Source organism: Typha angustifolia, chromosome 14 (assembly GCF_048772165.1).
Source record: "Typha angustifolia cultivar Huaian chromosome 14, ASM4877216v1, whole genome shotgun sequence".
Taxonomy (NCBI): Eukaryota; Viridiplantae; Streptophyta; class Magnoliopsida; order Poales; family Typhaceae; genus Typha; species Typha angustifolia.
Window position 1 is genome coordinate 5515933 of NC_133252.1, and position 130531 is coordinate 5646463.

The following is a 130531-nucleotide window of genomic DNA, read 5'->3' on the forward strand; positions in this document are numbered from 1 at the left end:
CACTTGCCCTAACCCTTCCATCAACCATAACTCTTCCACCACCACTTCTCACTGGTGCCACCACATTAACGCCGGTCCATCACCAACCACCTTCATCTAGGATCTCGTGCCTCCATTCACGGAGCCTGATCAGACCCCTTAATGTTTGTCCACTAATCGAACGATATCTCGAGATCCCCACATCCAATTCATATAAAACTTGATCTATTAGAAAGCTCTTTTCTGGGGCTACAACATATCCAAATTTTACGTCAATCCAACAACGGCATATTTTAGGATCTATTTATAAAATTCTGTGCCAAATCCAGTCCAGATCTGAGAATTGGAAGAGATCGAACCTTAGCAAAAAGGGGAGATCGTACCACTGTGTGGGCTCGTGCCATGCATGTGCTTATTGTTTAGGTATTACAATTACTCACGGCTAGCCACCCATGCGCATGTGCACTACACTGCTCTCCCCCCCCCCCCCCCCCCCCCCCCTCTCTCTCTCTCTCTCTCAAGCCAATCCCTTCATTCGATTCACAACTTAGTTCCTCTATCTCGTCTTACAAATAATTTGATTTTCATCAAGTAAATTATAATTTATCTTATTTTTATTGCTTTAGGTTCACTAAAGGAATTCATCGCTTGACAATCACTAGTTAGTCTCGCTCTGACCCAAGAAATTTCCTCCTGGTGTCACCTTAACGAAAATATCCTCCTCCAACCGCCTGGCTATTGTTGGCCTATGACCATTACAACCCGTTGTACACTCTAGGCCCTCTCTATCACTTAATTATTTCCATGATAAATTGTAATGCCCCCGCTTGGCACATGCACGTGCACGCCCACGCGCCCACACGGCACGCGCGGTGCACGCGAGAGGACGGGCGGGGCCCATCACACACAGATACACTCTTGTGCACATACAATCATGACAATATCAAATAATACCTGCTGACATATCCATACTCACATAATCCAACACCAATTAAATTATATTATCAACCAAATAATTCTGTTAACATCTGAATATCTACTTCCATAATAATATACACCAGGCCACTATCTAATCTGGCAGGACCCACACAGGCCACAACAAACTATCAAGATAAAACTAAAACAACTCATACAAGACTACACTATGATTCGACCTGTATTATACAAATCATCATCTAATACAGAAGAGTACAAATATTAGATACTAATACAGCTCAATATCTAGTTAAACTATCTTCTATACCATCTCACATATATAGCTCACCTCGTCCTCGCTCTATAATATCTCCTCAAGATATCTCAAGTCGCTATCACGTATCATAATATCTAGGGGGTTAGAAAAGAAATAAAAAAAGAGTCATGAGCAAAAGGCTCAGCGAATATACCTTACCCCGAATCAGTGATGCCAAATAGAGAGTAAATCATGTACTGGATAATATGAATCAGAAAACAGCATGATGCCATGTTTGAGCATGTATATATGTATCATCAATGACTTATATATGAATGAAATCAATTCTCATGAATTACCATATTATATTCCCCACCGAAAATATATAACATGATAAAATTACCATATAACATCACCGAATATAACACCATATCATGTATAACAATTATGATCAAATAATACTAGTCACATCAATGATGATGCATGATGCATGCTAATCACTAAATAATCGTATATGTTAGAGCCAGATATAATCCACATATCTCTCACTATCATAATCATCCGTCTCAACTCTGAAAATCATCCACCATGCTGGACTACGGTACCCGGCCCCAAACTCGATACATATCATGCCACATGCTCAGAGCATACTCTATCATACGCTAAGAGTATCTCTGGAGATAGATCATACCCTGCCATACGCTAAGGGTATCTCAGAAGAAAGTAATTATACTTTGCCATACGCTAAGGGTATCTCAGAAGAAAGTAATCATACCCTGTCATACGCTAAGAGTATCTCAGAAGAAAGTAATCATACCCTGCCATACGCTAAGAGTATCTCAGAAGAAAGTAACCATACCCTGCCATACGCTAAGGGTATATCAATGATAGCTGTACCCTGTCATACGCTAAGAGTACAACCATCAGTCATCATCATACTCTGTCATACGCTAAGAGTATGTCTAGTACCAGTCCGGACCAGATATCGTTCCAGCCATCACATCACATCACATACACAACTATTGTCATGATTTTCTATACATGATAGATCATATGCATATATCCAGTACTGTAACAAATCATGCAACTTATGAATTTAGGTGGTGAAGAAGCCAAGAGAAAAAATGATGCAATGCCGACTCCAATCATGTATCTAACACATGCATACTCTTGCTAATCTATCACATGCATACTTATGATAGAGATCATCCCGACATAAAACCATAACAGTATAATCATCTCCAATCATCTCTATATATCACCAATGTACTCATATCCCAGATCAGCCTAATCAAATGCATGATAAAATATGTTTGACTGAAATCATCTCTATATAAAGCCATATAGTCATGCTGGAGGCCAAAACATACATGTACATAATATATAATATTACCTAATTTGAGAAAGATGTCTAGGGGATAAGACTACTCACCACCACTGCAAATACCAAACAACCACTCGTTCACGTTGCTACGACAATTATCAAGCCTCGATAGCTAAGTCAATGGGATCTGGAACAAAGGGGGTCGGAATCGGCGCTCATGGAGGTGGCGGCGGTGGTGATAGGCGGGCCTCGGCGAGAGAGAGGGAAATAGAGAAAGAGGTAGAGAGAGAGGATCGAACGAGAGAGAGAGAGAAAGAGCGAGAGAAAGAGATATTTAGAGGGAGAGAGAGAGAGAGGTGGGGGGGTGTTTGGCGGAGGCTGCGGTGGCACTGGGGCCCGCCGCGGCCGGCAGCGGCCACGCTAGGGGGTGCGTAGCACCCCCACGCAATGCCCAACTGCATGGGCACGAGGCCAGCCACACACGTCGTGCCCATGCAGAACTTAAATATTTTTTTTATATAGGTTGGGTTATTACACAAATAAACACTTGTATCACTAACTTAATACCTCTCTTGCCATTGAGCTCAACCATTTTTTTATGTTCTTCGTTCTATCATTCCTCTGTGGAGAAGAAGATTGGATCTTCACTTTTTGTTACAAGCCTTACCGCCAAGCATGAACATTTGATCTTGTTCCGTATATATTGTCTTTCAAATCTAAGGTGTTGGTGATAGACAACAAGAGAGAGCCAAGAATAATAGAGGAAGAGATAAGGAGATTGATTGTATTCGGTTGTTCTCTTTAATCCTGATTAGATATGTAAAGATAATTAATAGATAACCAACTTTGAATTTTTATATTCCTCTCAACTACGAGAATTTATCTCAACTTATCGGAAGTCATCATAACAGATTGATTGTTATCATAACCAACCTATGAAAGTCATAAGAATCGACTACAATTCCAAATAATTATTATGAAAAAAAATTATTTGGTGATTTGGTGGCTTAGCTCATGACTTTGCTCGATTGATGACTAAGTAGTGCAGTTGAATTGGAGGAACAACTCAGCAACACGATGACTTAGAGCAAATCTTTGTGGCATTTAGTTCGAAGTAATTGTTCGACGACACATATAGTATGAAACCTAAACTATACAGCTTACCGTATTAACTAAAGTTTAGTGAAACTTAAATGACTCTGTATCTATAGAGGATTAGTCCTTTTATTTAACTCATATTTAATCTTCTTACTCATAAATGATAAAAAGTTATTATTATTTTTCCATTATAAATGAATTGATATCGGCTTAAACGAGTGAGGATCCTGAGAAATGTCGCACCGTCACACGTCACATAGAGTCGACTATAAGTATACCGATATTTCTTGTAGTTTAGTGATTATTACTTATAAGAGACGTCACGGAATACAAGAGATCACGTACAGTAAATGCGAGATGCGTCAAACTTTTCTTTGGCTAATATTCTACATAAGGACTGCACTGCACGTCCAGCGAATTAAATTGATCGCAAAAAAGCGAACAAGACCTGAGAGGAAGAAAAAGAAAGAAGAGGACAAGCAAACTTGTCTTGTAGCCGTGGTGCGCGGGCGCCTTTTCTTCTCTCCCATCATCGCTTCTTCCATGTGTTGGCTGGCCACTTACCCAATAAATAATGTTACCATCTTCCCCATGACCACTGCCTTTCCTACCGGTGCAGCCACCACCGTTTACCTCTCCATTTGACCAACAGTCCTGCTATTCAATTCACGTGCTGTCCACTTAGCAAGAGAATTTTAACAAGTACTTAGTCAGCCATTTGCTAGGACCAGTGGACACGTGATACCTGTCTCCAGATCACGACGAAAGGACTCTCGCCAAGAGTTCATCGCTGGCGTGAGACTTGTTCAGAAATTTACTGCCATTCTTTATATGGTCTTCTCATCTTCAAGTACCTGCCTGGTCAAATAATCCAAGAAAACCATTTTCTACTATAACCGCGGGTGAACGCATCTCGTACCCAGATAAGAGCCAATAAACAAGGCGTCAGAATTCGCAAGGCGTCAGAATTCGGAAAGGAGCTGGCCAATCATGTTGTCGCGATACGGTGTGGGAAACGAGGCGTAGAGACCATCACGTCCCGGCCGGACCGGATCAGGTCGAGACGATCCGGTATGGTCAAGTCGAAGAGCCTCGAATTGGGGTTCTCAGCGTAGCACACGTAGTAGCACGCAACGCAGGCCTGCGGCAACGCCATCCCAATCCTCGTCTGTCCAAATTTTAACAAAGAGATTTTAGTAATTCCACCTGGGAAACAGAGAGAAAAAGAGAGGGAGATCAATTAATGAGCAATTTAAGAGTAGTCGGTCTAACCATGAGATAACCCACGAAGAAGGCGAGAAGCGAGACAGTGGCCGTGTAATGCTTGTAAGTGGCGAACGTCCAGGACGCCGCAAAGATTACGCACAATGCCCCGCTTGAGACGCCGGTCAAGAAGCATATCGAGCTGGTGATGTCCGAGTCCACCAGCTCCTCCATCTTCTGCCGCTCGAACAATCCCCACGTGCTCTGCGACGCCGCCACGAACCCCCTTCCGTAGGCTGCAATCTGCGACCAAATCAAAATAAATCCAATTATCTTTGATTGTAGAAACTAGATGGATTTTTAAAAGCTAGGATCAAAATTAAGGAGCGACGATGGATTTGGTAGCTAGCTTAATTACATGCACGAAGGCCCAGCTGTTGCCGTAGCGAAAGACGGATTCCATGACGTGGAGGCAGCAGTGGGCGCAGGAGAACATGAACTCGTCCTCCCCTTCCAGCAAGTTGAGTCCACGGGCGAGTATCCGAAGCGCTTCGATGGTGGGAACGAAGAGAGATCCAAGGCAAGCGCTCCCGAGATTAATGGAAATGGCGCGCTGAAAGCTGAATTGGGTAGTGGACTGCATCCCACGAAGGTAGTATAAAGCGATCACCCTGCTCACCGTCAGATTTGCCACGTTCCGCATCACCTCGGCAGTCCACATCAAGCTCAGAACCAACGCGATGACGGTCAGAGGCGGGTAGTAGAAATTGAGCGCCCCGATCACCGCGAAGCACCATAAGGAGATCCAGACGAACCCCAACCCCACCATCAAGTAGGCGGGCCCGTTGACGTCCTCAAACTTGGACACGGGGAGCAACGCCCGGGAGAAGACCTTAGCCGTGAAGGCGGTGCGGCGGTTAACCCAGCACGCGTAGAGACTCGTGCCGATGGAGAAGAAGATAAGGGCTACGCCCATGCCGACGGTGGCCGGGATCGAGAAGCAGAGCAAGAGGATCCCCGCGGCCATCGTAAGGACGAAGCACGCCCAGAGGATGAAGTTGACCATTACGAACGGCCATCTGCGCACCGCCTTTTGCCACGCAAAGGCGAGGAGGATGCTCAGGACGGCGGAGCCCCCGATGGGCGGCAGCCAGTAGTGGAGGAGTCGCCTCTCTCGCCGCGCCTTGGAGGTGTGCGGGTCGATGATGCCTGCGATGGCTTTGTACACGAACAGGCAAATGGCAGCGGCGGTGATGGTGAGGTGGAGGAGGAAGAGGAGAAGAGAGATTCTGTTGGTGTAGGCCCTCGAATTCAGCGACGCCAGCGCAACCTACTTTGCCAATTGCCCATCATCATAAAAAATAAAAATAAAAAAACCATTTAAACAGTACTTTAATTAAAAGACAATAATTATAAATAATATTATTGTTTCTCCCCTCTTCACCATCTTATTAACATGGACTCGAATAATTTTGTGAAGTAGTTTAATAATTGAAGAGCGATAGCGTAAAGAAATGGAGTAGGTAGTAAATGGGAGCTTGTTTAATAAATTAATTACTTGAGATGGGGTTGAAGTGGGTTGGTAAGAGGCGGCGGCGGCCGTGACCGGTACGGAGGAGGCGCCATGGGAGACGACTTGGATGGGGGTGACCGGATGCTGTGTTTGGAGCCTCGAAACCGTCGTCTCCCTTTGAGCTGAATCCATCATCACCACTACCTTCTTCTTCTCATCTCCTCCTTTTGGGTCTCCTTCCATGATTTTCTCATCAGCTACTTTTAGTTCTCCTTCCATGCTCTTCTCTCGGCTTTCTTCTGTGACCCTCTCTTTCTCACCTCCTCCTTTCCCTTCCATCGCGATTTTGCTCAACAAATTCTGCTCCCCTTTTCGATTTCCTGCACGGAACAAAGACAACAAAGAAAGTTATATATACATGGACCAATAAGAAAAAAAAAAAAAACTTTCATAGAAAAGTACAATTGTTTCTTTCTTCCTCTGTCTCACCGGCAACTGGAGAAATTATCTATGATTCTAGCATCAATCGGCCAACCCACAAGCGCAACGAAAGAAGAGGTGATTGTTACCGTTGCGGTGGATTTTCTACTTTCTTTAATGTTCAATTCTTTCTCTCTCCTCGTCAGCGTTGTCGGAGAGATGTGAAGGAATTATTGAATTATTATTGTTTTATTTATCTTCACATTTTTCATGCGCAGGAGATCTTAAGAAGGGGGAAGGCAGCTACAGCGCGTTATCCTATTGGTGGGGGATTGGGTGTTTCGAAAGATCACATTATTGGTGGGATCTGATGCCAGCCGGTGAGGTTAAAAACTTTGAGCACTCTGGCTATTAAGTACAAAATTGGATGGTGATGGGCAAGATCACCGGCAGCTGTGATGCGTGAGTCGGATCGCCGCCGCGTCAGCTTGAGCTTAAACTATTCCGGAATTGGATCGTCCGAATTGATTTAGGATATTTAGACCCATTTTCATGGACAACAACCAAAGGATTATATATGGACAACGGCTGGACATTAGATAACTCGTGTCATGTTCTAATAGGCCTAAAGGTATCATTTTCCTTCCATCATCTAATTCGTTACGAAAAGGAGCAGCTAACTCAATACATACCAACTATTTTGCTAAAATATTTCTAGCATCTAATAGGCCTAAAGGTATAACAGAATTTAATAATAGACTGGCATAGTTAATCCGTAGCATTTTACGAATTTTATAACTGCATATTTTATTTCTTTCGGAAAGGTTTCATTTTTACAGATAGGGAGATAAAGATAATACGCCTGGAAGAAAATGCCACATCGAACAAAACTAAGAATTAACCAAAAACATTAATATTTCTGTGAGGTACTAATATGTAATATAAAATCATCACATATAAACTAAGAAAGGAATTGATACACATACCCTGTCAAGAATTGAAGAATGGTGTTTCTTCCAACTTCAACTATGGCCTCTCACAACTATATTTCTTTGATACAATGTATATGCTCCAGAACTTAGCTTCTAAAAATATACAATGGAGGGCCAGTACCATACATCTAGTAGTAAATGCAAGCTCTTACACCTTATTTGTCGAGTATGAGGAAGAGGGACACCACTTTCCAAATTCATTAAGATTATTTAAGAAGAAGAGTAGAAGTGTTGTTTGTTTAAACAAATATCCTCTTCCAATAATATATTATCCTATAACAAAAATAATAGGAGTATTTTGATAATTTAATATTATTTATAAGCAAATGGTGGTTATAAAATCAAATAAAGTAGAGGGGTAAAATGATTTTATAAGTAAAGTCATTTATTTTAATTTAATACCTTTTTTTAATTTTGTGGAACCATCGTGCGAGGGTGAAACTCCGATAGTGGGAAAAAATTGAGTGCATAGGTCCAAATAAATTTGGAAAGATAAAAAAAATTAAGTCTAAGAAGAAAGAAGAAAGCACGAAATCTAAGTCCAGGGAGAAAACACGTCAAAAACTAAGATACATTTTTACAAAGCACAAAAACCTTCCTCAGTAGACAGGAAAAGAACCCCATAAATTTAATGACAAATGATTTAAATATAATTGCTAGTTTCTCACCCCTAATCTAATGGTTGAGATTAAATTAAACTAAATAAATTTAATCTAAAAGTATCGATCATTATCTGTCATTACAGCAAAATTTTTATTTAACACCCCCACTTTTATTTCTTTTAGTTTACATCCTAAATTTTTGGGTTATAGAATTAGAGCCCTACTACCTTTTTTACCAAATATCTACAAAATAACATCCTATTGTCAAATTTTTTTAGTAGCATGTCTAAGGCTGTGTTCAGTTGTGGAAGAAGGTGGAATAAATATAATTATTTTAATTTTTAATATTAGTATGAGAAGTAATAATTATATTTGATGTGATATAAAGTTAATATAAAAGTATTAAGAATTGGTAATATTTTAAACAAAATGATAAAAATACTCTTGAGTCGGCAGGAAACAATATTTCAAGAATTTCCCCACATTATGTGGGTATGCGGGGTTATAACCCCACACTTAGGTATGCGAGGTAATACGCACTGCATGGGTATACGGGGTTATGACCATATACTCCGATGTGCAAGGTTATAACCCCACACTTAGGTACGCGAGACTATCTTTGGAGAAAAGAGAGAGAGGAGATAACAACTATAGCTCTGAGCTTTGTCAACGGTGCAATTAAGTCGCTTCCGCCGATGCCAGGTAGGTGGCGAGGGGCGTGCAAAGCTAGGTCAGATTTTTCACCATCATTGTGTAGACAAAAGCTAGTCAGGGCAAGAAGCTTCTCAAAAGGATTTCACACCATCGGTAGTGGGAAGGAGTTCGCCTCAGCAAGGGTCTAGTGGCAGTGGTTTCAAAGAGCTTGCGGCCGATGTTGAGACCGATCATTGAATTATTCCATCTTTAGACACAAAAGTGAGGTTGAGCAAACCGATAAGGGTAGGCGGATCGGGTAAAGCTCAACTTTAGGCTACACGATGGCCTTGTGGGTCGAGTTACATCATGTGGTGTGGATTGCTTATGAGCTATGGAGATAAGCCGAGCTCGAGCTTCATTGAGAGTTGAAGATGAACCGAGCTAAACTGTGCTTTTCCAGCTCAAGTCAAGCTAAGGTTTTTCACCTCTCGAGTCGAGCCAAGCTAGGCCTAGCTCGCTCAAGCTCGGCTTGTTTACACTCCCTGATAAACTCAAATCAAAATGAAACTCCTAAGATATGTAAAAATAAAGGTAAATTTTTATTTAACACCCTATGTTGTCATCTATTTCTGAGTTTTACAATTTAAGCCATTATTTTTAAAAAAAATATTTACAGAATAGTCTGTTTGGTAAAATACATATGATATTTAATACAAATATTTGATAAAATATAGGGCCCAATCTATAAATATTAAAATAAATCTAGTCATAAGTAAACTTATTAGATATTTAAGGTAAAATGAAGGAACGCTTATTAACGCCTTGATCTATTTCTAGTTTACACGTTACATTTTTTAACATTTACAATTTCAATCATATATTTTTTTAAATATTTAAAGAAAACACCCTACAGTTATGTTTGTTTGATAAAACATAGAAGGTGTAACATGTAGCTTACAATTTGTAAATATTAAAACAACATACTGTAAACCACAACAAATAGATGAAAATGTTATTAGGTTCATGTTGGGTTGGGTCAAGTTTAAGCCAACCTGAACACGACCTATTTATTGAGCAACTTAAAATATTCAGCACGAACAAAATTTATTTAGTAAACAATTACATGTGTCATAAACGAGTAATCAAATTACGTAAGTTAGTTGGGCTTCTAAAATTTATTCGATCTATAAACAAGTTTATTATTATTATAAATGGGTTAGAAATTGATTATTCAGATGATAAGCAGATTATTCAAGTCACAATCATCATTTTCCTGTCATATGAGTCATAAGTAAATCGGTAAGATTAACACGTAAGTGGATTAAATAGGTTGAGATAATAAACACAGCTCTTTTAATAATTTGGTTAGATAGGTCAACTAGTTTATGATATGCACCCCCATCGTATTTAGCTATGTAAGTTTGATCAAACTTGAATTAAAATTAATTTTAAGTCTGATTAATTAGCGAATTACGTTTAAATTAAAATAATTTTAATTCACGCATAATTGGAGTGCTCAAGCTTTAGAGCCTGTTAATAAGCAATTTTAAGTCCGGCCTATATCAAGTCTAATTAAGCTTGAATTGAATCATGTTTGACTCATGCTTAAATCAAGGTTGAAATTTGAAATAAAAAGTGATTCAATGGTAAAGATATAAGAACTAATATAGTATATTATGTGCCATTAGTTCTTCATCTCAAGGTTTATATTAATCATATATATATTATATATTACATAATATCAAATAATATATTATTATTTTTAGTTTTATTGAGCTAAGCTTGATTGAATTAGCTCATAATCAAGCTCGGATCAAAATTAATTCGAGCCTATCCTACCTCGTAAGCATGAATCGACTCACTTTTGAGTCGAGCTTGATTGAACTTTAACGAGCTAAACTTGAGCCAAGCTTAGCCAGCTCAATTATTTTAACAATCCTAATTATATTAAAATCCAAACTTGTTTAAAAGAATTTTGACAAACCTACACTTGTTATTTTAATTTTAATTAAATTTAACAAATATAGTTTTAAATTATATATGAGTTCCTATTTTTCTTAACAGATTTAGATTTTGAGCCAGACGCGTTTGTTAGGTTGACAAAGATGATTAAGTAATTTATTTTGAGATATTAAAGTTGTGCCCTGTCACGAAGAAACAAGAATGAATAGCTTATTAATATCAATCATGGCTTATATCATTTTCATACTCAAGAAGATATAAATGAATTCATATTTGTTAATAAAACCTTATAATTCCTATGTGTGTCTTATTAAGAATGTATCTTTGAGTAAAATAAATTGATAAAGACTTTGTATTAATTTGGTTTAATTGTGATGTAAGATCATCTAATGCGAGCATTGATTGTGAGCATCAAACGAGGCTTATCATATCTACTCTAATTGTATATATAATCAATACATTATCATTTATCCTTTCGTGTGCACTTATGTGGACCGGTAAGTTTAGTAGTTGACCGTGTAATCCTCTTGAAAAAGACTAAATTTATAAATCAGAATTCAAATTTAGCAAATTATCAATTTTCAAACTAAAGTAAGACATAATTGAAACTAAATTGATAAGTCTATTTCATACCTTCTTTAATTGGTTGGAATGATGTGTCATTTGTTTCATCTCTCTGTAAAATTGGACAAGAATGTCTCGTATGTTTGAGATGATGTCAATATTCGAACCTCATTAAATAATTTTATCCTATTTTTAGGTCCACCTTGATTGCCACAACATGTGGGTTAAGAACTTCATCTACTAAAACAACTTTATCTGTCTGCCAGTCAAATTTGGTTTCACTATTGAATATACTTTCAATATTATCCACATATTTTCTTTGTTGCTTCCTCATGCTCTTTAAATATTCCTTCAAAACCTCAAATTCTTCCTTTGACTTAGATGCTTAAAAAAAATACTTCTTATCTCTAGAAGAGAAATTTTATATATCTCTAGATACAAACCCAACATTTTCGAAACCACCATATTGATATTTTATGACATTCATAATTTGATATTTATGATGGCATGCAATTTCTAATGAAATAATATCTGACTTTCGTACATCACTAATTTTACCATGAGATTGTTAAAAAAGAACTTCATCTAATTCAGCCAAATCACAATTATGTTTGTCTACGAAGATATTCACAAATCATTTTTCTATATAAAAACTCGAATACTAAACTGAATAGGGCATTCAAAACGAATGAGAGGATGTTCGTTCTTTTTTCCATCCAAAATATTAATATATTTGTCAACTCGCAAATCAGCCCTTGAATAAACAAATCGATATATAATTGTGTAAGTCTATGAACTACACTTTACTACATCTTTTCTTATGATTTTTTTTTCTCTTTAGCATAGTTATTGAAAAATGCATAACCATCATTTTCACTTGAAAATGCCTTTGTATGGTATCTTCATATTCTACTAATGAATCGGCTTTAACTTCACATACCAAACTTTCATTCTTGTGAATCATAGAGGAGTTGTTTTCTGATTCAAAATTTGCCATGGAGTTAATAATTGAATTGTTTGTTGTGTTTTTTGGAATTAGGGTTCTGGTAATAAAAAGAAAAATAAAAAACTTAATCAATGATAGTACTGAAATTTCTTCAAGCACTAAGAAAATATGATTTTTCTAAGCCATTCTTAGTTAATTTTAATATATTTTCTTACTTATCTAAATCTAGCATAGTTTAAATGGATATAACTCTAATTCTAAAATCTACGTAGCATATAATCTACTTATCTTGTGTTTAAGCCTCATCCAAAAAGAAATAAATTAGGCCCCAAGTATCATTTAATGACTAAATATTGTAATTATAAATACGGCTGAGAAACTAAGTAAAACAAATATTGGGTTTCAAGGAGCTTGATAAAAATCACTTTTATGAAAATTATTACATAGGCTAATCTTCTTCAATCAAGTAAACATCAACAATTTTTGTAACAACTTATCTTAAACAATAAATAAATAAATAAAATAAATTATTGCATGGCACGCTGTGGCTGGCCTCGTGCCATGCAATGGCAGGAGGGGAGGGCGCCACGCGCCCCAGCCGCCGGCTCGGCCAACCTGGCCAGGCCAACTGGCGCGGTGGGCCTCGCCGCCACCACCCTGGCCTCCCTCCCCACCGCCTCTCTCTTTTATTTCTCTCCCCTCTCTCTCTCTTTCGGTCTCTCTCTCTCAAACACTCTTTCTCTTTCTCTACTACCGTCGCCGCCACCACCTCCACTAACGACGGTGAGCCTCTTTCCTTCTCCTCCTTCTCTCTCTCTCTCTCTCTCTCTCTCTCTCTCTCTCTCTCTCTCTCTCTCTCGTTTGTCGAACCGGGCCGCTGGCCGCTTGCTGACCAACAGCGGCCGAGCCCCTCCCGACTAGCTCGGCTCCTCCTCTCGTTCCTTTCTTCTTCTTCTTCTTTCTCCTTTCTTTTTTTTTTCCTTTCTCCTCTTTCTTCCTTTCTTCTTCTCCTCCCACCTCGATTACTGATTCCTAACTGCAACATTGCCGGGCCGAGTGTCCTAGAGTTTTATTTTAGCTTTATTTCTTTTTCCTTTTTAACTAAGTATTTTATGTAGTTAATACAATTAGTTTAAATAGAAAAGTAATTATATTGATATATATATATATATATATATATATATATATATATATATATTCAGTAATATAATTATTAGCTAATTATAATTAGTAGAATTAATAGTTTTTTTATATTACAGACACCTAATTGTATTATTTACATATAATATTACTTGCATATAATAGATTAATACTTAGCTTCATTAATTATAGTCATGAGATTTATAAATATACCCTTATATATATAATGTATTTCTAGCACCTTATTGATATATACTATTTTGTATAAAAATAAAATACTAAACTTTGATAATTATTTTTATATGACCGGATAATAATTATTTTACTTGTATTTAGCGATTATTAAAGTAAAAAGTAGGAACCGCAAAGATTAACTATAATTAGGTTTTATCTATACTTATATTTTTATAATTATATATATATGCCTCTTATTATTATTTTATAATTATATACTTAGACTACTTTTATATAAAAAGAATAAACCTTTATTCTTATTTCATAGATAGCATTTTATAATAATAACATATTTATATTATCAGAGTTATATCTATAATTAAGTATAGATATTTAATAAAATATAAAAAGAGGAATTCTAAACCTAATAAGTCATCATAATTTATATAAATTAATTCTAATTAGATAAACGGCTAACATCATACTATCTATACATTTTCAGATCCTGAACCCCTTATGTGAGACCCCATGGATCTTGTTAGCGATGAGTTGTCACTCGGTTGTTGATTGTGAGGGATACGTGGTTTGCGTCTTCTGATCAGGAGTGAATAGTTTTATCCCCTAGACGTCTTTCTTAAATTAGGTTATGTTATATATTATGTACATGCATGTTTTATTCTCTAGCATGGTTATATGACTTTATCTAGAAATGATTACAGTCGAGTATTTTTTTATCATGCATATAATTAGATTGATCTTGGATATAAGTATGATGATGATAAATAGAGATGATTAGAAATAATTATACTGTTATAATTTTATGTCCAGTTGATCTGTAGCATAAGTATGCATGTAATAGATTAGCATGAGTATGCATGTGTTGACTACATGGTTGGAGACTACATTGCATCATTTTTCTCTTGATTCCTGTTCTACCTAAATTTCTATTATGTATTGACTTGTTATCGTATTGGATATATGCATGTAATCTATCATTTAGAAGGAAAGCATAAAATGTGATTGATAGGATAGTTAATAGAAAGCGTGAGGATACCCGAGTGGGCGTGAGGGTCAGGGCGTGCCTGGAGATGATTGATTGCTCGACATAGTCGCGATCCTATAGTCCTTACGTCCAAAGTCGTTAGTCTGTGTGCGCAGCAAACATTCGGACACATATCGTTCGTTAGGGCATATGTAGTGAGTTATCCTCCACGAGGTTTTTAATAGCTAGAAGGGTGCCCAGTCTGGATGGATGTTGATACCCTAGCGGGTGGTAGGGTATGTGTAACACCTAGAAATTCAAAAAAAAAAAAAACTGACACACGCACCGTCCTAGCCTACCCACCGTCCTCTCTTTCTTCTTCTTCTTCTTCTTCTCCTTTCATGCACGCCACGACTGCCACCCTCCCCTATTTCCCCTTCACCCCACCATCTCTCTTCCTCTCATTCTCTCGTGCTGTCGACACCGGAGCCGACGAAGCCAAGCCATAGAACCCTCTCGGTAAGTCCCTACCCCTCGTTAAATTTTGGTAAATCGACCCCTCCCCCTCGTCGTCATCAGAGTCCTCGGCGGCCAACGACTTCGCATCTAGCTATCGATTTGAGAGCGCTGGTGGGGGGGGGGGGGGGGGGGGGAGAAACCCTTTAGATGGGCTTCGGGCCCTTAGTGAAGGGAGGGGGGACCTCCATGGCCGCTAGCCATGGAGCGCGCGTCGCCACCCCATCGGCCAACTCGTAGGCGGGGAGGATGGACGGTGACTCCACCGGGGGCTCAGGCTATGCCCCACCACCGTCGAGCCGAGCCCTCCTCCTCCTCCTCCTCCTCCTCTTTTCCCTCCCCTTCCCTCGAGCTAACCACCTACCTTGGGTGATTGACGCGGTCCGCTGGGCTCAAGGGTGGCCTACCGGCGACGTGGGCCACTGACAGTATTAGGGCCTCCCCCCCTCCCCCCTTAGTCTCCTTCCCTTGGAAGGAGATGGTGAGGGAGGGTGGAAGTTTGTTAACCCCCACCCATCCCTTGGTGGGCTGCGGTCTAAACCCTAGGAACCCTTGACTCATGTGATATGCCTAAACCTAAATTCTCTAATAAGGTAATTAATTTTATTAATTCGCTAACATTACGTATAGCTTTACTTGTGTGAATTATTAGGATCAACACTGTGCGAGGAGGATTTTGGGATTTCGGAGGAGCCGACTAGTTGAGGAAAATTAGAGTACCGTGGAGATCCTTAGGCGAGTAGAGTTTATATAAGTCTAGAACAATGTAATTGCTACTATTATACTTTTCTTGATGTCATAAGAATGATAGCATTAGTGCATGCATTTAGTATTAGTGCATGCATTTAGTATAACTATTATGTATCCCAATATGCGTAGTTGTTGATAGTATACTTTTTATGATATTGTAGGAATGTTAATATTAACACATACATTTAGTGTACCATGATGTATCTTAGCATGTGTAGTTGTTGATAGTATACGCTTCATGATGTGATGAGAATATTAATGTTAGCACATGCATTAGTGTAACTATGATCTACATGTATCCTAGTATCAGACACTTTTGCATAAGCATCTGTAGTAAATATAGAATGTAATGACCATAATAACTATGACATGACTTATATATCCACGGATACTACATCACTTTCATCTATCATTAGTAGTCGTGTTTTAAGAAGGTAGTGTTTTCTACTCGCTCAGCCCAGGGTTTAGTGGCCTACACCTGAGGTCGTTAGCTTGAGTGGCATTCAAGTAATTACACTGCATAGTTAGAACTAGCTTATAATTATAGTAAGAATATGATTGTAAGGCGGAGATATATCTCTAGCGATACCCGACGACATAGGGTTATGACGTCCACTGATGAGCTGAGGGCTCTTGACTATAATTTAGAGATAGTGAGATATGAGCTTACGATCGGGGTCCTTAGTCTAATGGCCACAAACAATCGATCACATATAGTGTCGTCATGTATGTTTGGGTGACATTACTGCTAGATATGTATATATCCCTCCTCAGTATATGAGACGATGGGTTGTTATGGGATGGATAACTTCTGAAGAATATTTAAATTATGTGGTAAATAGCTCGATGAGCTATAATAAATCATGATAATGCCTTAGTGAGCATGTACTTCGAACTAACCCTCCTTGACTTGCGTGAATATGAGGAAAACCACTCATTTTACTGCTAAGCATAACATATAAAAGCTATGATTCAGATTTGTATGAATAAGAGATTGCTATCAAGTTTTATACTTATGTAGACTTATCCTGATATGATTAGAAGTTGGCATGTTTAAGAATAGTACCGTGTAGTCTTATCAGTTGCATTGATTTAGTAACTCATTTTAAATCATTTAAATAAGTTTATTCTATTGTTAGGAACTATAGTCATGCATTGGAATATGCACCTGTGATTTCATTATTATAGATTATATGGATTCTACTCGTTGGGCTGTGTGCTCATCATCTTTTGGCATCATTCCAGAGTTAGGGGAAGTAGGTGCAGGTAGCGAGGAGTAGTTGTTTTACTTTATTTAGAGTTATTTCTATTAGTTGTGTTGAGCCCCTATGAGGGTATTATGATTGGAGTTGTATTTTGGACATTTGAGTTATATTTTGGATGTGTATCTTTGAAGGCTTATTGTGGCCTGTGGAACTTGTTTCTAGACTCATATTTGCTTGAGATCATTTATGACATGAACCTATATTTCTATCTGTTTTGTGAAAACATATTACTGACAGGTCATGTGATGCACTACGTAAGGAATTTCCCCATGCGGTATACACGTGTATTTAGATGTTTGGGTGTTTTAGTATGGTTATATTTGAGATACTCCTTGCGAGTGGCAGAGTATGCTCTGAGCCTTCGGGTATGATGTTGAGACCGGGTACCGGATATTGACTATGCACAGTAGTCTAGTATGATGATAACATATAAAGCTGATATTGATAACTGAGATGTTGAGAAATGCATATAATTTCTTTATTATCTGATTACTTAATTATTGAGTGGTCAATATACATCATATATGATTGCATTTGGTACAATAGCATAGTCATGATTGGCATGCATCATATGTCATATTTGAGAGAGAGTTATGATGATAGTATGACATGGTGATCTATTTATTCATTATCGAGGATTATATACTTTTATCAGTTATGACTTGTTATCTACTTTTCATTTATATATTATTGAGGATACATTCATATACTCATTCATGACATGATGCTCTTTCTGATTCATATTATCAGGTACATGATTTACTCTCTGTTTGGCATCATTGATTTTGGGGTAAGGTTTATTCACTGTGTCTTTTGCTTATGACTCTCCTTATTTTTTTTAACCCCCTCAGATATGTGGTACGTGATAGCGACTTGAGATATCTCGAGAAGATATTTTAGATTAATAAGATGAGTTATAGTTGCAAGACGGTATAGATGATAATTTGTATAAAAATTGAGTTGTATCATTATTTATTATATTTGAACTTTATTGTATCAAACGATGATTTGTATAATACATGTCAAATTATAGTGTACTCATGTATCAGTTGTTTAGTTGTATCTTGATGGTTTGTCGTGGCCTATGTGGGTCTTACTAGATCATGTAGTAGTCTAGTTTAGTTGTATCTTGATGGTTTGTCGTGGCCTATGTGGGTCTTACTAGATCATGTAGTAGTCTAGTGTATATTATTGTGGACTTGATTATTCATATGTTAACAGGTTTATTTGGTTGATAGTATGATTTATTTAGTGTTGAATTATGTGAGCATGAATATATTAGCAGGTATTATTTGATGATATCATGATTTTATATGCATAGGAGTGTATCTATGTGTGACGAGTCTAGCCCATTCTGTCATGTGAGTTGCACGTGCCGTGTGGGCACGTGGGCGTGCACGTTCCCGTGCCGAGCGAAGGCGTTACAATTTTCTTCTAAAAAGACTAAATATTAACTAGATATTTATAGCTAACAATCAATATGATCAAACATAGTGAACTGCCATTATTTTTTAATCTATTTGCTCATTTCTAGATATTTAATATAATAAATAGATGACATGCATAATTAATTTGGACTCTAGTAAAAAAAATAATAGACATAAAGGAACATATGCTCATTATATAATAAGTTTAATAATGTGTTATATAATGCAACAAAAGGAAGAATAGGTAATGTTCAAAGCTTCAAATTTGCATAATTAATAAAAAATATTAAATCTTAATTAATTTTTGTGGTTCAAACTCTTCTTCCTTCTATCTTCAATATTCTCCTTGTTTGTCTTTGTCATAGTCAAAGATAATCATAAAAAAAAATTCAAACACATCTGGAAAGACATACAGAGCATTATCAATAATTCCAAATAATAGTTAATAAAAAAGTAAAATTAAATAATTTTATTAAGAGTAAGTCGCATACAAAAGAAATCAAATACAATTTCGTAATAACAGTCCACTTCCTCTGAGTTGCAAAATGAAATCTTTTCTACTGATTATAGAATACGATGCAGTAGATGAAATTTTTGAGGGGACAAAGGTTTGATCCTCAATGATTGGGATTTTGTAGTAGGTCGACTTTTGGATTGGGCAAAGGTTTAATCCTCAAAATCTAGTTTTTCTTTTTTTTTCTCTTTTTTTATTTTAGATGAGTATTTTTTAGACGGATTTACAAATTTTACCAATATAGACAACTAAGATTTTTTTTTTTTTTAATCTTCCTTTAACACTATAATCATTTAAGATTTTTTTCTTCCTTCTAAATCAGATGGTTAGAGACAATTAAGCAAATTTGAATTGGACTCAACAAATAGAATTTTGAAGTACTGAATCCAATTTTTTTACTTATCTCCTTGAACTATTAGAAATATCTTACTTGACCCCTCCCATTAGAGTTCTATTATCTATTTCCGTTCATAAGTTGCTATCTGATAGTCTAAATGGCTAGGATGTCCTTCTATGCACATGATAATTTAAAATAGCCTTTTATGATGACCAAAGTATTTTTAGATAGCTAATTAAAACTCTCTCCCCATCTCCAATGCTAGTTAACGCCAATTCTCACTATTTTCTCCCAAAATCTGCTTCATCGCACCCCTCCCACCCCCTTCTGAAATCTTTCCAACCTCCCGCCTCTATTAAAACGTTTTTCTTTTTCGTTCTTCAAACTCTAGCACCATCAAGCATCTCCTCGTCTAACTTCATATTACTTAAATATTTTTAAATCTCGAACTCCTTATTTGAGATCTATCATCAACTCTGGTAGCGATGAGTTGGCATTTGGTTGGAGGACGTGAGTAATACATTTTTTTGTCTATCCTGATTAAATAATGAGTAGTCTTATCCCCTAGACAATTTTTGTAAATTAGAATACACTATATATATATATATTGATATTCTCATTTGACTTACAACATAATTATATAATCCTATGCAAAGATGATTTGTTATATTAATTTCCGACATGAATATGCAGTGATATAGAAATAATTGGAGAATGAAATATTATTCATATTTTATTTGTTAAGTTGATCTTAAATATGAATATGATGTGTCAGATATATGATTGAAGAATGCATTGCATCACATTTCGTTTGATTTCTTAATAAGGAAGAAAACGGATGAGATAGAGAGCGGATAGTGCTCAACCTATGGATCCATCGCTAGATACTGATTCAAATATGATTATTGGTCGAATAACAAAATTTAAAACTATATTCTAACTAAATAGATACGGATATAACTTGGATATGAATCAGATGTTAATCGAATATGAATACAATTGTATCTCAAACTTATATGATCTAAAACTATTTTTTAATCATAAAAATGATAAAATACCAACCATTCAACCATACACAATAGCTTGATAATCACAAAAGTATACAAATTACACCACATATTTGTGAGTAATTACATCCTTCATGAAATCTAGAATCACCAAACAAACGCCTGCTCTAATTTGCAACATATAATTCAAATATACAATAAACAATGAACCCATTACAAGCACATTTAAACAAATTGGACTTGCATACATTTCTTTAGCAATTGAAGAAAGCCATCTGTCCCCACAAATACTACACAAAGAAAGAGCACAACTTAGTTGTATGATAGCATCCTCTTATCGCCATGAGATGCTGGCAAAATAGCGAAAATGCTCGTACTTTATTTCTTCAACTTTTGTCCGAGTTTATTCTTTATCTGCTCCTTAGTTTGAGAAATTTCTCTTCCTCCTTGGTGGGCTTTGGACCTTCAAGTTTATTTTCTTCCTCCTTAACCAAACAAATAAGGAGAAAGAAATGGAAATTGGGAATTCTTTATCTCATTATGCAAGTAGAGTTCCTTACAGAAGGAAGGCATCTTCAGGAAAAGGCGGAATGTGGATACATGCTTCCATGATTCTGAACAACATCCTGGTCAAAATGAAATCTATCTTTAAACCTCAGATTATTCCTAGATAATTTGCTCCCTTACTGCCCTCTCTTAAAAATTTTAACTAGATCAAAACAATTCAGATTAATCTTTCAGAAAAAAGGGTAACTTAGATAAGAAGATGCAACTTTTTTTTCTCTGTTAGGAGATCGAAGAGAGAGGAAAGAAACTTTAATTAGTCACTAAAAAATTGTGAATACCTCCAAAATTCAACAAAATTGAATGTTTCAAGCAAAGAAAAGATCATAGCCTAAATATTAGTTTCACAAAGTTTAAGTTTTGAAAAGGAAAAAAAAAACCAGTGGAGTTTTCATCACCATCTTCCTATTTGCTACTTCTTTTGTCGTCGTCGTCTTCCTCTCTACTACTAATTGATGAACTGCCGTTGATATAAATTAGGTTAGGTTGGATCACATTATGGACATTGGACTCGATAAATCGAGTTTATTTATCTTAGCTACTTATATAATTTAGTAAGAGTCTTAGTATGTTAAAATTTATTTAATTAACTAAATTTAGTTATACATAGCTTTGGAAAAATATTCACAAGATATTTATCTTAAGTTTAAATATTATGAAACTAGTTAGATAAGCTCAATAATGTAATGATCTGAAACTATCATATTCAAAAAAAATTTTAGATTCACCCTATTTATGACTAAATGAAGAACTAATTTAAGAAGGATAAAGAAGACTAATTTAACTATGTCATATTTATCTATGTAAGCTCTTAAAACAAATCCTAGTATGAGTCAGTTTAAGATTAGCATATATATATATATGTGTGTGTGTGTGTGTGTGGAGTGCAACCCTAAACTTACCCGTACTATAATTTACCTTAATGCATTATATTAGAGACAAACAGGACTTAGCTAAATCAATCTTCGTTATCCTTCTTTAATTAGTTCTTTATTACACCATAGATAGAGTCCAAATTTGAGAAAACTTTGAATATGGAAGTTCTAGATATGATGTTATCAAGCTTATATAGTTTGTTTCACAATATTTATTCTTCAAATGAATATCTTCTGAATATTTTTCTAAGTAATTAAATAAATTCAAACATATTAGGACTCTCGCTTAATAATATATATAAAATAAATAGATTCGATCCATCAAGTTTAATATCTCCATGATGTCCTTATGAAATGGTAGTGGGGACCAATCTTGTTTTTATACCAGTTGATACAAATTGGCGTTCATAATTATTTTTGGGCAGATTAGAGGATAAAATTTCAAGGGCTACTCTATCAGATTTACTAGTTGGATCCTCCTAAATATTGGATATATTGTTGCTCTTGGAGAGACCTTTCCAACAAGTCTAATATCTTAGTATTTGGTCAGTTAGATTGATGTGACTCGGACCTCACTGAGTTGTCTTAAGCCTGGATATACCAACATGGATACACCCTGTGAGAATCTACTCTTAATTTTGTTTTAGTTGTTTCCTTCAAATAAAAATAAGGATTCTGTATGTCGCGTTCGAACGTGGGAGGGTCGGGTTCGAACGCCCCTTGCGAATGCCTGCAGGAAAGAACGCAATTTATGCATTCGAACACCCGTGTGCAAAAGCATGCATATATTTGCATTGGTAGAGAACTCGAATTCCGCATTCGAACGCATTCGACCCCGCTCAAACGCGATCGATGAGAATTCATTATTTTTAGGATTATTATTTATCATTTTGGCTTATTGGGTTAGCCTCTTAAGATATGAATGGCAATCAAAAGAATTATTATGAATGAATATTGATTTTTATCCCTTCTCTTTCCTTTTACCCTAATCTTTCTTTCTCTTGCCATGCGCCATCTCGACATCAGTGATCCTCTAATCCCCCATGTCCGTCGAGTCCTCCCTCCTCCTTGGAATCTCGACCACTTCTTCCCCCCGCATCCTTATCCCCTCAACTCCACGATCCATCCATCCCATCATCATTATCATCCCTCATCCCATCATCACCATCACTTATCACCTTCACCTTCACCTTCACCCCTACTTTTGTGTATTTTCGTCCCAGTTGCAGTTAGAATATGCAAATAGTGTAAATACCAGAAACGTAGATAATGAAGTTACGGATTGACCACCCAAAGGTTCGTAAGTCTACAATAGAATATTTGGTGATTATTTTTCTCCGATTGCGCAAACTGCTTTCCTACATCCGATCTTGATCGAGTAGTGAACGCTCGGTTCATAACATAGATTTTGAGCAAATAGTGCCCAGATCATGATATTATGTGTAGTATTGCAAATTGGAAGATAACCGAGAGAAAGAGAAGATGAGGGAGAGAAACTCGGCCTTTAGAGACAAGGGTGGTGCTGTAGACGAGGGAGTTAGGGGCTGGACGAGACCGTGCTAATGAAAGAGGTGGCATCGGTTGGTAAAGATATAAGCAACAAGGGCTTAACAAATAACACTTTTATAATTCATTGATTAAAATAGTGGCGGTTCTCCACATATATATAGATGCTAAAATCATAAACTGACTCGTACTAGGATTTGCTTTAAGGGCTTATATTAGATATAAGCATGAATTTGAGATAAACATAGTTTAGTTAAATTAGTCTTCTTTAACTTTCTCAACAATAAATAGAGTTCGAGCTTATCCAACTAGTTTCATAATACTTGGACATTAGATAAACATCTTCTGAATATTTTTTGAAAATATACGGAGTTAAATTTAGCTAATTAAAGAAACTTTAACTCTCACTAAATTATATAAGCATAGTATATCCATCGTAAACCTAAATTTAACAGATTAACAAACGTAGTTTTCCTGCGTATCTCTTAAATTGTGTTTGGGGTTCATAAGGTACGGTTTCTTTTTTTTTTAATAAGAATTATTATCCTATCGAATCCAATAACCCGTTAACTGGCCCGTCCGCTCTTCTCCCCCAATACGATCCCCATTCGAAAGCCGTAAACCTAAATCCCAGTCGGTCGAATAAGCATTCGCGGAGGCGACGGTCGAGACGGCAGACGGCATTCGCGGGAGGTTGGTGACGGCTGGAAAGGTCACTCTCTCTCCTTCCTTCTTCTCTCTTGAACATTTGCCAAATCATTTTCTTTCATATATGTATCATTACTAAACTTCCTGGAGGTTTTCTAGTGTGTTTCATATCTTATATGCAGTTCTGTATGTGATACCCTCAATTGCTGCTTTCTATTTTAGTCCTGAATTGAATTTTGAACTTATCAATGTTTTCTATAAAGGAGAATTACTATTTGTATATCTTCTAGTCTTGCTGTGCTAATCTCATTTCTATTTTTCTCTAATTTCGTCATGTAGTTTTTCAATGTTTCAAACTTCTTTATCGTTGTTTCTGATCTCGGTTGTGTTCGTCAATACCGGCTAATGTATAATCATTATGTTATTGGGTGCTTTCGTTGCTTTTGATTTATCATTCATTATGTTGTCATAGTTGACGTCCTTTTTTGTTTACTAGCCGTTGCATTTGTGCAAACTGTCAGAGTTCTCTGACCCTCCACGTTAAGCTTTCTGCTCTGTACGGAGTATAATTTAAGACCATACTTTTAGATTACTTTCATCTATTTGGAGGTAGTGGATAAGTAGTTAAAGTTGTCAGAACTTTTCAGTATATGGTATTTTTTCTAGTTTCAGGTGTGCTTGTCTTCGTACCTTGATAAAGGGGTTTACAGTTTTGCAACACTATTGCAAGAATCTGTTTGTAAGGTAGCTACGCTATGTCAAGTTCCGGAAAAAATGTGGATCCTGCATTTCAAGGAGCTGGCCAAAGAGTGTATCCTTTTAGAATCATCCTGGAATAATTTTGATAATCTTTCTTATCTGACTGAACTTTCTTTGATATATGAAGTGTTTTTTTTTTATAGTTTCTTTGTGCTGGAAAAGTACCTTTGTTGTTTTCTTTATGTTGTATGCCTCTTAACATCATGTAGAGGGACAGAGATATGGCGGATTGAAGACTTTCAGCCAGTTCCTTTGGCAAAATCAGATCATGGTAAATTCTACTCAGGAGATTCATATATAGTTTTACAGGTAGTTCAATTAATTTTTTGTTTATAATGTAATAGTGTTCTTTTTCTGTCAACCTTGTTTGTTATATTATCTATCTCCTTTTGCAGACAGCTGCGGGTAGAGGTGGTGCCTATCTTTATGACATTCACTTCTGGATTGGGAAAGATACAAGTCAAGTATGCCATTGTAGTCTCTGTAAACCCACAAATATTATGTGCGACTACCTTGTGATTTTTCTCATTATCCATCACAGGATGAAGCTGGAACTGCAGCAATCAAGACAGTTGAACTGGATGCTGTCCTTGGAGGCCGTGCAGTTCAGCACAGAGAAGTTCAAGGTCACGAATCTGACAAGTTTCTTTCATACTTCAAGCCATGCATTATTCCTTTGGAGGGAGGCTTTGCCTCTGGATTCAAGAAGCCGGAAGAGGAAAAGTTTGTAACACGATTATATATTTGTAGGGGAAAGCGAGTTGTTAGAGTGAAGCAGGTTCTAGAACATTTCTCCTGGTCCCCATATGACTAAACTTTCCACCAAAATGTTATGCTTAGAATGGTGATCCGGATGTTATCTGTCACAGGTTCCATTTTCTCGCTCATCACTGAATCATGATGATGTGTTTATCTTGGACACAGAAAATAAAATATATCAATTCAATGGTGCCAACTCTAATATCCAGGAAAGAGCTAAAGCATTAGAAGTAATACAATATTTCAAGGACAAATATCATGAAGGAAAATGTGATGTTGCAATTATTGGTGAGAGATGCAACTTCTTTAACATTTTTTTTCTTCTCTTCTGGTTACAATTAGTCTATTTTACATAATTTGCATTGATAATGTCAGAGGATGGAAAACTCGCAACAGAATCAGATTCAGGTGAATTCTGGATTCTTCTTGGAGGCTTTGCTCCAATTGGCAAAAAGGCGGTTGGGGAAGATGATGTTCTTGAAATGACACCTCCAAAGCTATACAGGTATTCTGTATTCTTTCTACATGGTTGTGTAAATATGGTTTTAATAGTTAAACCAAAATATGGTGCTGTCAACTTCATCTAAGTAATGGTTGCGTCTAGTTGGATATTGCAATTATATATCTCCAAACACATTTATTTTCTGAGTGTAAAATTGTGTATATTTACTCTATTCAGGCATCTTCCTAGTTATATTTTCCTTGCAATCTTATCTCAAGTTCTTCAAAGGATGAGTGGAGTTCTATGTGCATCTACAAACATCCTCCATCCTCTGCCCTTTTCATTCTCCCTTATCGACCAAATCTTATGCCTCATTGTCACCATTGTAGTTCTAATGGATGAAAAACTTTTGTCTTTGTTCTCTAGTGTTTAAGTGAAGGTAAATAAGTCAAGACATAATGAAGTAATTAGTGATACTTGTTTTTGTAGCATCCAATTGATCAATTGCTCTACAACACTCTTCTTACATTTGATTTCACCTACTCACTTTTATTGTGGGAAGATATGAGTAAGGATTGCCGTCCCAGTGGCACATGATATGTTGATACTGTCTTGACAAGCTCTAGTGTCCCGATAGCAGACTAGCATGGCCTTGCACACCCTATATTAGATATTCAAAGATATTTTTGAGCTTAGTATAAGTTTTAATGATTAAATGAATGTCATGTAGCCCTAGATAATGGTCTAACACTTCCAACTTTTTGTAAAACGGGTATATGAGTGATTGTCGAGACACAAAAATGCCATGAATATAAAAGTTAAAAAAATGTTTAGTCAAACTATGAAACAAATCATTGAAATTCAAAGTAGATTAACACCTAGAGGACAAATCTACTTACATCATAGATCAATTTATTTGATGTTTTTCTCCAATATATTTTTTTTCAGATTTTTTTTAATTGTTCAAAAAGTTTGGGAGACCTTAATTTTTTTATTAAGAAGTGTAGTTTCAACCAAGAATTTGCAATTTATGGTTGAAAACAACTCAAATGCTCTAATGAAGTAGGCCTATTTGGATTCTATGCCAATTAGGTCCCAGTTTGATGACTTTTTTACTTTCAGCACTTTCAAAAATTAGGGTTGTAAATTTGGGGAAATCCTAATTGTGTATCTATCATTGGACTTTCAAACAGTTATTGCAATTGAGTCAATGATCAATTATAAGTAATAGGTCTACTTAAATGTTTAATTTTTATGTTTTCCCCTTATTTTCCCTTAATTTTGCTCAATTAAATTGATACCTCTTGTAGGTGAACTGTCTTTGGCATGCCCCTATACCACATGTTGGTTGACCAGCACTATGCTGACTGGCATGACAATCCTTTAAAGCATATAAACCATTAGTAGTTGCTAGTTAGTAATGTAATTAAATAAGGTGGTTGAACACAATGTGGGCATAAGATGGCTATGTTCCATCATAGATTCTGCATCAATTAATGAGGATATCTTACAAGAATTATATGGGGAAAGATTAAATGATTGAATCTAAATTTTGAAGTGTTACAAAATTTATTTCCTATTCTAACTCTATTAGGCACTACCTGCAAGCTTTTTGTTTGGTTGTTTGTGTCTTAGGATGAATACGTGAATCCCCTAGTTTTTCCCGGTACATGATGGGCCTCTCTTTATCTATCATATCTGAGTTTTATTTTCTTGGGATTTCTTTTTCTTTTTGCACCTTGCTGTATGTGTTTATTATGATTTATCCTCTCTTTTTCATTTTGTTTAACTCACCCTTTGCATTTCATCAAATCATAGAAAATACCTTGCTGGGGAGTAATTTGATATCTAATAACAAATGCAAAGGCCATTTAGGCCTTATTTATATTAGGAATAGAGGTGAAATAGGAATTATTATAACCAAAATAAGAGATTCATTATGGGAATAACTATTCTTATGTTTACTTATATTCTGAAGTAAGAGTGTAATAATTATTTTTAATGTGACATAAAATGAAAGTAAACTAGGAAAAATGATTGAATTACCATTCGATTTGATTTAAAGGAGATTGATAGAATAGATGGTAAATAAAATAAAATATTCTATGTATGCAATGCATGCATACACATATAGGGCTGTACTTATATAATGCTATATTTATATATGCAATGTGGTCAGCTTGGTATGCACAGTTAGACCGATAGGTATGTAATACACATGTAAAGTGGTACTTATGCAATGCTATATTTACGTATGCAATATAGTTAGCTCGGTATGCACATGTAGGCTGATAGGTACATAATACACATGCAAGGCTGTACTTATCCAATGCTATATTTACGTATGCAATAACGAGCTACTCATCTAATGCTATATTTATGTATGCAGTGCAATTAGCTCGGTATGCGTACTAAATCGATAGGTATGCAATACACATCTAGGGCGGTACTTATGCAATGTTATATTTACATATGTTATGCAGTTAGCTCGGTATGCACAGCTAGGTCGATAGGTATGCAATACAGGTAGGATCCACTTATGCAATGCTATGGTATTTTTCATACCATACAAATAATTTCCAAATATTATATATTTTATAGTTGAAATGAATAAAATTTTATTCTACATGGAAAATATATTATTTATTTTATCTTAAAACATGAGATTATAAATAATATTATATTAATTTATTTTTCAAATTTCTTATTTTATTATTTAAGAAAGAGATTTTTAGGTTAACACATAGTTTAAATAGTAAATACATTATTTTATTTGAGTAAATATTTAATTCGATAAAATATTAGTTTATTAATATTATATTTTTGATGTTATTAGTACATATAAAAGTTATTTTAATAATAAGATAATTTACAAAAAATATTATATCAATTAAATACTATATTAAGAATTTTATAATATTTATATTTAATTACATACAATTAAAATAATATTTAATTATAATAATAATTTTTAAAATTTTCTTATTGAAATGAAATATTAAATTATTGATATTTATGTTGTTTAAGTTGAATTTTATTTATTTAGTGTAAAATAAAAAAATATGATAAGAGAGAAGAGAGAGTAGAGGGAAGTGACAAATTATGATAAGATATTTGAGAGAGGAGAGGAGTAATGAATTATGATAAAATTTTTGAAAGTGATAAGAGATGAGTGATAAATATAATAAGATATTTACTAGAAGTTGTAGTAAAATTAAGGTTAAATTAGTAATTGGGTTAGTGTCGTATAAGTTGTCATTTTGATAAATAGTATTTATATTATGAAATACGAATATTTTGATGTTTAGATGTTCTTCTAGAATAAGAGGTGATTTTTTGGAAGGAATAATTTCTTTTTACCTCCTAACTATCACTCATTTTTACACGACTCTCTAAAAAGTTTAGGGGGTCATTGTGGAAGAGGGTGATAGTTCAGGGGTTGAAAAGAGAATTATCCTTATTCTGTAATAATAATTTTTGTTATTCCTGAAGTCAACGGGGACTTAGGGTGTTTGGAAATTTAATTGAAAATGAAGGGGTTTGAATTGAATAATAAAGTATGGTATAAACGGCAATAAACATATAATGTAGTGTGTAAAATAAAAAAATTCCTTTTTTTTGTGTGATGCATTGAGATGAATCCACAATCAAAGGTGGCAAGTTTTGTTATCTGCCACTATAGGAATGCTATATCTACAAATGATATATCTAGTATCTATCATGCTAATCTTTTCTTGACTTTATTGAAGAACGTATACGTCATAAGCTCAGTGCACTTGCAGAATAAGCTAATTAATGTCGGCTGACAGTCAACAGCTGACAAACGATCATCTTAAATATGCATAATTAATACATATTAGAAGAGATAATAGAGTAGTTCAACTAAGCCTATGAAAAACATGATTGTAGGCAAGATCATGGATCCCAAAATTGGCCAATCCGATCAGACTAGTTTTGGCTAGTATTGGTCGATTTCGACCATATCTACTGAAATTAATTTTTTTTTAAGATTCAGGTCTAATCTAAAATGTACCTAACCTAGGAGATATTAATAATTGATGTCATCAACTAGTTTCTGTTCAAATTTTCAGTTTTACTCTCTATTTCTCACTCTCACGCTTCACTAAGTTCATTTGGCGGCCGCTCTAGTAAGCCCCTCTGGCTAGTCCACACTTTGGTGAACTCAGATGAGTTTTTTTTTTTCATTTTTTTTCTTTCTTACTTACTTTTTAGATTCTTTTTTCTTACCGCTATAGAACAACAATGAAGAGAGATCTTTCTTTTTGTGTTGTTTTACAATAATAATTTATAAGTAAAATTTTGTTTATCAAGTCGAAATTCATTATAGTTTTGAGTGAGTTTTTTTTTAAGTTTTTAAAGTTCATATGTGACTCATTTTTATTTCTTCTTTTTCTGATTCTTTTATAAATTTTCAGATAATTTTCTGCATTTTAAATAATATTTAGAATTTTACGAAATTAAAAATAGTCCGATTCGATACAGTCGGTTGATACGACAGATATAGTTGATACGTATCGTTTTTTTAATGGTCGATTCCGATCTCGATATCGAGTTTTGGAACCTTGAGCAAGATGACACTTAGCTTCCCCAAAATAAGCGTTAACCTCAGTTTCCTTTACCATAATCTCTATTTAGATTCCATATCTAGTTAAGTGCTATGTAAATTATTAAGGTAACAAGACGAGACGGATGATAATTTTGATCTTCTTTTCCTGATAGAATATGTACTTGGTGGATGCTCTAGAAAATTATTTTGGTTAATCCTCAATATCTTAGTATGTCAGCATTCTTTTACTATGATACAAGCAGATGATGCTTTTCATTGCAGTATTAATGATGGTCAACTGAACTTCGAAGAAAACACGCTTTCAAAAGCAATGCTTGAGAGCAATAAATGCTATTTACTTGATAGTGGTGCGGAGCTATTTGTTTGGGTTGGCCGTGTAACACAAGTAGAAGAGAGAAAAGCTGCTAGTAAAGCTGCTGAGGTAAACTCTAAGCTGTTTGTTTTACAGATGATGTCTATCTATGTAGAGACTTCCCTTACATTCTCTTTGTAGGAATTCATCATTAATCAAAATAGATCAAAGGCAACACGAACAACGCAAGTCATTCAAGGTTATGAGACTCATTCATTCAAATCCCATTTTGAATCTTGGCCTGTTGGAGCTGGAACTGGGGCCTCTGGTGGAGAAGATGGCAGAGGAAAAGTAGCAGGTAATTGATTCTTCATCTATGAAGTTGACAAATTTGTTTCTCTTGAACATGACAACTTTTATGTTGGCTGGTATTCTAGCTCTGTTAAAGCAGCAGGGTGTTGATGTTAAGGGAACATCAAAAGGCTCTCCTTTAAATGAGGAAGTTCCTCCTTTGCTCGAAAGAAATGGAAAACTTGAGGTCTTCTCTTGTGCTCCTTTTAGGCTTTAGAACTTTTCCTCTCTATCTTAATTTATTTTTTTATTGTACTTCCACAAAATTTCTCTTCAAATGTTAAATCATCGATATTCTTCAGGTTTGGCGCATCAATGGCAGTGCCAAGACTTCGCTTCCAAAGGAGGAGATTGGTAAATTTTATAGCGGAGACTCTTATATTGTTCTTTACACATATCATTCCGGCGACAAAAAAGAAGAGTATCTCTTAACCTGTTGGATGGGCAGAGAGAGTATTCAGGTAAATATACTTAGTAGCTCGTATGATATATATGAGGATATACTTAGGAGTGGCAATCGGGTCGCTTATGATATTATAAACACGAATATGATCCTTTTATTTAACGGGTTACACAAGTCATAAACGGGTTATCGAGTGACAAAAATTATTAAATTATAAATTATTCGAGTTATAAACAGATTTAGTCAGATTGTAAATGCATTTTTTTGGGTTATAAATGGGTTAGTCAGGTTATAAATGTATTAATCAGGTTAGTCAGGTTAGAAATGTATTAATTGGGTTATAAACGAGTTAGTCGCTTCATAAATGAGATAGCATGTCATAAATAGGTTTACAATTTGGGTTATAAACAGGTTAGTAGGTCGGATCATAAATTAGTTAATTGGGTTGAGGTGATAAACACGAACGATACATGTTTAATAATCGGGTTAGATGGGTTTACCCATTTATGACATGTATGAGGTATATACTACAGTACTGTCAGGTTCTTAACAGTTCTCATTCTTTCTGCAATAAATTTGGATTGCTATTTTCTTCATAAAGCTACACGGCTTTGTTAAAAGATTAAGAAAAAAATGAACTAACACATAATTCGGTATTTTGTTTTAGTTGTCCTTTATGAAAATTAAAGAAGATAAGACTTGGACAAAGCTGTTAGGTTTGGCTAGTATCCAATTGAAGTATGGATGCGCTTAGCAGATATGGTTTAATTTGATTGGTGAATCTATTTAGCATTATAAAGAATAAAATCATATTAAAAGAGTGGATAAAGGGCATTTTAGTACCAATATATTAAAATAAAGAAAATTTAAACTAGCATAAACTTATAGTATAAAGAGATAACCAAATTTTTTGAGTTGCACTATGAAATTTTAGAGAGATAGAGGGAGAGAGAATAGTTGAACAATGATCAAGCTAAATGAGTTTATTTGAAAAATAATTTTGTTTTATGCATGGTTGTTTTACTATATAAGCTATCTCTAGGGAAAAGAGGGATTTGCACGTGATATTTATTCATTTAGGAAAATCCTATGACAAGTTCTAGAATAAGTGTGGTGGGTTCTAAAGAATAAAGATACCTTAAATATATTCATGTTATTAAGGACATGTATGAGGTATATACTACAATTATGAAGGTAATTAGTGGTGTGATTGACTTTGCTATAAGCGTGGGTTGCTCTAGGGTTTAACATTATGTCTTTACATGTTTGCACTAGTTATAGATGAATTTCCCAAAGAGATTTAGATGAGGTTCCATGGTGTGATAGGATTGAGTATGGAGATAGACATATCAAGAAGAAAATAGGATCTAGTTATCTTAAAGGTTTAAAGAAGTGAGTCTAAGACTAAATATATGGAATGTAATTTTTTGCAATTTTTTTAATGGCGGTTTTGGCGGTCGCGGTGGCAAGGCACCGGTGGCCCTGATAAGTGGATTGGTGCTGGTGAAAGGTGGTCGACTGCCTTTGTGGGTCTTGCCTAGTTGCTAAGAAGTGCTAGGCGGACTAGGCAGCTCGATAAGGCGGGCCGACGCTTTGGCCTGTCATATGCTGATGCGGGTTGGATTTTTTAAGTGTATTGGGCTTAATAACTAACCTACTTAGTTGCTTTCTCTTGCTTTGCTCTCTGCCCTCTCTCTCTCTCTCTCTCTCTCTCTCTCTCCCTCTCGTTCGATAGCAAAACCCTAAAAAATAAATCACTTCCACAACAAGGGGGTATTGAAAGCGACCTCTCTTGACCCCTCTCTCTTGCTTTCCTCTCCAACAGTGGGTGGCAAGCAAATATTTCAAGCTTGTGCGGCATTGTCGAGGCTGAGCTCGTGCGATCGTCATGGAGGTTGGGCTGGTGCGCTATCATGGAGGTTGGGCTAGTGCGCTATCATGGAGGTTGGGCTAGTGCGTCATGGAGGTTGGGCTTGTGCAGCTTCAGTGGCGTGAAGGTTGGTTCGTGTAACAATGGTGGCGTGGAGATTGGGCTCGTGCGACGGCGTGGAGCGGAGATCCCCTTTATTTTTTCTCGTTTCCTTCTCTTATTGTTATAATGGAAGTGAGGAGTTGGAAATGATGGAGTTGGTGATGGACACGTGTTGGACCATCACTTATCTCTAAAAGTCTCACATGCTAGCTGGACACCACCACTCATCTCCAAAAATCTACATATTGGACTTGTGAAATGTTAATAGAAGCATGGTTCGTAGGATTGGCCGATCTGGATTGAGATTGGCCAAACTCGATCTAATTCCGGCTTTATTCGAACTCTCTTTCTCTCTCTCTTTTACTCTTTCTTTCTCTTTCTCTCCTTACCATATAATTATTGTTATTCACCCAGAGAGATCTAGCTCTAATGAGCTACGACGGCGCAGATCTAACTCCAGCGAACTATAGTATGTAATTTTTTAATTTTGTTTCTTTATTTCTCTCTTTTTATTTCTTCTACTCTATCTCCTTTTCTTCTATTTTCTTCTTTTTTACTACACCATAGTTTTTCTTTCTTTTGTTTGGTTTTCTTCCACTTACTCTCTCTCTAATCTCTTTTTTTTAGTTTTCACTACACCATAATTTTTCATTCTTTATTTTCTTTTTTTTTTTATCAATTTTTAAGTTTTTAGAAATCTTTTCGCATTTTTAAATAATATTTAGAATTTACGTAATTAAAAAAAGTCTGATTCGATCTACGCGATCGATACAGTCAATATGGCCAATCTGGTCGATACGTGTTGTTTTTTCGGAAGACTGATCCCGATTTTTCGAACCTTGAATATAAGTGAAGGAGGTGTATTTAATTCTCATCGCACCAACAAAGATTGATCTCCCATTATGTAATTTTTAACTATTTTATTTTTTCTAAGACATATCAATACTTATGTCTTAATAATTTTGGTGTCCTGGACTTTTAAAATCTTTATACATAATTCTATACTATACCAATATATATTATATATCATATATAGTTCTTTTTAATTTTTAGATATTAAAAATGCTGGATTGACTTGGCGCGTGCCTTCTGCCTAGAGGCTAGGCTGTAGGGTGATTGCTTGCAACTCGTGATCGTCTTTCAATACATTGATTTTGAGTTAAAAATGGAGAAGGAATCTTTTTATACCTGAAAAGAAGTATCTTTGTTATCTTGGATTTCTACTTCAAAAGGAAGTAGAAATTAACAAGGATGCTGCGCACAGAATTAGAATAGGATTGCAAAAATGGCCCATCGAAATGAATTAAAATTTGAAGGTTTGGATGTGACCAAGATGGGAATCTTATGGTAAATAAGTGGTGTTATTAGAAAAGATGGAATATGGAATGATAATATATTAATACCCAACATAGAGTCAAGAGTACATGAGAATAGATTAACATGGTTCAAACTTTAGACATGTCTAATGTCTGATGTCTAATGAGACCACATAGTGCTACCTAAGAAGCACAGACATGGGCATGACATGATATGGGTACATTGATATAGCAAATTTTGCAAAAGATAGGACATGAGAAATTAAATAAATATAAACTCTTTACTTTCCATGAAACATCACTTGAAATAATTTGGGGAAAACGTTACGATCTAAGCCGAGTCTGAATCAGAGCCTAGAGTTAGCCCGAGTCAGCGGTTTGGTTGAGTTGAGTTGAGTCTTATTTCATTCAGATTAGCTATTTAGTTTATTATAATTGTTTGGGTCTATGTAAGGTTCAGCTCGAGCCTATATCTTATTTACATTGTTGGGTTCGAACTGAGTCAGCTAGTCTATTCAGCTTAATCGAATTAGCCTCTATAAATTTATGGAGGGGAGCCTAGTTAACTTATGCATGGATTGATTTTGATCTATTTTCTTCCTCTCTCACTTCGTCTTTGGCCTTTCCCTTATCGTCTCTTTTTGCCCTAGTTATCCTTACCTCCCACATGACTATCAACTTGCCTGTCGCCGTTGTTGCCAGCTAATTATTCGCATCCGCAAGTCACCACTATCTCTATCTTAGTCGAGCCGCTATTGCGCCTCTCCATCATCATCGTCACCCTCCTCTACTAGCCACCACCCTAGTTTTGACCCATCCTCGGCTCAAGTTGCACTACCACAACATCAAAGCCACAACCACCATCACTTACCAGTGCCACCACCTCCTCTTTGCTGAGCCATACCATCTTCGCCCTTGGCCTCCTCACCACTACCAGCACCACCGCCTCCTAGTAGCCACCCCTTGCTCTCCATGCCTTAAACAAATCTTGGATGAAGCCTCTCCATCAACCCCAAGCCACAGCCACTAAGCCTCAACTTAGCTGCCACTAATCCTGGCTTGTTCACCGGCCTTAGCCATCATCTAGTTGCTCTCCTCCTTGATTTGAACCATGTGAAATCCCTAGCTAGGGTTGCCTCTGCTTTAGGTTGCCACCCCTAGTCCCTAGTGTGCCCCTCACACGAGGGACACACCCCAAACCCTAGCTGGCCCAATCCAGCTCATGAGTGCGCCAATTGTCTTAGTCTGGGGCTTTTCACTAAGATCTAGCCCACACCTTCATACCAAATTTTAGCCCCAGAGTTTGCCTCTCAAGGCCTTAATCACCCCAAAGCCCTAGTCGATCTAGCCAGACCCGGCTAGCCTATCCAATCTAGAGCTTTCTCACATTTGACCCCTTTTAAGCCCAATACTCGAGCTACCTTTGTAGCAAACTCTTACCAAGGTCCACACCTATCCACCAGACCAACTTGTAGGGTTGCACCCTAGGGCCTTAGACACTCAAAAGCCTTAACTAGCCAGTTTGTAGCCAATCGACCAACTTAAATCCGAACCAGGGTTTCCTTCATGTTGGGCCCTAATCCTCATTTCCCTTGAGCTGTGCCTTTCCTAAACCCTTCCTAAAGCTGCTCCATATCTCCTCAATCACTTAAAGGTCAAAGACTCGCTGCCTATAGGGCGAGACATGCCCCTAGCTTGGATACGCCTTGCGAGCTTAACTAGGCCATATAAGTAGCCTTCCACTTTGGGCTACCCTAGCCTTAGTCAGATTCCTCCAAGCCTCTAGTCTGCGGTAGAGAAAAATAGTTGAAAAATAATGGTGTTACGATCTAAAATCAGAATCATGATCGGCTATGTACCCCAATACAATTAATTTTTTTTAAGCCGCAAAATGACAAAAGTTTAATTACGAACAGCGTACTCCAATAGATATAATTCAACAATAAAGAAAAGACCATCACTAATGTGTCTCTAATCAAACTAAAATAATAGTTTAGAATAAAATGTCTAATACAACCGATGGATAAAATAGTAAATCTTAAGTTGAGGTGGTGTCCCGGTGCATTTCGCTCAGTTGTCCCGTTGACCAGTACCTAAAATATTAAAAGAGGGATTTCATGAGCCAACAATTATAGTTCAGTAAGTAGGATCCACTCAATAACCAAATAAATCCAAAATTTATTAAATTTAAATGAATTTCAAATTCAGCAATATAAAATAATAATTTATTAATATTCATAACAATAATAATAATAAGTACAAGTACAAATTCGATTCATTTTCTTACGGTTAATCCAGTTAGAATCACTAGTAGGTGTCACTATGTGATAAATGTAATATGCCTTTTTCACTGTGGAAAAAGATTAAAGTCACATAAGGGAGACTCTTGGTCTAGCTTGGGATTGTTCTCTAACCATGCAAGAGTCACCTAAATGGATCATAGAATAGGTCTGCCCTTGAACAATTTTTTAACCGTATCAGAGTCACCTAAATGGATCATATGCTGATCAAGAATAGGTCTGTCTTTTGGACTGTTCTTTAATCGTATTAGAGTCACCTAAGCGGATTATATATTGATCAGAAATAGGTTTGTTTTTTGGATTTTAAGATAGACTTGAGTCACTACAAGGAGATGCACAAATAATATCTAGTCTATGTTTGTTCTCAAAGTTCTATCATATATCAATTATTTTTTCACTAATATTCATGATCATCTAAATAGCTACATGCACTAAGTATTGCAATGCACAGGTTCTTATTTTTGCTCATATTACATAATAATGCACACGGAATAATAATAATTAAATTACACATAAATATAATGTTTTATTTGCATACAAAGAAATACGTGATTTGATAAGAAAAACACGTAGTACAAGACGAATATATAGAATAAATACATGAGTGAACCCACTCACTTGAGTCTAAGTGAAACAATTGAAATCTCTAGTTCATGTACTAAAAATCACCACCTTTAATAATAAATAATGACATAAGTTTTATTTGGCCAATATCATGATTTTTAAAATTTAAAAACCAATTATATTATTCAAATAGGCTAGATTAAGCCCAATTGGTTGGGTTGGGCTATGCCTAGCCTGCAGCCCACACAGTAACCAATAAATGGTTTGAGCTTGAGGCTTAAACTCACCAATATAGAGATTGGGTTGCGCCCGCCCACAGCCTAATTAATAATGTCGAGTTTGATGGATTTGAAATCCAGACCCAAACCACAATTACCTAGGTTGTATCTGAGCCCACCCTTATCTCTTTCCCTTGAGGAAATCGATGAGAGAGAGAAGAGGGATCAAAGGAAGGGGAGAGATCACCAGCAATTCATCACTGTCGGCGGTCCACCAACCACACCGCACAAGGCATCTGCGACGAGCGATCGACACCGACGATCACCACTCCATGGCTGAAGGCCATGGAGCTCGCATGTACAACTACTTGAGCCACAAGGACTCAAAGGGATAGTACCTACGACACGAGGCCATCGAAGCGAAGCTCTGAACACAGATGGCAGCGACTTGAAGCTGGCGGCAGGCGTGATTCGCTGATGAAGCTATATCTCCACAAAATAGGTATTTCTTTCCTAGCTTATTAAACTTTAATTAACTTTGAGGGGTAAGATAGGACTGACCGATGAGAAGAGTAGTAGTCTTTGATTGCTCTGGCAATGCTCGGGCGATCTGATCCCACAAGGTGATTCTGATGGTAGACAAAAGAAGAGGAAGAAGAGGAAGAGGAAAAAGAGATGAAAGAAGGGGGCTTGGGTGGGGCCAAAATAGGATATTTAGGTTTTTATTTATAGGTAGGGTTTCTGATTTCGATTTTGATTTGGAAACCGATCAAGTTGGCCGAAAATTTCGTGGCTGCCTCGTTGCGTGACAGTGAAGGAGATGGTGAAGTGAAGGGTGTGCACATCCGGTGCATGTGGCTCCAAGAGATTTTTTATTTTTGAATGTTACAACTGGTTTCTAGGATGTAGGAAAATCTCCTAATTGAGGTTGTCAGATTTTTTTTTAATTTTTTCCTAAATATAGTAAGTACATGATTGCTTGATTAGTCAGATACCTAAAAGGAACAATATCTGAATAAGTTAACTATATGATAATTATATGCTGGGTTTCTTAAATATATAACACCCTTCATGACATATACAATTGATCTCTCCATTTTTTTCACTATTTAGTATTTACAAATCAACATTCCACTTTTTTGAGAAAAGACGATAGAATACCTTGACTTGAACTTACATTCAGAATATAGGAACCCATAGATTAAGTTCATCTAGCATCTTGGTTGCTAAAATATATGGTGTTATATGTAAGTTTCTCTAGTATTTTAGTAAGTCAGTAACGTGATAAAGTAGTAGGCATCATAATCGTAATAATATATAACTCATAATTTATGGAATGTTCACTCTTATTTGTTCAATCATGCGTTAGTTAGCTGTTACAGAAAAGTTGCTAACAATATGTTGAAATTTTTACAAGTAGTTTCTAACTAGAAGAAATTTAGCATCCTATTGTACAATATTTACCTCCTTTTGATTGGTATTGTTTTTCATATGTGGAAACTGAATAAAGTGATCTAAATACAGAATTGACATAATAGATTGGAGTGATAATTAGATATGATGATGTATGACACTAGTACTTCAATTTTGAGCACATAATTATGTTATTGGCAATTGTTTCCCATAATACGAGACCATGAGATGTGCTTAAACCTTAGTCGTACACTATAGAGCTGCACTAGCACATAGGTTGGACACCCTTGTCTAGGGCATTCTCCGTGGAGTGCTATAGTACTGCCATATGGTGTATTACTTTTCCATTACATCGAGACTAGTAGAAGATATAACACATTTTTACTTTTTCTCTTATATGTGTGAGGTCAAAGTCTGGATTTTCAGAGGAAAGTGCTTTCATTTTTATTTACTTAACAATAACTTTCTGCTGAATTTTTTTCCTAAAAGAAATTCAATTAGTGAGGATTTGAAAGTAAAGAATGCATCACTTTTTAATCAATCAGGGTGAATGAAGTTGTAAAAGTAAACAGAAAATCTCTATGTGAAGAAGAAAGTTTCTAATATCAGCCTTTTTGACAATGCAAGGGTCTTCTTAAATGAAGTGAGTCATATAAAAGAATATCTAGAGTTTACATTAGCTTTAGTGTACTTATTCGCATCACTGATTCAGAAAATAGAGTCATCCTTGAATGACTTGAGCTTGACTATATCTCTTGACGATTGTCTAATAGTTCGATTGGAAAGGGAAACCTCTTTGATAGATGATATAACCCTCAAAATTTGAGTATTTATTTTTTTCCGACAATTTTGACATCTCTTTTTTTATTTGCATGCATGTTTCTTCATAATGTTAATTACTGCAAGCCTTATTATATGATTATTGATTTACATGTACCAGTATGTAACTATGTATTATCACACAGTAATCATTCGACTTCTGATCCATTTGTCTTGAACCCCACCCCCCATTAGTTAAGGAGTGCAAATAATGCGGTCTCCATGTCTTGAATCTTGATTGTTGCTACTGGAATTCAGAAAACACATTGTTTGCAATCAAGGTCGCAAAGCTTCATTTGATATCACAATGATTTGAGTATTTTCTATTTGCTGTTTAGGATACTTTTTAAAGGAATTATTCAACTTCAGGTTATATTTTTATCAGACTTCCTTGGAGAGGAACATTTAACGTTATGTTTTATCTTGCACATCTTTCCACATTATCCTTATTAGATAAATCCTAAATCAATTGTGTTAGTAGATCAATCGATATGTATGCAATTGCTTCTCAAACATTATCACTATCTAGGTAACAGTGCATCATCTAATGATCTTTTGAATTATTTACCAATTTAAACTTATAAAGAGATCTGAAGATACTTGGTTGATACTGTTGTAATACTGTAGCATACTTGCTTGCCTAATTGTAGGTTAGATGTAACAGTTACCAATAGACATTCAAGGTATCATATTGTGCTCTTTTATTGTAATACTGATGCAAAACATGGTAGAGAAAGATGAAAGAGGAAAATAAGAAGGGAAGGAATGAGGTTTTACACCTCCACCCTAAGAAATGGTTTCACACCAAAATTCTCCAGAGAACAAAATCACATAAACTTTCATTAACCTCCAAAGAAAATATAACGGGTCTATATATAGACCTACAATGAAATTAAGCAAAAAACACCCTACATAGGAAATAAACAAAAGATACCCTAAATAAATTAAAATCAGAATTATAGGGAGGGATCATCAACTGTCGGCACCTCCTGCGTTGGTACACATGCCATCGCGTCCTATCAGTGATGTCCACATCAAATACATATGGTTTTTATGAAGTATGTGCCCTAAGCTGTTTCATGTGTAATTTGTTTCTGTTAATTAATAAAATGAACCAGTGAAGATCAGCAAGTTCTCTGGAGATAGTTCTAGTTCTACATTACTTAGTACATCAGCAATGCTAATGTTACAGCTTTCTTCCAGGATGATCAAATGATGGCAACTCGGTTAGCTAATGCAATGTGGAATTCCTTAAAAGGAAGACCTGTTCAGGTATTGTTTTTTTTTCTTCTTTTTAGATTTTCAAGGACATGCAAGGAGAAAAGGATCTTTCTTACTTAATTTTTTCTTTAGGGACGCATTTATCAAGGCAAGGAGCCCCCTCAATTTATTGCTCTCTTCCAGCCCATGGTTGTCTTAAAGGTATATTCTTTTGCTTCTTTTGAATTTTTCCCTCCTTGAAGTAATAAATACTGTAGATATAATGATATATAACAACTGAACCTTTCTTGATTGCTTTGAACTATTGACTTGAGAATACATTGCTCTCTTTGTTATTGCATTCAACAATGTGCAGGGTGGAATGAGCTCTGGATACAAAAAGTTGATAGCAGACGAGAATTTGACTGATGAAACTTATACTTCTGATGGAATTGCTCTTATTCAAGTATCTGGCTCATCGATCCATGACAATAAAGTTGTTCAAGTTGATCCGGTATGCATATATCAATTATATTTCTGTGCCTTCTCAACCTTGGAATGCTCTATTATCAATTTGCATGACAGATATGTACTTTTACTAAATAATACGAATAAAGAAGACACTAGGTTCAGAAAAGGTGTCCGTAGATTTCAACTGTACAAACTACTCGGTTTTACACAATAAGAGACGTGCCACTTTTTGGGTTTGGTAGCTTAGCAAAACTTATGCAGAAAAAAATGGCCATTGTAATTGATAGCCTAGCTATCTGAATTGCAAAAAATGGATATAAGGTTTACTAAAGTTCTTTAGGTTAGTTAGATCCTAACCCCTTCAACCATTGCCGAGTATCACTTTCACCCCCTAAACAAAAAAGTGGATGGATACACCCCCTAACTTATTAGAATCCTACCACCCTTGGATGCCTTCGACAGAATGACAAAAGTAACAATTCCACCCATATCCAAAGAATAATTTAATGATGGAGAGACGTTTGACTTAGTCAATTGAAGCAAAAATAAAATACACTCGTTCCTTTTCATTCCCTTCCATATTCTTCACTTCATACTCTATGAATTATGATACTCATGTCAATCTCCTCATCCTTCTTCGACATCCTTTATCTTCTCTATTAGTTGCATCTACGGTAACTTCTCCAAATATCTCACATCTCATTACCGAATTCTCTTACCCAATAAGAGAAGAGATGATGTAAAGAAGAAGGAATGAGAGGAGAGAAGTAAAAAAACAATATGAAAGGGAAAGAGAGGACATTTATGTCTATCTATTTTCCAATCTTGCAAGGTTATTTGGAACAGAATTTCTAACAGAATGTTGACGGAGGGGCTCAGTAATACATTTCAATAATTCAACAGGTGTAATTCTCAACTCTTTTTTTTTTCTTGAGGGTGTGAAAGTAATACCGAAACACCTAAGCCTCCAAATACACGTATAAACCGCGTGGGTAAATCCCCCCATGCGGTGCATCATACGACCTGTCAGTATAAGAATTTCACAAGATACACAACAGCACAATTTCACCATAAATAAACTCAACTATAAGAGTCCGGATACAAGTTCCACAGGTCACAACAAGCCTTCCAAATCTACATCCAAAATACAATGCTAAAGTCCAAAATATATCATCATAACGCCCTCGCAGGGGCTTAATACAACTAACATACATACTGAAAAAGAAAAGCAGCTACTCCTCGCTACTCGCACCTGCGTCCCCTAGCTCTGAAATAATGCCACCACGAGGTGGTGAGCTTACAGCCCAGCGAGTAGGATCCATACAATCTAAAATAATGAAATCACATGTGTATATCCAATGTATGCCTATATTTGCTAACAATAACAATATGCTTGTTGAAATGACTTACCACAAATTACTAAATCAATACAATTGATAAAGATTACCAGTCACTATCCTGGAACATGCTAGTTCCTAAACGTATCACGATAAGTCCACACAGATATAAAGCTTGATACATTCTCTTATTCGTATACATCTCAATCATTGGGTTTATATGTTATGCATAGCAATAAAATAGCAGTTTAGTCATCTCATGCCTACCAAAGCATTAATCATACTTATCATCGCTCACCGAGCTATTCACCACACAGGGTAAATACTCTCAAGAAACAATCATCCATCATCTTATACATCGAGGGGGGATATATACACATTTAGCGGTAATGCCACCTACACGTGTATGGCGACACTACATGTGACCGGTTGTCTGTGGCCATTAGACTAAGGATCCCGGTCGTAAGCCCATATCTCACTCTCTCTAAATCATCACTGCCCTCAGCGGAAGAATCGGGAGCCCTTGGCTCATCAACAGACGCCCTAACTTTGTGTCGTCGGGTACCGCTAGAGTTATATCCTTGCCTCACAATTATGTTCTTCTATCATCATAATTTAGTCCTAACTATGCAGTATAACTACCTGAATGCCACATAGGCTCCCGACCTCAGGTGTAGGCCGCTAATATAGTCATATAAGATACACTCTACTCTTAACCCTGAACTGAGTGAGTAAGGGTACTGGTGGAAGTGGTGCAGTGTCTATGAGTGTATAAAGAAGGTTATAGTCATCATGATCGTTATATTCTATATTCACAATAGATATATATGCAAGGGTATATCATACAGGATACATGCAGAGCATCATCACACTAATGCTTATGCTACATTAACAATCTCATAATATCATAATGAGCAAATTATCAATAACTGCATATGTAAAGATCTACATGGTACACTAAATGCATGTATTAATACTGACAATTTCTATAGTGTCATGACAGACATAATGACTGTAACTACATTATTCTAGATTGTATAACTCTACTCGCTTGGGGGGTCTCCACAGTATGGTAAATCTTGTCAGCTAGCCGGCTCCTCTGAAATCCCAAAATCTCCCTCATGCGATGTCAATCCTATTAATTCACGCAAGTAAGCCGTAAAATTAGCGAACTAATAGAATTAATCATCTTATTAGCGTATTTATGTTTGGCAAATACATGAGCCAAGGGTCTCTTAGGGCGAGTCTTATGTTATCCTAAAAATTCACATGATACTAAATTGTCATTACGAGGGATCAGACTAATTAAATCAGGTGAAAAAGATAAACATGGTTATAGGGTCCAAATGACCCCAAATAGGCTAGGCTAGAGGTATTGGGTTAGGCTCAAACCTAACCTAATAGGCAAGGGGGGCCTTAGTGGGCTGCAATTGGACTGCAGCCCACAAGGTTGGCTGAAGTGGGCTGGGGTCCAACCACAGCCCACCAAAGCCTTGGTTGGCGGGCTGCGGTCTGCAACCCACCCAACTCAAGCCTAGTGGGCTGCGGTCTGCACCGCACCACAGCCCACCAGGGAGGGCCCGTGGGTTGCGTCTAACCGCAGCCCACCAAGGGGCTCAGTGGGCTACGGTATGACCGCAACCCACTAAGGGGGGTGTGGGGGTTTAAACAACCCCCCTACCGTCCCTTGGCATTTCTATCCAAGGGAGGAAACAAAGGGAGAGCGGAAAGCTCGAGGGGCTGCGACGCTGGCGGCGCGGCACGAGGCCGACGGTGCCGAGGAGGGAAGTAACAGGGGAGAAAAAGGAAAAGGGGAGGAGGGCTTACCGAAAAAGGGGGGGGGTTGGTCGGCAAGCTCGGCGGCTTCGGCGTCGGCAACCCATGAGAAGAGATGGAGAGAGGTAGTGAGGTGGAGAAATGGCGTGGTGGAGGAGGGGAAGATGGGGTTTAATGGAGGCGGGAGCAGGGTAGCGTGCACGGCAAGGGAAAGGGAAGAAGGAGAAGAGAGGACGCGGGGGCAGGTACCTGTGACGCACGTGCTCAGCGCGTGCGTCACGGGATTTTTTTTTTTGAAAATTAGGGTGTTTTAGGGTGTTACAAATACTGAGTGATATTGAGAGCAACAATGGCCATGCCACAAGCACGGACCGTGCCGACTACCGGTCGGTACGGCACGGCATGTGCCGTAAGAGAATGAGAAAAAGAGGTAAGGGATACTCACTTTTGCCTTTGTAGTCGCCGTCGCCATCGCTCACCGTGGCCGTCGCTTCGTCGGGTGTCCTAGCCCGTTCGAGAGAGAAGAGAGATCGAGATCGAGAGAAAGAGAGAGAGAGAGAGATCAGGAGAGGGTTAAAAACTTAAGTTGCAGGTTTGAATTTGAACCCGCAACTTAAGTCCCACAACTTAAGTTTTTAAACCTCTCTCGATCACTCTCTCTCTGTCTCGATCTCTCTTCTCTCTCGGGCGAGCGGCGGGCGGCGATCGGCGATGAGGTCAATGGTGAGCGGCAATGCTATTAGGACGGGTGTCGTGCGGCACTCTCGTGCCATGTGCCGGTATGTTGCCGGCACGGCCATCCATGATTGAGAGTACCAAAATGTAATCAACTCAATTTTTTTGGGAGGACTTCTATGCAAGGGATACTCATTCTTGAAATTCCATGTGGAATTGTCGTTTTGTAAATTATTTTCCAGTGCTCTTCCTTGATGTTAGATATTCTTTCGCACTGGATGCTTTTATCACCATCTCCTAGGTTAACCCTTTAATTGGGAAGACTTCTTACTCTTGAGGATCATTATCCAATCAATCAATTGCATTATCTCTTTTTTGAAGCAACGAGATCCTTCTCTTTTACTATCTTTGATTCTTCATTCTTGTATTAAATTGTACATAAATTAGATCATTCAACCTTCTCACTTCTAATTTATTTGTCTTCTTTGAATAAATCTGAAATCAAAGACCAAATAAAAATGAGTCATATGATGATTAAATCATCAATCAAAATTTAAAATTGACAACTTAATCAATACAATGATACATTACTCGTTTAAATGAGCTCCAATTTTTCACATTTTGAGGAGCTATATGTCAAATTAAAAATTTTAATCGCTATATTTTTCAAATAAGGGGCACCAGCTCCATATGCACTCCACTAATGAGCAGATAACTATAAAAGTTAGAAAGTAACTTATACTACATACTAACATACTAACACATAAGACAAAAACATATGCTGCGCTACATATGTTAAATTGTTATACCTAAGTTGACTTCATCACTATTAACTTCTTCTGCTAATCTTGTCGGTAGTCTACCAAAATCTTTAGTAGCATCTTTATAGGTTGTCATCTCCACATTTGTAATGTGCACTTAAATGGATTGATCTAGATAGAAGTTTTCAATATAACTAAGAACACCATCTATTACCTTAAAATACTCTTCATTTTATCATAATCTCTATAAAAATAGTATGAATTTAAGTAACATGTAGTAGCATGAAAATGTGTATCAAGTTTTTCATTTGTATAATGATCAATTGCGTTGAGAAAAAGCTTGGAAAAAGTCTCATTATTGAAAATATTCTTAATTTCCTTTTAGCATCTTTCAACCCACCATATATAAATCTCTTTGGTTGCTTTATTTGAGCATCAAGAACTCGAAGCCACTTCACCAAAGAAGTGAACATTTTAATTGTTAATGACATTTATTAAAATTTATTATTGAAAATAGTAGAGTAAACTAAGGTTCGAAAAATCGGGATCGGCCTTTTGAAAAAACGATTTTTATCGGCCGTATTGCTCGCCTAGATTGGATCGGACTTTTTAATTACATAAAATTCTAAATATTATTTAAAAATACAGAAAAACTTCTAAAAATTTAGAAAAAAGTTTACCAAAAATAAGAGAATAAAAAATGAAAAACTATGGTGCAATAAAAATTGAAAAGAAGAAGAGATTAGAAAGAGCGTGAGTGGAAGAAAATCAAACAAAAGAAAAAAAAATCATGATGCAGTGAAGAAGAAGAAAGGGAGAGATGAGTGGAAGAAATAAAAAAAAGCTGAGAGAGAAATAAAAAAATTAATTAAAAAATTATATATCGGAGTTTGTTGAAGCTCGTCGGAGTTCATCGGAGGTCTCTCCATAAGAGAAACAATGATTATATGTAAGGAGAGAAAAAAAGAAAGAAAGAGTAAAAGAAAGAAAATGAGTAAGAGAGAGTGAAAAGAAAGAGAGAAAGAGAGAAAGAGAAAGAGTTTGGATCGGGCCTGGACCATGGAGTAAACTCTCTTTCATTTAGTAGTTTTTGATTTTTTGCATGTTAAATATTCATCAGAAGTAAACATAAGCCTTAATTTTTTTTTTCTTCTCTAAAAGATTTTGCAATGTAAGAAAAAAAATGGCAAACCTTGTAACCCCGAGTCTCATAATCTTTTTTTTTGTGTGAATTGATGTGTCTTAATGTCTTATGATGTTCATAAATGAATACCATGACTTTCCCACATTCAATTGCACTTTAAATTCTTGCTTCCTTGGATATTCTCACCAACATTGAATCTATATAGTGGGTGGCACAAGATGTCCAGTATATGCAAGTATACTTATCTTTTAATGACTATGCAGCAACATTATTAATCACAATTTGGAGAACATTCTTCTCTCCTACTTCTTTGATATTATCAACAACAATAATAAAGATGTATTCACCTATTGTTAGTCTTTACAATGATTAATAATACGTAGAAAACTAACTTGAACTCACAACTGACACAAAAATTCATAATACTTCTTTCTTTCCGATATATCTACCCTTTAGTCAAAACTTAGTAGCTATTTTTTTTGAATGCAACCCTATGGTTATTCAAATCATCATTTGTTTTAGCCACTTGCTTCTTTAAAAGTGGTTCACGCATAAATGTCAAGTGCTGACTTATACTTTGGGCCATATCGACTAACTGCTTTAATCAATATATGAAATATTTTGTCATTAATGACATTAAAAAAAGAGATGTCACATTTGTAAATTCAATGAGCAAAGTAGTTCACTTTATTTTTTCTTCTTTTGCAAAGGAATTTTTTATGTTTGTTTATACCATCTTTTCCACTCTCTAATTATTAGTTCTGGATTAATAGAGGTGAATTTTCTATAGGACTTCTACTCCTTAGTTTTTGCTTTCAATATCTGAAATTTTTAGATCTTCATTCTCTAATATGTTTATTTCTGCCCTTAATTCTGCTGTCTCTTTTGATTTCTCATCTTTTTTTTTTCTTTATTCTCCTCTAGATGATCTATGATAAATTTTTTTTGCCTCATCACTAGCTTTTGGATAAGACGTAACATCACCTCGAATATGAGCAATATGCTTCTTAATTCTACTAATTCATCCCTCGGTAACTTTCCCACAAAATATATATTTCCCTGATCTCATCAACCGCAAAATCTATATGCTATCAAAAACTCTGATCTCTTCAACCACAAAATGATCTCCCTTTGCCATGCACTTAACTTGACTTATATTTTCATCTAATGTTTGACTCAAAATCGATTGGTTAGTATCATTTTTAAGCATATTTATCCACTCATGAAGTTTGCTCTTTATTTGTAGGTGGCAACATCTTTAAGTTCCACAGATTGTTTTGTGTTGCAATCCGGTAATTCGCTATTTACATGGCATGGAAATTCAAGTACCTTTGAACAGCAGCAGTGGGCTGCAAAAGTTGCCGAGTTTTTGAAGGTATAATTCTTCCAACATATATCTTGTTACTTGTTGGTGTGCTCTTTCTAACCCCTTTTACCAAATATTTTATTGTAACCCATTTTTAAGGTTTCCTTTCGTGTAGCAAAACAACCAGCAATATGTCAATTCTTTTATTTATATGTGGTTTGCATATATACTCTTGATTATCTTTCATGTACTTACAATATTGAGTGGATTGGTATTTTGTTGATGTAAATCTATAAATGAATCTCCTTTTGGAAATTGATGTTTGAGAAATCACCAGTGGCCTAGAAAGTTTTTAGAAAATGCATTCGTTCCAAAAGTTTTCTTGGTGTTTGGGTTATATAACTAGTTCTACTAGCATTTTTATTTTTTAATCTGTCTGTTTTGACGAGTCAGTAAATCTGAAACTTTTCTGAACATTTTTATGGAACATCTAGAGTGATAATGGGAGGGTGGTACCCTTGGACTGAGGAACCATTGTGAAAGAAAATTTAGCAGAATTGTTATGAGTGGAGATTGAGGATACTGCTAGACTGTGGCACTTCTGACCATTTAAAGATTGCATAAAAGCATTAGAGATTTTCTTGCTACTTCCTTTCATTATGACAGTTACTACTTCTAGTTGCTATAATTTATTATTCCACGTATTCACGACTTTATACAGTTGGGGAGCATTCCATGATTTCGGTCTAGTCTATTCATTACATTGGCTGAGTTTGAGCAATTTTTAGGAATTGATTTTGCCCAGATGTTTTATCTATGTGAAGTTCTCTTGTTAGAACTCTGAGTAGATGCTATTCTATAAACCACAGGAGAACTTACATAAGTTTATAAAGTCTAATACAACCATAAAAGTTATGCTAACTCTCTTTTGCCATTTTTTTTCTCATTTTAGGGTCAAATTTACTAGACCATTTTTTCAATCAACTTTGGCCTAAACGCCTAGGCTCCCGCCTTAGATAAAATATAATAGGCTTTGCGTAGGTCCTACCTACATGATGGCCTTAGCATATCAAATCATATTTTAGTGCGTAGATTGATTTTGAATCTCAAAATTATTGTACATGATGAATTAGTGGATTCTAATAGCTTACTACCTGTGTATTGAAATGTGGCCGCAGGTGGTAGGCGGTTACCCTACCGCCTAGTGCTTAGGCATAAGACGGGCGCCAAGATGGTTTAGCATTTTTAATATATAAAAAATAAAAAATAAATTATATATGATATACATATTATATATTGATATAGCATATATAAGTTTTTTAATAGTAATTTACAACTACAACAACCAAAAATCACAAATTAACACCAACCGACTCTTGTAGAGTTGGTAGGTATCCTTACGATCAAAGAGGTTATGAGATTAATTTCAACTCCAAATAATTATTATGGAGAAAATTGTTTGGTGGCTTAATTCAACGGTTCGGCTCGATTGATTACTTGGTGATACAGTTGGCTTTGAGGAACAGCTTGGTAGTGCGACGATTTGAAACAAATTTTAACGACATTTAGTTCGGAGCAATAATTCAGCGACGCACACTGCTTGAAGCTTAGAGTATGCATCTTATTATATTGTCTAAAGCTTGATGGGACTTAAGTGCCTCTGTATTTTGGGAGGATTGGCCCTTTGTTTAGCCTATATCAAGCCTTCAGACTTTTCAACGATAACAAATACCTTCAGACTTTTCAACGATAACAAATATCACAAATTAACTATATGTATATATATTTTTATCTTTCTCTTTATATATATAGAACACGACAACTTATCTCACTATTTCTCTTCTGTAGATTAGTAATCCACAATATTTTGAAAATAGAAGTGGTGGGTTCTCAAAGCAAGAAAGAGAAAATGAGAAATGGGTTCTCAAGGTAGAAAAAGAGAAAAGGAGAAAAAGAAGAGAAGTGAAGAAGAGGAGGATGAGGAATGACAGCTTGCCCGCTATTAGCGGGTTGACTAGGTGCATGGCGAGGCGGTTGGCCCGCTACCCTGCCATGGCAACCGCCTTTAAAGACAGTCTTCACTATAGTTCTTAATAAGAATGCACTAGTTTATTGATTAGATTGTATTTTAACTTCTACCCCAACAATTGTTTATATTTTAACCATTTTGAATTCCGTGCACCCGCCTAAGCACCTACCTAGCGCTTAAGTGCCACATGATTCCTTGTTTGCCTGTCTACCTTCTATGGTCTTTTAAAACCTTTTACTAGAGACAACGTTTTAGTGACTATTAGCTAGAGTATTATAAGATATAATTGCAACCTATAAAGCACAAATACGGATACGATACGGATATGGGGTTACGATAAATTCTCAAAAAATAGGATACGATATGTCTAGGATATAATAATAAAAAAGACAACATATACATGTGTATGTGCAAAAAAAAAAATTTATATTCTAATGACAACTTATACATAACATTGTATTTAGTATTTCAATATATCTATTATCTACATAAGCATTTAATAGCAAAATGAGAATAGTAGATATTAAAGACAATTAGACAAAGAATACATCAGCATTCAACAAATAATGCACCAAAATGAGAATGGTAGATATCATTGCATTCAATATGAGCAACTCAGGCTCATTGGTCATAACGCTAAAGTTTATAAAATATATCCATCAACATTTCACAACTTGCCTAACACCAAAATGAGAGTAGTCATAAGTCACTAGTGTAATTGGCAATGATATTAATTATTTATTTCCATCTAAGTAATTCTTTTCATTGCCTTCATCGGTAACTACAATAGCCTTCAAATTAGGCTTATCAAGTGAAAGGTTAGCAACTTCAAGAATACTCGCTCCATTTAATGAATCAAATGAATCTCCTCCAACATTCTACATTTTGGTCTCCTTTTTTATATACTTAGTTGATCTTTTAGAGAGAAGATGAAGATTATTATGGAAAAAAACTAGATCTTCTGTTCGTTGTGGAGTGATCCTGTTTCTCTTTATTGAGTGAATAAATAAATATGTGCTCCAATTCCTCTCATGACATGATGATAAATACAGTTGCCCAAGTAATTGAAACGCTAAATTTTGAAGGTCAGGTGTGAAAGCACCATGAATGACCCACAACTTCTTTGGATCAAGAATATCTCTATCTTTAATAGTCATTATCAAAACCCTTTGTAGCAGTTGAGAAATTGGTATACTCGTTAGTTATAATTCTCCTCTCTTCCTCGTTTGGAAAAAACCTCTTTAAACACTTGTTGCTCTTATGAGAAATTTTTAGATCCTTGTATGGAGGAGTGTGGTTTGGATTCTCATTAATCTAAGTATTAGAATAATATCTAGTAAGAAAAGCACAAAAATTAATTTAACAAAACTATAAACCAAAAGGAACAAATAACTATGTAATAAATCTTTTAAGCATTGACTTTACCTTGGATTCAACGAGTGTGCTAAACAATGAAGATGAGTATTGCTTTTATCCATCTATCAACAAAAATTTTATGCACAATTGAGTAGAAAGAGGACTCTTCTTCTTTTTTTGCCTCATGTTTGTATATAGCTGTTTTCACTTTTTCAATCATTTCATCCCACATTTCATAAATCAAATGAATGCAATGTTTGTTAGTGTCAACAAATCACAGCATTGAATAAATATGCTTAGTAAAAGATAATATATTCAATTTTATCCCACCATATATCATTAAGGATTTTCTCTTTTATAAATTATGCCTTTCCTACATCGTCCTATCTATAAGAATATCATTTATCACTAATAATTATCATTTGTAGTGCATACTTGATAGTTTTGAATCTCCTCAGGACAAATAATTGAGGCAAAACGTGAATCTGCAATAGCAAGCAACTTCAAATTTACAAATTCATTGAAAATGGCAAGTAGCATAGCGTGTTACATGATAAAGTTTTTGATGCACATCACAACCCCTGCCACAATAGATATTTAATTGCATTTATCAGAGATAAGCTTATTCCCCTCAGTGTTTTTTTAGGCACATATTCTTTAATGCAAGGTTAGGGATATAGACAACGCATGGAGTCCAAAAAATATTTGAATACTAAGCCTCTATAAGCATCCCAGCTGACTTACAAACAAAGATATTATCAATAATGACTTGTACCACATTTTGCGCACCAATCTCTTCAATTACTTTGTCGATCAAATTAGATATAAATAATTTATCTTTGTATACCCCTCACAATTTATAGCTCTAAAAAATATGGGACCACTCTCAGTCATTGTCAAAAAATTAATAAGAGGTCTTTTTTATGCATCTGTCCGGTCATTACACACAATACTAACCTCCTTTACCCTCCATGTGCCCTTAATGTGTTCCAAACCTTTCAATATTTGCCCTTTCTTGTTGGAAAAGTATGGTTCGTAACATATTATATTTAGGAGGCAAATAACTTGTTATTTGACTATTAGTTGCAAAAGTTTAAAACTTAACATAATATGGGTTTTCAACAAGATAAAAAGGTAATCTAGCAGAGCAAGATGGAGATGGCATTCGGTGAGTGAAGACTAAAGAATCAGAGAGAGTTGTGGAGTGAGGAAGGGAGATTCGGGTAGAAACGAGGGAGTGAAGGGTTGGGTTTCGTAGGTGGCAATTGATGGAGTGAGGGCTATGAGATGAGTTAACATTTTATGAGATGAAAGAGGGAGTGACGGGTTAACGGGTAGGGCAGGGAGTAATAGAGTGAAGGGTATACAATTTTAGTAGTTATATCAATGTTTCGAAAGGCGACCGCAGTTTACGGTCGACAAATTTAAAAAAAGTATATATAATATATAATATATAAAAAATTAACAATAATTCCTCTAGCAGAATAGCAACTATTTCACAAATATTAATCATAATTACAAACAATAATAAGTAGAATTTGAATGATGTGGTTCCATTTTCTTAAATATTAGTATAGCGGCGATAGTTATAACTTAATACTAATAGTTATATTAGTGCAATGTTGTTACATTAGTACAGTATTAGAATTTAGAATTTCTCTGCTTTATTTTTATCATAGTTAAATGGCTATTGAAACTATGAGTTATAATACTAGTAGTGTGGCAGTAAATAACAGTGCCCCACTTTAGAAGCATGTAACACCAAATTAGAAAAGATGGGAGAAAGAGGGAATACGAGGTTTTCGTGCAATTATTGTCAGCAAATATACAAAGAATCTCAGAATAGAGTATTGGGTCATGTGATGAGAACTAGTGGATATGGAATAAAACCATGACCTAAAGTAAATAGTCACCATATTATGAAGATGAAAAGGATTATGGAGCAGGCTAAGTTAATAATAAAGAACTATATGCCAAAATTAGTATCATTGCCAATGTCAACTCAACATGGAACTTCTAGTATGTCGCTTGCAACTTCTTCTAACATGCTCTATGGATCAAAGACAAGAAGCTCTAAGAAGTCATTTAATATGCCTTTTCGTAATTAATTACACAGCAAAATTGCTAGAATTCTCCATCTCTATCTCTCTCAACTTTCAGCAGCCCAAAATAATTTCATTCTCTACTCTAACTCTGTCTACTCTCTTTTGCTTTCTTCCTTTCTCTCCTTGTTTCTTTAATCAATCCCTTGCTCTACCCTCTTCTCTCTCTAAGAACTCCCTCTCTCTGATGTTGCTTCTGCTGCAGTATTAGGCTGCAGCAGTAGCCCCCTCTCCCACCCTTTCTTCCTTTCTGTTACTGCAGCAATAGGATTACTGCAGAACAGAGAGGGAGAGGGAGAAAGGGAGAGTGAGGAGAGTGAGAGTGCTGCAGAGAGGAAAGGGTGAGAGAGGGGCTGAGAGAGAAAGTTGTTGTAGACACTAGAGGGAGATAGGAGAGGTCGAGAGAGGAAAAGAAGGAAAAAATGAAAAAAGGAAAAAACAGAAGAGTGAAAATGGCCTAATCGAGGTCCCTGGATATGCGGAAGCAATGTGCTTGCTTGGAGGTTTGGACAGAGTGAGGATGGGACATAAGAGGGCTTTGGGGACATAGACTAGTTTCAAGGTGGAATCTGTTTCGACTGATCTGGATTAGGATTGGCTGAAACTGCAAACCCTGATTTTGACAGGTTAACATAATTGAATGCTGAAAATTTGTATATAAAGAGAGCTCCATTCATCTTTTGCAATAAGGAGTAGGTATACAAGTAGCCTATTCATTAGACAGTATACTGTATTAGGCGTAATAGTATAATTTCCTGCTGCCAGGATTCTTTTGGTTTTATTAGATCATTTCTGCTCTTGGCTTACTTCAATCAAATTTCTTTCTGATTTCTTAATCCCACAGCCAGGTGTTGTGCTAAAGCATGCCAAGGAGGGCACGGAGAGCTCTGCCTTCTGGTTTGCTCTTGGTGGAAAGCAAAGTTATACTAGCAAGAACACCACCCAAGATATTGTTAGGGATCCTCACTTGTACACCTTTTCATTTAAAAACGGTTGGATCAAACTCTCCAGTCTAAATTCATAGTTTATTCTTATTTGTTGATGAAACTGATAACACGAAATATCTTATGCATATGGGCTGCAAAACTAAATCTGATTATCTTTGGGTTCGCATGACAATATCTCAGGAAAGCTAGAGGTTTGCTGACATATCATTACTTTTTCTTCACTATATGATGTGACCTCTTCTTATACAGTAATACTGATTTTATTTCCTTTTGCTTTCTCTTCTTTTAGGTTACTGAGGTTTTCAATTTCTCTCAAGATGATCTTTTGACTGAAGATATGATGATCCTTGACACACATGCTGAGGTCTTTGTTTGGGTTGGTCAGTCTGTGGACTCTAAGGAGAGACAGAAGGCACTTGATGTTGGACAGGTATCTTATGGATTTTGTTGTCTTATCCTGATGCATTTTTATGGGTAACCTAATCAAAAGCATTTTCTTCAGAAATACATAGAGATTGCAGTGTCTTTGGAAGGATTATGCCTAGATGTACCACTTTATAGAGTCACAGAGGGCAATGAGCCATGTTTCTTCACAGCATATTTCTCTTGGGATGGCACAAAGGCATCGGTAAGAAATGAGGACCCAACTTTGTTGATTATCTTGCAATTGCTTATTGCATTCCATTCCTTAATGGAGAGTGAGCTGCTCTCATTTCTGTGGAACTTATTTGATATATTTTGAAGTTGCATTTTATAGATTCTCGGCAAAGTATTTGTCAAGCAGATAAAAGGTTTCATGTTCAGCTAAAGAAAGATAAAGAGAACTCCTGCCTCATAGAGTCCAGGGAGAGCCTTTGAATTAGCAGAAGTGATAACTAGTAGACTCACCCTGGCTGCTAGAATCACATCGCAGGGTTGGTTTTACTGTCATCATACAGATCGATACTTCACATGAAAAACACTCAAAAATAACAAGAGGGCCCCTCTTTTCTTAATTTCATGAAAACAAAACCATAAGTGTTGTTTCAAGCAAGATCTAATTATCGGTGTCGATAATTGACTGCTTGGAAAAAGGATACATATTAATAGTATCGGCCGTTCTAGTATCTAACTATTTTTTAATTAAAAAAATTTAAATTATTGTTATAAAATGCAGAAAAATTTCTAAAAAATCCAGAGGAAATGACAAATAAAACAAGAAAAATCTCTCTTATTCTCTCTCTCTCTCTCTCTCTCTCTCTCTCTCTCTCTCTCTCCCCCTTCCTATTCCTATTCCTCTCTCCCCTTTTCCCTCTCCCTCTATTACAATAACAATGTAAGTTTTGTTCTATCCCCATATCTTCTCCCCTCTCCCATTTCTCTCCCTTTCCTTTCCCTCTCTCCTCCACTCTCTCTCCCTTTCTCCTTGCTGCAATAGCAATCTTTACCGCTCTTGTAGTAGCATACTTTGCTGCTGTAGCGAGGAGGAAGGGAGATGCGAGGGAGGGAAGAGAGAGGAAAAGAGAGATGGAAGAAAATGAAAAAAAAGAAAAAGAGAAACCTAACCAAAGAAAAAAAAGAAAAATTCTCATCTCATTGGAGAATTACTCGATGGAGGTTGATATTGCTAGAAAGTTAGTTGGCATGGCTTGAAGTCACTTGTCATTGTTGAATCAAGAGGATGCATTAAATGAGTGAGAGAGAGAGAGAAAAGATAAAGTTAGAATTGTAAAGTTTTCATTAAATGGGTTTGGATTTGGGTTGTGCCCCACCCGATTAAACCACCAGTTTCAGCCCATTTCAGCTGAAATATGTCCAAACCCATCTATTTCAGTTCGATAAGACTGATTCTGCCCTGAAACGAATAACAGTGTTGGTGTTGACTATGGATGATCTCGATCCATTTCAGCAGATCCGGATCAGGATTTGCCAAAACTTCAGTCCATGTTGTCAAGAGACTTCCGTCCTTGTTAATATAAATAGGGTTGGATACTTGGATTAGAACTTTGTAACAAACTCAAATTCCTAGTCTGAAGTGGTATCATAAAAAAAAACCTAACTGGAAAACTAGCTGATTGACTAACGGAACCTTTACTCAAGCCTAAATATGGCCCAAATAGAGAAGTTACAAAAATACATATAAACAACCTAATCATAAGGAAAATGTGAAAAAAAAAGATTCGAATAACTTTATTATAGTTTGCTTTGACTCAAATAGGATATCACCAGTCACTTGGTCAGCAACCCTTTAATCTGAAAAGGAAGTTGGTCCTTATGGTATTGAGTCACAAAATTGGGAATCCACAATGCTTTGAAAAGAGAAGCAGTGGGTTCCCAAAGCACACAGAGAGAGAGAGAGAGAGAGAGAGAGAATGAGAGATGAGTTCTGAAGGTAGAAAGAGAGAAAAGAAGAAGAAAAAGAAGAGAAGGAGGTGGGGCGGCTAGCGAGCTGCCTTTAAAACCTGTGAAGTAACATAATAAGCTCACATCCCAGTTCAATAAGTAAAACCGTTCAGAAAAAGTTGTATATGCAATAGAAACCATATCAGAGTATACACAAATAACCACAATAGCATATGAAGTTCTAATGCACAAATCTAAATGCATGTAGCATAATTAAAACCACGTCATATATCATATAACTAAGGATATACTTAACATCTCAAACATATATTTCAATGCTGGTAATATAAATTTAGGGAACCATGGTCAATATCACCCACTGAGAGGCCTACCCTATTTTAACTCTGAGATACCAGAGTATCTGAGTATTGACCGCACTAATAGGGCCCACGCCTATCAACCGTTGAGGTAGTAGGGTCCGTCTCATTTATACTCTGGGATCTTAGTGTTTTCGGATTTTTATCCGTGTGATCACATGTTAGAATTCTCTACTAACCAACCGGTATAAAACATTTTTCCTATCAAATGACTCAAGTAATGGCTTTCAAGTCCATAATCTAACATATAGCTTTACAAAATCTTCAAATATCAAGCTCATTTTGAGCATAAAATCAGCAACTATAAATCTCTCAAAAGAACAAATCTCTATAGTGCATTCATGCAAATACATATCAAATTAGGTTATCTGTAAAACCAACTCGTGCAAAACATAAATGGCAACATTAGCCTTGAACAATAAATGTAAATAAGTACCAAATAGTGAACTCATACAAAATTAAAATCCTATTGCTCAAAGATGCTTCACAAAAATATTTAGGTACATAAGTAGGAAAACTAGTCTCAATCAGAAGGTATAAAACATATTTTATTTTTAAATACACTAATAACAAAGCCCAATTTTACTCACCTAAATGGTAAATTTGGAGGCTATGATTCTTGCCCTCAATTTCTACTTAGAAGAGTCCTTGGTTCTTAACATGAAAATTGAAACACCAAACTTAAGCTACTTATTTAAGCTATATGATAACTTGCCAACTTGACTACTGAATTAGGTTTGCTAATTATAGTCCATAAATGCCCCCACTTCAAAGTATTTGAGCACAATATCTTCACATAATTTTAAATAATTATATAAGATACTACTTTCTCTATTTTCACAACAATATACTTCTTACTTAGACAAACTCAAATTATTTGATAACTCAAATTTGAAAATATATCTTGTAATAATAGATATGGAATCCAAAGCATCAAACTGTTCATTTTCATTAAACAACATCAAATCTGGAAATACTTCTAACCATGGATAAGGACACCTAAAATCTGATAATAAACAATTAACATATAAGCCTCAATTTTTGTTCAAAACTTTCTTTCTATTTATTCTACTATAGACTTTAAACAAAAATCAACTTCTCTTCCTTTAGCCATAGATTAGGAATAAAATTTGCATAGAATCCGTAAAGATATAGCCCCTGATTCTCATTAGATTCTTCCCTCTCTATATGTAGTTTTAGATATACCACTATACTGAATAAAAAGAACAAAAGTAGGGAATAATTTCTGTTGTAGTGATACTATACAAATTAGAAGTAAGTTATTTTTAGCACCTCTAGCTGAATTAGAAACAAATATAATCCTCAATGTTAACTTCCTATTAGGGGGTGTAAACGAGCTGAGCCTAAGCGAGTCGGTTCCAACTTAGGCTCATTTTGAAATTACTTTCGAACCTTTTAATTCTGCTTAGGCTTGGCTCAGCTTAACTCGAGCTGAGCTAGACTGAGCCCAAGCCAAGCTCGAATCTGAAATGAGCCTATTATCAAATCTCATTCAAGCCGAGCTGAATCGAGCTAGACCAAGCCAGGTTGAGCCCAAGCTGATGAAGGAGAACGAGGCGACGGTTTGACGAAGGAGGAGGACAACAACGAGGTGGCAGCTTGAGGAGGAAAACGAACACCGGACGGTAGCTTGAGGAGGAGGATGAGGAGTTGGCTTGCCAAAGGAGGAGGCGGGTTGCGGTGGAGAAGGAGGAGGCGGGTTAGAGAGGTGGAGGAGGAGCCTGGTTAGACTTAGAGGAGGAGGAGCCGGGTTAGACTTTGAGGAGGAGTAGGAGGAGGCGGGTTGCGGCTTTGAGTGATAGGGAGAGCGACAACTGACTGGGAGAGTAACGAGCGACTATCGACTTGAGTTGGGAAGTTGGGAATTTGGGATGGAAAGACTGAGATTTAGGGTTTAACAGTTTGATTTATCCTTTTATATCGAGCCTAACGAGTTGAGCCTGAGCGAGCCGGCTCCAACTCAGGCTCAGCTCGAAATTATTTTAGATTCTAGGGCGTCTTGGGCTTAGCTCAGCTCTACCCGAGCCGAGCCCGGGTTGCCTGTTTATTTTGACAGCCCTACTTCCCATAACACTCTTAGCAATAGTACCTTTAATAGCCTGCTTTGGACAACACCATCCAAAATAATTTCTCTAACAATGCATAAAACAAAATCTGCACAAAATAGTTCAATAAACCAGCTCCTAATTCTACTTAAAATATTATTCTCTATATGCTGTTTAGTGAAAGAGAACTTGAACCACAATCTGGGATTTTTTATGTTAAAGCTTTCTATGTGGATTTAGAACACCAAATGTTATGGTAGTGTTTCATTAATGAAATATAGAGAAAGAATAATTCAAGAAGAATGAGGGGCTGCTAGATTAAAAGTTCTATGCAGATTTTCGGGTTTCTAATCTTGCCCTAGAGGATTTATTTTATATAAGGTTTTGACATACAAATACAAGACACATGGGGCTAAAATCTATCCATGGTAAGGTAATATTTAATGAAATACCACTGTCAAATTGAGATAACTATTAATATGCTATCCAAAATGATATAGCTGCATTAGTCTAGTATTTGGGTTATTGAGTTCATCTCTTTTGATTAAAGAGAAAGAAAGTTATTGTCTCATTTTCTAGCGAAAGAATATTATGGCAGATGTTTTGTAGGTCTTGCACTCTTCTGAGTATAATCTCGCAGCCTATCTCATCCCCTTCTACTATAGTGTAGTAGTAGCGGGGTGTGACATTTTGAAAGAGTAAAAAGAGTGGAATGCTTCAATAAAAATTTAAAGAATGTCTCTGCATTTTTTTTCAAATATGGTAAGATTTCTGGCATGAACAAAAGTGATCTGTCTCACCTTGACTTGTTTTTTGTTTGTCCTCATTACTCTGTGTGAGATGCATTCCTTGGGATTATTCCCCTTGGTTAGGTGATCCACTAGATCTTTCTTCTTCCTTAAACATCAATCGTTGTCTTTCCTTTCTACACCTTAGACCTCTCTTGCACTCTTGTTTCTTGTTGCTAGCGTAACGTCATCTTACATGTATCACTTAGATATTTAGCATCATACATATAAATCATACCTTTAACCTCTCCACCCTACCATCCCTAAATGTTTTTTGCCCTTACACACAACATTCAGGATAGCAGATAAAACCTTGGTTATACAAGAGTTCAAAATTGAGTAAAGAACTGTGGTAATAAAGGTGAAAGGTTACTTCATCTTAGTCCGATGCTACTTCTGCTAGCCATCTTCTCCTGTGACAATTTGTGTAATGAGCAGCTAAAGTTCAATTAAGATGTGAGACCACTTAATGGTAGATAATTATGTAGTATCAATAATGTTATCTTAAATGAAAATGCTAATTTTTAGTGTATTTACCTCTGTGACACATTAGATTATCTCGGGAAACTTATATTCACAATTGGAAGGAAAACTTACTTTTGTTCTGGTTGCAGTAAAATTGAACACTGTTATGCTAGCTACTTAGGTAGAAGTGTAGGTTGATCAACTATATTCCATACTTGGACATGTTTTTTTGTACTCAGTTTGATTCTTTTTTTTTTCTTTCAGAAAAGTGTCTTATCAATTAGAATTACTTTGTTTTTGAAAATAAAAATTTATCTATACTTGACTTGTGCCATGCACATTTACATTCTGCATGGAGTACTTGATATCTGAATTTATCTTCAGTTTTTCACAATGGTTAATATAATACTTCCTTCTTTTAGAGATGGAGGTGCTTTGCTAGTGTACTTTCTCTTGTGTTTCTTTACCATCTCATTAGAGCCTTTGCAAAAGGGTTGTTTATGTGGAGCTTCATGATGAGAGGATCATATTGTTGATGGTTATGATGAAATTACTATATCAGGGAGAAGTAAGGTTTTATAAATTGTATTAATGTACATGTGTAATGCTTTTATAGGTTAGGGAAGGGTGGTCCCTCAATAGTTTCACCCCACAAACTCATGCACAACCAACCATTCTGTTTAAGTGTTTATATTACATGTAGTACTGATAGGATGATACAGATTTTCTTCATTTTTGTTTTTCTTTTCTTTGATATTTTACAACTAACAGTTCATTTCTGTCTTGAATGGAAAAATAAGAACAGAGCAGAGTTTCAGCTAGTTCCTTAATATCTTTTCTCTCTTTTCATCTTTTATTTTCTTATCTCTTGCTAAGGCAAACACTATGCTCTTTCCTTAACTCAGCACACCTCATGTGCTGCCCATCATTATAATCTAGATTATCTTTTTTGAAACAGGTTCAAGGAAATTCTTTCGAGAAGAAGCTTTTGGTTCTTTTTGGGACAACTTTCCGTTCTTCGGAGGTAATTTTTCCTTGAAATTTTATCTTTTCTTAGGTAATATAACTAGATTATAGTAGAACTACTGTTTATCATCTTGAATTGCCTTCAGTCTCTTCACAACATACGTAAGGCATAAATTGATATATTTGCTGCTATGTTATTAAATTTAAAAGGTTAGTGATATCAAATGTTCTATCACCTATTGTAGCAATATACCTTAATCTACTTTTAATTCACTGCTTTCTATGAATATACCAATTAAAAGGTTAGTGGCATTTGAAGTGCACCAGCAAGTTCGAGGCATAATATAGGGCATCCCATTGCACAAGGCTCTTACTGTTGTATTGTCTAGGGGGGGAAGATGTACATGTCTTGCCCATTTTACTTGAGAACCTGCCTAGGAAATCTTAAATTTGAGTCCATCTCCCTTCGTTTCAAGGAGGCAACCTGTTCATCACAGGACTCTATGGGCTATGGCCCAAGAATTATGTACCAAAATGAAATAATTGGGGTTTCATTAATGGGTGTAACTTTGTTACGGACCAGATCTGGAACGATCAGTTCGTAAGATGATTATGAAAATTTAGGTGGTGGTAGCCTCACGAGGGATTCTAATGGCTTTGGTTTCACGTCAATCGGATGTTTGGATGGAAAGATATAATTAAAATAGTAAAGCAAGGTCAGAACGGGGTAGAATAGTAAATATCCAACATTGTGACGGTTGTCAGAGGGTGGCAGACGGCCAAGGATGGTGGTAGACGGTCGTATAGTAGGGTGGCTGCTGGAAGAAGATGGTGGCTAGGATTTGAAGTTGGAAAGGTTCTAGGGCTACGATTTACTCCTAGAAAGGTAAAAATGATCTAACGGTTATAATACAATGGTAAATACGGTAATAAGAAAATAACTAAACTCAATTAATTCTCAATGCTTGGATTTATTTGGATTCCCCAACAAAGAAGCCCAGCCCTCTATATATAGAGGGGTACAATGAGTCATACTCGGATTAGCCCTAAAAGCTTATACGACTCGAACTAGGATTTACCTTAGACTAACCCTAAAGGTTTATACGACTTAAACTAGGACTTGCCTTATAGGCTTATATGACTTAATTGAACTTGTCTTAGTAGTTTACATGACTTAACTAGACTTACCTTAAGTGTTTACATAAGAGATAAACATAATCTAGAGATAAATATGATTTAACTAAATCAGCCTTCCTTATCCTTCTCGGATTGATTTTTGGTTCTGCCATTGATAGAGTCTGAATCTAGAGAAACCTTCAATACGGAAGTTGTAGATCAGGACGTTTTCGATCTTTTCCAAGTGGTTTCATAATATTTGCTCGTCTGTGGAATATCCTTTGAATATTCTTCCAAAATTACGCAGAGCTGAATTAGTTAACTAACAAATTCTAACCTACTAAGACTCTAATTAAAACAAATAAGTAGATAAAATAACTAGACTCAATCCATTGAGCCAAATCTTCCCTTGATGTGATCCGATCTGACCCGGTTCGCATCAAACTTTTAAAAAATATATTCGCATAGGATTCACACATAAACTTCACTATTGGTTTCATTCTCATCAGTAAATCTTTATCTGTGTTATTATTTCCTAGGGGTTATCAGCAATTTACTTTTAAGTATGTGAACCTCATCAATCTGCAACCAATAAGTTGGCATCTCTGGGCTGCATAGGACTAGTTTTTATTGCATAATGTGGAAATTTTTAATGTTAGTTTAAGATTAACAGCAGCTACACATTTCTATGCATAGCTGCAGCACAGCGGTGTGTCAAGGACTTAACCATTTTCTTTGTTGAAGATTTGTGCGGCACCCTTCCTCTGTCGTAAGGGAGGTAAGCCTCACCCAATTTGGTCATGGGAGAGGCTAGAACCAAAGGAGATGTAGCAGGGATTTCTTAGTTAGAGAAGATTACTGCGATATCAAGCTTTTCTATTATATTTCTAGCAACTAACTACCCCAAATATGAGATTCTTTACACGTAGAGAGTTTAAGCCTCCGTATAGAGGCAAAAGAAACATAGATACAAGGGGAGAATTCCCTTCTCCTTTTGTGATCAAATTAAGACCCAACCCCATCGGTCCACATCAGCTCCTAAATATCTTCCTTAGCTAGTTAGGCCACAAGTGAGGCTTTAGCTGCCCCCAAAGTCCACAAGAATAGCTGCCATAACTGCTAGCAGTGGATAAGTATGATTCTTACCTATTTACCCTAGTATCCTTGGAGTTTAGCTTAGCTATGACATAGCTCAGGCCCTTGGACACTATTGACATTTTAGTTTCGACCAAAATTTCATTAGGGTGTGATAAGTGGCTCTGACTTATATCTCTAGTTTATTCCAAAGATATTCTTATGTGCATGTAAGTAAGATTACTACTTGGATATAGTGGAAACAATTATCCATGTCTTATGCCTTCATTTGACATTGGTAACACTTGTCTCCATGCTCATATGTATTTGCCAATTCACATTTTGTGACATTTTGTTCTGATGGAATAGCTGGCTTTATATTTTGTTATGCACTGCAACTCTTTTATCCACAAAGCATATTTAAATCTCTTTGCTTGGGTGGTCCTTTTTATGATTAATTTGAAAATTTCTATTCCCACTAGGTATTTTGGGGAATATTCTGCTGCACAACCTTTAGTCATCTAAAGCTGTCTATAATTTGTCAAAATGATGCTATAATTATGTAATAGATGTTCTGAAAACTTAGGGGGTGCTGGTATATTTCTGTTTGCAATATCATTATTAATCTCTTATGATTTATTGCAGTCTAAGGACAGGTCTAGGAACTCAAGTGGCGGACCCACACAAAGGGCATCAGCAATGGCAGCCCTAACATCTGCATTTAATACTTCCTCTGAAAGTAAACCTGCAGCTCCAAAGCCATCTCATCGAAGCCAAAAATCTCAGAGAGCAGCTGCAGTTGCTGCACTTTCTTCGGTTCTAACTGCTGAGCAAAAGGGACAATCTGAAACTTCTGTTCCACATTTCAGCAGACTTTCTCTAGGACAAGGTAAGGCTGACTAGTAAAAGGACTTCTCTTTCAGAAGTTACTGTCCTTTGTTAGCAAATTAAGTAGTTGGAATGCCATGTACATGTTTGATGTAGAAGGAGATATCTTGGTGTGTTTCAGAAGTGGGTGATTCATTGGAACTTTCTGATGAGAAAGAAGCTGTAGTAGACAGATTTTCATCTGAAGGCAGTGTAGCAGATTCTGATGTAACTCAGGAAGAAATGGAAGATGAAAATGAAGGGGAAACAACATTTAGTTATGAACGGCTGAAAGCCAAGTCCAGACATCCTGTCCGTGGAATTGATTATAGACAGAGAGAGGTTAGTGATATCCCTTAAATTGTCTTATCTCCAAAAACAAGAACAAAAAGAATTTGATTATTGAAAAACATAATTTATTGTATTTGGTAATCAAGATTCATACAGATTTGCTAAACTTCTCATTGTTTTCTCTTCTGTAGTCTTACTTGTCAGATGCCGACTTCCAGATAGTTTTTAGAATGACTAAGGAGGCATTCTACAGTCAGCCAAAATGGAAGCAGGACATGCAGAAAAGGAAAGTTGATCTTTTCTAAGGGTGCATATAGGACTGGATACCTTGTCCTGATGTTTATTATATATATGTATTCATTGCTATTCTCTTCTGTTGTTACCCTTTTGTTGCATTTGGAAAGATGCAGTCATATCCTCCGGTTCTATCACTTACCATGGATGATTGCGTCTTGCCTGGTCGGGTGGTTATGCAAGATAATAGACATTCTTTCTTGTACATTAGCACTTTGTTTTGCTGAAGGGTCTAAATAGTTTGCTCAGCTTTGTATGATAGTCATGTATGTATATTCTGGGGTTGGTACAAAAGAATTGTTTAGTCATTGTTTTTGGCTGTTAATGTTGTAGACAAAAAAAAGTCAAGGTTTGTATAATGTTGTGCCGGTTCACTTGCGGAATAATAATGAATTTATTTTAGTATAGTAACTAGATATTTACTTAGGTTTATTCTGATATACTAATTTTTATTTCTCTCTTATTTCATACATTCAAAATTAGTTTAATTTAATAACAATATAAATGACTATTTTGCCTCTTGATTGGACAACAACCATATAAAGGAAAGTTAGATTCCTCCTCTCTTCTCTCCAAAACCCCAATCATCGTTCAACGAGCCCACCATTGAGTTCTCTTCTCTGCACCCCTCTTTTGCAACAAAGGATTTAGCACCTTCACTTTGCGCGCATGGTTTTATCGTAACAGCCCACCTCTTTGAGCAAACAAGAAGAGGTAACAAAGGTCGTTCTTTTTTATCAACGGATAGCCTGTAAAATGCCCAAGCAGAGTTGCTTGACCCTCTTGCCTTCTGCTTTCTCCAGCAAATCATCCTATTCTAGCACTAGATCTGCTATTGCAACTTTCTAGCACCATACTTAATTTTCGTTTTCCATGTGAGCCCATAATCTAAATTGTGTTTATTTTTCTTTCAGCTGTATTGTTCATGTATGAGGCCATAATTTTTATGAGATCTATTTGTATCTTTTAGTTATATGCAATGTGGATTTATACTATGCAGTGAAGATTCACATGTATGTATTCATACACATATTTCTATGTAGTGCAGACTTCGACCATCCACTGCGGATTTAGAAGTATGCAGTGAAAATATTTTTCCATATAGTGCGGACTAATACTATGCACTACAGATTTGCAAGTATGTATTGATGACATTTTTCTTCGTAGTACGGACTAATAATATGCACCGCAGATCTACTGTGGACGTGGTATGCTATATAGCTGACTCATACTTATTACTTACCATGTATTGGATTGCTTTCTTATATATAGTACAATTTTTTGTTACAGTTTTTCTTCATAATTATATTAAAATTAGGGAGAAGATGTCGAAGGTTGAAGAAACCATTGACGATGGGTCCTCTAGCAAAAGGATGGATAACTGGACAGCTGAACAAGATTTTATTTTATTGAGCTCTTCATTAGCAAAATGTAGCAGAAAGTTACAAAAGATGGCTGGAAGGAAATAATTAAAGGGTATGTCGTAAGTCCCAGACACTCAATTAATTGTGGAGCATCTACAAATTGATAGAAATCCTTTGTGAAACTCATTAAATTACAAGAGCATTTTAGAAAGAAGTGGATAGGGTTGGGGTCATATCCTTCATAAGCCAGTGGCTCCATCTGATAAAGACTGGGATGTAAAGATAAAGGTATAAAATGGATCGTATATTTTCTCTTATTAATAATTTTCTTTTAAACCCCCCGCCCCCCCCCCCCCCCCCCCTCCCCTTTTTTATTGTGGCACATGACCTATTGAAACTTTTTTTAAGTACATAATGACTCCCTAACAAAAGAGATTAAGTGAGGTATTTATGATTGTTTAGGTCATTATATACTGATAAAAAATTTAGAGAATCATTATAAAAATAGTGATAGTTCAAAAGTGAAAATAAAACTATCCTAAATTTTATCTTTCATTATTTTGTTTGGAAACCAAATTCACCACCCTCTTAGTTTGTCCATTTGGGCCAACAAGTTTCTTTTTTAATAATGGAAAGGCAAGAGCAATTTGCTCTAAAATAAGAGTGATTGGGCTCTCCTGCAAAGGAAAAACAAAATTGGGTAAACATGTGAAGAGTGAAATCATATTGATTTTTCACGCAAATTGCTCTTACGTACTAGATATGAGATATCATTTTGTAATATAAATTTCCCACTTAAACGAAAAAGAAAAGATAAACCAAGTATTCTTTCACCCTTCAAACAAAACAAAGAGCATCACTGAACATAAATCAAGAAAATAATTTACATAAACAGTTCCTGAAATCATGGAACAGAAAAGTGACATAAGTCCAGACAGGAATTTAGCCACACATTCATTATCAGAAATAAATTGCTCAATTTTTGGACAAAAGAAATAGTGTCTCACTATTATTCAGTAAATTGACAGCATCTATAAATGTAAAACCAATAGGAGCAAAAATCTTTCCGGTGAGAAACTGTTTTCGAACGCCCACTTAATTTGAGTTGATGTCAAATATGAGCCTAACTGACACTTGGAAAGGCTATATTATGATATTGATTGACAAAAAAAAAATGCTAATTTTTATATTAAACTTAGAGTGCATAGATGAAGTTTCTTCAAATACATAAAACCAAAGGACCCCTAGTGATTGATACGATTTTTGACTATTGAGTTTAAAAGGAAAAAAATGCAGGGTAAAGCTTTCCTGCAATTTACTGATTGACATTACAATTCCTGTATAAAATGCAGGAGTATGAAAGGTGATTGATATATCCAGCAACGCCTTGAATACATCAAATGTAATAATTCTGCTTTCGGAAAAAATTTCCTAAAAAAATTGCCACTCATGGCATGTTGATGAAGCAAAGTAGAATTTTGAATATGGATATGCAAATGTTATCAGAGCATATTGGATGGCCCAACTCATTTATGTGCCTCAATAAATTCTCTGTATTCCTTCTTCATTTTGACACCAGATACAGTTCTGCATGCACAAATATTGACAAGATTAGCAGTCCACAATAGCTACACGTTGTAAAAAATGCTAAATTATGAGAGGAAAATATATAATTAAGACAACCAAGTTTTGCAACATGGAACTCAACAGAGATACAGCTTCAATGAGTGAACGTTTTATATATATATACAATAACTTACTGACTACTTTTTAATGGCCCAAGGGTTTCCTTCAGGAAAAAGAAAAAGAAAAACTTTTAAGGGGTTATTCTTATTTTTCTCCGTAATTATTATTCTGCCACACTTTAGTCCTAAACAAACTAAAGCCGCCAATCTGAAATAAACTAATTCCAACATATCTGAATCAAGTTTTCACGTCTTTATATATATGTGCTCTCACCAAATATCCTTTTGTTACTACTTGCTGGGCACTTCGTAGCTTTTTTGTTTTGCAGTATATCTTTATTTACATTTGAGGCACAAAAGGACATACGAGACAAAAATGTGATGCTTGCCCACTACGGCATTTAAACCTATTACCTTCATTTCCCTTCTAGTTTTCACTAGATACTTCCTTAAATCTCCCAAAACTATTGCAATATCATGAACAGAACTAATGTAGTTCAGCAAGTAAACAGTATTGCACTAACGTATTAGAAACAATCTTGTGCTATTGTACTGCTCAGTTTCAGCGCTCTACTAAAAATAGTTTAGCCTATAATTTCCACTTCAACAACCTATAATTTGGCTCCTTGTCTTTACAGCCCAAATTCATACCATATAAACCCTACTTTGCCCAAGAATAACTGCTACATAGCTTTGCCAATATAGGTTGGCAAGACCATTCTTACATACTCTATTTCTGCATTGTTAATCACAAACAGTTCAGTTAAGGCCCTGCCTTCAATTTATAATTCCGTCACCAAGAACAAAGACAACAATCATAATCATAACTTTACGTCAAACAGAATCAGAAGATTCCTCAAAAGACGTGTGAATCATAGTGAGCAACCCTGCTTCATGAATCATATTATCCATCAATGAAACAGGGCAATTTGCCTTTTGTTAAAAAAAAAAGAATCATATTAGCCTTCATAGAAGTGGGTCACTTGAAATTCTAATGATTTCCTTCTAAGTTACAATGGAATGTTCAACTAGAATACTGATTAGTTATGGAATTAATTACTATAACATAATGATGCAGGTGAATTCACAGCAATGCATGATCAAACATCCTTCAGGTTCTGCGAATAAGTTTATTTTAAAAGGCCACTTTACCCACTACAAAATTATGAACCACATAAGTGAAATAAAATTACAGAATTATTTAGAGTAAGAGAAGGATTCATTCTCTTCAACTAACTCTGCATATTGATGGACTGAAATATAATCAATACAACACGGATGATAGATGTCAAACCTGATCATTTCTTTATTTTTAAAGAATTGCACACAAGGTGTTCCCATAATCCCTGCAGCTTCGGCTATTTCAGGATCTTCTTCAATGTCAATTTCAACAAAGTGAACATTATGATCGAATTCATCAATTACCTGGCACAGAAGAGAGTTCCAAGTTCAGTAATTAGAGAAAAGTCATAGTAAAGAATAAACATATATATATATATATATTTGTCAGATATAACGAACATACAGAAAGTAGTACCCCAGAAATTTCCATTTACACATAAATCTTTATTCTTGTGACAATCCATTTCTAGATCTCAAATGATCCTCCAAGATTTCCTCCTTTATTGCTTCATTTCATAGTAAATGGCCAGCTAAGACAAATTCAAGTGGAATTCATAAGACAAAACTTTTAATACTCAAATTCATGAAGATCCCACATCAACAACAAGTAGGTGTTTCAGTATTCTAACAAATGAGGCAGCTATCACAGAAATGTTATAGCCTCTGCTCTTGTTAGAATGGAAGTGGTAAGATGTGACTATGGACTTTGTCATGGGAATTCCTCGCACCAGACCAAATCATGATACAATTTGGGTGATTGTTGACAGTTTCACTAAGTCTGTCCACTTTTTGACTATTTATATAACTCACTCCCTAGATCATCTTGCACAGCTTTATATTAGGGAGATTGTTTGACTCCATGGAGCACTTTTGTCTATCGTGTCTAATCGAGATCCTCATTTTTTTTCTAAATTTTGACGGAGTCTTCATTTAGCTACGGGGACGTGATTGAAATTCAGCTCAGCTTATCACCCGTAGACCGATGGACAATCCGAAAAGACTATCCAAACTCTTGAGGATATGTTGCAAGCTTGTTCCTTAGAGCGAAAAGAAAATTGGGATGATCATCTTTCACTTGTAGAGTTTTCTTACAATAATAGCTATCATTCCAGTTTAGGACTAGCACCTTACGAGGCACTGTATGGTAGAAAATACAAATCTCTCCACTTTGTTAGCACGAGGTTGATGAAAGACAAGTATTAGACAAGGATTCGAGTTTTGGCCGATCCCGAGTGGGATCGGCCGAAACGGATCGGGATCGGCTATAGCTGATCCCAATCCAGGCCGAAACCACTCGGTTTCGGCCTGCTGCAGGCGGCTACAGCAGCTGACAACTACTGCTGTCAGCAGCAGCTAGAGAGAGAGAGGGAGAGAGAGAGTGAGGGAGAGAGAGGAAGGGAGAGTGAGGGAGAGAAAAGGAGAGAGAGAGAGAGAGGGAAAAAGCGAGAGAGTGAGAGAGAGAGGAAAGATTAAAAAAAAGGGTATGAGAGAGAGAAAATGGAAGAGAGAGTGAGGGAGAGGGAAAGATTAAAAAAAAGGGTATGAGAGAGGAAAAAAGGAAGAGAGTGAGGGAGAGGGAAAAATTAAAAAAAAATGTGAGAAAGAGAGAGAGAAAAAGATAAAAAAAGGAATGTGAGAGAGAATGAATACTTTAGACTAACAATTAGAGGGATAGAAAAGAAGAGAGGGAGAAAAAAAGATTTTTACTTTTTAGGCTTTATATGTGAGTAATTATTATTTCTTATTTTCTTATAATTTTTTCTAAATTTTTAGAAATTTCTCTAACATTTTTAATAATATTTAGAATTTTATTTAATTAAAATAGTCCGATCCGATACAAGCGGCCGATACGACCGATACGGCCGATACAGCCGATACGTATCGTTTTTTCGGACGGCCGATCCCGATCCCGATCCCGATATCGATTTTTGGAACCTTGGTATTAGAACTAGATAAGGTACAAGATGCCACTAAAAAAGTTGTCATAATTAAGGAAAAACTTCTGACAGTTCAAAGTCATCATAAGAGTAATGTTGATAATTGGAGAAGAAATCTGGAAATTTAGGTAGGTGACATAGTTATTCTAAAGGTGTCACTTTGGAAAGGATTGATCATGTCTGGTAAGAAAGGCAAATTGAGTCCTCGTTTTATTGCACATTTTAAGGTGTTAGAGCGGATTGGTGAGGTGGCATATTGAGTAGCACTACTACTTAGATTAGCTAAAGTTCTAATGTCTTCTATGTATCTATGTTGAGAAGTATGTGCCTAGTGCTGATCATGTGATTGATTTTGAGCCTCTGGAGATCTGAGAAAATCTATTTATGAGAAGTAACCTATAGAAATACTAGAAACTTAGCAAAAAGACAGGATAATTCTATTTGTGAAAATTTTATGGAAAAACTACAAGCCAAAATAAGCAACTTGGGAGCATGAGGATGAAATGCGAGAGAAGCATCTAGAGCTATTTCAAGGATGAAATTTTCTTTTGTTGGGAATAGTTATAAGAAGTGAAAAAACGAATTTAAAAAAGAGGAGAGCGCACGTGCACTACACATGTAACCTCCCTTCCCTCTCCTTCTTCGTCGCATAACATGAGGAGTGACTGCGGGATTTCTAGCCACTCTGGATCAAATTTGGATTAGGATTAAAAGTTAACCTATAAATAAAAACCCTAATCCTATCTTGTTCACCCACCCTGACCCTCTTCTTTCCTTTCTTTACCGTTGGAGTCACGATGTGGGATCAAACGGCTGGAGCTTCGCTAGAGCAATTGGAGACCACCATGCAACTCGTTGGTGGTGATTTTAGCATGTGGACTAGAGTTTTCAATCTTTTCACGCAGATTAAGGTGAGTGTGTTCACTCACGTTTTTATCCGTCTTGTATTTCATATTTAGTTACATGAATATGTATTTTTCTATATGCAAATTGAACGTAATATTTTTCTGTGCAAATTTAATATGATAATTCTGCGTGCATAATATATGACGCATTGCCTTGCTATACTATGTGCAAAATAACAATTTTTGAGGATCCTGAATATTAGCGGAAAAATATAATCGATAGTTAATATTGAGTTAGAGAACAGTCCCAGTATAGATCGCTTGAGAGTTTTCATGATGACTCAAGTCTACTTAAAAGTCTAGGAAAAAGACCTATTTTAAATCACTGGCTTTAACCTTTTTAGGTGACTTTAGCGGAGTTAGGAAACAATCCTAGGTTAGATCAAAAGACTTCCTGAGGTGACTCTAATATCTCTCAACGGTTAGTGGAAGAGATATGGTACGTTTATTACATAGTGACACGTCTTGATGATCCTAACTAGATCAACTAAGAAAAAGACATGAGCGTCATCTCGAAGTGACTTCTAATTGATGTGGATCCACATGGTAATAGAGCTGATTGAGACAAATAACCAAGGTTCCCAGTATCGGGATCGGGATCGGCCGTCCAGAAAAATGATACGTATCGGCCGTATCGGCCATTCGTATCGGATCGGACTATTTTTTAATTATATAAAATTCTAAATATTATTTAAAAATGCAGAAAAATTTAGAAAAAATGACAGAAAAATAAGAAAATAAAAATTACTCACATATGAAGTCTAAAAACTTAAAAAATGTATTAACTTACTCAAAATTTAAAACTTTGATGAATACCGAACTGGTTTTCGTAAATTTCTAAAGTCTTTATCATCATCATAATCACCATAAGTTTGTAAATATTGATATCTGGGACCTGATGCTCTAAAAAGTAATTCCATCATATTAGTTATATTGTATGGATCTTGTTGTGTGACTTACGTCTAAGGAGGATAATAACCAGTATTTGGATCTTGTGTCTGAGAATACTGAGAATACTGAGGATAATAACTAGTATATAGATCTTATGATAGCTCCAAACAATAAATACTCGATGTACTATAATCATAGGAAGCAATATTCTCATGACGACGTCGCTGATATGTATATACATTCTCAGTTCCTCTGTCTTTAATCCTTATACCTCCTTAACTTTCCTCAATAAATGTAAATGGAACGATCTCACCACTATGTATTATCAGGACTATGACTAGTACTAGTAGGTATACTATCTCTGGCTGCTGAACAATTCGTACCAGCCTCTGCCCTCATTGTGATCTCTCCCAATATCTCATCTAATCATGGGTTATCTCTGTTATCTAATAGCCTGTCTTCTATTTTTCTGATCCATGGGTCTTCTTCATCAAAAACATGATTTAAATCAATCAGTTGTTCATTTTTTACCTTCTTAAGTTTTTTCTCTCTCAATCTCATATTATAATGACAAAAAACTAACTTCTCTAATCTTTCCATTGTCAATTGGTTGCGTGTTTTTGTGTGGATTAAAGAGAAAGTAGTCCAATTTCTTTCACACTATGATGAAAACATAGTTTAACTTAAAATCTTCTTTGCTATTGGGATCAAATTTGGTGCCTCCTATTTATAGATAGACCACTATTCAATTGGAGTGTTATGAGATATAGCTGTAGTAATTTTAACAGTACTGAATTGTTCAGCTCTCAATCTATATCTCTCCATTTGAAATCAGAAATATATTATTGACTTATTGCATTCTGATTATATTGGAAGTTAAAACTTTAATCAAATAATAATAAAATTATTTAATTGAATCATAACTCACTTCTTTATCGCACAGGATTTGTTTATGAATATTAAGCTCAAGCTTGCTGATTACCTTCCTAACCCCCAACAAAACTTCACTATCATTATTCACATTTTTAGAGAATTGAAATCTTAGATTAAGAAAATACCCTATAGAAATTTAAAATTTGTAAGCATTTAAGTTTTTAAATATTCATAAATAAAAGTAAATTAGTAAATTAAAACTTAAGACTTAAAAGTATACCTACCAGCATCGTGTATATCTCTATGTAGTTGTTTGTTTCATCTAGAATCAATTATCTTCTACCACTTTCTATATCTTTGGCCCACATTTTCTTTTTTGATTCTTTTGCTATGTCCATTATCTCATATAAGAAACTCATCTCAGACTTATCATCACTGTCTACAAGCCTTAATACTTTGACAAGAGGCTTAAATACTACGGCGGCAATTGTAATATTATCCCAAAATGTATTTCCAAGAGCTATATTTTTCAAAGTTTCACCTAAAGATTTATATTTAGGTTTCATATTCTTAATTTTTATAGACCACTCCTGTGATATAAATATCCGTATAATATCATCCTTGTAGCGCATGATACTCTCTAAAGCTAAAAAGTGAGTGGCAAATCTAGTGACGCCGGGTCTGATAATCTCCCTACCACCAGTCATCTGCTTGAGTAAATTAAGAACCCAACCATAATTATATATAAAATTTGTTAACCTCTGACCTTCACGTATGACTATGTTAATTTCAGGCTCTTTTGTAATATCCTCTAACATTAGATCAATACAATGTGCAGCATATGACGTCTAATATAAATGAGGTTTTTATCATCAGTAAATTTCCAATAGCATTATCAGTAACCACTTGGACAACTCTTTTTTCACCAATTTCTTGTACCACCTCATCCATCAACTAACAAATATAATCTGTATTTTTGAAATGAGCAGTAGCATCCACAGACTTCAAAAATATTGTCCCCATGCCAGAGTATACTAAGAAGTTAATTATATTTCTTCTGTTTTGTGTACTCTACCTATCACACATCAGTGTACAACCAAATTCATCCCAATACCATTTAAATGTCTCAATGTAAGTATGAAGTTCATCTACCTCTGAGTCAAGATATTTAGTAGCAATATCATTTGAACTAGGAGGCGGAACATTAGGCCCTACTGATTGTATAGCATCTACCATAGTGTGATAGTAAGGACTATTAGTTACATTGAAAGAAATATGATTGTAGAAGAAAAATTTAGAGATAGCCCTATCAATGTGTTTCTTTACATTTTTAATTCTTTTGAGAGCTGTCTTGATGGAAGTCTGTGTACGACCCCTTTTTTTTTGAAGATATGTATCTACTGGTCCAATATTTCTAGACACTACTGTAACACTAGGAGTCCTCTAGGTAGAACTGCTGCCCCCATATTCTTTCTCCTTGTATATTAACTGATCTAGATCTCTGAAAGTTATCACTAATGCTTCTTCTCATCTCTTCCTCTTCTCTATACATATTTCTACTCTGTTTCATTGCCCTTCTCATCTGTCTCTCCTCATTCTCCTTACTTTGCTCACTGCTATCAACATCAATGTGTACAGAATTATGCATCAATTCTTCATGAACCATTGACTCTATTTGTTGTGTAGATTATTTATCCTTCTTTTTGCTAATTAAATTAGCCAACATCTGTTTTCTAACTTCCAAGGACACTTGAGTGCAAGCTGCTACATTTTCTTATCTTTCAGCTAAATGTTCTTTCAAACGGCTGACACTATCACTCATTTTTTTCCACCAGTTGTATTTAACATGTCTTTTATCTTGCCCAATAGTGTTGCAATGTTGCCACCCAATATTAGTATCATATGACTTCTCTTTTGGAGCCATTAATATTTTAACTCTGCAACTAAAAAACATAAACAAAAATCAAAATAAAATAATTTAAAATTTTATGAGGCGAAGCACCAGGCCCAATAGTGCTGCTGCTGTAGGTGTGCAGCAGCATCTGCTGTAGGTGCAGCTGCTGCACAATGAAAAAGAAAAATAAAAACTAAAAAAAAACTCACCCAAAGTCGTCGTAGATCGAGGTCGTCGAATCTTCGTCGAAAAACGTCGCCGGAGGTCGAGGTCACCGGAAATTTACTCAGTCGCCGGTGAGAAAGAGACCCGTGAGAAAGAGAAAGAAAGAAAAGAGAGAAAGAGAGAAAGAGAGAAAGAAAAGAGAGAAAAAGGAGAGAGGCAAGTGGGGGGTGGGGACATCAATTATTGATGTCCCCCTAGTCGGATTTGACCTGTTCCCACCCGTTTCGGTCGGAATCAGCCGAAACCCCAGTCAAAACCAGCAAACCGGCTGGTTTCGACCGAAACGGCCGATCCCACTTGGGATCGACCGAAACTGGAAACCATGCAAATAACATTATTATTATTGAGAAAAAAATTTAGTATGTCAGAATTGACCATATTATGAGATGACTCTCTGTTATTATTATTGCTATTATTATTATTATTTAAGAACATGCTTAGTAAAATTGTCATTTTATATTGCTAAATTTAGATTTATTTGACTTTTAAGTGAATTCTACTCACAGAGCTATAGTTGTTGACTCATGGAATTTTCCCTTCTAATATTTTAGGTAACAGTCAGTATAATGACTAAGCGAGATACACCGAGACCCCACCTCCACTTAGAATTTACCATTTTTACCTTTTAGTTCTTTTGGACTTTATGTTTTAAACTATTTATTAATTCAATTTACTTAGTCACATCAGTGATGACATTGATCTTTTTCTTTTGTTGGATAATATTTATTAAAGTTAGTTGTTCATAATTAAATTCTTGTCATATTAGGACTTTGAAAAAATATTAGTTAAAGATTTGTGTATCTAAACGAGATACACCGGGACCCCACCTCCACTTAGAATTTACCATTTTTACCTTTTAGTTCTTTTGGACTTTATGTTTTAAACTATTTATTAATTTAATTTACTTAGTCACATTAGTGATGACATTGATCTTTTTCTTTTGTTGGATAATATTTATTGAAGTTAGTTGTTCATAATTAAATTCTTGTCATATTAGGACTTCGAAAAAATATTAGTTAAGGATTTGTGTATCTCAAGTGTATTGAGGTACATGACAAGTCATGATTCTGATTTTGGGTCGTGACAGTTTCACTCCATATAAATAATTTTTTTGTTCTACAAGAAAAAAAGAGAGTTGTATACACATTTCATTATTGAACATTAGTGTTACCTTGGAAAGAAATTAATAATTTAAACTGTTGCATATAGATTAGATGCTTAAAATAACTAGGATTCTCTTAAAAGTTAAATCCAATACATATTAAATACTTTATATTGTTGTCACTGTGGTGATATTATGCACACTACAAATATGTTGCTCAGACTACTATAACCGATGCATTCATGCTAGGCTAAACTACAGAGGATTCTTTCATTATAGCCTATAATAGACATTCTTTCATAAATTTAAAAGTCAACATAAGCAAATAAATTGGGAAAACTTACTCTACACTATGTGAAAGGATCAAAGAGTGAAAATATGCACATCTGTTCTTTGACCCCTTTTACCTTTTTTTACTGAAAAATCAGACTAAAAAAACTTAGTTTCAAAATTTACATAATTCAGTCAAATTTACTCGGTCAGCTGGAAATGGAAAGTGCAATAAGCAGAAAAAAATGAAAGTTGCAGTGCACATGCCTCCCTCTCGCCTGTTACACGACGAGGGAGGTGGTCACGATTTCTTCGGCTGAAACCACCAGTTTCCCTATCAAACCAACCTAAAAAACCCTCTATAAAAGCCCTAGCTAACCCCAATCCTCTCCTCTTTCTTCCTTCCCTTTTCTTCTTCTTTCTTACTTGTCGGAGCATTTGTTGTGGATTTTGGTCGTTGGAGCGATTGAAGACAATCCCCCAACTCACCCATGAGTCCGATTCTATCCCATGTATTTAAATTAATATTAATGTAATACATAGTGTAGCACCTCAATTATTGTGCTCGCGGTTTCATCAGTGAAACTGGCTGGCAGCTTCAGGTTGTCATCACTCCAATGCAAGAACCTTCGTCACATTGTCCTCATGTCTTGAGGCATCTGGGGGAGGTTACGCCATGTAGCCTCCTATTGTCTGTTTTACACTTGTCGTGTCCAACATCGGTCGTGTCCAATCTTTCGGACGAGCTTCCCTCCTCATGAAAAGTTTGTTAGTGACTTCTGTAGCCTAATTGGAAGAACCGAGCACCTATGCACTCCTCATCGTCAACCGTCTGCCTTGGCTGACCTTTCCCTTACCTTGAGCGAGTAAATTGGTGGCATAGAATTTTTCGAAGCAGTCGATGTTGTTGGCGACAAAGATCTCCAACAATTTCCTCCCGTCATCTTTGATGTCTCGAGGCACATGGACATGAACTTAGGCTCAACCGTCGTGCAAACAACAAATATATTGATTATGAGTACCTATCGGAATTTAAATTGTGATAGGTATAACTTAGAGAACAGTCCCGATATAGATCGCTCCCTAACTTTCTAGTAATGACTCAAGTCTATTTTAGATCATTGTAGTGATTTTCTTAGATAACTCCAACGAGATTAAGTAAGAGGAAAATACTTGATCTAGTTTCAAGCTAAATAAAAAAACTTCTTATGTTGACTCTAATTTTTCTCAACCATTAGTAGAAAAGGCGATGAGCGTTTGTCACATAGTGATACCTTATGATAGTCCTAATTGAATCAACTAAGAAGAAAGCACCCGAAACTTTATCTCAAAGTGATTTCTAGTTTATCTAGATCCATAAGGCACTGACCCAAATAAGAAATATTGCATTTATTTGATATTTAGAAGTTTCCCATAATGAAATAACAAGCATGTTATCAGTAACTATTCGCAGCATCCTCCTTTGAAAGCTATCTGTTATCTTAGTTTATTTGGAAGATATTGGTTGTATAACTTGAACATCTTTATCTCCTTGAGAGTTTTGATTGAAGTTATTAATTGTTTCGAGCAATGATGGCCGTGCCACAGTCATGGACGGTGCTGACTATCGGTCGGTACGGCACGTGCCGCGGCACTTGTCGGTCGTGCCGTAAGAGAATGAGAGAAAGAGGTAAGGAATACTCACCTTTGCCATTGTAGTCGCCGTCGCTCGACGCTCGTCGCCCGCCGCTCGCCGCCCGCTTCGTGCCCTAGCCCCCGAGAGAGAAGATGGATCGAGATAGAGGGATCGAGAGAGAGAGAGAGAGAGAGAGAGAGAGAGAGAGAGAGAGAGAGAGAGAGAGAGAGAGAGAGAGAGAGAGATCTGGATCCGAATCCGCAACTTAAATTTTAAACCCTCTCCCGATATCTCTCTCTCTCGATCCCTCTGTCTCGATCCATCTTCTCTCTTGGGGGCTAGGGCACGAAGCGACGGCGAGCAGCGACGGCAACGAAGTCGATAGTGAGCGGCGATGCGTTAGGAGGGGTGCCATGTGGCACCCTCGTGCCACGTGCCGGTATGTCGCCGGCACGGCCATCCTTGGTTTTGAGTTCTTTTGTATTATGAACTTGGAGAGTTATTGTTAGGCTTTGTATATCCCAAGCTTTATTCAGGTAGATGACCGATTATGATTCCAAATTTGGGTCATGATACAGAGTATTATAAATGGTATTTGAATACTACAACACAAAAACTTTGTGAATTAAAGAATGAAATATTAGATGTAAAAAAAGCTTAGTTCAAAGAGAAACCAATAAGTACTTTAAATTTAGAAGAAAACTATAGCCATGCATGTTCACATATACTGAGCCACATTTAGCAAATTCAAATTTGCCCAAAGCAAACTCCTGGACAGCAAGTCACTCACCATTTAAAGATCATGTTATTCCAAAGGGAAAATGGTAAGAGCATTAATATTCAGCTCCTTATACAGATACTGTAATTACTAATGTGGAGATGCATTTAGAAGATGGAGGTATCAAATGCTGAAAGGAGAAAAAGAAAAGAAGAAAAAGTTGTAGCCCAAACACAAGGTATATACAAAAGTAAGGAATCTAGCTACTGTAGCACATATTAGATAACACGGTGCTATACATTCAATTATAAATATTCTACAACATACCTTGCTTAATATTGGTTTCAAAGTTCTACATGGACCACATGTTGGTGAAGTATATAAAACACATAAAAGCCTTGGGCTTTCATGATACAATTTCCGAAGTGCATACTGCAAAAGACAAACTCAAAGTGAACTACAAAACAAAGGTCACGCATGAAATATAAAAAATATCTCAAATCAAGAATATCCTCGACAAGCAGAACTACTTTATAATATATACCTGTCCCTTGTGCTTTGTCAGAGTAATGTCAAAGCCCATTGAGACATCTCTGTCTGAGGGTTCCTTCTTCACCTCTTCAGCAATAGGCTATATATTGAAACAAATATCCGGTGAAAGTGTTAGATGCAAAAGAATATGCTTTATATCGTGACAATATGACAAAGGGACAAGTTAGGCCATATTAGACTAGCACTAGTACTAGAGACTCGATGTACTTGAAAGTTTGTTTGCTTCCATATCATTTCTAATTGGCGACAAAAACAGAATTGCCCATGTAGCATCATAATGGAAAGGAATGGCATCCAGTAAAACCTATTGTAAATAGTTAGAATTTTAGTATCATAAAACAGGCATGCCAATTAGAGATAAAAGTCTGTTCAATGGAAAAAGATCTAACCATTGAATAAATACTTAACATGATACAACTAACTTGACATTCATCAATACTGGCATCACCAGTAGAACCAATATGGCAATTAAAAAGTTATAACTGAACATATATACCTGGTGGAATTCAACAAGAAGATCATTGGAAACTAAATATCTCTCAACAGACAAAGCAGCTATGCATCCAGATCCAGCTGCAGTTATGGCTTGCCTCCATTCATGGTCCTATTAGTGTAATCCACAAGCATAAGGATCCAAATTGTTGCCCTCTTGTAACCAAGAGATTCCATCATGAAATAGCACGAAAACAAAAAAAAAACCATGTAATGGGTCTACTCTGTTCAATAATACTGATTTATAGCAAGATCCAATAAAAGAAGAAAAAGTGGATATTTGGAATATGAAGTTAGGACATCACTCTTTCTTCATGGTTTATAAGATAGGGCTAAAGCTAAATCTAGCATATTCCAGATCAAATTCAATATTATAGATCACTGATTGCAGGGACGGTGTACAAAGAGGATGGTGGCACATATATAAGCTAGCGAGCGACAAGTATGTTCAAAGAAAGTCCAGAAAACTAACAGAATGATACTTGTATTCAAAGTAAGCTTTTCGAGTTCACACTTCGAACTTCACAGGTTAAAGAGTTATATCATGGAGCATTAACAGGTCACACGATTCTTGCCCATAAACAATCATCGCGCAAACAAATCACCATGTCCTACTATCCTGAACCATCTATTCGTTAACAAACTAATTTCTTAAACAGATTTACCTAACCTTTCTTAAACTTATACTCTTGTAGAATATCATGGTATAAGATCACTCTCTGACTGTCTAATATACATTCTCTGTCTGTACTTAAACTTATACTTCTTTTGCTTAATATTGTGAAAGAAAGCCTGATAATTACAATTAACATAAATTCTCTGTCTGTATATATGTCAAAAAAGCAGGAAAGCTTCTATTTGTCGCAGCAAAAATCGAGGAACCTCACTCTTGCCTCCACTGCTCCAGTACTAGCATTACCAAGTTTCGAGAAATTATTTGAAGTTGAGTTTGATGCTTCAATAGTTGGCATAGGGGTTGTTTTAACCCAAGAAGGACAACCAGTTGAGTATTTCAGCGAGAAGTAAGTAAAGTGCGGCAAAAGTGGACGACTTATGAATTGGAATTTTACGCAATCATCCATGCTGTGAAGCATTAGGAGCATTATTCGACAGGAGTTTGTTTATATAGTAACCACCAAGCTTTAAAGTACATCAAAAACCAAAGCAATGGGATCATGCCTTAGCTTAGGCCGAGTTTACTTACAACAATGTTCAAGATGCCTTTCTCCATTGTCTATTCGAAGGCACCAAAGCATGCTTTGGAAGTGAAAAGACAATTGAAGGAACCAAATGCAAAGTAAAACACAAAGGTAAATAAGCATCGGAGACACAGAGTTCCGAGACGAGGACATAGTGATATTTTTCTTCACAAGGAAAGGTTTTTGATAGGGGCATACAATAAGTGGAAGCCCAAGGAAATATGGTCTGTATAAGATTCTAAAGAAGATCAACAACAATGCATATGTAATTGATCTACGGAAGGACATGGAGATTTCAAAGACATTTAATGTTGCTGTTATTCATAAGTATCACGACCCTGAAGAGCAGTTGTATCCAAGTATTTAACTTATAGACGAGTTGCATTCAAGTGGAAGGGATAGAAGCAGGGACAGGACATCCGAACAGATATGGTTAAAATCCTATCAAAACAAATTTTAGTCAATTTAAAACTTTACAAGTTTGGTTAATTTTGGTTTGTTTTGACTTTATCTAAGAATTATATTTGATTCGAATTTTATCTAGGAATTATGTTTGATCTCTATAAATAGGGATTGAACTCTTGTGTTATTATTCATTCAATATTTCTATAAAAGAAATTCTGCCTTTGATACAATTGTAAGGATTTCCGAGTAATTCTTCTTTAGAGTTATTTTAATCTCTAGTCGTCCCCTCGTGTTACCAACTGCATCAAAGGGTATTTTGATTATTTGACATAAAATATCTCCTAAATCCACCACCTTTTTATGTTACATCAAACATCCAATTCCCCTCAAGCTGTTTAAGGTACCAAAAACGAGGTTAAATATGGGTGTGGATAACAACATTTTGGTGCTAACCACATTCATAACGAAGCCTTAAATAATGGGCCAACAATGTACATGATGCCTTTAATATGACCCCTAATGTGTGTGCCCCTAATACTGCATGTAGAGAGATGAGAGATAATAGGATGTGCAGCCCACTATATTGCAGTAATAAGAATTGAGGAATAAAGGCAAGCTATTGAGGAATAAAGGTATCTAGAAAGAACTATCTCGGATACTATGTTACATAATTGGTTGATACACAAAAGCTTAAATTGATAGGTAATAGGCCAACAATATATATCATGCCTTTATCATAGACCTTCTTGGTGTTATTAAACAAATCCACACAGCTTTTGCATTTATTGGTCCACATAGATTGTGGTTCTTGTTGGTTCCAGTTAGTCCACTAATCCACTTAGAACATGGGTTCCCTTCTTAGGGAGTTATGCTTCTACTAAATCAATCATGAGGGTAGATAAGCTCAATCTTCGACATGAACATGGAGTTGTCCACAATCTTAGCTTCCATACCAAATTCTCTGAGATGAGATTTTTTAGCTGCCGGGATCCATGGTAGCCACCTTGATACTCTGCACTATTTGAATTTTCAAGAGAAAGGGTTACCTAATTCTGAATCTTCTACTGCTGTATTACTTGTTGTAATGAGAAACAGCTTCCCGTCTGCTTTTTAGAAGGACAATGATTTCGATTAACCTCAAGTTGATACTTTCTTTGGCACATACTTGTCTTCCGCTTTGTTACTTGTTGTGCCATCATCATTACCCAACTCAAATAGCTTCGCTCAAGGGACACAATTGTTCTCTACTATACACAAACTTGAAGGTAGAAGTTGAGCTAGCATGTTTGGGAGGTTGGAGATCTACTAATCTTATTTTGAGAGTTGATTCTTCATAATTCTCTAGATCCATTGTTACTCGCTATATTTCTATGGGAAGCAAGCACAAAGAGTTCTTTGCCAGTTTTCTAGCATTGCTTGTGGTTTGCATTCTAAACTAGGGATGTCACCAATAAGAGGATCTTACACTCTTAGTACTAACTACATCTGAACAGAGGGGACAAGGTGGCACAGAGAGGATACAAATTCTGCCAATACACCCTGTCCCTACTTTTCATTTGTTCGATAAAGCAGACTAGAGGCCTATGTAGTCATAAAGTCCCTTACTAAGTAGATTCCTCTCCTAAGAATGAAAACAAAGACTAAAAAATAAGACAATTCCAAACATAATTGTCAATTAGCTACAGTAATATGCACTTCAGATGTGGGTTTTTTGTTTATGACACTAACATTCTTTTTTTGTAGTTTTTCCTTTCAAACTTGAACTCTATGCTGCGACGCTGATGACGTGCTGTTTGATATACTTCTACATATTCATAGCCTTGTACATCTGAAATAGATGTAGCAACTCAGTCTTTTTTTTTTCCAAAATAGTAAGATCAATTTAGCAATTTGATGTGGACATCATCTTCAATTTGACCAAAATAAAGTTGCTTGAGTTCAATTTTGGTCTAATTGATCTAATTAGGCTCAACTTATTTTCACATTTAATTTGTTAAGTTAATTTTTAATTCAAATAATCAATTGAATTAGTCAATTGATAGATATGGTAAGCATATATGTGGGGGATGTCCGTATTGAGTTATTACCTAAATTGGGTTAGTCAATTTAGGTAAGACCTTATCAAGTAGGATTCTATTAGGAAATGAATTTCTATTAAAATCTCAATTGATAATTATGGTAAGCTTATATGTGGGGGATGTCCACATTGATTTATTACCTAAATTGGGTTAGTCAATTTAAGTAAGATGATCAATTTAAGTCCTATTAGAAAATAAGTTCCTATTAGAATCAGCTAGAATCAAAGTTGTTAACCTATTTAAGGGTTATTGCATGAGAAATAAGGAACGATTTGGAACAAGATTTATTTGAGATCTCTCACTTTCTCCCCTATAGTCTTTTTCTTCTCTCTCCCTTGCTCTCCCTTTCTCCTACTCTATCTTAAGATTCTTCTCTAAACTTCTCTCCTTTAATCTCTACTTTTTTTCGTTAGTTACTGCTGCTGTTCAAAAGATTTCAGTAGTGAAAGAGAATCTTTGGGTGCCCGTACGTGAAGAGGAGGACTTGGTTTCAAAGTAAAAGCACTACTATTCCACTTATTAGTAAACCTAAACTCTAAAGTCTTTCCTTACACCATAGTTTAGGCCTTTCTACTATCAACATACCTATTTGAGAGTTGAGGAAGTTACTGCCTTATCTGAGTGAATTTCTCTCCTTCCACCTAGTAGTGATCCTTTTAATCAATTAACTTTTTATCAGTTATTGCTTACTATATTTTACTTTAGTTATTTATTTGGGTCGATAATTCTCCAAAACATTACATTCATACTAGATTTACATCACAATTTGAAGGATTAAACAATCTCAAATCTCTTTTTTGGACTTTCCCACTAAGGTTGCCAGGCCGTTCTAGGGTTGTCATGTCTAAAATAAATAGATCATATAAATAAGTTATGATCTGCAGAGGTTCAAGCTTGGTTATGCATTTGGATGTCGCAGATCTTGCTTCTAAAACCTACTCGAGTCATATTAAAGAGACCAATTGGTCCCTAACAGTCTATCTTCTCTTAATCCTCCTAAATCAGGCCTAAATAGGTCCACTTAATTTTTCTAGATAAGATGAAGCTTATGCAAACCTTGCTGGTGGCCAAGTAGGTGCGTAGCTCTACAACTACTGATCCACTTAGATCATGCTCCTATCAAAGAATCCAGCTGGTCCAATGATCCACCTGTATTAGATATATAAAGATATATATATATATATATATATATATATATATATATATAATCAACTTACAAAGTAATCTAAGAAAAACAGATACTTCCATACTCTTGCCATGTCCATATTTAATATCGTATCAAATATGATACTCATCGGATACTTCCGGATACATATCAGATACTTCCTTAAAGTATTCAACTTTTTAAGAATATAATTAATAAAGTGAATACTTCTCAGATACCTCTTCAATACTTCTTGGATATTCTGAGGTTTCTTAAACATTTCTTGGATATTTCTGAGATTTCTATCAATAGTTCAATGCAAGTCAAATTGAAGGAAAATATTACCTTTTATTTCTTATCATATCTAGAAGGTTTCTTTTTGTGAAATGTCAAGTTCACTTGTTTATTTTATGATCTATTTTAGGAAATCATATTACAATAGTCAATTTCGTTTGATTTATAGGTTGAATTAGTTTGCTCGTCTTAATTCTTACATCTTAGTTAGTAAAATGCTATTCAATTAAGAAATTGGAAGTATACAAGTTCACTAGTATATATGTGGAGGCATAAATGTATACATATATGAGCTACGTATCCTAAACATATTGTATCATTATTTCATCAAGATTTTCTGTATCAGTGTATCCACATCGCATTCATATCGATGCTTCTAATCAATAATCCTTTTCTGAAGAATTCAGGAGTTAAATGAAATTATACAAAAAAGAACAAAGTGGAGAGAATGATGCTTGCAATAGATATACACTTTTCCATTCTTGTCCTTCAAATTTTCTGCATCTTTTCAGCCAAAACTCTGACATCACCAGCTCCAATTAATTTGAAGTTTAAAACAATTTTCTTTCTTTTTCCTATGTTAAAGAATACCAAATAATTGTCATATTACAATTTTGACTTGTTACACCAATCCTATTGTCAAGGAACATCATGTAATGGAAAGATCTATTCAAGAATGATTATCTGTACAAATGAAGCTAGTGAAACAGTTTACTGTTTCAAAATTATTGACAACTGAACATCTGTCAGGAAAAGAAAATTTCTGGCAATAGCTCAGCTACTTGGAAAATTATTGATGAAGTTACAAGATGCTTAAGATATCAATGGAAAATTAGATTTCCTAAGAAATTCAGTTCTAAAAAGTAGAATTATTAAACCTTGATAACTTAATGTCATGCTCTCCAGCACAACACTATTAAAATTTTAAAAGTAGCACTGATAATGATCACATCTATGGAGAAGTACATGTCACATTTATTTAGATATAGTTATCTGCAAATTATTTGATCCAAAAGAATAAGACATGGTAAAAAAAAACAAAGTAAAAAGAGCAGTCAACAGAGAAATGCTTGTAAGACTCATGAGGCAGAAAGTAAGGGAGGGAGTTGGGGAAGGCAGATGCTGATTATTACCTGTACATCACCTGCGGCAAAGACACCTTCAACTGAAGTTTTTGCTGTGCCTTCTTTGATTAATATGTAGCCTGAACTATCAAGTTCAATTTGACCTTCTAACAGCTGGCTGTTTGGAGTATGTCCTATACCATAAAATAGACCTTTTGCCTCTAAAACCAATTCCTCCCCTGTATCAAATCTTTTTAGTAGCACACCAGACATCTGGCCTTTGGTATTGCTAACGACATCCACTGCTTCCGTATTGAAGTGCACTGTAATATTTGGATTGTTGAGTACTCTGTGAAACATTCGCCACAATCAACCTGTTAAACAAACATCCAGGGAGTTGAAAGTTTACCTCATTAATACTTGTTTCAACTAAGCAGCAGCTGTGCATGCCCTCATAAGAACAAAACCGAGCTCATCTAGAATCTAGATGTAACAAACATGTATCTCTAGGAAAGATCAAGCATCAATAGATATTCTCTCATTAGCAACAATATCTAACTGAATTAATCTGCTTTCCCCTGGCTTTAATTAATCCAAGAATTCTATTATTCTAATTTCAAAATGTAATCCCAAACCTAATTAACAACTCTTTCTTTTTATCATAGCAAGGATGTCAATTCACCTTGACATGCCTGGGCAGCGAACTATTTAAAGGCCAACATCAACTGTATAGATTTGTAGAGTGTAAACAAGCACCTATAGGTAAAACTAAAATAAAATTCTTTTTCAAATGTTGCACTTTATATTGTTGCTAAGTTTAAATATGAGATTGTAGTGGCCAGTAGAAACTTACACTGAAGCATCAAACTATCATTCAAATATGGTGACAACTTAAGGCACAGATAATTTTTAATATTAATCAAAACCTCACAGCAATTTTTAATGAAATGATTCTAAGATTTAAACAAGCTTCGATCAAGTTAACAAGGAATCATCATGTGTGTATCCAACATGATCTATCAATATTGCTACTTGCTAGAATAATGAGTTGATACACCTGTGGATAAATGATGTAACTGACTGTATGCAAGTGTGTGTGTGTGTGTGTGTGTGTGTGTAGTATGAAAATAATGTCAAACTGTTATTGTAGCACAAAAATTTGAAATGTGAAAAGTGAAATAAGAGAATTATGTCAAATCATACATGTTCTTTTAGCATATAATAAATATGAGAGTTATGAGAAATACTGAGTACGGTGATATCATGTCTGGACTTTAGGAAGCTAATGTCTGGGTAATAAGCATATAAAAAAGATATACTCTTGAAGTGCCAAGGCAGGCAAAATTTCTTCTTTCAGATTCAAAAGAAAGACTACAGCCAGGTTTTAGGTCAAAGTCAGGTTCACATCAAGATAGAGTCAATAGTTATTCACTAAAAGGTAGCCAATGATCAACAAGAAGCAAGACTAAGGCCAGGAGGCAGCGGGTGTGAACATCAAGAGTGAATTAATCACTCATCACACTCTCTTGCTAAAGATATGATAGAAAACGGGAAAAGAAGAGGGGGAAAAAAGCACTATTGGAAGCCCATAAAGTGGTAGACCTATCCACCCTCAATTTGCACTCAAGTTGATATAATCTGAGTTTGATCGAATAGCCTCACAGGGACGTTGGGTCAAAGGATCGAATCTATTTATCTTTTAACTAATTCATGTTCATCTCTTAGTCATGTTTATCTTTATTCATATTTATCTCTTATCTAAGCCTTTAAAACAAATTCTAGTTAAATTATATACATCTTTAAGGCAAGTCATAGATAAGTCATGAAAGCTTTTAAGGCAAATCCTAGATAAGTCATGAAAACTTTTAAGGCAAATCCTAAATCAAGGCGTGTAAGTTTTTATTACTAATCTTAATAGAACTTGTACCCAATCTCCATATATAGGAGGGGTCAATCTCCTTTATTTAATCATCCACACGTTGAGAATTATATTTTTAGTCTTAGACTAGCTTAGGAGTAAGAGTAATTTAAGAGCAGAAGTAAACTAATTGTAATCTATGAATAAAAAGTAAATTAATCATAATCTAGGAATATAAGTAAATAAATCGTAATCTAAGATTAAAATTAATCTCCTTTTATTACCACCATCGTCACCCATCTTCTCTCTCTCTCTCTACCATGCTCCACTGCCTTCCACTTTTTTCTCCATTCTCACTTAAGGTTTTATACTAAAAAGTCACATTGGAGATAAATCTCAAAAAAAATTATTTCTTCATTAACCCCGACTAAGCAAAAAGCTGGCATATATATAGATCTTACTAAAAACAATAAGCAAATAATACTGTAAACAATCGCAAAAAAATCAAATATAACTCTAAACACAATAAATATCAAATGTATAATGAAAATACTAGACTTAAGATTAATTCCCTGAAGGAACTCCATTAGACATGCCTGTGTAATATGCTACTGATGCCTGCATCAAGAAGTCCAAAACTATTCTAGTTCTTTTGAGTGGTCTCCACAAAGACATTGGAGACGGGATGATGTAAGATCCAATAAGTGCTTCATCACTATGCAATAACTAAAAATCTATTTAGTGTTGCACAAACTATTAAAGGATATACGTTTTAAAAGTGCCATAACCAACTAGTACTTCCTAATTATCCCATACGTGTATATAGACTGAGTAACCTATTATTGAGAGGTGCAAATTGTAACGAAGAGGAGATAGTTTAGACTTTACCGATTTTTTTACATAATGACATAATGACACAATAAGCTAAACCAAGATTCCTAGTTTTGGCCAATTCCAATGCAGATCAGTTGAAATAATAGGGATCATCTGTAGCCAATTCCAATCCTACCTCAATACCAGTTTATTGATTGGTTTTGATAGGGTATCAACGAAATCACAGATACTCGATCGAGATCAATCTCATTTTGGTCAAAATTGACTGAAACAAAGAATTTTAAGTTAAAGATATCCGTGAGCCCTCCCTTATCATCCCTTACCTCTCTATCTCTCTCTCTCTCTCTCTCTCTCTCCCAAGCAAGATGTTGCTTCTCCTGACACAGATCAATCCTGCAAACTCCAACACAGATTTGGCCTCTATCGACCTTCGTAAAGATCGAGTATGCCAATTTTCTCTTTGGTTTTTTCTCCCTTCTTTTCTCTATCCAACAAGTTCTCTCTCTCTCTCTCTCCTTCTCCCTCCATCTCTGGTAGTGTACCAAACGTTTCTATTAAAAAGCAATTTTTTTGCTGCAAGTGAGAGGGAGTAGCTAGAGTAGAGAGAGGGAGAGAACTCCCTCTCTATTTTGTGGCAACTTTTTGCCGTTGTAAGAGAGAGAGGGAATGGAGTTGTTAAATAGAAAGGGAGGCTATAGAGAGAGCAGAGAGAGGGAGAGAATTTTGCGGCAATTTTTTTCTATAAAGAGAGAGAGTTTGCGATAAGAGAAGAGAGTGAAAAAGAGACTCGAGAGAATGCTGGGCTGCTAGCTATACTTGAGAGAGAGAGGGGAAAGAGAGTGGAAAGAGGGAGAATAGACTAGAGAGTTGTAGAACTCTAAAGAGAAAGAGGAAACTTATTTTCTTTTTTCAGTATTTAGACTTTTTTATTTAAGAAAGATGGGTTCTTTCTAACATTGCAAAAGGCAGGAAACCCCATTGACTTCACATAGAGTAATTTTATTATCATATTTTTGTAAATTATTTTATTTTTATTTTTCTTGCATTTTTTTTAATGTAATTAAAAATTAGTCCCATACTGAATGGCTAATACGTACGGCTGATGCTTCTGAGTTGTATCGTTTCTTTGGGTAACTGATGCCGATTTTTAGAACCTTAATGTAATCAACCATTCACCTCAAAATCTTCTCTTAGATGCCCTTTACGTTGGTAGCCTATCTAATAGGAATATTAGAGAGCTTTTCTGAGTAACATGTATAAGGATTTTCATTGTTTATATAGACATAACATGACTAAGACTACTAACATGCGTAAGCAATTATCTGATGCCAAATTTGCATGCAAACACATACCTATAATTGTGTGCCATTTGATTAATATTTGTCTGCTATCTAGTGTTTTGACAAATTTGCATGCAAACAGGCCTACGGCCCTACCTATTATCGTGTGCCAATCTGAAAGCACTAGGCCACTAATTTGGGAGCCTCTTATATTAGTTTATATGAACATGATCGTAAATGCAAACTTTACATGAAAAGCAATTCATGTAATGTAATTCATATATTTATATCATACCTATTGTTCCGTACCAAACTGACTGGTTATAGTCCAGTGCTTAGGTACCCTCTTAATCTAATATTATATGAAGTTATGAACACATATGCATACTTTACATTAAACTAATTCATAGTCATATTATTTTATATGTAGTATATTATATCATACCTATTGTCCCGTACCAAACTGATTGGTTTTAGTACACTACTTAGGTAGATACTATATGAAGTTATGAACATAATGCAAACTTTACATGAAAACTAATTCATAGTCATATGAAAGATTAGTAAATTACATCAAAGCAAAAGGAAAAAAAACAAATCAAGAACTAAGCTTATTCAACAATATTAAGTTTCTAACTTCGTCCTAATGAAAAAAAGAAAAAGGGAAAATTACACTCTACCGCATATGGTTTGGCTTAATTCTATAAAATTATTATGCATTTTCAACTTAAACACTTAATTCTTCTGTGGATTAAATTAAAGTGCAACCATTACTCTCTCCATCATATTTGACTAAATTAGATATAGAATTTGATGATCCTCATTAGAGACAATATTATAGAGAATTGGATAAGTTTTTCGATACATCTAAAATAATACCGATCGAAACAGATATATTAAACAAATATCTATTTTTATCATTTAAAATCCGATTGATATTATTTTAGATATGTTGGAAAGCTTATTAATCTATAAAAATTTGCCTCTAATGAGAATCTTTAAATTCGACCTATAATTTGGTCAAATATGATGAAAAATGTAACGGTTGCACTTTAGTTCAGGCCACAATGGGGTTCAGCGTTTAAGTTGAAAATACAAGAGATTTCATGAAATTAAGCAAACCACCGATGGATAAAGTACAATTAACCCAAAAAATAAGTACTTATTCCTCTAATTAAGGTAAGCATACATCATATAAGGAAATCAGTAGAAGTCACTGGATAATTGACTAAATTATAAAGGCCCAATATAGAACAAAAGTCAATTTGTTAGTTCAAACTTCCAATAGATGATTGCAAACAAAAATCTCTTATAAGATAGTTATATGAGTCCTAAAAGGAAACATAATTTCTTCATTGAGAATATCCTAGAAGTGTATCTTAGATTAAGTTAACGATTAGCATACCGGTCTTGCATAGCTTTAGATGCTCGTAGTTGGTCTCTACGAACAAGTAAATGTACATGACGAGCATATTTTGTCAAATATAATGCTTCCTCTGTAGCTGTATCACCTCCTCCAACAACTGCAAGAACTTGTCCCTTGAATAAAGGTGATGCTCCATCACATATCGCACAAGCACTTATACCTCTACTCCAAAATTCATCTTCACGAGGCAATCGAAGCCTCTTAGCAGTAGCACCTGTTGCTATGATAAGACTATGGCACTTCACCTAGAGAATCGAAATAAGAAAATCAAGACATAACCAAAGATTATGCAAAAAGAAGTATCATCTTCACATCAAGTAGAATTTTGTCAAAAACATAACATTCAAGCAGTGAAATACTCAAACACTAGTAGCACTAGTGGGTAAAATTGTTGACAAGAAATATCACTCAGCACAAAGCAGTCTTCAGTATCTTCAGAAAATCCAAATGCATAAACAGTTAAACTTGAGTAGGTAAACTTGTCGCCTCTCTTATTGCCTTTTTCACAAGGAGACATGAAACTACATCTAAAAGAAAGGACTGTACCATAGAATGCAAGCAAAATGGTCATGAAGAATCATTCTTCTTTAGGCCAGAAGCAAGACAGTATAAATATTAGTCATAACAGGAATTCTTTCAATAATCATTTCCACAATCCAGAATAATTCGCCAACTTTGCTATATGAAGAATATAGAGAAAACAGTGCAGGAGAAACATGAAAATTTTCATGTACATTCATGTTTTCCTTGCAAAGTTGTCTTTGTTTGCAAATTAGATTCCCAAAAGAAGACATGTAATAGGATATTTTATTCTCATTTTTCATTTAATGTTATTTGCAAAAGTTAAAACCCCTTTAGATTGTCTATGACATAAAAGCATGGACTGAACTTTGAGTCGCATTGTGACCCTAGGTATCATAGAAGTTACATAAGAGCAGGTTATTTAATACCATTGTTATTGATTCTCTGAAAGAATATAACAAATGTCAATTTTTTTTTTCCAACATTCCTATTCTGCAGTTGAAATCTGTGAAATTTGAAAATGATAAAGAATGATTTTCAGAAACTGGAGTAATAGCCTGACACAAGTCCTTTAAGTGCAGAACTTGGAGGAGAATGTTGGCATTGAACTTCTTTTTAGTCTGATTTCAGAAACATCAAAATTCATTTTACTTTTATGTCCAAAAGAAAGAAATGCCTTGTTATCCTTTTTGACACTGAAAGATATATGGAAGATAATATAAGAAGCCTTATCTTTCTCTTTTTATGTCCAAAAGAAAGAAATGCCTTGTTATCCTTTTGAGGCTAAAAGAAATATACGGATTTCAAGAAATTTTGGGCACACACACGCATGCACATGCAGGGACATGCACAGACACACGCATTTCAGGGTTGTCATTCAGTGTATAGGAAACATTGAATATATGTTTGAGCAATCATTGATCAATTTAAACTTGTAGCATCACTTTCACTTTCTCACCAATTTTGTTGCCCTTAATTCGTACATAGGGCTAATGGCCTATAACAGTATCCACTACTATAAGGCCCTACATGACTTATGTTGTTCTACTTAGATAATAAGGAAATGAAGACAGTCCAAGGGCTGAACCATGTAGGTTTATCAATTTCTTCTCATTTCTTGTTCTTTTCCTTTTTTTGTTCTTTTTATGTTCTCTCATGATCTCTGCATCTCTTCTTTGTTGTCCTTCATAGAACTTTGGCATTATACTAGTATCAATTATCAAGAATAACCTTAACAGGAAGAAAATCATAGGTCAATTTAATTCTATTTCAATAGCTGGTTAGTCTGGAAACTATATATACAAAGGAAGTCTTACAAGAAGAAGATCATAACATCATATGATGGCTCAATAGTTCACCTCACGTTCAGTGCTACGGATGGTAAAAGGACTACTTCTCACATCAATAAATTCAACATCTTCTTGGAAAAGCTCTGCACCCCAGCGGTCAGCTTGCTGTCGCATTCTAGTCAACAAAAATCACCACAGTCAGAAAAAAGATCGAGCAAGCAATAGAATAATAAATCAATTTAATGCTTGTTAGATTAATCAAGAAACCTGTCCATTAAATCAGGACCAGTTATTCCATCTGGAAAACCAGGAAAGTTTTCAACTTCAGTTGTTGTCATTAACTGCCCTCCTGGAACACCGCCCACTTGGTAACCTTCAAAAACAAGGGGCTTCAAATTTGCACGAGCCGCATAAATGGCTGCGGTATAACCAGCTGGACCAGAACCAATGATAACCAAATTCTCAACTCCCTTATAAGAAACTGCAAGAAAGATCTAGTAATTTGATCAAAATTCTCAATGGCATTTAATATCTAATATAGCATACTAGTTACAAAAATGTAAATGTGCTAAAACCAATTTCTTGTAAGTTATAACTTCATGGATGAAATAGTCATCACATATTAGTAACGGAATGTTGTTTTAAGTTAGCATCGTTTGATGGTAGATTTAAAGGAAAACTGCATAAGCAACAGGCTTTCAAGCATGGTTCACCATATCGGGATCGGCCAAACTCGATCCCAATCCAGGCTCAATCCGAACTCTCTCTCTCTCTTTTGCTCTTTCTTCTCACTCTCTCTCTTTCTCTTTCTCTCTTTTTTTCTTTTTTCTCTTTTTCTCTTCTTACTATATAGCCATTGTTTCTCTCACAGAGAGATCTAGTTCCGGCGAACTCCGGTAAACTCCAACGAACTCCAATAAACTTCAACGAATTCCGACAAACTTCGGTGTATAATTTTTTTATTTTATTTCTTTATTTTTTCTCTTAGTTTTTTTTAATTTCTTCCACTCTTTTCCTTTTTCTTCTCTTTTCTTCTTCTTCTTCTTCTTCTTCTTCTTCACTACATCATGGTTTTTTGTTTGGTTTTTTTTCACTCGCTCTCTTTCTAATTTATTTTTCTTTTCAGTTTTCACTACACCATAGTTTTTCTTTCTTTATTTTCTAACTTTTTCTGAATTTTTAGAAGTTTTCCTATATTTCTATACAATATTTAGAATTTTACATAATTAAAAAGTCCAATCCAATCTAGGCGACCGATACGGCCAATTCGGCCAATCTAGCCTATACATATCATTTTTTTAGAAGGCCGATCCCAATCCTAATCTTGGATTTTTGAACCTTGCTTTCAAAATTAAGAAAATAATCTAATTGTTAGCGAAAAATAAAATCATAGTGGAAATAACGAAGAAAGAGCATCTATCATCAAAAAACAACAATAAAAACTAAAAAACAGGCACTAGCATGTAACCAAAAGAAATGCTTCCCATAGGTATCTGGCAATCTCCGTGCATTTTGCACACCAAAGACTGCTACTGCCAGAAATGCATTCAACAACAAAGATGCTTCTTGAACATACTTGACTTTTTCTCCAACGGCTTAAACTTTCTAAGAATACGGTTAGATAGAAACTTAAATCGCATGAATTTGACGAAATAATGATTATGCATAAAGGTTAAATAAATTACTCTTACTCTTTGAATTCCTATACAAAACACAGCATTCACGAGACCAGAGATTAAGCGCTAATTTTGGCGCAACAAGAAGTAGGAGAGTCGGCAAACCTGCACCTGAAGATGCGGGATTTTCCTCGGCAGAGGAGGCCGGCGTCGAAGCAGAGACTTGAAGCACTGAACGGCGTCGGGCGGCGGAGGAGAAGGGAGGCCGGCAAGCGGTGGCGGCACAAGGCTGGTGGCGGAGGAGGAAAGATAGGCGGTCGCAGACGGCGGAGGAGGGCGGCGCCACCGCGACGACGGCCGCCATCCCCATCCGGATTACCGCCATTGATGATGAAGAGAACTGCCTTTTACCCCCTCTCCTAGTTCGATGATATTGTTAGCGGAGATAAGAAAAGAGGGAGTGTGTACGCGGAAATGGTGGAGAGAGAGAGAGAAGGAGGTCTGTCAAAGTTTTTATTGGCGGAGAACGATGCTGGTACCATCCAAACAGGATATAGCATACCACCTCATCGGCCTCTATCTCCGCTCTTTTGTCTCTTTCGAGCCTTTAATTTTCTTATCAGAAAATATTAGCTAAATCACACTATAGATTTTTTTTAAAAAAAAAGTAACACTAAGTGGTCCAACATGCACTATTCAAATATTTTTTTAAAGAAATTTGCAAAATAGCCCCAACATTATAGACATTTTCTGGGACACCAGTTTTTCAATTTGTAGAAATAGGCCACATGAGCGGCGAAAGGTGATGCCAAACAATGGAGGGAAGACCCTGCCAACTCCTGTCGGAGGAGAGGATGTTCAACATCGGGCCTCTTCCTCTAAAGCGACGAAACCAGAGAGAGTGGGCATGCCCAAAGTTGAAGGTGGATGGTCGTGGGCTTCGGTGGTAGCAGATAAGATAACTAGTTGTAGTGGGTACGATAAGATTCCAAAGGAGATACTCAATAAGCTAAAGGAGCAGACGAAGGACTTTGTTATAATTGATCTGGCTACCTTGGCTAAATGCCTTAAGCAGTAGAGATTGACCCTTTTGGGAGGGTTGATTGGCTCTTACATTCTGTTGCACAAGTTGAAGGACATACTGGCTAGACTGTGGAACGACATCATAGGATTTGAGGTCTCCGACATGGCGGAGGGCTTCTATGCATTTTGATTTGTCAAAGAGAAGGATATGCTCTACATCATATCTGTAACAACCCAATCCCAATAAATAAATAAATAAATAAAAAATCATGGGCACGACGCGACCGGCCACACTGTGGCCGGCCTCGTGCCCATGCCAACTGCTCATGCAGCTTGGTGGGGCGCCACGCGCCTGCGACCGCTGCCGCAGCCAACTGGCTGCGGCCAGCTGGCCGCGGTGGGCCCCGGCGCCGCCACTACTCCTCCTCCACCGCCTTCCCTCTCTCTCTTTAAATCTCTCTCTATCTCTCTCTCTCTCTCTCTCTCGAGGCTCTCTCTCTATCTCTCTCTCTCTCGCCGAGGCCGGTCGTCGCCGTCGCCACCTCCACGAGCGCCGGTGAGCTCTCTCTCTCTCTCTCTCTCTCTCTCTCTCTCTCTCTCTCTCTCTCTCTCTCTCTCTCTCTCTCTCTCTTTCTTGCCCAAGGGTGGGCTTGTCGCAGCCGAGCCGCCGGCGAGAGGCCGGCCGCTGGCTGGCCAGCAGCGGCCAATGCCCTCCCCGCCGGCCCGGGTCCGCAACCGCCTCCCTCACCTCCCCTCTTTCTTCTCTTTCTCTTCTGTTCTTCTTCTTCTTCCTCCTCTTCTTCTTCTTCTTCTTTCTTTCCTTTCTTTCTTTCTTTCTTTTTCTCCTCCTTCCTCAGCTCCTTCTCTTTCTTTCTGCGCAGATGGCAGATGTGATTAATTTATTAATTAATTAGTTTATTTATGTTATTTATTTAGGTATTTTTCTTCTTAATTAATGCAAATAGATTATTTAGACATTAACTATTTTAATAATATTATATATCCTTCAATATAATTTTATTAATGATAATTTTTATAATTAATGATTAATTAGGTATAAATATATGTAATTCTTATAGTTATTTATTTATTTACATATCTATTAGATTAATAGATAGATTTGTAAATTATAATTATTAGATTTATATTCTAATATTCTTATGATCTACATTTTTAGTAATTCTATTAATTTATTATACATTATTAGTTTGTAACAAATAAGATAATGACTACATAATCCCCAATTAATCAAGATATAATTTAATTATAATTAGGTTTTTTATCTATATTTATATTTTATTTATAATAAAAATCTAGCCAATCATAAAAATAAGTAGAAATTCTAAAATCTAATAAATCATCATATTTTACTCGAACGGATTATAATGGGATAAACAACTAACTTTATGTTACTTAAACATTTTCAGATCCCGAACCCCTTATTTGAGACCCCGTTGTCCTTGCTAGCGAGAAGTGTCACACGGTTGATGGGTGGATGTAAAGGATACGTGGTTTGTATCTTCTGATCAGGGTGAGTAGTCTTATCCCCTAGATCCCTTTCTCAAATTAGGTTATATTATATATTATGTACATGCATGTTTTGGCCTCCAGCATGATTATATGACTTTATCTAGAGATGATTACCGTCGAGCATATTTTTATCATGCATATAATTAGGCTGATCTTTGATATGAGTATGATAATGATAAATAAGGATGGTTGGAGATGATTATACTGTTATGGTTTTATGTCGAGATGATTTTTAGTATGAGTGTGCATGTGATAGACTAGCGGGAGTATGCATGTGTTAGATACATGGTTGGAGACTACATTGCATCATTTTTCTCTTGATTCCTGTTCCACCTAAATTCCTGTTATGCATTGACTTGTTATCGTACTGGATATATGCATATGATTTGTCTTTTAAAAAGGAAAGCATGAAATGTGATTGATAGGATAGTTGATAGAAAGCGTGAGGATACCCGAGTGGGCGCGAGGGTTAGGACGCGCTTGGTGGATGATTGATCGCTCGACATGGTCGCGATCCTGTTGGCCTTACGTCCGAGGTCGTTAGTCTGTGTGCGCAGCAGACATTCGGACACATGCCGTTCGCCAGGGCATATGTGGCGAGTTATCCTCACGAGATTTCTATCAGCTAGAAGGGTGCCCGGTCTAGATGGATGTTGATACCCTAGTGGATGGCAGGGTATGGTTATATTTGAGATACTCCTTGCGAATGGCAGAGTATGCTCTGAGCCTTCGGGCATGATGTTGAGACCGGGTACCGGGTGTTGACTGTGCACAGTGGTCTAGTATGATGATATTATATCGAGATGTCCGTGATGATTATGATGTTGAGAAATGCATATGATTTCATTATCATTCGGTTACCTGATTATCGAGTAGTCAATATTAATCATATATGATTGCATTTGATTTCATAGTATTGTCATGGTCGGCATGCATCATGTGTCATATTTGAGAGAGAAAGTTATGATGATTATATGATGTGGTGACCTATTTATTCATTGTCGAGGATTATGTATTCTTATCAGTTATGACATGTTATCTACTTTTCATTTATGTATTATTGAGGATACATTCATATACTCATTCATAACATGATACTCTTTCTGATTCATATTATCCAGTACATGATTTACTCTCTGTTTGGCATCACTGATTCGGGGTAAGGTCTATTCACTGAGCCTTTTGCTCATGACTCTCTTTATTTCTTTTCTAACCCCCTCAGATATGTGGTACGTGATAGCGACTTGAGAAGATATTTTAGAGCGATGATGAGCTGAGCTATAGATGCGAGATGGTATAGATGATAGTTTATATAGAAATCGAGTTGTACCAATATTTGATATTTGTACTCTTTTGTATTAGACAATGATTTGTATAATACAGGTCGAATTATAGAGTAACCTTATATTAGTTATTTTAGTTGTATCTTGATGGTTTGTTGTGGCCTGTGTGGGTCCCGCCAGATTATGTGGCGGTCTAGTGTATATTATTGTGGACTTTGATATTCATATACTAACAGGTTTATTTGGTTAAGAGTATGATTTATTTGGTGATGGATTATGTGATCATGGATATGTTAGTAGGTGTTATTTGATGATATCATGATTATATGTGTACAGGAGAGTATCCGTGCGTGACGAGCCCCGCCCGACTTGTCGCGTGTGTCGCGCGTGCCGTGAGGCCGCGTGGGCGTGCACGTGCCGTGCCGGGCGGGGGCGTTACAATATCAAACGAGCCATAGACGCTAGGGGGTAAGGTGTTGAATCTCATTCGATAACGGAATGATTTTAGACCAACATTGGCTACCTTCACTACTACCCCAATTTGGATATAACTTCCAGACTTACCAAAGGAATACTGGGAGCTCAAGGCTTCAATACCAGTGGTGGCGTTCTTCGGCAAACCTCTAAGAGTTGATGAGACTACGCTTGACCATAACCAAAGTCGTTATGCTCGAGTATGTTGATACGATTCGGACTTCATCGACGTCGTCTCGAGCATGGATTCATATTAGGAGTGTTTTTGTTTCATGTTTTAGAGTTTAATTTTTATTAAAATAAGTTTTCTGTAAGTCGCGTTCGAACGCGGGTGGAATGAGTTTGAACGCAGTTTGTGAATGGGGTTGTGAACGTGGGTGAAGAGAGTGCACTGTGCATTTGAACGCGGTGCGTTCGAACACACTATGAACGCCTACATCGCGTTCACAAATACCGACAGGCGCGTTCAATCACGCGTTCGAACGCCTGCATCGCGTTCGCAAATCCAGAGGAGCGAACTCGGTGCGTTCGAACGCGGTTGGGTGCGTTCGAACACGGTCGGCGAAAATTGTATTGTTAGGGTTAATTTGAGTTGTTAGTTAGCCTCTAAAAGGATGTGGATGGCAACCATAGGTCATTATGGATTATTGAGAATTGAGTTTTGCCTTGCCTTCTTCGTCTTCTTCGCTCCCATTCTCTCAATCTCCGATGACGCCGCTTCTAACCTCCCTCGACCGGTCAATCATCCTAGACCCTTAAGGGCGGCCCTCTCCTCCCTCTTCTTCCAATCTATCTGACACTTGCCCTAACCCTTTCATCAACCATAACCCTTCCACCACCACTTTTCACCGGTGTTACCCCATTAACGCCGGTCCTCCACCAACCACCATCACCTAGGATCACGTGCCTCCATCCACGGATCCAAAACAGACCACCTAGACCATTGTTTACTAATCAGACTATATCTCGAGATCCACACATCCGATTCGCCTGAAACTAGATTTGTTGGAAAGCTATTTTCGAGATCTTATTTCAAAGTTCCGTGCCAAATCTAGTCCAGATCAGATAATTGGAAGAGATTGAACCTTAGCCAAAGGAGAGATTGTATCAAACTTGGTATCAAAGCCACCGTTTCTAGATCGTATCAAGTTGGTATCAAAGCTCCATAGGCCGAGGCGAGATCGTATCAATTTGGTATCAGAGCCACCGTTTCTAGATCGTATCATATGTGTTGAAATAGACCTAAGCAAGCCTTTGAAGCAATTGGTTTGGCTTGGCCCCAAGTCTAGCAATGTTGAGCAAAAGGTGATTTATGAGGGCATACCGAAGATGTGCTTTAACTGTAGAAGGTTAGGGCATGAGAAAGCCTTATGTCCAAAGCTTAAGGAGGACGGTAGCTGTGATGAAAAGGACACAAAGGATGAAGGTACAAAGAATAGAGCAAGCCAACTTAGAGCAAAAGAATCTGAGCCCACCACCAATGCCATTAGGATTGGACTTGTTTGGGATTTGGAAGAAGTGGTTAGGAGAGTGAGGCCAGCCGGTGGAGGGGGAAGGGCGAAGAAACTAGCAAACTTGCAGAAAGGGAGCTATGGGTGGATTGCACCGAGTCAGCCCAATGCACCTCGTGGAAGTTGGTCCGAGGTGAATTGGCGACAGAATGTGTCAGAGAGCCAATCGGGAGGTGGCACGATGCCCAAGGATCAAAGCGTTGGACATAAGCAAGCTCCTTTGAAGTAAGGTGGCAAGGACAACATGGAGGCACAACTGTAGAGGAAAGTTGAAAAAAGGCAAAGGGCCCATGCACAAGGAGCACATGCATAAGAGTCAATGGGAGAAAAGTGATCTTTCTCAAAGTGCAAACCAACGGATCCCTAGATAGGTAGTAGAGATTGTTGTAGGGGCTAACCAAATATCAAACTCTAAAGGTGGTGCATTAAATGCTACAGGCTATGATGAGATGCAAAATGATAAGGATGGAAAGATGAAGGATCTTGAGGGCCAACATAAGATTTTAGTGGGGACAGATGTCCCTTTAGGCGAACCTTCATGCCATAGAACCAGGACTACATTAATTGGAGGCTTTAACATGCATATGGGTGATGGACGTGGTAAAACCGAGTGAAGAGAAGCCGGACCCCAAAATAAAAACGTTCGCATTAGAGAGAGCATTTCCAAAAGAAGTGATTAGTGAGGGCCTAGCTTCTCTTCACTCAGTGATACGATTTCCCCTTAGGTCAAGACTTGATCTATCCTGGTTTTCATATTTGGATAGGATTTGACACAAAACTTTGAAAATAGATCCCGAAAGATTCAACCATTGGATCAACGTGAAATTTTGATATATTGTAGCCTTGGAAAAGAGCTTTCCAAAAAATTTAGTTTCAGGCGAATCGAACGATGGGATCTCTAGGTATCATCCGATTAGTAGATGAACGTCAGGAAGTTCGTCTTTGGATCCGTGGATGGAGGCACGAGATCCTTGGCGATAGTGGAGGGTGGTGGACCGGTAGTAATGGGGTGGCACCAGTGATAGAGTGGAGGTGGTAGAGTTATGAGTGATAGTAGGGTTAGGGTAAGGTGATAGATAGATTGGAAGAAAGGGGAGGAGTGGGCCGCCCCTAAGGGACTAGGGTGATTGGTTGATCGAGGGAGGTTAGAAGTGGCATCACCGGAGAGCGAGAGAATGAGAGAGAAGAAGACAAAGGAGACAAGGGCAAAACTCAATTCATTTAATAATGATTCCATGGTTGCCATCCACATCTTTAGAGGCTAACTAAATAATTTAAAAATGACAATTATTAATCCTAAAACAGTAGATTTTTGCTGACCGCATTCGAACGCGTCAACGCATATTTTACGTTCTTTATATGTGCAAACATGATGCAGGCATTCACAGGCACATTCAAACGCACTTTTTGCACTCTCTGTATTTGCGAACATGATGTAGGCATTTATAAGTGCATTCGAATGCACTCCACCTGTGTTCGAACGCAATATATAGAAAACTTATTTTTCTATGAATTAAACACTAAAACAAGAATAAAAGACATCCTTAAAGTGTATCCATACTCGAGACGACATCAGTGAAGCCTGAATCGTATCACTCGGGTCCGACAATACGTGATCGACAGGTACCTCTAGCCAAGCATGCGCACGTCATAGCTCTGCTCAAGCAAAATATTCATCCTAGCAAGGAGTCTATGGAGGTGGAGGAAATGGAGCAAGACCAACATGGCCACACTGCTTTGGCTCTGTGTGATGCACCTGGTGCATCCACAGCCATGGTGGAGGATGAACTAGAAGGTCACATGGAGGTGGTGCTGATAGATGGGGTAGCCCCATCATCGAAGAGGGGGCAGAGGGCTTAACTATCTAATATGCTTTTGTCTTTGTTTTAATGATTAAAACCTTGGTGTGGAATTGTCGACGTGCCTTAAAAAAAGGAGGCCCTTGATCGATGTAGGGGCCTTATTAGAGAGCACAAGTTAGAAATGGTGTGCCTAGTAGAGTCACATGTTAGCTAGAAGAAGAGCTATAATATGGCTAGGGCTCTTGGCCGTGTTTGATCGCATTTTTGCATCCCGGCTGTGGGCACGCATGCCGGCATTGTCCTACCATGGAAGACCTATATTGGATGGGTTGATGTGGTGGTAGTCTCAAGGTTCGCTATGCATGTGGTTATCTCCTCGCCAGAAGGAAACACGTGCATGATTTCATTTATTTATATTAGTAGCCTTTACTGTGAACAGCAAGTGTTAAGGAGTGAATTGGCCAGCATTGCCACAAATGATTTAACATGGGTAGTGATGTGGGATTTCAATGCTATCTTGTCACCAGATGATAAAAATTCAAGGAAGGAGATGACGTTTGAATCAAAAGATATGACATTCAAGGAGTTTGTTGATATGGTTGGGCTTTGTGACTTGGGCTATGAAGGCGTTCCATTCACGTGGTGTAATAATCGACCCGTGGTAGCGCAAGTCTGGGTCCGACTAGGTAGTGTGCTATCTAACTCCATCTGGCTCGAGCAGTTTCGCAGTTGGAAGATTACTCACCTCGATAGAGCTGCATCTGACCACGCGCCTCTACTAGTGTCCTTTGGTGTTATTGCCCGATAAGGGGTCAAGCCTTTTGGGTTTGAACATCTATGGATGGACTATGAAGATAGTAAAGTTATCATGGACCAGGTCTAGAAAGGGAGTGGCCATCGGAGTTTCATGCAGACTTTCATGCACAAGGTGTTTGCTATTCAGAAGGCTTTCAAGGCATGGAGTTGAGGCTGCATTGAAGCTGTGGAAACTAGGCTCAAAAGGGTGCAATGCACCATTTTGGAGATGTAAAGAGTGGATGCGGTGACAGGGTTAAGTTAGGACAAAGTGGGTCACCTCAGATGCTTATACAATTAGAAGTGTGCGCTGAGTAAGTAGAATAATATGAAATGGCTACAGAGGTCCCGACTTCGTTAGGTGTAGGATGGAGATAAGAATACATTCTTCTTCCACCTCACTACTAGTATTAGAAGTCTGAGAAATTGCATAATTAGCTTGGCAGATGAGCATGGGTCTAGACCATGGGTCAAGAGGAAATCAAATCTATGTTCCAAGCCCATTACATGAAGTTGTGGGGACCGTCGAGAGAGGTAAGCTTTGTTGATAAAGATTGGAGAGTGCTCCCTACCATTCTATTGCTAAATGAGGGGGAAGCTCAGGGGCTAGTTGCACTGGTCAGTCCAAAGGAGATTAGAGTGGTAATCTTTCACATGCCTAAGGGCAAGGCGCCGAGACCAGATGGGTTGCAGGTAGAGGTATAGATGGCATACTGGCCGGAGATCAGTAACCACCTTTGCAAGGCAGTGGCGAAAATTCTTCACCAAGGGGAGGATGCTGAAGTAGTGGGGACATACTTATGTCATCCAAATCCTAAAGAAGGAAAACCCGACGATGGTTAAAGACTTTCAGCCAATAGCCTTGTGCAACGTGCCATACAAGGTGATCGCCAAAATCCTCATCGATCGGATGAGGCCGCTACTACACAAGCTGATTGGTCCTAAACAGGCTGCATTCGTCTCGAGTAGATCAATACATGACAACACTTTGACAGTGTAGGAAATTGCTCACTCATTGGTTAATGATCAAAAATCTCCACCGATAATGTTGGCCAAGATAGATTTGGAGAAGGCCTATGATCGACTTTTGTGGGGTGTGGTCATGCGTACAATGGAGCTCATGCGGTTCCTGACTAAGTGGCGAGATGGATATGGGCTTGTATCGAATGCTCAAGCTTTGGGCTCTTAATCAATGGCTTGCCGAGGGACTGGATCACCCTGCACTATGGCCTTCACTAAGGTGATCCACTATCTCTGTATTTGTTCATCATGTGTTCACAGCTGCTAATGTCTATCCTTTACGATAAGATGGAAACAGATCTAGTGAACGGGTACAATTTTGGGGAGGGGAAGGTGGTGCATCTACTTTACGAAGATGATTTTCTTAGTAACTAAGACAGATCGAAGAAATGCAAAGGATGGCTTGTGCACTAGAACAATACTCTTGGCTTACTAACCAAAAAGTGAATAGGGACAAGTCTGGGCTATTTCTCCCTCCTTAACTGGATGAAGATGTTAAGGACAAGCTATATGGCCTAATGCAGGTTAAGAAGGCAAAAATATCGTTCATCTATCTTGTCATCAAGATTTCTGGCCAAAATACATCCCTGTGCTTGGCCATCGGGACTTGTGGAACGAGTTCGATGGAAGCTAACTAGATGGAAGAGGAACACCCTCTCTCTGGCTGGAAAAATAATCCTGGTGCAGTCAACTTTCTCGACCATTTTGTATTATTGGATGGGCTCAACTTGGATGTTGAATTATGTTCTTGATGAGATCTCAAGGATCGCTAGGTGCTTCATTTGGGAAAAAAGTGCAGTGGTGTGAACTCCATCTCGTAAGCTAGGAGACTATTCTCAGGCAGAAGGATGAAGGCGAGTTGGGAGTTAGATGCTTGAGAATTGCTAAGCGTGCTCTTTTCGACAAACATGTCCTTAGCGTACTCCGAGATCAACAGGCATCGTGGGTTGCCATTGTAAAGCACAAGTATGACCAACTTCAGCCCTGGTCAACTAGGCTGAAACCAAGCTATTTGTGGCTTTTGGAGGGCAGTCTGTCAGGCAGCGAAGGTGATGAAAGCAGGGCTCAAGGTGAGCATTGGCAACGGCGAGAAGACCTCCCTCATGGACGATGCATGGCTTGCCGGTATATCATTAGGAAGGTGGCCGTTCTTTATCAACATGGAAAACTTTGATGAAAACTCACGTGTATTGGACTCATGTAGCAAGGTGGTTGGGATACTAATAGACTCTTGAGTGGGTTTAGCAATGACATAGCTTTCACAATTGCCATGATAATGACAGGTGGAGTTGAGAGTGAAGACCTTTGGGTGTGGGTTTTGGACTCGAGCAAGGAAGCTAGGTCCAAGTTGGTCTATGCCTACTTGAAAGGGCCCATAGATCGAAGGTGAGAGGGTTGTACGCAAGTGTGGCGACTTCAAATTGCTTATCATGTCAAAAACTCTTCTTTGCCTGGTGTTTTGAAATAGGATGCCTACAAGGGCCTTCCTTTATAGGATAGGTTGTGGGCCAAAAGGAAGTTGCGAGCTGTGTGGGTTGCACCAAGAGACCTTGAAAAAATCCCAGACACACGTATGTATCTAAACACTAGGTAATAATATCGCTCGTTCGCTTAAGTAAAAGATCGAAGAAATATTAAGAACGAAAGCAGAGATGAACGCCAAGATTTTAACGTGGAAAAACCCAAAACGGAAAAAAAACCACGGATCCAAACTCAGATCAAAACCAATCACTATGATAGTAGCAGTTACAAGACTGACTCACAAAACAACCCGTCGATCCAAACGACTTTGTTCCTCTCAGTCTTGATCGCTAGAACCCACGATTCACTGCTTCTTGTGATTGAAGTCCAATCTCAGTAGCCCTCGAGATTAATCTTTTATCTAGATAGCCCTTAAGACGAAAGATTAGATTCTTGTAGATGAGTAAAACCTTATTCGTTGAAGAACCGATGTAGCCTCAAGAAGTCTCCTTCAATAATCTTCTTCAACTACCCTAGAGTTAGGGTTTCACAATCCTTATATATGATCTTCAAGATAGAGCCAAATCTGAGTCTTATCCGTACTCACGAAAATCCAATAAATTGCAAACTTCATAGGTGCGTTCGAACGTGGCCCGGGTGCGTTCGAACGGCCTGACTTAATCTCAGGTGCGTTCGAACGGGCTTAAGTGCGTTCGAACGGGCTTAAGTGCGTTCGAACGCGACAGCTTGAATTCTTCAGGTTGCGTTCGAGCGCGTTTGTGAACGCTGCTCTCGGTCTGTGTGAACGCAGTGCTCGCGTTCGAACGCGTTTGTGAACGTGGCTCTCTGTCTGTGTGAACACAGTGCTCGCGTTCGAACGCGTTTGTGAACGCGACTCTCCATCTGTGTGAACGCAGTGCTCGCGTTCGAACACGTTTGTGAACGTGGCTCTCTGTCTGTGTGAATGCAGATTTCGCGTTCGAACGCGTTTGTGAACGCGGTGTGAACGCGACGGCTTTTCTCCAATGATCTTGCAATTCTTCACACCAGAGATATTCTAGACTTGTGTAAAGCTCATATACATGAAAAAATACACTTAGAATATTTTGTACAAAATTGCCAACAAATAAAAAACCTAACAGACCTATTACGATCTCCCCTTGGAAGGTTTGATCGTCTCGCAACTGGTTCTGGATAGAATTTGCATAGAACTTTTGAGAGATGTTTCGAAGGATCTAGCCATTAGATCAATGTGAAATTTTGATGCGGGATACCTTATGAGAAATTTCTAAAAAATCTAGTTTCACATAAATCAGATTGTGTAGATTGGAAGATATCTTTGAAAATGTAGACAAAGGTCAGAAGGTTAGACCTATGAGATCAAGTCTACATGGCATTTGGGATCTATGGGCAGAGGCACAGACTCCAAGGTGAGGTACGATGGTGGTAGGCCAGCAATGATGGGGTGGCATCGATAGAGATAATAGTGGTGGAATGTTAGGGATAGTGTAGAGGTTAGGGCGATGGTAGAGATATTAGAAGTAGAGGATACAAAAGAGGGGGACTAGAAGCTTCGGATTTTCTCCATATATTTATAGAGGCTAACGCTATATCGACCTAGATAAGGACTCGATCAATCAATACCACTCAATTAACTCAAGTCAAACTTGAGTTCACAATACATCTCATGACTCAACTAACATAATTAATTGACTTGACTTGACTCAAGTAACCAATTAATAAGTTGAGTCTATATTTAGCAAGTACTTGAGTTTATGGCTCAACTAACAAGGCAGCTGTTATAAAGAAATGCAAGAAATCAAACTAGATAAATATGCTTATCCCAATGAACCCAATGTGTTGCGAATGAATTCAATCCAACCGAGTTGTATCACTCCACCATGCTTCCAACCACCTTGTCCTCAAGGTATCCATGATGGTTTCTAAGCCTTATGTAGTTGCTTTATCAATTATGCATCCTTTTCGGTTTGTCCATGCTCTTTCCACAATTGGTCCTTCATGTCGCTCTCTGAATCATCCTTGATTGTCTCCTCTATGAGCATAATGGTAGTGGGCTGTTTGGCCCTTGCTGGTTTTGTTCCAATGGTGGAGGGTGCTCCTCTAGCTGATGGTGGTGGTCCATGGGACGAGGACGTCGATCTGGATCATCAAGCGCCAACCGTGGCGTACCATGGCCTGTGGCCCACATCGATTTGGCAGTGGATGCATTGGCTGGATTTGGTCCGATGGGATCCTTTGAACAGTTTGGTGTTTCCACCATTGGAGGTGCAAGTGGAGGGCTTGCTGGTATAGGCCTTTGCAGTAATGGCATTGGCTAGGAAGCCTTCATGCAATCTTGAGTCGCTCTCGCCGCTTCTTATTCGACCGCTTCTCTTCATGATCGACCTGCATCTCATTGATCAAATGGAGTATCATGTCCGAGGGGATTGGTCTATCCTCTGGTCGGTCCAAACCAATCATGAATGATTCAGTTTGGCTTGGGCCAATCAAAACATTTTCCGTTCTTCCTTCATGTTGAGCTTGGTTTGCGGTGATTGTAGCATCTTCCACGTGTGCTTGATCATCCATAGTCCGTCGAGACCTTGTGTTCACCATTATTGAAGCTTCAAGGCAATCTGAGTTTTGATTGGCTCTGATACCAAATTGTTACAATCTCCCCTTAGAAGGTTTGATTGTCTCGCAACTAGTTTTGGACAGAATTTGTACGAAACTTTTGAGAGATATTCCGGAGGATCTAGCCATTAGATTAATGTGAAATTTTGATGCAATGTAGTCCTATAAAAGAACTTTCCAATGCATCTAGTTTCACATACATTGGATGTGAGATAGGAAGAAATCTTTGAAAAGGTAGACAAAGGTCGGAGGGTCAAACCTACGAGATTAGGTTTGCATAGGACTTGGGATCTGTGGGTGAAGGCACAAACTCCAAGGTGAGGTATGATGGTGGTAGGCTGGTAGTGATGGGGTGGCACCAGTAAGGATACTAGTGGTGGAATGTTAGGAATGGTGTAGAAGTTAGGGCGATGGTAGAGAGATTTGAATGAATAGAGGATACAGAAGAGGGGGGACTAGAAGCTAGTAGAGATCAAACCAATGGAGTGATGGCACTATGGGCAAGGTGGGAGGAGGAAGGAGAGCCGACGACTAGAGAGAGAGATAGTGGGCGATAATGCTCCAATAATCGGATCATCCTCAAATTATGATTTCCTGCACATATTTATAGAGGTTAACCCTATACCGACCTAGATAAGGACTTGATCAACTAAAACCACTTGACTAATTCGAGTCGAACTCGAGTTCACAATACATCTCATGACTCAACTAAAATAATTAATCGACTTGACTAGATTCGATTAGCCAATTAACAAGTTGAGTTCGTATTTAGCAGGTACTTAAGTTTTTGGCTCAACTAATAGGGCAGTTGCTAAAAAGAAATGAAAGAGATCAAGCTAAATAAATAGGCTCATCTCGATGAATCCAATGTGCCACGAAGGGATTCAATCCGACTGATCTTATCAAGACCACAATCCATTTGTTCTGTCATTGTCGATTTGCATTGGAAACTTGGGACAAGTTAGCTAAGCTGCTGAACTTGGAAGGTGTAATTGGGGATTAGGTGGATTAGGACTGGATTAGCAAATCTTGGGAGCAAGATCCAATCGGTGATAGTTAGGTCATGATAGTCATTATAGCTACAGTGTGGGGGATTCGGAAGGAATGCAACAATAGGATCTTTTGGTCTATGAAGACAACTCTAAGAGTAGTGGTGATTAGAGTAATACAATTGTCACGGAGTATAGGCGACAACTAAAAGAGGGCCGCTATCTAGGCAACGCAAAAGATATAGTGAAGCGGAACCCACCTCCAAGAGGATGGGTCAAAATAAACATAGATGGATCCTATGTGGAGAGTGATTATCAAGGTGGTGCAGGATTTATTATGAGGAATGAGAAGGGTGAGCTGATACTATGATACACTTAGTTAGGATATTTTATTATTGTATTAGGTGTTTATTTTCATTAAAATAAAATTCCTGTAGGTCGCGTTCGAACGTAGGTGGAGTCGCGTCCGAACGCTTGTGAACCCTTATGAACACCTTGTGAACGCCTTGTGAATGCCCGCATTTGTGAACGCCTTGTGAACGTGTTTGTGAACGCCCACGTCCGAATGGCTTGTGAACACCTGTGTCGCGTTCGCAAATCCAGAGAAGAGGCTTTTTGAGTGTGTTCGAACGCGATCGGGCGCGTTCGAATGCAATCGACGAAAATCCTCTAGAATTAGGGTTTTATATTATTTTAGGACTTGTTGGTTGGCCTCTATAAATATGTGGATGGCAACCAACTTCATAATACTATTGGATTCTTGATTTCTTGCCTCCTATCTTCTCTCTAGACTTCTCCCTCCTCCCTCTTCACCATCTTTCCACCTTGACCGTTGGCAAGGTTTCTCCTCGCTTCTAATCTTCCTCGACTATCAAGCCACCCTTCTTCTTTGGGATCTCGACCACTTTGTTCCCTTCATCTACTTCTCTTAATCACTTCCACAATCCACCCTCATCTTCATACCCATCCATAACTCTAACATCCACTCCACCCGTCACCACCACCATCACCCACGTTATTCCATATTTCATCCCTTCTATTGTTCGAATATGCGAAGGGCGTAAATACAAACATTGTAGATTAGGAAGATAAGAATCTAATGCAATTGGTTTCATAATTTGCTAACTACCAGAGAATATCTGACGAATATTTTCACACAGTTATGCGGACTGCTTCCTACAATAAATTCAGATCTTAAGAAATTATTCCGTAGCCGATCTTTTGGTTCTAGATAAAATCAATTTGGTATCCGAGCGTTAACAAATTGGTATCAGAGCATGCGAACCTCAGACCTCCATTAATGGTTGAAACAAGGAAGATGACATTAATAAGGAGACCTATGAAGAGCACCCCGACAAGGGAGGACTCAATGCACGATGATCCTAACCGTGAGGCTGATTCCCTTGGAGCGACCATGGTAGGACCAAGTCAACCAACGTCTATGGGTTCAAATATGGATGAACTAAGGGGCATGTTCCAAACATTGTTGCATAGAGTTGACAACATACAAAAGGATCACAATGAATTCAAGGAATATGTCGTGACTCGATTGGGTTCGTCATCTCCTCGACGACGAATAGAGTTTCAAGAAGGACTAGCGGTGGGACCCCATCGAACCGATACCCCACAGGTCTAGGTGCGTCATATGAGTGTTAATGATCCCCTCGTACCTATGCCTTCACGTCATCCCCTACCTCCGTTATAAAACCCAAGATTGGTGGTGGTGGAACCCGAGAGGCGTGAGGCATGGTGCGCTTCGTCGATGAGGAGGATTGGCACTATGAGGATGAGCTTGATCCCTATGGAGATGGTGATGGTTGTGCTCGACGATTTAGAGAAGGTGATCAACATGCACAAAGGTTTAGACCTAAACCAAAGATCTTTCACGAACCTGACAATGCTACTCGGGGGAGAACCATTTGAACTTTCCAAAATTTCAAGGCGGTGATCCAACGGATTGGGTATTTCAAGTTAAACAATATTTTGATTGTTAAGGTACAGCGGAAGATGTAAAAGTCCAAATGGCAAGCTTTCACCTCCAAGGAACGGCATTGCATTGGTATAGATCGATTATTCATGGTGATGGATTTACCGGATGGGCTGATTTTTGTAGGAGGATTACACGTAGATTTGGGACAGCGGTATATGAAGATTTTGCTGCCACATTAAGCAAGATGATTCAAAGGACTACCGTATTGGAGTACCAAGCTGAGTTTGAAAGAGTTAGTAGTCGTTGTGAACCACCGTGGCATGAACGTACATTAATGAGTACATTTATTTCAGGGCTGTGAGAGGAGATACAAGCGGATGTTTGTGTTTTATGTCCTACTACTCTTGGGGAGGCCTTTGAGAAGGTCGTGAGGATGGAACAAAAACATAGGGCTCTAAAGATGGCAGCGAAAACCAATTGGGGCAACCGAGATGGACGATTTGCACCTATAACACCGACTGCAAATTCTGATGTTTCAAAAATAGCGGCTGCGACTACTAGACTCGACCACCTTTGAGATCTTCTTTCGATATTAGAGAAGGTACTAGACCCCTCGTTTGAACTCTCACACCTGCCTAGGTGGAGGGGGGAAGAGCGAAGGGTCTTTTCTTTCGATGTGATGAGCGTTTCACCCCCAGTCATCGGTGTTCTAAACCGATCAGGAGTGTGATGCTTATCGATGGTCCTGAGGAGGATGATGAGATTGATGATGATGGAGAGTGTCCAGAGGAGACCCATGAGGAGACCATTGAGGAGGGCATTGAGGAAGATATCCAAGCTGAAATATCGATGCATGCATATTCGGGTACTTCTGCGCCGAGGACATTACGAGTAGATGGACTCGTTAGAAAGCATTGTATGCACATCCTCATTGATTCGGTGAGTACACACAACTTTCTAGACGAGAGGTTAGTGAGGAGATTGGGTTTGGATGCCGAATCGACTATGGGGTTTGACGTTGCTATTGGAGACGGCACGGAGCTTAGGGCAGAGAGGTTGTGTTGCTAAGTCGGTATACGGGTGCAAGGACACGACATCATTGTGGACTTGTATCCGTTGGCGCTACGAGGAGCGGATGTTGTCCTTGGTGCTCAGTGGTTACAAAGTTTGGGACCCGTCACATTTGATTTCCTGAGCACGTGGATGAAATATAAATAAGAAAACAAAGATGTACGGCTTGATGGTGTACGGACTTCGCCGATTCCTACGATGCAGCCTATGGTGGGGCTACTTGGTGCGTATGATTTGGCCTATCTTTTTCAGTTAGGACCAGTAGGAGATGAGCCTCAAACGAGTTCATGTACTATAATTAAATTGTCCAATTTATTAGATAACTTTTCTGGACTGTTTGAAGAGCTGCTGGAGTTGCCAATGGGGAGAGCAACGGACCATCGCATAGAGATTGTACCCGAGGCTGCACCGACGAACGTGAGGCCATATCGGTATCCACATGTGCAAAAAGAAGTTATTTCAAAGATGGTAGCTGAGATGTTGGAACAAGGCCTCATACAACCAAGTCATAGCTCATATTCATCCCCCGTGCTTTTGGTGCGAAAAAAGGATGGGACATGACGTTTTTGTGTCGACTACCGAACACTAAATGCTATTACCATCAAGGACCGGTATCCTATTCTGGTTATCGAGGAGTTGTTGGACAAGCTTGTAGGGGTGACTATATTTAGTAAGCTTGACTTGAGGGCCGGGTATTATCAAATTATAGTTCACCCGGCGAATGTGCACAAAACTACATTCAGTTTCGAGTGATGCCTTTTGGTCTCACCAATGCTCCAACTACCTTCCAAGGCCTAATGAATGATATATTTTGGCCTATCTTGCGAAGGTATGTCTTGGTATTTTTTGACGATATTTTGGTGTATAACTGGACTGAATTGGAGCATTGGCGGCATTTAGAGGACATGCTGATTTGTTGGAGCAAAACCAATTGAAGATCAAGAAGTCCAAGTGCCTATGGGGAGTACCAAAGGTGGAGTATTTAAGCCACATCATTTCAGCGGATGGTGTAGCGGCAGATCCTCAAAAGATTGCATGTATGACCGCTTGGCCTATTCCTACTACTACCACTGAATTGAGAGGATTTTTTGGGGCTGACTGGTTATTATCGTCAATTCATCGCCGGATATGGCAAGATCGCTGCTCCTCTCACTTCTTTGTTGAAGAATGACTCTTTTAGATGGACGGATGAAGCCACTTTAGCCTTTGAAAAATTGAAAACAGCAATGATGACGGCACCCGTTCTAACGCTACCGAACTTCACCAAAAAATTTATGTTGAATGTGATGCGTCGGGTGTTGGCATTGGAGCTTTACTAATGCAAGAAGGACGTCCCATTGTCTATCTTAGTAAGGCTTTATTGCAAAAATCTCAGCAATTATCGACTTATGAGAGAAAGATGCTAGCAATTCTGCATGCGGTGACAAGGTGGAGGCCTTATTTGATCGGTAGATGATTCATTATCCGAACCGATCAGAGGAGCCTTCCATACTTTATGGAACAGTGCAAACACACTCCGGCATAGCAGCGATGGGTCACAAAATTGTTGGGGTATGATTATGAAATTCAATACAAGAAGGGAATGAAAAATAGAGTGGCGGATGCACTATCGTGCCAACCCGATACTGCCGAGCTTGCAGCCTATTAATCTCCTATCTTTCCCTTCCTTGATAAGCTGAGGTATGCATGTACATCTGACCTAGATATTTTGAGATTGTTGCAAGAGGTGATGGATGATTCGGAGCACCATCCCGAGTTGGAAAATCGAGGCGGTTTGCTGTTGGACCGCGAATGCATTCGAGTGTTGGAGCGTATTGGTCTGATTGCATATCGTTTGGAGCTACCGGAGGGGTCGAGAATGCACCCTGTCTTTTATGTTTCATTGTTGAGAGAGCGCATTGGAGATCATGAGATTATTGGATTGGTTCTACCGGAGCCATTGGAGGAGATAGAGATCGTAGAGCCAGTTTGAGTATTTACTAGACGCCGACGATGACATGGTACCAGATTGGAGATGGAGATTCTAGTTGAGTGGCTTGGCAAGCCATCTGATGAGGCGACATGGGAGTTGGAGACTAATATCTTGGAGTGTTTCCTTGACTTTTCACCTTGAGGGCAAGGTAGGGGAAGCATGGTATGCTGATACACGTAGTTAGGATCTTTTCTTATTACATTAGGTGTTTATTTTCATTAAAATAAAATTTCTGTAGGTCGCGTTCGAATGCAGGTGGAGTCGCGTTCGAACGCTTGTGAACCCTTGTGAACACCTTATGAACGCTTGTGAACGCCCGTGTTCGAACGGCTTGTGAACGCCTGTGTTGCGTTCGCAAATCCAGAGAAGGGGCTTTTTGAGTGCGTTCGAACATGATCGGGTGCGTTTGAATGCAATCGACGAAAATCCTCTAGAATTTGGGTTTCATATTGTTTTAGGACTTGTTGGCTAGCCTCTATAAATATGTGGATGGCAACCAACTTCATATTGCTATTGGATTCTTAATTTCTTGCCTTCTATCTTCTCTCTAGACTCCTCCATCCTCCCTCTTCACCATCCTTCCACCTCTACCATTGGCAAGGTTTCTCTTCGCTTCTAATCTCCCTCGACTGTCGAGCCACCCCTCTTCTTTGAGATCTCGACCACTTCGTTCTCTTCGTCTACTTCCCTTAATCACTTCCATAATCCACCCTCATCTCCATACCCATCCATAACCCTAACATCCACTCCACTTGTCACCACCATCATCACCCATATTATTCCTTATTTTAGTCCCTGGTATAGTTCGAATCTGCAAAGGGCGTAAATACAAAAGTTATAGATTATGAAGATACGGATCCAACCAAATTGGTTTTGTAATTTTCTAACTACTGAAGAATATCTGAATAATATTTTCCCACGGTTGTGCGGACTGCTTACAATAAATTTAGATCTTAAGGAATTGTTTCGTAGCCGATCTTTTGGTTCTAGATCCCATCAATTTGGTATCCAAGCTTTAACATACTAGCAAGTATAGAACCTACAAGTAAGATCTTAGTTGAATTTTGTGAAGCCAAAGCTATTCAGATAGGTCTCATAGAGGCTCAAGGGAAGTGGGAAAAGATCATAGTGGAGACGGATGCCAAAGCTTTGATCAAAATGTTCCAAGGCGAGAGCAATGTGCCATGGCGTCTTAGGGGCACAATTAATAGCTGCCTCCTAATTTTAGCGCCATTCACAAATGTAAAGTTTACTCGTTCGTATAGGGGAGGCAATAGAGCCGCTAATTGGCTTGCGAAGGTAGGTAGGAAGACGGCAAGTGGTCGCAGGATTTGTCCATTGGATACCTACCCTAAGGAGTTGTTTGACATTATTGTAATGTGATAGACAAAATCATGATTTGGCTTAATGTAATATCAAGCTGATTTTAAACTTTTTTTAATCAAAATTTTTTGTGTAGAAATAGACTTTCCTATTATCAAATTATAAATTCAAGCATTTTTTACTGATTAGACTAATTTACCCTTTCTCTAATCTAATCCAACCATTTAATTTCGATGTGCATATTGTTACAAATTAGAGCGTATTTTTTACATAAGCGATACGTATAAATTACATAAAAAATGTGTGGCATTTTGTTAAAATCTCAATAAGCACATTGTTGAAGATTACAATGTATATTTTGAATAGGTGACGTGGTCTTTATTTTGCATAGGTGATGCATAACATTTTTTTTATTAGAAAATATGTTTTGCATAGGCTATGTGTATAAATTACATAGGTGACATGGTCTTTATTTTGAAATTTCGATACATATATTGTTAAAAATTACAGTATATATTTTACATAGGCAATACGTATAAATTGCGTGATGCGTGATTTTTTTTTAAATACACGGTAGTCTTTTGTGTTTTGCTATGGCTAGATTAGTAAAAAAATACTAAAAATTAGAATTTGATAATACGGAGCCTATTTCTGCCAATTAAAAAACTAAAATTTTTTTTTACTGCAAATTGCTTATTTTTCTGGTTCAAACTCTGCCTTATCATTCTTTTCTAAAACAAGGCCCTATCTTTTACCAAAAATATTTAAAAAAATCTCATGGGTTAACATTAATTCATATAAGCCTAACAAGAAAGGAATATTCTATTTTGTGTAAATTAATATTTTAAAATTCTAAAATAATTTTCTTTGTTTTAATATGTAGAAAGAGTCTTAAATATGATGACAAAGTAACTTTAAAATTTGGAATATATTGATTTAAATAAAATAAAATAAAATATTCCTTTATTGTTACGCTAATATGAGTTAAAGATAATTTAAGGGTTTTTTTTTTGAAAATTTGGTAAAAGATAGGGTTTTTCATATAAAAAATGATAAGTTAAGGTTTAATTCATAAACAGCTTGTAAAATGACCATAATACCCTTATACTTATATAAATTGTATGTATTACCGGGATATGAGCAAGTATGGAGAGATGAAAAGTACAATAATTCTTCATTCTTCTTCAGCATCAGTGAAAATATTTCCATATATTATACAAGTATATACCATGTGAAAATGTTGTTTTTGTATATTTATTTAGGAGTAACTAAATATTCTTCTCTCAATATATGTGAAGATAATAATGACAAGCATGTTAACACAGAACGTTGTTACGAGAAAGATGAAGAAGAGTATTTAATATATTTGTTTGAGAAGGACACAATTGCTCTTTTTGGAAATAAGCAAAAAATAAAGTCTCCCTAGTAGACCCAAGATCTCCCCTAGAGTTTAATTATGTGTCTCATCTACTAGAACTGCCGTGGGCTTGCCAAAAAAACTCACACTACTGATCTATGTCCAAAAAATTTCTTTAACAGGATGAGATCTACTTGGGATAGATGTTTCACTCTGAGGTTTGGTGCTAGTGGAGAAATCTTGATATGTTCGAAAACGAAAAAGGTGAATGATACACCTTGCTAGAGTCTCTTCTTATTACATTAATTATTTATTTTTATTAAAATAAATTTTTTATAGGTTGCGTTCGAAAGCGAAAGAGAGAATGCCTGCATTAGTTCACAAAAATACAGAATGTGAAATGTGCGTTCGAATACGATCGGGCACGTTCGAACGCCCTATGAACGCCTGCATCAATTTGCATCCACAGAGAATGTCTTTTGTGCGTTCAAACACAATTGGCGGGAATCCACTAGAATTAGGGATAATAATTGTTATTTTGGCTTGTTGACTAACCTATATAAATGCATGGATAGCAGCCAAAATCATTATGATAAAGGAATATTAGTTTCTATCCTCCTCTAACCTCTCTTTAGTTTCTCTACCCTAATCTTCTTCTTCTCTCTTCACCAACCAGCCACCTTTACCGTTGGCAAGGTTTCATCTATTTTCTAATCTCCATCGTCTGTCGAGTCCTCCCTCCTCCTTGGGATCTCGACCACTTCTTTTGATATACATAGTTAGAGTCTTTTCTTATTGCATTAGTTATTTGTTTTCATTAAAATAAATTTTCTGTAGGTCGCATTCGAACGTGATTGGGGGCACGTTGGAACGCCTTTGCAAACGCCTACATTAGTTTCACAAAAAAAGAGAACGTGAAATGCGCATTCGAATGTGGTCGAGTGCGTTCAAATGTCTACATCACGTTCGTATCGATAGAGAACGCCTTTTGTGTGTTCGAACATGATCGGGCGCGTTCGAACGCAATCGGCGGGAGTCCACTAGAATTAGGGTTAATAATTGTTATTTTAACTTATTGGCTAGCCTCTATAAGTGTGAATGACAGCCAAAATCATTATGCTATTCGAATATTGGTTTCTTGCCTCTCTATCTTCTCTCTAGTCTCTCTACCCTAATCTCCCCCCTCCCTCTTCACCAACCTACCATCTCTACCATTGGCAATGTCTCTCCTAACTTCAAATCTTTCTCGTCTATCGAGTCCTCCCTCTTTCTTGAGATCTCGACCATTTCTTTTCTTTTGTCTTTATCCCTTAAACAACATCAACCATCCATCCTCATCTCCATTATCATCCATAACCCTAACATCCACTCTACCCATCACCACCACTATCATCCGTACTATATCGTGTTTTCGTCCCAATTATAGTTCTAATCTGTAAAGGGCATAAATATGAAAAACATAGATTAGAGAGTTATGAATCAATCCCACTTTGTTTCATAATTTTTAACTACAGGATAATATTTTGTAAATATTTTCTCTCAGTTGTATGGACTACTTCCTACAATAAATCTAGATTTTAAAGGAATCGTTCCGTAATCTATCATTGGTATTAGAGCCAGGCGAACCTTAGACCTCCATTAATGGTGGAAACAAGGAAGATGGAATCAACAGGGAGATCAATGGAGAACACACTGACAAGTGAAGACTCAATCCACGATAACCCTAACCGTGAGGCAGATTCCTTTAGGGCGACCACAGCAGGACCGAGTCAACCAATGCCCATAGGTGTGAACATGAGCTTAGCGAATGAACTTAGGGGTATATTCCAAATATCGCTACATAGAGTTGACGCAATGTAGAATGATCATAATACTTTAAAGGAATATGTCATGAATTGATTAGCTTTGTCATCTCCTCGACGAAGATCGGTGCCTCAATAAGGACTAGTAGTGGGACCACACTAAACTGATACCCCACAGGTCCAGGTGCGACAAGTTAATATCAATGATCCTCTTTTACCTATTCCTACACATCATCCCCCACCTCCGATACACAATCCAAGATCGGGGGTGGTGGAACTCGAGAGTCATGCGTAGGGGTGAAAACGGATCGGATAGTGCTCAACTCATATCCGGATCCGTATTTTTAGTTCGAATACGGATTCGGATACGGATATTGGACGAATAGCAAAATTTAAAACCATATCCTAACTAAACGGATATGAATAATTTTCGGATAAAGGATCGGATCTTAAACAGATATTGATTAAATTTAAAATAATTATAATATTTTATTTAAATATAATTAACACAAAATTATTAAAAGTTTTACAACAACTAATTTTTTTGTATGTCAAATATATAAAATTAGAGAAATTAATCTCTATAAATAATATATAATGTATTATTAGTAATAATATTAATACTTACTATTTAAATCAGCAAACTAAAAACTGTAAATCATTTAAAAAAATATGCGGGTAAACGGATATCTGATATCCGTATCCGAATCCGAAAAATTTATCCAACCCATATCCGAATCCGTATCCGAATTTTTTTCAAAAATTCTATCCGTATCCGAATCCAAATCCGAGTCGGATATAAATCTTTTATTCGAATCCGATCTGAGTCAGGTCGGATAGCGGGTCGGGTCGAAGTTAATCCGACCCGTTTTCACCTCTAGTCATGTGGCATCGGTGTGCTTCATTGATAAAGAGGATTGGCACTTAGATGATGATGTTGATCCCTTCGAAGATGGTGATAGATGTGGTCTAGGATTTAGAGAAGGAGATCAACAAGCACAAATGTTCAAACCTGAACCAAGGATCGTTTGCAAACCCAACAATGCTATCTGAGGAAAAATCGCATGCTTGGACTTCCCAAAATTCCAAGGCGGGGATCCGACGGATTGGGTGTTTCAAGTGGAACAATACTTTGATTGTCAAGGGACAGTGGAGGACACAAAGGTCCAGATGGCAAGCTTTTACCTTCAAGGAACGTCATTGCATTGGTATAGATCGGCTATTCATGGTGAAAGATTTACTAGTTGGGTTGACTTTTGTAGGAGGATTACACGCAGATTTGGGACAGCGGCATACGAAGATTTTGCTGCCACATTAAGCAAGATGGTTCAGAAGACGACCGTATTGGAGTACCAAGCAGAATTGGCATGACTCCGTTCGAGGTGGTGTATGGGCGCATGGCCCTGACATTACGCGCTTATGATCTAGTGACATCTGCAGATCGGATGGAGATGGACTTAGCTTTGATGGATAGAGATGCCACATGAGGAGATTGCGTGCCCATCTTAAACTTGCTCAAAATCGCATGAAGCAAGTTTATGATCATAGTCATAGGGAGCAGGGGTTCGACATCGATAGTTTGGTGTTCGTGAGGGTGCAACCGTATGAACAGGTGACCTTGCGTTTGATGCGAAACCAGAAGTTAGCACATCGCTACTTCGGTTTGTTTCGGGTGTCAGAGCGTATTGGTCCGGTTGCGTATCATTTGGTGCTGCCAGAGGGGTCAAAAGTGTATCATATCTTCCATGTTTCATTGCTGAGGAAATAGATTGCAGATCATGACGTCGTTGAATCAGTTCTACCGGAGCCATTGGAGGAGACAGAGATTGTAGAGCCAGAGCCAGTTCGTCTACTTGCTAGGCGCCGACGATGTCATGGTACCAGATTAGAGATGGAGGTTTTAGTTAAGTGGCTTGGCAAGCCATCAGATGAGGCGACATGGGCGTTAGAGATGAATATCTTGGAGCATTTCGCGCCGACTCGATACTACCGAGCTTGCAGCCTATTCTTCTCCTACCTTTCCCTTGACGAGCTAAGGTATGCATGTACATCTGACCTTGATATTTTGAGATTGTTGCAGAAGGTGATGGAGGATCTAGAGCGCCATCCAGAGTTGGAGAATTGAGGCAGTTTGCTGTTGGACTGCGGATGCATTCGGGTGCTCGCAAATAATGGATTGCGGTAGAAATTGTTGGAGCACTTCCACCATACTCCAAAGGTTGGCCATGAAGGTATCTTGATGACTTATAGGAGAATATCATAGAGTTGCACGTGGCCAGGATTGAGGCGGGATGTGAGGAGTTTTGTCCATGCTTGCGAAGTCTGTCAAAGGGCTAAGGCAACTATATTGAAACCGGTCAGATTACTTCAGCATTTACCTATATCGGACCGTGTTTGGGAAGACATTTCTATGGATTTCATAGAGGGTCTTCTACTGGTACGTGGTTATTCCGTTATCTTTGTGGTGGTTGACAAATTGAGTAAGTATACGCACTTTTCGACATTATCACATCCGTTTTCAGCTAAGTCGGTGGTTGAAATTTTTGTTAGAGATATTACTAGGTTATATGGCATGCCATGCACGATTGTCTCAGATCGTGATTGTGTATTTATGAGCAACTTTTGGACCGAGTTTTTTAGATCGTAGGGGACTCGATTGAACTTCAGTTCAGCCTATCATCCACAGACGGACGTCCAAACCGAGGTGCGAGGCGTTGAGCAGTATTTGAGGTGCTTTGTAGGAAAGATGCCGAGACCATTTCGTTTCCTTCGTCTACTTCACTTAATCACATCCACAATCTACCTTCATCTCCATACCCATCCATAACCCTAACATACACTCCACCCATCACCACCACCATTACCATCACCTACGTTATTTCATATTTTCGTCCCTGGTACAGTTCGAATCTGCAAAGCACATAAATACAAACTTGTAGACCAAGAAGTTATGGATCTAACCCAATTAGTTTTATAATTTTCTAATTACCAGAGAATATCTGAATAATATTTTTCCATGGTTGCACGGACTGCTTTCTACAATAAATTCAAATCTTAAGGAATTGTTCCGTAGCCGATCTTTTGGTCCAAGAACCCATCACATCTCTCTCTCTCATAAGTCGATAATTACTGAGATTTTTGAGATAAAGCCTTACTAAGATAGGCAATTGGATATCCTTCTTGCATCAATACAGCTCCTATGCCAACACCCGACGCATCACATTCTACAATGAATTCTTTGGTGAAGTCCGGTAGTCCTAGAACGGGTGCCGTCATCATTGCTGTTTTTAATTTTTTAAATGCTATAGTGGCTTCATTCGTCCATCTAAAAGATTTCTTTTTTAACAAAGAAGTGAGAGGAGTAGCGATCTTGCCATATCCGGCGATGAATCCGCTATAATATCCGGTCATCTCTAAGAATCCTCTCAATCTAGTGGTAGTAATAGGAATAGGCCAAGCGGTCATACATAAAACTTTTTATGGATCCGCCGCAACACCATCCGCTGAAATGATGTGGCCTAAATACTCCACCTTTGGTACTCCCCATAGGCACTTGGACTTCTTGATCTTCTATTGGTTTTACTTCAACAAATTCAGCACGTCCTTCAAATGCCGCCAATGCTCTAATTTAGTCCTACTATACACTAAAATATCATCAAAAAATACCAAGACATACCTTTGCAAAAGAGGCCAAAATATATCATTTATGAGGCCTTGAAAGGTAGCTGGAGAATTGGTGAGACCAAAAGGCATCACCCAGAACTCGTAATGCCCGTTTGGAGTCTGAAATGCAGTTTTGTGCACATCCGCCGGGTGAACTCTAATTTGATGATACCCAACCCTCAAGTCAAACTTACTAAATATAGTCGCCCATGCAAGCTCGTCCAGTAACTCCTCGATAATCGGAATAGGATATTGGTCTTTGACGGTAATAACATTTAGTGCTCGATAGTCGACACAAAAATATCATGTTCCGTCCTTTTTTTCGCACCAATAGCACGGGGGATGAGTATGAGCTATGACTTGGTTGATGAGGCCTTGCTCTAACATCTCGGCTACCATCTTTGAGATAACTTCCTTTTGCACATATGGATACCGATATGATCTCACGTTCGCCGGTGTAGCCTCGGGTACAATCTCTATGCGATGGTTGGCCGCTTTTCTCGGTGGCAACTCCTGTGGCTCCTCAAACAGTCTAGAAAAGTTATTTAATAAATTAGACAATTCAATAGTAGTACCTAAACTCATATGATGCTCATTTCTTGCTGGGCCTAGCTGAAGAAGATAGGCAAATCATATGCACAAGATAGCCCCACCATAGGCTGCATTGTAGGAATCGGTGAAGACCCAACACCAACAAGTCGCACATCTTTGTTTCTTTGTTTAAATTTCTTCCATATACTTCGGAAATCAAATGTGAGGGGTCCCAAACTCTGAAACCACTTAGTGCCAAGGACAATGTTCGCTCCTCGTAGCGCCAATGGATACAAGTCCACAAAAATGTCGTATCCTTGCACTCGTATACTGACTTGGCGACACAAGCTCTTTGCCCTAAGCTTTGTCAAATTCCGTGGTCGGTTCGGCATCCAAACTCAATCTCCTCACTAACCTCTCTTTTAGAAAGTTGTGTGTACTCCCCAAATCGATAAGGATGTGCATACAATGCTTTCTAACAAATCCGTCTACTCATAACGTCCTCGGCGCGGAAGTATCCGAATATGCATATATCGATATTTTAGCTTAGATATCTTACTCCACGCCCTCCACAACGGCCTCCTCATGGACCTCCTCTAGACACTCCTTGTCATCAATAACCTCATCATCCTCCTCAAGACCATCGATAAGCATCACACTCTCAATTGGTTTAGAACACCGATGATTGGGGGTGAAACGCTCATTACATCAAAAGCAAAGGCCCTTCACTCTTCGCTCTTCCACCTGGGCAGGTGTTAGAGTTCGAATGGGGGGTCTACTACCTCCTCTAACATTAAAGGTCTCAAAGGTGATCGTGGTCTAGTGTTCGCAGCCGCTGTTTTTGAAACCGCAGTATTTCCAACTGACGTTCTAGGTGCAAACCGCCCATCTCGGTTGCCCCAATTGGTTTTCGCTACCATTTTTAGAGCCCTATGCTTTTGTTCCATCCTCACGGCCTCATCAAGAGTAGTAGGACATAGAGCACGAACATCCGTTTGACAATCAAAGTATTGTTCAACTTGAAACACCCAATCCATTGGATCACCACCTTAGAATTTTGGAAAGTCCAAGCGTGCGATTCTTCCCCGAATAGCATTATCGGGTTCGTGAAAGATCTTTGGTTCAGGTCTGAACCTTTGTGCATGTTGATCTCCTTCTCTAAATCCTCGAGCAGGTCGTGAATGCAATCGGTAGGAATCTTCTAAAATTAGGGTTAATAACTGTATTTTAGGTTGTTGGCTAGCCTTTATAAAGGTGTGGATGGCAGCCAAAATCATTATACTATTGGATTATTAATTTCTTGCCTTCTATCTTCCCTATTCTCTCTATCCTAATCTCGCTCCCCCCTCTTCACCAACCTACTACCTCTACCGTTGGCAAAGTCTCTCCTAACTTCTAATCTCCCTCAATTGTCGAGTCCACCCTCTTCTTTGGGATCTCGACAACTTCTTCCTCTTCGTCTTAATCACTTAAATGACATCACCCATCCATCCTCATCTTCATTATCGTCCATGACCCTAACATCAACTCCACCCGTCACCACCACCATCATCCGCAATATATCTTATTCTCATCTTAGTTTCAATTCAAATCTGCAAAGGGCGTAAATACAAAAAATATAGATCAGGAAGTGACAGATCAATTCCACTTGGTTTTATAATTTTATGACTATGAGAGAATATTTTCCCTTAATTGTGCGAATTGCTTCCTACAATAAATTTAGATCTTGAAGGAATCGTTTCGTAGTTTTATCAAAAAAGTAGCTAGAGAATTGGTGAGGCCAAAGGGCATCACTCGAAATGCAGTTTTGTGCACATCCATAGGGTGAACTCTAATTTAATGATACTCGGCCCTCAAGTCAAGCTTGCTGAATATGGTTACTCTTATAAGCTCATCCAATAGCTCCTCTATGATCAGAATGGGATATCTGTCCTTAACGGTGATAGCATTTAGTGCCCGGTAGTCAACACAAAACGCCATCTCCCGTCCTTCTTCTGCACCAATAGCACGGGTGATGAGAGCTATGACTTGGTTGTAGGCCTTGCTCCAACATCTCAGCTATCATCTTGGAGATAACTTCCTTTTACATATGTGGATGCTGATACGGCTTCACGTTCGCCGGTGCAGCCCCGAGCAAAATCTCTACGCGATGGTCCGCCTTTCTCCTTCGTGGTAACTCTTTTGGCTCCTCAAACAGTCTAGCAAATTTATCTAATAAATTAGATAATTCAATTATGGTACTTGGACTCAATATGGGCTTATCTCATACTAGTCCTAATTGAAAAAGATAGGCCAAATCACTCGCATAAGGCAACCCCACCATCAGCTGTATCGCTGGAGTCAGTGGGGACCGAACGCCATCAAGCTGCACATCTTTTTTTTCTTGCTTAAATTTCATCCAAATGCTCTAGAAATCGAAAGTGACGGGTTCCAAGCTCTGTAACCGCTAAGTACCAAGAACAATGTGTCCTCACAGCGCCAACGGATACAAGTCCACAATAATAACGTGTCCTTGCACCCGTATACCGACCCGGCAACACAAGCTCTCCGCTCGAAGCTTCATACCGTCTCCAATAGCAACGTCCAACCCCACGATCGGTTCAGCATCCAAGCCCAACTTTCTCATTAACCTCTCATCTAGAAAGTTGTGTGTACTCCCGGAATCAATAAGAATATGCAATATTCTTTCTAACGAGTTCATCCACCCGCAATGTCCTCAGTGTAGAAGTACCCGCATATGCATGCATTGATATTTCAGCTCCACGACCTCCTCTGAACACTCTCCATCTCCAACAACCTCATCGTTTTCCTCGAGACCATCCATGAGCATCATACTCTCTATTGGTTTGGAATACCGATGACCGAGGGTGAAACGTTCATAACATTGAAAGCAAAGACCCTTCGCTTTTAGCTCCTCTACCTAGGCAGGTGTGAGAGTTCAAATGGTGGGTCTTGTGCCTCCTCTAACATCGAAAGAGGGTCTCAAAGGTGGTCGTGCTATAGTACTAGCAATCACTATCTTTGAACCCGCTGAATTTCCAACTAGCATTCTAGGTGCAAACCGCCCGTCTCGATTGCCCCAACTTGCTTTCGCTGTAATCTTGAAAGCCTTGTGCTTTTGCTCCATCTTCACGGCCTTCTCAAAGGCCTCCTTAAGAGTGGTAGGACAAAAAGCATGAACATCTGCTTGGATCTCCTCCTGCAGCCCTAAAATGAATGTACTCATCAATGTCAGTTCGGGTCAAGGTGGCTTGCAACTACTACTAACTCTTTCAAATTCTGCTTGGTACTCCAATACGGTTGTCCTCTAAACCATCTTGCTTAATATGGCAGCAAAATCTTTATACGTCGCTGTCTGAAATCTATGTGTAATCCTTCTACAAAAGTCTGCCTAACCGGTAAATCCTCCACCATGAATAGCCGATCGATACCAATACAATGCTGTTCCTTGGAGGTGAAAGCTTGCCATCTATACCTTTGCGTCCTCTACTGTCCCTTGACAATCAAAGTATTGTTCCACTTGAAACACCCAATTCATCGGATCATCACCTTGGAATTTTGGGAAGTCCAAGCATGCGGTTCTCCCCTGGATAGCATTGTTAGGCTCACAATAGATCCTTGGTTCTGATTTGAACCTTTGTGCTTATTGCTTTCCTTCTCTAAATCCTTGAGCACGCCTATGACAATCTCCGAAGAGATCAACATCATTCTCTAAGTGCCAATCTTCTTCATCGATGAAGCGTATTGATGCCACACGCCTCTCAGGTTCCATTACCGTTGGTCTTGGGTTGTGTATCAGAGATGGGGGATGATGTATAGGAATAGGTAAAAGCGGATCATTGACATTAACATATTGTACCTGGACTTAGACCTGTGGGGTATCGGTTTGGTGAGGTCCCACTGTTGGTTTTTCTTGAGGCATCGATCTTCGTCGTGGAGATTGAAAAAACTTCTAGACACACGTATGTATCTAAACACTAGGCAATGATATCGCTCGTTCGCTTAAGTAAAAGTCCAAAGAAATATTAAGAACAAAAGCAGAGATGAACGCCAAGATTTTAGCGTGGAAAAACCCAAAACGGGAAAAAAACCACGGATCCAAACTCAGATCAAAACCAATCACTATGATTGTAGCAGTTACAAGACTGACTCACAAAATAATTCGTCGATCCAAATGACTTTGTTCCTCTCAGTCTTGATCGCTAGAACCCACGATTCACTGCTTCTTGTGATTAAAGTCTAATCTCAGTAGCCCTCGAGATTGATCTTTCGTCTAGATAGCCCTTAAGACGAAAGATTAAATTCTTGTAGATGAGTGGAACCTTGTTCGTTGAAGAGCCGATGTAGCCTCAAGAAATCTCCTTCAATAATGCTTTTTTTAACTACTCTAGAGATAGGGCATTACAATCCTTATATATGATCTTCAAGATAGAGCCAAATTCGAGTCTTATCCGTACTCACGAAAGTCCAATATTCTTATACTTTGTTGGTGCGTTCGAACGCGGCACGGGTGCGTTCGAACGGCATGACTTAATCTCAGGTGCGTTCGAACGGGCTCGGGTGCGTTCGAACGCGACAACTTGAATCCTTCAAGTTGCGTTCGAACGTGTTTGTGAACGCGCCTCTCGGTCTGTGTGAATGCAGTGCCCTCGTTCGAACACGTTTGTGAACGCGGCTCTCTGTCTGTGTGAACGCAGTGCCCACGTTCGAACGCGTTTGTGAATGTGGCTCTCTGTCTGTGTGAAGCAGTGCCCGCGTTCGAACGCGTTTGTGAACGCGGCTCTCTGTCTGTATGAACGTAGATTTCGCGTTCGAACGTGTTTATGAACGCGGTGTGAACGCGATGGCTTTTCTCCAATGATCTTGCAATTCTTCACACTAGAGATATTCTAGACTTGTGTAAAGCTCATATACATGTAAAAAATACACTTAGAATATTTTGTACACAATTGCCAACAAATAAAAACCTTACAGAGATGACAAAACCGATCGGTTCATGACATATTCCTTTAAAGTATTATGATCATTCTACATTGCATCAACCCTATGCAGCAATGTTTGAAACATGCCTCTAAGTTCATCCGCCAAGCCCATGTTCACACCCATGAATGTTGGTTGACTCAGTCCTACCGTGGTCGCCCCAAAGGAATCAATCTCATAGTTAGGGTTATCGTGGATTAAGTCTTCTCTTGTCGATGTGTTCTCCATTGATTTCCTTTTTTATGCTATTTTTCTTGTTTCCACCATTAATGGAGGTTAGAGGTTAATCGGGCTCTAATAACAGTGATAGGTTACGGAACGATTCTTTCAAGATCAAAATTTATTATAAGAAGCAGTCCGCGCAACCAAGAGAAAATATTATTTAAATATTCTCCCATAGTTAGAAAATTATTAACCTAAGTGGGATCGATTGGTAACTCCCTGTTCTACGTTTTTTATATTTATGTCCTTTGCCGATTCAAACTACAACTAGGATAAAATCACAATATAGTGCGGATGATGGTGGTGGTGACGGGTGAAGTGGATGTTAGGGTGATGGATGATAATGGAGATGAGGGCGGATGGTTGATGTAGTTTAAGAGATAAAGACGAAGGGGAAGAAGTGGTTGAGATCCCAAGGAAGAGGGAGGACTCGATAGACGAGGGAGATTAAAAGTTAGGAGAG

General features: G+C 37.4%; 3 protein-coding genes across 7 annotated transcripts; 1 reads left to right on the plus strand and 2 right to left on the minus strand.

Moving 5' to 3' along the window:
• Positions 1-3914: 3914 nt before the first annotated feature.
• On the minus strand, positions 3915-6933 carry LOC140775870 (uncharacterized). 3 transcript variants are annotated; one of them, XR_012106818.1, is made up of 6 exons: positions 6778-6933; positions 6334-6668; positions 5194-6105; positions 4845-5078; positions 4318-4740; positions 3915-4226 (listed from the first exon to the last, which is right to left on the minus strand). XR_012106818.1 is itself a non-coding variant. In XM_073119345.1 (5 exons), exons 2-5 carry the CDS (start codon positions 6625-6627, stop codon positions 4561-4563), a joined length of 1620 nt encoding a protein of 539 aa, XP_072975446.1. In that variant the 5' UTR covers positions 6628-6668; positions 6778-6933; the 3' UTR covers positions 3915-4560. The 3 variants fall into 3 exon arrangements, 2 of the variants coding, with proteins under 2 accessions (XP_072975446.1, XP_072975447.1); XM_073119345.1 differs by having other exon boundaries at positions 3915-4740; XM_073119346.1 differs by having other exon boundaries at positions 3915-4740; positions 6751-6906.
• Positions 6934-24043: 17110 nt separating this feature from the next.
• LOC140776097 (villin-2-like) lies at positions 24044-66452 on the plus strand. Of its 2 annotated transcripts, XM_073119671.1 has the most exons (23): positions 24044-24179; positions 24788-24926; positions 25084-25183; positions 25270-25338; positions 25416-25652; positions 25744-25921; positions 26009-26138; positions 30925-31084; positions 31157-31313; positions 31393-31493; positions 31609-31767; positions 41515-41583; positions 41665-41733; positions 41888-42025; positions 48922-49050; positions 55313-55460; positions 55596-55606; positions 55705-55845; positions 55918-56043; positions 62392-62457; positions 65235-65478; positions 65599-65798; positions 65939-66452. In XM_073119671.1, the coding sequence occupies exons 2-23, from the start codon at positions 24871-24873 to the stop codon at positions 66050-66052; spliced, it is 2802 nt and encodes a 933-aa protein (XP_072975772.1). In that variant the 5' UTR covers positions 24044-24179; positions 24788-24870; the 3' UTR covers positions 66053-66452. The 2 variants fall into 2 exon arrangements, with proteins under 2 accessions (XP_072975772.1, XP_072975773.1); XM_073119672.1 differs by lacking the exon at positions 65939-66452 and having other exon boundaries at positions 65574-65740.
• Positions 66453-68557: 2105 nt separating this feature from the next.
• On the minus strand, positions 68558-97232 carry LOC140775787 (thioredoxin reductase NTRC-like). Of its 2 annotated transcripts, none has more exons than XM_073119219.1 (10): positions 96861-97232; positions 95347-95560; positions 95149-95254; positions 93248-93513; positions 87940-88219; positions 81691-81798; positions 81187-81273; positions 80970-81074; positions 70385-70515; positions 68558-68992 (listed from the first exon to the last, which is right to left on the minus strand). In XM_073119219.1, exons 1-10 carry the CDS (start codon positions 97078-97080, stop codon positions 68932-68934), a joined length of 1578 nt encoding a protein of 525 aa, XP_072975320.1. In that variant the 5' UTR covers positions 97081-97232; the 3' UTR covers positions 68558-68931. The 2 variants fall into 2 exon arrangements, with proteins under 2 accessions (XP_072975320.1, XP_072975321.1); XM_073119220.1 differs by having other exon boundaries at positions 68559-68992; positions 96867-97232.
• Between the last annotated feature and the right edge of the window lie 33299 nt (positions 97233-130531).

Excerpts from the sequence above, each read along its gene's own strand:
- LOC140776097 (XM_073119671.1), top strand. The coding sequence starts at position 24,871 with ATGTCAAGTTCCGGAAAAAATGTGGATCCTGCATTTCAAGGAGCTGGC. Across the intron at positions 56,044-62,391 it reads GGGATGGCACAAAGGCATCG|GTTCAAGGAAATTCTTTCGA; the intron begins GTAAGAAATGAG and ends TTTTTGAAACAG. Across the intron at positions 65,479-65,598 it reads CAGACTTTCTCTAGGACAAG|AAGTGGGTGATTCATTGGAA; the intron begins GTAAGGCTGACT and ends GGTGTGTTTCAG.
- LOC140775870 (XM_073119345.1), bottom strand. The coding sequence starts at position 6,627 with ATGGAAGGGAAAGGAGGAGGTGAGAAAGAGAGGGTCACAGAAGAAAGC. Across the intron at positions 6,106-6,333 it reads CCACTTCAACCCCATCTCAA|GTTGCGCTGGCGTCGCTGAA; the intron begins GTAATTAATTTA and ends TTGGCAAAGTAG. Across the intron at positions 4,741-4,844 it reads TCTTCGTGGGTTATCTCATG|ACGAGGATTGGGATGGCGTT; the intron begins GTTAGACCGACT and ends AAATTTGGACAG.
- LOC140775787 (XM_073119219.1), bottom strand. The coding sequence starts at position 97,080 with ATGGCGGTAATCCGGATGGGGATGGCGGCCGTCGTCGCGGTGGCGCCG. Across the intron at positions 81,799-87,939 it reads TTGCCGCAGGTGATGTACAG|GACCATGAATGGAGGCAAGC; the intron begins GTAATAATCAGC and ends TTACACTAATAG. Across the intron at positions 81,075-81,186 it reads TGACAAAGCACAAGGGACAG|TATGCACTTCGGAAATTGTA; the intron begins GTATATATTATA and ends TGTCTTTTGCAG.